This window comes from Delphinus delphis, chromosome 2 (assembly GCF_949987515.2).
Source record: "Delphinus delphis chromosome 2, mDelDel1.2, whole genome shotgun sequence".
NCBI classification, from domain to species: Eukaryota; Metazoa; Chordata; class Mammalia; order Artiodactyla; family Delphinidae; genus Delphinus; species Delphinus delphis.
In genome coordinates this window covers 123,004,104-123,148,282 of record NC_082684.1, presented here as the reverse complement: position 1 = coordinate 123,148,282, position 144,179 = coordinate 123,004,104, and the positions used below count along the sequence as shown (strand labels likewise).

The 144,179-nt window shown below is 36.6% G+C and overlaps 1 protein-coding gene across 4 annotated transcripts; it reads right to left on the bottom strand.

The window, feature by feature from the left end:
- Positions 1-44,903: 44,903 nt before the first annotated feature.
- On the bottom strand, positions 44,904-135,388 carry UBE3A (ubiquitin protein ligase E3A). Of its 4 annotated transcripts, none has more exons than XM_060005525.1 (14): positions 135,300-135,388; positions 107,545-107,608; positions 104,742-104,861; positions 103,164-103,247; positions 101,584-101,628; positions 76,769-77,073; positions 69,549-70,795; positions 60,375-60,519; positions 56,993-57,198; positions 56,201-56,365; positions 54,970-55,125; positions 54,801-54,874; positions 46,675-46,818; positions 44,904-45,644 (listed from the first exon to the last, which is right to left on the bottom strand). In XM_060005525.1, coding segments are annotated over exons 5-14 (2,565 nt in total). In that variant the 5' UTR covers positions 101,586-101,628; positions 103,164-103,247; positions 104,742-104,861; positions 107,545-107,608; positions 135,300-135,388; the 3' UTR covers positions 44,904-45,523. The 4 variants fall into 4 exon arrangements, with proteins under 4 accessions (XP_059861508.1, XP_059861507.1, XP_059861506.1 ...); XM_060005524.1 differs by having other exon boundaries at positions 103,177-103,247; XM_060005523.1 differs by lacking the exon at positions 103,164-103,247.
- Positions 135,389-144,179: the final 8,791 nt, after the last annotated feature.

Genomic DNA, 144,179 nt, shown 5'->3' with positions numbered 1-144,179 from the left:
CGCTGGGCCTGCGCGTCCGGAGCCTGTGCTCCGCAACAAAAGAAGTCACAACAGTGAGAGGCCCGCGTACCGCAAAAAAAAAAAAAAAAAAGGATAATTGATGAATTGCTGGGGTATGGACTCGGTAGAGACTTAAAAACTACTGAAAGCCCAGTCTTAGAAGAGCTCCACATTTCTGTGAGCTTTTCCTAGAGAAGCCTAAAGAGATTCTCACATTTAAGATGCAGAAAAATGCCCTCATGCTTCAGTCATGTTTAAGGAAAAGCAAACATTTTAAAATGTGTCTACAGGGAAAGCAGCCATTTTGAAAAATTCTCAGAGCATTCTGTTCTCCAGGGAAGTGGTCTGCCCTCTGGGGAAACTACTTCACCTGAGCCTTGTCTGAACTAGGGGACTGGATGACATGAGCCCCCTCTGGCCTCCACTTATCACATAAGGGAAGAAAAATATAGTCTAAGTCACTCTTCTGAAAGTCATAGCCCAGAGGGATTTAATCATAAGGTTATAGAACACTCATCCCTAATACCATACTACGACATCAACAGGTCTTTAGTTTAATAGCAGTGGATTACTACTGAGAGAGATGGAAGACACAGACTCTACTCAAGAAGAAATTTCTAGAAAAACCCCAAAACAATGTGGGAACAAAAATACTAGAGGAGATTGAAGCTTCTTACACCTATAGCTACAGAAAACGTTAAACATAGCATAACCCCTAATCAGATAAATAGGAAACCTCACACAAGGGTCTATTATCTCAGATCCTATTATTCAATGTATCATGTTTTGTTTCAAAAAAAACTACAAGGCATGCTAAAGACAGGAAAAAACGCAGTCTGAAGAGACAAAGCAAGCATCAGAATGATACTCAGGTATGGCAGAAATTAGAAATTATCAGATCATGACTTTTAAATGGACTATGATTAATATAAAAAGTCTTCTAACATAAAAATTAGGCATACTATTGAATTATGTTTTTTAATCCTCTCTGCCAATCTCTTTCTCTTATACTGAGGTGAAATTTACATAACATAAAAATAACGTACAATTCGGTGACATTTAGCAATAGACAATGTCATGCAACATTAACTCTTCCGAGTTCCTAAAACTTTTCATCACTCCAAAAAGAAAACCGCATACCCATTAAAGAGTTTATTCCAATTGCTCCTTCCTCCAGCCTGTGACAACCACAAATCTGCTTTCTGTCTCTATGGATTCGCTTATTCTGAATATTTTACGTAAATGGAATCATAATAAGTGACCTTTGTGTCTAACTTTATTAACTTAGCATTATGTTTTTTATGTTCATTTATGTAGTAGCATCTATTAGTACTTTCTTTCTTTGTATGACTCAAAAATATGCCATTCAATGGCTACATGACATTTTGTTTATCCATTTACCATTTGATGGGCTTTGGGGCTGTGTCCACCTATTGGGTATTGTGAATACTGCTGTTAGAAAAATTGTGTGCAAGTTATGTTTGAATCTCTCTTTCTCTCTCTCTTGGTCTATATCTATTAGTGTAATTGCTGTGTTATATGGTAATTCTATGTTTAGCTTATTGAAGAATTGCAAAACTGTTTTCCACAGTGGCTGCATCATTTTACATTCCCACCAGTAATGGACAAGTGTTCCAATTTCTTCATATTTTCACCAGCACTTGTTACTTTCCAGTTTTATTTAAATTATAGCCATCTAGTTGGTGTGAAGTGGTATCTCATTGTGATTTTGACTTGCATTTTACTAATGACAAATGATGCTGAGCATCTTTTAATGTACTTGTTGGTCATTTGTATATCTTATTTGCAGAAATGTCTATTCAAGTCCTTTGCCCATATAAAAAGTTAGGTTGTTTGTCTTTTTGTGTTGAATTTTAAGTTTTTTTTTTTATATATTCTGAAAACTAAACCCTTATTAGATCTATGATTTGCAAATTTTTTCTCCCATTCTATGGAATGTCTTTTCACTTTTGTTGTAGTGTCCTTTGATGCACAATTTTTAATTTTGATGAGTCAATTTCTTTTTTCTTTTGTTGCTTGTGCTTCTGCCCAACTCAATGTCATGAAGAATTTTCCCTGTTTTCTTCTGAGAGTTTTACAGTTTTAGCTCATACATTTAGGTTGATAATCCATTTTGAGTTAATTGTTGTATATTCTGTAAAGAAGGAAGTTCAACCTTATCTTTTATATATGGCATCATTTCCTGAAGAGACTATTTACAGTACTGAATGGTCTGGCACTCTTGTCAAAAATCAATTGACAATAGGTATATTGGATTATCTCAGACTCTAAATTCTATTCCATTGATAATATGTCTATTTTTATGTCAGTACCACACTATTTTATTTACTGTAGCTTTATTGTAAGTTTTGAAAATGGGAAATGTGTATCCTCCACCTTTGTTTTACATTTTCTAGGGTTTTTTTCCTATTTGGGGTCTTTTGTGATTCCATATGAATTCCAAGATTGGCATTCCAATTTATGCAAAAAATTGTAGTTGGGATTTTCATAGCAATTACATCAAATCTGTAAATCACTTTGGATAGTATTGTCATTTAAACAATATTAAGTCTTCCAATGCATGAATATGGATATCTTTGTCTTTATTTAGGTCTTATTTACTTTCTTTCAGCAATATTTAGTAATATTCTGTGTACAAGTCTTGTACCTCCTGGAATAAATTTATTCCTAGGTATTTTATCCTGTTTGGTACTATTTAAATCAAATTGTTCCATTAATTTTACTTTCAGATTATTTATTGCAGGTGTATAAATACAACAAATACAACTGATACATTGTGTGTTGATCTACTTATTTGCAACTTTGCTGAATTCATTTATTATCTCTAAAGGTTTTTTAAGATTATTTAGGGTTTTCTATATATATTTATGCCATCTGTGAATAGAGGTACTTTTCCTTCTTAATTTTCAATGTGGATATTTAATTTCTTTTCCTTGCCTAAAACTTCCAATATAAAATAGAATAGAAGTGGTAAAAGCAGCCATACTTGTCTTGTTTCTAATGTTAAGGGAGTAAATTTCAGTCTTTCACAATTGAATATAATGTTGGCTGTGGGTTTTTGTTAAATATCCTTTAATACATTAGGTAAGTTTCTTTCCATCCCTAGTTTGTTGAGTGTTTTTACAAGAAAAGGGGTTTGATACTGTGAGATTATTTTCTGTATCAATTGAGATTATCATGTATTTTTCCTTTATTTTATTAATGTGCTATATTACATGATTGATTTTCATATGTTGATCCACCTTCACAAACCTGGGATAAATTCCATTTGGTTATGATATACACAAGTCTCAGGCTCTGTTCATTTTATTCACACTTTTCTTTTTCTGCCTCTCAAACTGGATAATATCAATTGATCCATTTTTTTCAAGTTTACTTGTTCTTTCTTCTGGTGTTCAGATCTGCTTGAATCCCTCTAGTGAGTTTTTTATTTCATTTATTGTACATTTCATCTCCAGAATTCCTATTTAGTTCCTTTTCATAAAATTCATGGCTTTATTGATATTCTCTATTTGGAGAGACATAATTTTCTTGGTTTCCTTTAATTATTTGTGTGTAATTTTCTTTAGCTCTTTGAGCATATTTAAGACAATTGATTAAAAGTATTTTTCTGCTAAGTCTAATGGCTGGGCTTTTTCAAAGATAATTTCTATTATTTTCTTCTGTGAGTGGCCCATGTAATATTTTGTTTGAAAACTGGACATTTCTAGTATTTAATATGTTCATTCTGGAAATCAGATGATCTCTCCACCTTAGTACTTACTGATTTTTGTGTGTTGTTTTCTTGTTTAGTGGTTTTTCTAAACCATTTTTGAAAAACCATATTATTTGTCATTTGTGGCTACTGAATTCTGTGTTCTGTTAACCTCATGGTAAGCTAGTGTTTTTTTAATTTTCTCAAATTATTGGAGCAAAGAAGAAATTAAATTAAATTTTAAAAGAAAATAAGAAAAAAAGGAGGAAAAATAAAAGACCTTTACAAAAACTCTCCCAGTTTTGGCTCTGTGTGTGGGATTTTCTCCAAAATATAGCCAGGCCATTTACAACTCTACCTTAGCCTTCACTTCCTATTTGTGTGGTATCTGAAGGGGTAAAAGCTTAGCATCTTCTCAGGTCTTTTCTGAGCATGATTCTTCCCTTGGGTACGTGTATGGTCTTTTCAATTTTTTGGTATATGCAGGAGCTTTTAAAAGGCCTCATTTTCCATATATCTCTTTTCCTAATCTCTTCTTTCCACCATATTCAGTCTGCTTATTGTTTGTCCCAACTGTTGTTTCTTGCCCCCAGATTGCTGCAGCAAGTACTGTGTCTTTAAATGTTTTCAGCACAACCTATCTGGAAGCTTCCCCAGCCATGGGTTTGCTCTGAGTTGGGTAAAACAAAGGCAAGTCCATGCACTGTACTTTCAGGGAGGCACAAGACAAACCAAAGCTCACAACCACAATTCTTTGAAAATAAGGTCTGAATTGGTTTCTGTGGCCCTAATAACCTGCATTAGGAGATTGGGGCTGCCCTCCTCATGGTTGCTTGTATGAGTTTGCTAGGGCTACATAATAAAATGCTACAGATTGGGTGACTTAAATAGCAGGAATTTATATTTTCTCAGAGTTCTGGAGGCTACAAGTCAAAGATCAAGATATCAGCCTCTTTGGCTTATTCTGAGGCCTCTCCCTTTGGCTTCCATATAGCCATCTTCTTTCTGTGTCCTCAAACTGCTTTTTCTTTGTGCATGCACATCCCTGGTGTGCCCAAATTTTATCTTCTTATAAAGATACCAGTTAGATTAGATTAGGCTCAACTCATATGACCTCATTTAACCTAATTGCATCTTTAAAGACCTTATTTACAAATACAGTCACATTCTGAAATAATGGGGGTTAGAACCTCAACACATTAATTTTGAGGGTACACAATTCACTCTATAATATTCCACTCTCTGGATCCCCTAAGTTCATCTTCTTCTAACATGTAAATATATTCTTTCCATCCCAAAGAGACTCAAAAGTTTTAACTCATTTCAGAATCAACTCTAATTTCCAACTCTCATCTAAATATCATCTAAATCAGGTATGGGTGAGACTTTATGTATAATTCATCCTGAGGCAACATTTCTCTTCAGCTGTGAACCTGTGAAACCAGGCAAGTTATCTGCATACAAAATACAAACAGGGATAGAATAGACATTCCTTTTCCAAATGGAAGATATCAGAAAGAAGGAAAGATGAGTCCCAAGAAGTCCACGACCTATCAGGGAAAATTCCATTATATTTTAAGACTCAAGAATAGTCCTCCTTAGCTCAGTGTTCTGACTTCCTGGACTATCAGGGTGATGGTTCTGGGTCCTCGATGGCAGCCGTGTTGATCACTGAATTACCTTTTGGGTCATTTTCCCCTTTACTTGAAGGAAAAATCATGTTCACAGGTAAATAAGTCTATTGTCATATCCTGTAGAATCCCAGAAGTCCAAAAGCTTTCCCTCATTTTGCCCCATCTCTACCTCCTTTAGTCCAACCTGGAAGTGTTTTTGCTGTTAAAACACATCTCAATTCTTGGCTTCAGCTGAGATTGCTTGTTAGTCAGTGAGTCACACCTGTAAGTCTCTTTATGGAGTTTTTTTCCAGTCACACTTTGGTGTTCTCTTCAGAACATGCCTTCTTATATTTTGAAATATGGATAGGCTGAAAATTTTCCAAATTTTCAAGTTCTGGTTCCTTTTTGCTTAACAATTTCTTCAATTTTTCCGTCTCTTCTCACATTTTCCTATAAACAGCAAAGAGAAACCGAAGTATAGCTTCAACAATTTGTTTAGAAATCTCCTCAGTTATGTGATGATCCAAGATCATCACATACAATTTCTACTTTCAACAAGACACTAGAACACAATTCAGTTAACTTCTTTGCCATTTTATAGCAAAGATCAACTTTCCTCCAGTCACCAATAACATATTATTCATTTCTATTTGAGACGTTAACAGAATCACATTTAACGTCCACATTCCTACTAACAGTCTCTTCAAGAAAGTCTAGGTTTTTTCTAACACGTACCTCAAAATTCTTCCAGCCTCTATCCATAATCCAGTTTAAAAGCCACTTACACATTTTTGGGTTTTGTTACATTTGTTACATTTCATGGCACCAAAATTTGTATAACAAAATGCCACAAACTGTGTAGCTTAACAGGAATTTATTTTCTCACAGTTCTGGAGGCTTGAAGTTCAAGCTCAAGGTGTTAGTAAGTTTGGTTTCTTCTGAGAACTCTCTTTTTGGCTTGCAGATTTTCCCTTTACTGCATTGTCATATGGCCATTCCTCTGTGCATGCACTTCCCTTTTGTCTCTTTTATGTGTCCAAATTTCCTCTTCTTATATGGATACCAGTCAGACTGGATTAGATGCTACCCATATTACTTTATTCAACCTTAATTACCTCTTTGAGGGCTATATGCAAATAGAGTTATATTCTGAGGAACTGAACTGAAATTCAACATATTTGGGAGGGACACAATTCAGTCCATAATTCTACTACAGATCTGGCATGTGGTGAGATGGTAGGTAGGCAGTTAAAAATGCCATAATACTCTTACCCCAAAGCACCTGCTCCTTCCTTCAACAAGTTTTCCCTTGGCTTTTGTGAGTTTTTTAACTAAAATCCAGAATTCTAGTCAAGTTGATTATGACAATTTTTAATTTAAAATTTTTATTATTTTATTTTATTTTATTTTATTTTTGCAGTACGCGGGCCTCTCACTGTTGTGGCCTCTCCCGTTGTGGAGCACAGGCTCTGGACGTGCAGGCTCAGCAGTCATGGCTCACGGGCCCAGCCGCTCCACGGCATGTGGGATCTTCCCGGACCGGGCCATGAACCCGTGTCCTCTGCATTGGCAGGCAGACTCTCCACCACTGCATAACCAGGGAAGCCCTAAAATTTTTATTTTTTAGATCAGTTTTAGGTTCACAGAAAATCTAAGTGGAAAATACAGAGATTTCTCAAACATCCCCTGTTCCCACACATGCACACCTTCCCTACTATCTTACATCTTTCACCAGAGCAGTACATTTTTTATAATGTACTATAAAGACAATGTACAATGTACTAAAAGGTTTATAAGATAAACCTATATCAACAAATCATTATTATGCAAAGTCCAGTTTATATTAGGGTTTGGCCTTGGAATTGTATATTCTATGGGCTTTGTCAAACATATAATGACATGTATCCATCATTGTAGTATCTTACAGGATGATTTTACTGCCCTAAAAATTCTCTACTTTCTGCCTATTCATCACTTCCTCCCTACTAATCCCTGTCAACTGCTAATCTTTTTTACTATCTCCATAGTTTTGCCTTTTCCAAAATACCACGTAGTTGGAATATAACAGTAGAGAGCTTTTTCACATTGCATTTAATTTTCCTCCATGTTTTTTCATGGCTTGACAAATAATTTCCTTTACTGCTGAATAATAGTCCACTGTCTGTGGACACCACAGTTTATAAATTCACCTACTGAAGCACATATTGGTTGTTCCAAATTTGGCAGTTATGAATAAAGCTTCTATAAACATCTGTGTAGACAGAAGTTTTCAATTTATTTGGTTAAATACCAAAAATCACAATACATGGATTGTATGTTAAGTGTATGTTTAGTGTTGTAAGAAACTGCCAAACTGTCTTCCAAACTGACTGTAGCATTTTGCATTTCCTCCAGCAATGAATGAGTTTCCTATTGCTCCATATCATCACCAATGCCAATCTCATCTGGTATTGTCTATGTTCTGGAATTTGGCCATTCTAGTGGGTTTGTAGTGGTATCTCGTTGTTTTAATTTGTATTTCCCTGATGACAATAATGTGGAGCATCTTTCCATATGCTTATTTGCCATGTGTATGTCTTCTTTGGTGAGGTGTTTGTTAAGGTCTTTGGCCCATTTTTTTTTAAAACATCTTTATTGGAGTATAATTGCTTCACAATATTGTGTTAGTTTCAGCTGTATAACAAAGTGAATCAGCTCTATGTATACATATAACCCCATATCCCCTTCCTCTAGTGTTTCCCTCCTACCCTCCCTATCCCACCCCTCTAGGTGGCCACAAAGCACTGAGCTGGCCCATTTTTAAAATCAGTTGTTTATTTTCTTATTGTTGAATTTTAAGAGTTCTTTGTATATTTTGGATAAGAGTTCTTTACCAGAGGTGTCTTTTGGAATACCGTCTCCCAGTCTATGGACTGTTTCCTCATTCTCTTGACATTTTCTTTCTGAAAACAGAAGTTTTTAATTTTAATGAAGCCCACTTTATCAATTGTCTTTTTCATGAATTATATCCCTAGTGTCTTAAAAGTCTGCCATATTCAAGGTCATCTAGGTTTTCTCCTATGTTACCTCCTATTCTGGGCTTTTTTTCTTTACATATAAATTACAGAATTATTTTTTAATATCCTTAAAATAACGTTAATATTCAGATTAAAATTACATTGAATCTATAGATTAAGTTGGGAAGAACTGACGTATTGACAATATTGAGCCTTCCTATCAATGAACATGAAATCTCTCTCTATTTAGTTCTTCTTTGATATCTTTCATCAGAGCTTCATAGTTTTCTTCATATAGATCTTCTACACATTTTATTAGATTTATACCTAAGTATTTAATATGGGGGAATGTTAATGTAATGTATTCTTTTTTTTAACATCTTTATTGGAGTATAATTGCTTTACAATGGTGTGTCAGTTTCTGCTTTATAACAAAGTGAATCAGTTATACATATACATATGTTCCCATATCTCTTCCCTCTTGCATCTCCCTCCCTCCCACCCTCCCTATCCCACCCCTCTAGGTGGTCACAAAGCACCGAGCTGATCTCCCCGTGCTATGCGGCTGCTTCCCACTAGCTATCTATTTTACGTTTGGTAGTGTATATATGGCCATGCCACTCTCTCACTTTGTCACAGCTTACCCTTCCCCCTCGCCATATTCTCAAGTCCATTCTCTAGTAGGTCTGTGTCTTTATTCAAATTCCACATGTCTATCGCTGGTATGTTAGAAAAAATTGACTTTTGTATATTAATCTTGTATTCTGCAACGTTTCTATAAACTAGGAAAAAAATTTTTTTCAATTCTTTCAGATTTTCTACAGACAATTATGTCACCAGTGAACAAAGGCAGTTTTATTTCTTCCCTCACAACCTGTATAACTTTTATTTCCTTGTTTTGTTGTTGCATTATGTAGAACATCCTGTATGATATTGAAGAGCAGTGGTGAAAGACCACATCCTTGTTTGTACCTGATCTTAGTGAGAAAGCTTTGAGTTTATCATCATTAAGTATGATGCTAGCTGTAAGGTTTTTTGTAGATGTTTTTTATAAAGTTGGGAAAGTTCCCCTCTATCCCTAGTTTTTTGAGAGTTTTTATCATGAATGAGAATTGGATTTTTTGTCAAATGCATTTTATGCATCAATACATCTGTTGATATGATCATGAGACTTTTCTTTTGTCTGTTGATTTGATGGATTACATTAACTAATTTTTGAAAGTTGAACTAGCCTTGCATATGTGGGATAAATCCCACTTGGTTGTGATGTATAATTTCTTTTTTAAAATTAATTAATTAATTTATTTATGGCTGCATTGGGTCTTAGTTACTGCACACAGGCTTTCTCTAGTCACAGCGAGCAGGGGCTACTCTTCAGTGCAGTGTGAAGACTTCTCATTGTGGTGGTTTCTCTTTGTTGTGGAGCATGGTCTCTAGACTTGTGGCTTCATTAGTTGTGGCTCGTGGGCTTAGCTGCTCCGTGGCATGTGGGATCATCCCGAACCAGGGCTCGAACCCATGTCCCCTGAATTGGCAGGTGGATTATTAACCACTGCTCCACCAAGGAAGTCCCTGTGATGTATAATTTCTTTTACACTTTTTTGGATTTCACTTGTGAATATTTTCTTGAGGATTTTTGCACGTATCTTCATGAGAGACATTCTTTTGTAATTTCCTTCTTTACAATGCCTTTCTCTGGTTTTGGTACTAGGATAATGCTGGCCACACACAGTAAATTAGGAACTATTTCTTCTGCTTGTAGCTTCTGAACAAAATTGTAGAGAACCTGGTGAATTCTACCAACCATTTAAAAAATTGTTTATTTCTCTTTCACTTTTGAAGGATAATTTCACAGGGTACAGAAATCTAGTTTGGGATTTTTCCTCAATGTTTTAAATATTTCACTCCACTCTTTTGCTCCGGATGTGCAGGCTCGGTGGCCATGGCTCACGGGCCTAGCCGCTCCGCAGTATGTGGGATCTTCCTAGACTGGGGTATGAACCCGTGTCCCCTGCATCTGCAGGTGGAGTCTCAACCACTGCACCACCAGGGAAGCCCTCAGGACTTTTTTTTAATCTTCAATTTTTTTGTAGTTTGAAAATGATATGCCTACCTGTGTTGTTGTTATTTACCATTTGGTGTTCTCTAAGCTTCCCAGATCTGTGGTTTTGTGCATGACATTAATTTGGGGATATCCTTAGTCATTATTGTTTCAAATATGTTTCTGTCCCTTTTCTCTCCTTCTTGTTCCTACTAAGTGTATGTTACACATTTTGTAGTTGTCCTATAGTCCTTGGATATTCTGTTATGTTTTTAAAAACAATTTTTCTCTTTGTCTTTCACTATGGAAAATTTTTCATATTCTCAAAATTGGAGATTATTTCCTCAGCCATGTCCTGCCTACTAATGAGGTGTTCTTCATTTCTGTTACAGTGTTTATCTCTAATATTTCCTTTTAAAACTTTCTTAGAATTTCCACCTCTTACTTACATTATCTATCTGTTTTTGCATGTTATCTTCTTTTTCTATTAAAGTCTTTAGAATGTTAATCACAGGTTTTAAAAATTCCTCATCTGATAATTCCAACATTTCTGTCACAGCTGACTCTGGTTCTGATGCCTAGTCTCTTCAGATTGTGTTTATGCCTTTTAGTGTGGCTTGTAATTTATTCTTGAAAGATGAACCTGATATACTGGGTAAAAGGAATTGCACTAAACAGGCCTGTAGTAATGTGGTGGTGTGGTGTGTTAGGAGGAAAAGTATTCTATACTTCTCTGATTAGGTCTCAGTCATTTGGTGAGCCTGTGCCCCTGGACTGTCAACTTCACAGATGCTCCTCAGTTTTTTTCTCCCTTAAGTGGAACAGGAGCGCTAGAGAAGGCTGGAGTTGGATATTTCCCTTTCCCAATGTAGGTAAAATAGTTTCTCCTATTGGCAGGCCTTACTAAGAAGAGCAGAATGCTCTGGCCAATTTCAAAATGGTTTATTTTTCCCTTCCTCTGCTTAAAAATATGAGGGGATTTTTCCTCTGATATATACTATGAGAATGAGGTTGAGCTCCTGGAGAGAAAACTGACAAAAGTATTGGTTCCACTGGAGATTTGAACTCTCAAAATTGTCCACTCTGAACCTCCTTCAGTTCATCAATTACAGTTCAGGTTTTCCTAACTCAGCACTGGTTCCCACAGAGGTTTCTGCTCATGGATTTCTCCTGTAGTAAATTGTGATTTTCTGTATCTGCCTGTATATCTTTCCAATTTTTCAGGCAGTGGTCTGCCTTGTGGTTTCTCTTCTCTGATGGATCTAAGAATAGTTGTTGATTTTTCAGTTTTTTCAGCATTTTACTTGTTGTTAGGAATGGTGGTTTCTAAGCTCCTTACAGGCAAGTTTTTGTTAGCTTGTTAGTTTCTTCTTTGAAGGGTTGTTAGCTTGAAGGGCCGGAGCCCTGTTTTTCTCTACTTTGCAATTTTTGGTGATGTTGCTCCTTTGTCTTTTAATTGGTATTTGAGACCATTTACATTTGAGGAAATTATTATTTTATGGCTTACATGTACCACTTTATTTGTTTCCTATTTATTTTCTGTTTCCCTTTTCTGGCTTTCCTATGGATCACTTGAACATATTTTTTAAGGAACAATCTGATTTATCTATGAGTGTCTTTGAATTTTTATAGTTGTTTTTTGTAGTTTTACCCCTCCTTGGGCATAACATTATAAACATATACCATGTCATAATCTTCTGATATTGGCATTTGCCACTTCAAATGATAACCTTACTTCCATTTAGGTTCCTTTACCATCCACACTTTTAAAATACACATATCTGAAGTATTTCCTCTACCTATTTTAAGAACCAAATCAGATAGTATTATAATTTTTATTTCCACCATCAAACATGTTTAAATATCTCATGAAAAGGATAATCTATTATATTTTTACTCTTGTATTCACCCATTCCAATGTTCTCCTTTTCTTTCTTAAGTTCTAAGATATCTTTTATTCTTTCCTTTATGTTTAGAGAACTTCCTTTAAACTTTCTTTACTGATAGGTTTGTTAGAGAAATTCTCTTTGTTTTCCTTCACCTGAGAATGTGTTTATTTTCTCTTTTTTACCCTGAAAGATTGTTTTGCTGGGTTAAAAAAAAAAGTAGTTGATGATTATTGTCTTTTAGTACCTGAAAAATTAACATTTTTCTACATTAACATTTGCTATTTCCTTTGGTCTTTATGTTTTCAAGTGAGAAATGCACTATCATTTGAATCTATTTTCTTTCCTTAACACACTTAAATGTGTCATTTCTCTCTAGCTTCTTTCAATATGTTTTCTTTTTCTTTAACTTTCAGAGTTTGATTATGATGCGTTTTGGCATGTATTTCTTTGGGTTTATTTTATTTGGGTTTGTTTAGCTTCCTAAATCTATAGGTTAATGTGTTTTTCTAATTTGGGAGAATTCTAAGCCATTATTTTTTTTCATATTTTTCAGTTCCACTCTCTTCTCTCTTCTGATACTCCAATGTTTTGAATGCTAGTTCTTTTGTTATTGCCCACAGGTCCACAAGACTACTTTTTTTTTTTTTAGTCTTTTTGTTTGTTTGTTTATTGTTCAGATTAGATTGGGCAAATTCTTTTTATCTGCTCTCAAGTTCATTAAATCTTTCCTCTGTCATCACCACTCTATTATTCGATCCCATCTATCAGTTTTTTAATTTGGCTATGTATTATTCCTTTCTAAAGTTTGCATTTTGTTCTCTTTTATAAATCCTATTGTTTTGCTGAGATTTTCTATTTTTTATTTGTTTTAAAAGAATTCATGATTGCTTGTAACATTTTCATGACAGCTGCTTTAAAATTGTCAGATAATTTCAACATCTCATCCATGGTGGTGTTAACACTTGTAGACTCTTTTCTCATTCAAGTTGGGGTTTTCCTAGTTCTTGGTATGATTAGTGACTTTCAACTTTATCTTGAACAGTTTAGATATTATATTTTGTGACTCTGGATCCTATTTAATCCTTTTTTATTAGGCAGTTCCTTTGTTTAGGTGTAGTTCAAGGTCTTGGTGAGGGTGTATTGTAGGCTTTCTATTGCCCATTCCTCCTACACATACACCTTTTCAGCAAAAGTGGAGTGATGACTCACACTGCTATGGTGTGTGAGAAGTTCAGCTTCCCTCTTAGCCCTGTTGACACCCCAGCAAAAGTAAGGTGCCAACTCACACCACTTTGTTGTCTCCAAGTGGGGGTGAAATGGCACTTCCCTACTGGACCCTGCTGACATCCCACTGAGGAAAAACTATGCCCTGTTCATTCTCACTTTATATCAGGTGATAGTAGAATCTCAGATGTCCAATGGGCCCATTGTTATCAAGGTTCACTTTATATGGGGTAGAGTGAAAAGTGGTGACTAGTCTTGCCTCACAGTATCTTATTAAGTCTCATTCTACATGGTGGCTCAGCTTGCTACTGAACTCCATTGACACTACCATGTGTGGGGGGTGGGAACTTGGGAACGTGGCATCACTGTTTCCTCCTGGTAAGTAATGGAAGTTCAGCTCTCTGTTCAGTCTTGATTACACTACTCTAGCTGGGGAATTGATGTACACTGCATGCTTCTACCAGATAGAGGGTGGAAGATCAGCACAGTAATACCACCCTGCCAGGTAATCAAAGTCTTATCACCTATTCCATGGTGCAGGGAAATGTAATGGAATAACAATTCCCCATTCAGAGAAGGGGTCTACAGTTATTCCATTGGTATGTGGCTGAAGTAAGATGGATACTGCCAAAGAGTCTGTTATTAGGTTCTTTGTCTAATAGGAACAGATTTTTTTCCTTATGTCTGTGCCTATTGGCAGTTCAATTTGGAGGCTTGAAGCAGTGCCCTACCTAGAATATATGGGAAGTATTAAAGAAACACGGGGACCTCACTACAACATTCCTCAAGTCTCAAGTTTCTTAGGTAGTCCACTGTCTTCCTTCCACACAGTAGGACTGTTGGAGTCCTCCTATGCTTGTTTGTTATGTTATGTCTAGGGAGTTTTGATTGAAAGGGGGAGAATCTGAGAATAAGGGGGATACTCTCTTTTGGCCTTAATCAGAAATCTCTTACTACTTTATTGGCTTAAAATTTATCTCCCTTCCATATTTCAATTGCCTGAACTCAAGAAATTGTGATCACATTCTACTGAAATGATTCATTGTGATTTAGCAAAAAGTTTTGAGGTTTTATGTAAAAGCCAACTGGACATTATTTTGGTCTTCCTGGTGTGACTTCCTTCACTGCTGTGTCTCATTGACTTTTTGACTCAACTTTGTAATAAAGCTCATGGATGTTTTACAATCTTCTAAGAAATTCATACATCACCTCCATTCAGAGGTGTCCATCAAAACAGGGAACAACACAGTATGTTCAAACGTCATGCTGCAGGCCTCCCAGAGCTCCCAAAGTCCCCACAGACACATTCAGTAGCATACCATATTTTATAGATTGAGAAATTTACAGTTCCAGAATTTTTCGTTGGCAAATCTAAGCATTATTTTTAAATCTTGGTCTCCTTCCTCCAGTTGTTCTAGACACTCTATGTATTTCACTCCAGAAGAGCAGCACACTTGCTTGGAGAAATTTCTCCAGCCTGTGATGGTCTTTTTACTTCAAGTCAAGGTGAACTAATGATCAGTGTCTCTGGCATAAAACTATCCAGCAGGACAGTACTTTATGCCTTCAGTAAATCCATTCCTCTAGATACTATGGCACAGTTTAGAGTATTGTGGCTTCAGATAAATTCAGTATGCCAGTTGAAAGAAAATCATGGTCCTAAATAATTCTGCAAGGAGGAAAATACTTTAAGGTTAGTTCTGATCATAGGTAAAGAGAACAAAATTTTGTTTTACAGAGAAATTGTTTCTTGCATAATGAAGAAACTTTATAAAAAATTCATACCGAATCCCTCCATCTCTTTGACGGTATACAGTTTTTCCAAAGTTGTGCGCATGTTCTCTTCCCAATTTTCTCTTTTTAGTTCATCATATGATTGGATAACGTGTGGAAATAAGTAGAATTTTCACCTTACGTAGATAGTGAATGTTCCATTATTTTGAAATCTGTCATAGAGTACCTCTTCATATAGATATTGAGATTTTTCCCCCTCATACTATTATGATTAATGTAGGTATAAAATACTGATTAATATTATGCTCTTTTTCTACAGTGGCATGGTTGAGCCTGAGGACAATTCTATAATTTCTGGCCAATGGACACAATTTTCTTGAGTTTTCACACTGAGGCTACAGTCCAGTCAGAGATGCTCAGTACAAGGATATATGTACATATATTTCTCATTGAAGTCTTCCTTGGCTCCCACTACATAAATTTGGAAGCGCAGCATTTCCTCTCCCTTATCCTGGTTTATTTTCCCTCAGAGATTTTGTCACAGTCTGATATGCCATTTGATAACTATCTTGTCAGATTATAAGCATATAAGTTTATAAGGTTATCACCTTATAAACACATAAGCTTTATGAGTAAAGGTTTTGTCCATTTTTTTATAAAACTGCTCTTTCAATGGTGTGTTTTTGGCCATCTTTTTTCATGTTCACCTCTATTCTAAGAAGAAAAAAGAAGTTACTTTTGAGAAAACTGTCTGAGATGTAACTTCTTTGCTCTAATACTGCCTATTTTCACAAACACTGCATTTGCTGTAAATTTAGTAAGAAGCACCTTTGTACTGAGCACAACATAATAATTGAGATGACGTTCAAACACACTGCTAGATTCATCTCAACCTGCTCTAACAAGAAAGTTCATTTGATACAAATGTGTGTTTCTGAGCTATTTTGCTCATGTAAAACTTAGAGTCATGTCATTTTTTTTTCTAATGGCTAAAGAGACCTTTCTCTCTAGCAAGAAATGTCTGATTCTGAGCTTCATTTCATGTTGGGTTTTTTGTTGTTGTTATTTGGGGGTTTTGGTGGATTTTTTTGTTCATTTATTTTTGGTGCACATACACTTCTTGTTTCATCCAAATTTCTTCTATTAGCAATAAAAATATACTTGTCAGAAAAACATATGATATTGAGATCTTTTACAATTATGTTAATTTAAATACTACTTTGACTCATTTTTCTCTAGCTCAAAGTAGGAACTTTGAGCTAGAGAACTTATGAGGACAATGTGTGATTCTGAATTCATTTTCATAAATACTGCTTAGATTCATCTTGATTTCTTCTTACAGTAAGAAAGCAAATATGAGATTATTGTTTTTAATTTAATTGCCAATATAAAACTTAAAAAATATTTATAATTGGCAAGTATTAGAAGGAAGGGGAACAAAGGGGAGAAGGAACAAGAGAATCTTGGAGAATAGGCAAATAGCAGAAGCAGAAAATAAAAGGAGAGGGAAGAAATTCTGCAGTCACCATGTATTAGATGAGGTAAAAGAAGGGAGTAAAATCTTGGGGAATCAACTGGTGTCATAATGGGAAGATGAGAGAGAAAAAGAAGGAAAATCTTAAAGAATCAGAAGATTTCAAAAGGGAGAAAATAGTGAAGATTGGCAATGATTAGAAGACAAGTGAAGGGTGACAAAGAGGGAAAAAATCATGGAGAATTTTCCAGAGTGAGAATGAGAAAAAGGGATGATAAAATCTTATAAAAGTGGCATGGACAAGTAAGGGTAGAAAAGGGAAGAAGTAGGAAGGGAAATTTGGAGACGACATTGGGAAAATGGGGGAAGAAATTCTTGGAGAATTGGCTTGCTCTAGAAAAAGGAGATGGGTGAAGAATACTAGAGATAATCAAGTAAAATTGGCAGGTACCAAATACAGAAGTAGAGTAGAGGGAAAGAAGGTAGTGAAAATTTGGGAGAATCACAGATGTAAGAAGTGGTGAGGATGTGAGAGAAAATGCTGATACATTGGCAGATGTCAGAATGGGGAATTGGGGATGGAAAAGAAGAGAATATCCGGGGCTTCCCTGGTGGTGCAGTGGTTGAGAGTCCACCTGCCGATGCAGGGGACACGGGTTCGTACCCCGGTCCGGGAAGATCCCACATGCCGCGGAGCAGCTAGGCCCGTGAGCCATGGCCGCTGAGCCTGCGCGTCCGGAGCCTGTGCTCCGCAACGGGAGAAGCCACAACAGTGAGAGGCCCACGTACCACAAGACAACAAAACAAAACAAAAAAAAACAAGAAGAGAATATCCAAGGTACAGATTCAAAATTTAGGTTGAAGGTCCAAAGTCAAGATCCAAGAACAAGTACAGGTCCAAGGTCCAGGTTCCTGTCTGAAGTCCAGATCAAAGGTCCAATTCAAATCCATGTGAAAGTTCTAGATCCAACGTCCAAATTCAGGTACAATGTCCAGGTCCGAGGACATGACCAGGGCCAAGGTCAAGAACCATAATGCAAATATAAGGACCAGGTCCAGGTCTGAGGTCTAGTTCCAACATCATTATCTAGATCTGAAGTCCAAGAACAATGTCCAACGTAAGGTCAGGTTCAAGTTCTGCTCTTTCATCTACTCTCTTTTATCCAATTATTTCATTAGGATGAATTCATGTATGCTGAATTGCTAGTTCATTCCCTAAAGCTTTACTTACATACTGTCAAAGTGCACATTTCTTAGGGCAAACCACGATCACTCCAGAGCACAGTCATCGTGACACTTCTATGAAGGACTGAACAAAAAATCTCTGGTGATATAGTTTCATCTAAGGGTAAACTTAGGATACTAGTGGAGCAGCCGGACTGTGTGTTCTCCAAAAAAATCCTCCTTAACTATTACTTTCCAAAATTAAGATTTAGAAATGCAAGCAATAAATAATGTAATGTAATGCTGCTGGCAAAAGTAGTAGTAGTAGTAGTAGTAGTAGTAGTAGTAGTAGTAGTAGTAGTAGTAGTAGTAGTAGTAGTAGTAGCAGAAGCAGCAGCATTAGAAGAAAGAGAGGGAGAGGGAGGAGGAGAAGGAGAACGAGAAGAGCGGGGGGGGGGGGAGAGGAAAAACAGCTCTTCTTTGTTGCTAATCAAGGGTGAAGTTTTTTGCTTTCCCGTTCACTGGGGCAGAAGGTAGATTCAAGCAAATAGTTTCTTATAAAAAGTTAAAGGGCTTAAATGGATGGCCATCTGACAGAGGTGGAGGAATTATAGTTTTCATTTTGCATTTGCAGAGAATTAAATTTGCCTTTCCCTCAACTAGTCTGAATGAATGAGATTGGTCAGTTGTGACAGCATCTAACATTTATAGAATGCTCTTCAGTTCACAGAGTACATTCCCACCCCAGTGACACTGCCTTGGTCCTCAGCTTCATCATCTCCCACTGGGATTATTACATCAGCATTCTTTCTGGTCTCCTGTGTCTAGTCCCATGGAGATTAACTGACAGGATCTGATGGAGTCTCTGGACAATCTCTCAGAAAACAGTGCTTATGCACATTCACAGGAAACTTACCTTAGAATTTCAAGATTTTTTCCCCCTTCCTCTGCATCCCTGATTCTATCCCTGCATTCCTGCTGCAGTCTTACATGCTCTTGCCAGGGTGACCAATGAAACCCTCTGTGATTCTTAATTGCTTCCAAATAAAATCTGAATCCCGCAGAATATGTGAACTCATCATCTGCCTCTGCTTACCTATCATATACTATACCTCCTGACATACACCATCCTCTCCAGGCCCTTTAACCCACTGACCTTCCAAGATCATCTATGAGCATCTCTGCCTAGAGTAACTTCTCTCCAACTCCTCCCTGCTCTCTCAAAACTAGGGCAGACATTTCTTTCCCGGGATATCCACTACTGGAGGCAGATTTGAACACCAATTTTATGTTTTCATTGCCTCATATAAACACACTTGATGGGTCACTTTGCCACATTCAAGTGTGCAATTATAAACTGGCACATTTTTCCTCAACTTCACTTTAGGCTCCTTGAAAGCAAATACAATATTTATGTCTCCAGTGTCTAGTACAATGTGGCTGTAGTAAGAGATCAATGAATACTTGCTAAAAATTTATTTGCTGAATAAAATGGATTTTATGGATGATATATGTTAAGTTAAAGTAACTTTATAGAAGCCATGACAATCTGAAGGGTAGATCTGGAATTAAAATCTAAGTACAATTCTTAATCCACTGCCCATGTCCATATGACGTTCATGTGCCATTATCTTGCAAGTGTTTCTCAAAGCCATACTGAGGATATAATCCTCAGGGCTAAGGGCCCTGGTTACACTGGGGTGAGAGAGAGCTGAGAAAAAGGCATATCATTTCCAAGGAGAGCTACCAGTCCTCTTCCCCTGCTTTCATGCTTCCCACTGCCAAGAGAGAGATGTCACTGAAGGCCCTAGGCAGGGGGATTGACAATGTTCTCATACACTTGCAGACACTGAACTTGCCCCCAAAAGTGATTTAATCAACCAGGTTCTGGGAGAATGGAATTCAGAGTTGGAAATCAAGCTGAGCTCTGTAAATACTGATGGATTGTTAATGCCACTCACCTCTTTTGCTAGTGTCCAAGGAAAAGATTAACCATCTACTGCAAGAACTTCTAAATTGAGCAGACCTTTGTATTTGCCTATTTACAGGCAAAACAGCTCTCAGTTAAGATGCAGACCTCATTGTGCTAAGTACATAAACATAAAATCGCTAGGTGGGGTCAGTATTCAAACAACTTCTCTAATGGGAATGCAGATAATCTTTAATGGTGGCTTAATCAAAATCACCTATAATTGACTATAGCATGAGTTTCTGGTGCCTTTGGCTCAAGGATTATCTCAGTCTAGCACACCTATAGGACTCAGTAATGTAGCACGGTCCCTTTGTGGGGAACAAATACAGTCTAGAAAGAATCCATTCTTGATGCCATGTGGCAGCTGGTCCACAGCTTCTGGGTGAAATGAGTGTGAGGAGGAGAGACTGCTGCCTCTGCTATGGTCTATGCCTCTTCATGATCCCTAAACATACTTACTTTGTTGGATATGTGTGTGCCAGGAGAAAAGCAGACAATCCACTTTCATAGCCTTAGCCAGGGGAATGGGGTAGGCTATTTAGGTCTGCTCACTGCCCTGGACATAGTGATTTGTCTAGGGATAGGCACATGACACAACGTTGAGCATTCAGTGTCTTCGCTGGGATTTTTTTCCACCCAAAAAATCCAATAGGGGAGAAACTCTCTTTCTCCTGGGGTAAATCTTGAGCTGCTGGCTGTCCTACTCACCATGTGGAAAAAAACCCAGAGGGATAAACTTCTGAAGACCTCATGAAAGCCCTGCATGCAGCTGTGCCAATGGCCAAGCTATACCTCAACATTTTTCTTTAAATTGAGGCATAATTGACATATCATAAACTACACATATTTAACACTGAACACATCCATCACTCCACTATTTTCACAACTTTTCTTCCACAACTTCTTTTCTTCCACTAAGTTTCCTCTTTCTTCCCCTCCCCAGGAAACCACTGCCACTTTCTGTCACTATATATTAGTGAAGAATTTTATATAATTGGAATCTCACAGTATGTACTTTTTGGTTTGGCTTTTTTCACTCAGCATATTTATTTTGAGATTCATCCATGTTGTTATGAGAATCAGCAGTTCATTCCTTTTTATGAATAGATATACCACAATTTATTTATTCATTCACCTGTTAATGGACACTTGGATTGTTTCAATTTGGAGTTATACAAGTTAAGCTGTTATGTACATTCATGTACAAGTCTTTGTAAGGACATCTGATTTCATTTTTCTTAGATAAATACCTAGGAGTGGGAATGGCTGGATTATGTATATGGTAGGTGTATGTGTAAATTTTTTAAGAATCTGGCAAACTGTTTTCTGAAATTATGTCATTTTACATTTCCATCAGCAGTGTATGAGAGAACTAGTTTCTCTACAACCTTGTCAATACTTGATATGGTCAGTCTTTTTATTTTTAGTATTCCAATAAGTGTGCAGTGGTATTCAATTGCACATTAATGTGTTTTTCCTGAATGATTAATAATTTTGAGTATTTTAAATGTGCTTATTTGCCATTCATATATCTTCTTTGGTGAAATGTATTTTCATCTTTTGCCAAGTTTTTAATTGGGTTGTGTTTTCTTATGGTGGAGATTTAATAGTTTTTAAATATGTTCTTGATAGAAGTCCTTTATTAGATATGTGATACACAAATATTTTCTTCTAGTTTACTAGAAGAAACTAGTGTCTTTTCACTCTCTTGCTGTCTTCAAAGGGCAGAAGTTCTTAATTTTTATTAATTCCAACTTATCAAACTTTTTTCTTTTGTGCAATGGAGTTTTGTGTCGTGTTTAAGTCTCTGCTTAGCCCCAGGTCAAAAATATTTCTTCTAGGAATTTTATGTTTTATATTTAGATCAGTGATCCATTTTTTTTCTTAATTTTTGTATATAGTACAAGGTACAGATAAAAGTTCTTCTTCTTTCTCCTTCCCCTTCTCCTCCTCCTTCTTTTTTGGCATGTAGATATCCAATAGTTCCAGTACAATTTGTTGAAAAGATTAACCTTTCTTCACTGAAGTATACCTTTGATTCCTTGCTTAAAATCAACTGTCAATATTTGTTTACGTCTATATCTAGATTATCTATTCCATTTTGTTATATTTATGTCAAAAGCACATTCTTGATTACTGTAGCTTTATAAGTAGTCTCAAAGCCAGTTTTAGTCCACTCACTTTTTTCTTATTTTTAGTTATTTTGGCTCTTCTAAGTCCATTGCATTTCCTTACGAATTTTAGAATCACCTTATTGATATCTACGAAAAACTTCTTGCAATTTTGTTTGGGATTTCATTGAATCTCTAAATCAGTTTGAGGAGAATTGAAACTAAAAATATTGAGTCTTTCAACCCATAAACAAGACATATCTCCCCATGTATTTAGCTGTTCTTAAATTTCTTCCAGTGATGATTTTAGTTTTTTTTTTTTTTTGCGGTAAGCGAGCCTCTCACTGTTGTGGCCTCTCCCATTGTGGAGCACAGGCTCCGGACGCGCAGGCTCAGCGGCCATGGCTCATGCGCCCAGCTGCTCCGCAGCATGCGGGATCCTCCCGGACCGGGGCACGAACTCGTGTCCCCTGCACCGGCAGGCGGACCCTCAACAACTGCGCCACCAGGGAAGCCCGATTTTAGTTTTTGTTATACATGTTTTTCACACCTTTTGTTCAGATTTATCACTAAGTATTCCAGATTTTTGATGGTAAATGGTAGCTTGTATTTCAACTTGTGATTGTTCACTGCTGGTATATAATACATAATTTTTTATTATATTGATCTTGTATCCTGAAAACTTGCTGAACTCATTTATTAGTTCTAAGAGCAATTTTGTAGATTCCATCAGATTACCTACAGAGATGATCATATCATCTGTGAATAATGGCATTGTTATTTCTTCCTTTCTTACCTAAATGACTTGTTTTGATTTCTTTATTTGACTGGCCAGAACCTCTAGTACAAATGCTAAATCAAAATTGAGACTGGACTTATTTGCTTTATTCTCAGTCTCAGGGGGAAATAATTCAATCTTTCACTAGTAAGTACGATGTTAGCTGTGGATTTTTATAGATAACCTTTATCAGGTTGAGGAAGTCCGATTCTATTCCTAGCTTACTGAGGATTGAAAGTGGATTTTGTTAAAATGCTTTCTCTGTGCTTATTGAAATGAATATGTGGTTCCTTTTTAGTATATTAATACGGTGAATAACATTGATTGACATTCAAATGGTAAACTAAACTTGCTTTCCTGGGATAAACTTCACTTGGTCTTGGTACATTACCTTTTTAATATATTATTGGGTACAATTTGATAGACTTTTGCTAAGAATTTTTGTATCTATATTCATGAGGGTTATAGTTCTATAATTTTCTCTCTTTTAAAAACTGTCTGGATTTTCTACAAGGGTAACACTGGACTCAATAATTTGAAAAATATTCTACTGTCTTCAATTTTCTGGAAGATTTTGTGTAGGATCTGTATTATTTCTTCCTTAAATGTTGAGTAGAATTCAGGAAGGAAGACATCTGGGTCTGAAGTTTTCTTTGTGGATAAGTTTCCAACTACATATTCAATTACGTTAATAGACATAGGGCTCTTCACATTTATCTATTTCTTCTTGGGTGAGTTTGATCATTTCATCTAAGTTGTCAAATTCATTGACAAAATGTTCACAATATTCACTTGTTCTCCTTTCAGCATCAGTAGAATCTGAAGTGAGGTCAACACTTTTAGTCTTTAAAATAGCAATTTTGTCTTCTCCATTTTTTTTGACCTGATAAATCTGGCTTGAAGTTTGTCAATTTTATTGATTTTTATATTGATTTTACTCTATTATTTTGTTTTACATTTCACTGATTTCTGCTTTGCTCTTTATTATTTCCTTTCTTCTGCTTATTTTGGGTTTAACTTGTTTGTTGAGTTGGAAGCTGATGTCATTCATTTGAGATCTCTTTCTTCTTTTCTAATATAGATGCTAGTGTTATAAATTTTGCCCTAATTATTACTTTGGTGAAATTCAACAATATTTTTTTATTGGAGTATAATTGCTTTAAAATGTTGTGTTAATTTCTGCTGTAGAACAAAGTGAATCAGCTGTATGTATACATATGTCCCCTCCCTCCTGCCCCCTACCCCATCACACTCATCTAGGTCATCATAGAGCACCAAACTGAGTTCTCTGCACTATACAGCAGGTTCTCACTAGCTATCTGTTTTACACATGGTAGTGTATATATGTCAATTCTAATCTCCCAATTCATCCCACCATCCCCTTCCTCCCCTGTGTCCACATGCCTTTTCTCTACATCTGCATCTCTATTCCTGCCCTGGAAATAGGTTCACCTGTACTATTTTTCTATATTGCACATATATGCATTAATATACTATATTTGTTTTCCTCTTTCTGACATACTTCACTCTGTATGACAGACTCTAGGTCCATCCACATCTCTACAAATGACGCAGTTTCATTCCTTTTTATGGCTGAGTAATATTCCATTGTATATATGTACCACATCTTCTTTATCCATTCATCTGTCAATGGACATTTAGGTTGTTTCCATGTCCTGGCTATTGTAAATAGTGCTTCAATGAATATTGGGGTACATGTGTCTTTTTGAATTATGGTTTTCTCAAGATATATGCCCAGTAGTGGGATTGCTGGGTCATATGGTAGTTCTGTTTTTAGTTTTTTGAGGAACTTCCATAATGTTCTCCACAGTGGCTGTATCAATTGCCATTCCCAACAACAGTGTAAGAGGGTTCCCTTTTCTCCACACCCTCTCCAGCATTTATCATTTGTAGATTTTTTGACAATGGCCATTCTGACTGGTGTGAGGTGATACCTCATTGTAGTTCTGATTTGCATTTCTCTAATAATTAGTGATGCTGAGCATTGTTTCATGTGCCTCTTGGCCATCTCTATGTCTTCTTAGGAGACATGTCTATTTAGTTCTTCTGCTCATTTTTTGATTGGGTTGTTCTTTTTTTTGATATTGAGTTTTGTGAGCTGTTTGTATATTTTGGATATTAACCCATTGTCAGCCACATCATTTGCAAAGCATGGAGCTGAGCTCCCTGTGCTATATAGCAGCTTCCCACTAGCTATCTATTTTACACATGGTAGTGTATATATGTCAATGCACTCATTGTCCACACCTCATTGTGGTTTTGATTTGCATTTCTCTAATAATTAGTGATGTTGAGCATCTTTTCATGTGTTTGTTGGCCATCTGTATGTCTTCTTTGGAGAAATGTCTATTTAGGTTTTCCATCCATTTTGATAGAAAGCCCAGAGTTAAACCCACACACCTACAGTCACCTTATTTTGACAAAGGAGGTAAGAATATACAATGGAGAAGAGACAGCCTCTTCAATAAGTGGTGCTGGGAAAACTGGACAGCTACATGTAAAAGAATGAAAATAGAACACTTCCTAACACCATACACCAAAAATAAACTCAAAATGGATTAAAGATCTAAATGTAAGACCAGACACTATAAAACTCTTAGAAGAAACATAGGTAGAACACTCTTTGATATAAATCGCAGCAAGATCTTTTTTGACTCACCTCCCAGAGTAATGAAAATAAAAACAAAAATAAATAAATGGGACCTAATTAAACTTAAAAGGTTTTGCACAGCAAAGGAAACCATAAGCAAGACAAAAAGACAATGCTCAGAATGGGAGAAAATATTTGCAAACAAAAGATTAATCTCCAAAATATACAAGCAGCTCAATATCAAAAAAAGATATATTTTTACATGTTGTGTTTTCATTTTTCTTTAGTTCAAAATTTTTCTTAATTTCATTTTGAATTTTTGTATATTTGGTAACTAATTTCAAATATCCATGATTTTCCAGAGATTTTTCTGTTATTGATTTCTAATTTAATTCCATTGTGGTCTGGAAACATGCTTTGTATGCCTTCAGAATTAATTTTTATTACTGTGGTAAAAAGTCACATACCTAAAATGAACTTTTAATTTTTTTTTGCCACACTGCGTGGCTTGTGGGATCTTAGCTCCCTGACCAGGAATTGAACCCGCACCCTTGGCAGTGAGAGTGCAGAGTCTTAACCACTGGACTGCCAGGTAATTACCAAAATGGACCATTTTAAAGTGTACAATTCACAATTCAGTGGCATTTAGTACATTCACAATTTTTTACAACTATTACTTTTATCTAGTTCCCAAATATTTTTTTTAATGTAAAAGGAAACCCCATACCCATTAAGCAGTCAATCTTCATTCCTCTTTCTCACAGCCCCTGACAACCAGTAATCTGCTTTCTGTCTCCATAGATCTACCAATTCATATAAATGGAATCATATAAAACGTGGCCTTTTGCATATGGCTTCTTTCAGTTAGTATAATGTTTCTGAGGTTCTTCCATGTTGTAGCACGTATCAGTACTTCATTCCTTTTTATGATTGAATACTATTACATTGTATGGATATACCACATATTGTTTAACCATTCATTAATTGATAAACATTTGTGTTTTTCCCACATTTTGACTATTGTGAATAGTGCTATGAACATTAGTGTACAAGTTTTTGTTTAAAACTTCAATTCGTTTGGGCATATATCTATTAGAGGAATTGTTGGGTCATATGGTAATTCTAAATTTAGTTTATTTTGGAACTACCGAACTGTTTTCCACAGTGCTTGCATCATTTTATATTCCCACTTGCAATGGATGAGTGTTGCAATTTCTCCACATTCTCACAAACGTTTGTTAATTTCCTTTTTTTAAAAATTATAACCATCTTGTGGGTGTGAAGTGTTATCTCATGGTTTTGATTTGTATTTCCCTAGTGAATAATGATGGTGAGCATTGATTCAGGCATTTGGTGGCCACTGTACACATTAATTGGAGAAATGTTTATTTATGTACTTTTCCCATTATTTAACTGAGTTGTCTTTATTGTAGAATTGTTAAGAATTCTTTAGATATTCTGAATAGACATTTTTATATTTGTCCATGTATCTACTCTTACCAGAGATTTTTATATCTTTATATGGTTTTGAATTATTTGCATCCTTTCATTTCAACCTGATGGACTGTCTTTAGCCATTTCTTATAGAGCTGGTCTCATGATAATTAACTCTTTCAGCTTTTGTTTATTTGCAAATGTCTTAATTTGTCCTTCAGTTTTTTGATGGACAGTTTTGCTGGATATAGAAATCTTGGTTGACAGGTTTTTGTTTTTTGTTTTCCCCTTCAGCCTTTTTTTTTTTTTTTTTTTTTTATGTGGTTCACGGGCCTCTCACTGCTGTGGCCTCTCCCGTTGTGGAGCACAGGCTCCGGACGCGCAGGCTCAGCGGCCATGGCTCACGGGCCCAGCCGCTCCACAGCATGTGGGATACTCACGGGCTGGAGCACAAACCCATGTCCCCTGCATTGGCAGGTGGACCCTCAACCACTGCGCCACCAGGGAAGCGCCACCCCTTCAGCCTTTTAAATATATAATTCCACTGCTTTCTGGCCACCAAAATTTCTGTTGAATTAATTCAACTGATAATTTTATTGGAGCTCCATTGTCTTTGTCTTTTGACAGTTAGATTATAATGTGTCTTGGCATAAGTCTCTTTCAACTTATCCTACAGAGTTTGTTAGGAGTCTTAGATTTATAGTCATGTCGTTCAACAAATTTGGGTAGTTTTCAACCTTATTTCTTAAATCTTCCTCTCTTTTCTATAGGGGACTCCCATAATGCCTATATTGGTTTATTTAATGATGGCTCACAAGTATTTAAGGCTCTGTTCACTTTTCTTTAATCTTTCTTCTTTCTGCCTGACAGACTTGATTCATTTCAATTGTCCTGCCTTCAAGTTTGCCAAGTTTTCTTTTGCCTTATTAAATCTGCTGTTGAACCACTCTGGTAAATTTTTCAATTCAGATATTGTATTTTTCAGATCCAGAATTTCTTTTTGGTCCCTCTTTATAATTATATCTCTCTGTAGGTATTCTCACTTTGTTCATATATAATTTCCTGATTTCCTTTAGTTTGTGTGTGTGTGTTTTCCTTTACCTATTTGAGCATATTTAAGACGGTTCCTTTAAAGTCTTTACCTAGTAAGTCCAGTGTCTGTGCTTCTTCAGAGGTGGTTTCTGCCAATTTCTTTTCTTTTTTTTAATTGGCCATGTTTCTTTGTATGCCTTGTAAGTTCTCTTTGTTGAAAATTTGCATTTGTAAAAACAGCCAGCTTTCCCAGTCTTTGTAGACTGTTTCTGTGCCAGAGCAGTCCTTCACTGATTAGTTGGGCATGTTCTGAACCTAGGGATCAGCTGAGATAAAAGCTTAAGGTCTTCTTAGAGCATGTACCTTGCTCATGCCTGTTTATGACTTTCTCAATTCTCATGTCTTAATATCTCAAAGAGTCTCACCTTGGCTTCTCCCCAGGACTTTAAATGGTCTGTTGTATGTCTCCATCCATAATCTCTTGCTCTGGATGTCTGCACAGCTGTAGTATCATTGCAACTTTCACGACCAGTGCCTGCCAGTTTTCCCCATCTGAGATTTCAGTTAGTTGAGACAGACAGCAGTCCTTCAGGAAGCCCCCAGGCAGGTTAGAAAGCTGCAAAGAGGTCTGTTCTGCTCCCTCTGATTTAAAGGAGGGAATTGGGAACTGAACTTTCACCTTATCAAAGCAAGACCACACCACATGAGGGAGTCAGTGGTGCATGTAGGAGTAAAACAGCAATAAAACTTTCTACTATTTTGAATGTGATTTTTTCCTTGATTGAGCATTTGCATGTTTGCTATAGACTTTTGTCTGCTTTCCAGAGCTCGTACAAAGTTATTTTAGCCAGTTTCTGGTTCTTTTCTTACATCTCCATGGGAGAAAAACAGTTTAGAGCTTCCTTGGTCACCATTTTGCTGAAATCACTATTCTGTATTCAACCTTAAATATATTGATACTTATTTTATGGCCCAGAATATGATCTATCTTGGTGAACATCCCATTCACTTGAAAATTATGCGTATTCCGCTGCTATTGTGTGGAGTGTTCTACAAATGTCACTTAAGTCAAGGTGGTTAATAGTGGTGTTCAAGTCTTCTATAACCTTGCTGATTTTCTGTCCATTTATTCTATCAATAATAGAAAGAGATGTATTAAAATTTTTGACTTTAATTGTGGATTTATCTGTTGTTTTTTTAACATCTTTATTGGAGCATAATTGCTTTACAATGGTGTGTTAGTTTCTGATGTATATCAAAGTGAATCAGCTATATGTACACATATATCCCCATATGCCCTCCCTCTGTGTCTCCCTCCCACCCTCCCTATCCCACCCCTCTAGGTGGTCACAAAGCACGGAGCTGATCTGTTTTTATTTGCATTTCTATCAATTTTTACTTTAAGCATTTTGAAGGCCTGTTAGGTACATAAATACTTCAGATTGTTATGTCCTCTTATTAAATTGACTCCTTTATGATTATGAAGTAAAACTTTATTATTCCTTCCTGTGTGTGTGTGTGTGTATATATATATATATTTAAAAAATCCAATCTGATATTCTCTACCATTTTACTGCAGTTTTTATATGATTTACACTTAATATGATTATTGTTATGGCTAATATTAAGTCTATCATCTTGTTATCTGGTTTGTATTTGTCTCATCGTTTTGTTTTTTTTTTTTTCCCTTTTCTGCCTTCTTTTGGGTTGAGTATTGTATTCATTTCCTAGAGCTATGTAAAAAAGTAGTACAAGCCAGGTTTCTTAAAATAATAGAAATTTTTGTCTCACAGTTTTGGAGCCTAGTCATCTGAAATCAAGGTGTCAGCAGGGTCATGTTCTCTCTGAAACCTGTAGGAGAGAATTCTTCTTGCCTCTTCTACCTTCTGATATTTTTCAGCAATCCTTGGTATTCTTTAGCTTTTAGATTCATTTCTACAATCTCTGCCTCCATCATCACATGGCCATCTTCTCCCTGTGTGTGCTGTTCTCATCCTCTAATAAGGACACCAGTCACATTGAATTAGGTCTCATCCTAATGAGCTCACCTTCAGTTGATTACATCTGCAAAGATCTTATTTCCTAATAAGGTCACATTCACAGGTATCAGGGGTTAGGACTTCAACATACCTTTTGGGGGGACACAATTCAACCCATAACAAGTGTTTTATATGACTCTATTTTATCTCCTTTGTTGGCTTACTAATTACAATTTTATTAACTTAGTGGTTGCCTTAGGGTTTATTATATACCTGTTTATTACAGTGTACCTACAAGTGATATTATACCTATCACAGTGTATAGTTTAAAAGCCTTATAATACTTGATAATACTTTTTAAATTAAAAGTTATATACTTTTATAAAACATGTATAATTAAAGGCAGTAGCATTTCAGGTAGAGAAGTGTTCTCAGCTTCAATGGTTGTTTACAGCTGGCATCTGTTCCAATTGGTTGGTGCCACATTGTTAAATATTTGAAGATTATCCCTGGATGGGCTCTGTTGACTATAAAACAAACTAGCACTTCTAATCTGTAGGGGCTCGGACTAGGGGAAACAACCCTGATAGAGAAGGGAAAGACAGTCAATAAACGAGAACTGGGTTAATTCAGCTCATTCACCAGTTGCAATAATACAACCAAACCATGCAAACCATTGTGATGGTTGTCCTGCTATTTAAAGTCAGTGAAGTGAAAGAGGGACCTTCCTCTACAGTGTGCAATGGGTCAACATCATTCTCCCACAGCCACTTACCCCTACAAAGGAGTTCTGATACTTTGCTAAGAAGTAAAATTTTCTTATGTCAGTTAAAATACCATTAGCTGAAGACTTCCAGGATGATTTGATGAAATGGCTCAGCCATGTGATTTAAAATCTGGGTTTTGTCCCACCACACAACCATCCATGGGTCAGCATCATCTCAAGGCTGGGTGTGTGTGTTGGTAGGAAGGCATGACAGCACCTGGAGTTAATAGCAACTGGAACAACATGCTTCCTTGTTCAGGCAGCTTGTTGCTTCTTAAAACCCACATAAGAGAAGCATGCTCTTTTCCTCAAGCTATAGTAAACATTCTGTCATAGTGGTTTTGGTCGGACCCAATCCAAGGCAATCAACTGTGGTAAGGCAGGTGGCATTATTCTGATTGGCTTAGATGGACCTATCTACCCCTGTGGCTGGGTCTGCCCTCCAAACTGAATGATAGTCATTCAGTTGGAGAAACATGGCCTGGATATTTGGGAGGCAACCTGAATTCATGAAAACTCATTTAGATTTATATAATACTTTCTAATTTAGAAATCACTTTTATAGAATTTAATTTTACTAATAAAAATAACACTTTTACCTTAAATGTAAGTAAAGGATAAGGTCCAGAAAGGTGTGGGAGCTATCAAAGCTTTGTGATTTTACACGGCAGGGTTTGGCAAAGCGGTAACTCTTAAGGGGAACAAACACAGAGGAAGTCTAAGGTTTAGAGAAGGTTTGGTATGCTGAAGGAAGGCTCAGCACTGTTTCGGGAATACAACGTTTACGTAAAAGAGGTTGGGGTCTGCTGCTCTTGAGGAGAGTTGAGGATAGACTGGGAAACAGGAGTAAAAGGGATAGGAGGAAGAGGAAGAGGACAGATGATTTACATACTACATGGGCAACAATCAATGGACCCCTAAGGAGAGGAAGATAATAGTTGTTAAAAGGTCAGTTGCTAAAAAAAAGAAACCATAACAAGTAACATTCTGAGTTGCAAAGTGGCTGGGTCACTAACACACTAAATTCCTGGTAGAACAAACGCAGCAGTTTATTTGAAGGTGCTTAGGTAAATGGAGCTACAGTTTGAGGAATAAGGGAGCCAGGATTAGGAATCTGGGACATCTGCAGGCTGGCAGAAGCACCTTCTAGCAGGCTCTGTGAGCCACCCTGTTGTCACCCTCTCTGAGTCTATCTAGAGAAGGTCTACAATTAGGGCCACATTTCTTGAGCTCAGGATCCAGGGACAGTCTGTCAACAGCTGATGCAACCTCAGCAAATGTATCCTCATTTATTACCTTCTCTTCTTCCTCCTCCTCTACCTCCCACCTCCCCACCGCCCCCCTTTTTAACTTTTGGGAGGCCTCATCTTTGAATAAAATTCTTATATAACACAATTAAAGAAAGGGCCCAACTTTAACCAATTGACCAACTCTATCCTTGAGATATTCATACAATAAAACTATAAAAAGTTCTTTTTTCAACCACCTACATAAAAGTTCTCCTATTATACTTCTAAATTTCATATCTCTGTTGTTAATCTTATTAAATACTTCCCCATTACCACCTGCCAGGGAGATATTGCCAATTCAGGTCCTATCACTCAGAGACGGTAGATGGCATTTAAGTCTCCTTCCCCTTGGAATGGGGACAGTTCTCAGGTAGAAGCTGGGCCTGTGCTCAACAGGTCAGTGAAGAAGCCTCCCAGGACCTCTGTCCTTGGGAGAAGAACTTGCCCTTGATGATCCACAGTCCTTAACAACAAACACTGGAGCCTGGAATAGAACCCTCTGGTCATAGTGCCCACACGTCACTAAGCTCCTTCACAGGTCTGCTGACAGAACACTGGCTGCCAGGTCTCCAAGTGGGCAGAGAAATGTCAGAGCTCCAGACCAAACTGGGCATCTCCTGGAAAAGCCACCAACAGAGTGACCATCAGAGCTTGTTAGCACCAAAAATCAGGGACATAGGTGCTAATCCATATTAGGAGAGAACATAAAGCTTATGGAAACAGAGAAGTCCTACTCATTTCTGTCCTTCAATTGGAAAGAAGAGAATTTGCTGAAAAAGAAACTCAGTTTTCTGGACTCCAGGAAGAAATACGAAGCTAATGTCTGGCTAATGGAGCAGAAAGCCTTTTATAAACGATGCCATTCGAAGCTCTGAAAGTCAGAGCTGGTGCATGCTTGGTTGCTAGGCAACAAGGACTTGGTCAAACAGCTCACCTCCAAGAATATGTTGTGTAACTACACCACCAACTTGGTGGATGAGAGTGAGGCAGCAGTGAAGGCAATAATCCAGAACAGGAGAGAGGGGGAGAAGAACTAGATGCTCTTCAGACTTAGCCTGGACAAGGACAGACTCTAGCCACCCACAGCTTCCAGAGCAACCTTAAAGGCAGACTCTAAAGATAAGAATGGGAGGGCAACTGTAAAAATAAGGGGGTCTCCCTCCAGAGGGGAGGGCAAACTAGCTCTGGTTTTATCTTTAGAGTCTTTGGATAATCCAGAGCAGGGAGAAAAACAGAGAAAGCTTCCTGTGGACAGCAGGCCACCATTCAGGGGAGAAGTGATCCTTAGAGACTCCCCTAGCAGGCCCTTCAGCACTGTGCAGAGTCATTTCCAAGATCCAGCCATTGGCAGGAAATTGAAAGACAAGCTTCTTAAATACATAGTCTATGGCAACAGAAGTGGGGATCACCCCAAGAAGAAAAGGTCAAGACCCCAGAACAGCCCACATGGCCCAGAGGATATGCAAATGGACTGGGCACTGCTAACCCAGATCCAAGTCAGCCTAAGGCAGGAGTTTCTCATGAGTGAAAGAGCCAAGTATCTGGAGGACAGAATCCAAAGTCTACCACAGCCCACATGTTTTCTCTTTCAAGGTTATTCTTCTAACAGCCCCTGGGAGAAAGGAAGTGAAGGAGTACTGCATGCTCCAGGAATCAGAACACAGGGTGCAGGAAGAGGGCAGAAAATCATTCCTGAAGAGATTGGAAAACAAACTGGAAGCAATCCCATCACCGAGAACACCTTTTTTCCTAAGGCACCCTTCCCCTTTCCACCCCTTTATCATTCAGCAACTACTTCTTAATACTTACCAAGAAAAATCTTACCCCTGACCTCAAGACTGCTCCGGAACTCAGGGAGAAAATGCTTTTCCTCTTCTATAAAAACATGACAACCAAGGCAGGATTTAACAGTAAGAAAGTGGACCTGGGTCACGACTCGCCCTGCAGCCCTTCAAATGGAGACACGGAGACAAGCAGCAAGCACGAGCAGCAGAGGCAGAGCAGGCTGGACTGGGCCCGCATCTGGAGCTTCCCACGCAAGCCTTCATATCCACATCAAGGAGGAATATCTAAGAGGAACATGATTCTGGGAAACTTTTTGCCAGTAATGCTCTTACTGTAAAAAGAGAGAGTAAAAGACAATAATTTGGGGAATGTTAGCAAATTTGTTTCTTCAGTGGCTTGGGGAGGGAACAGTAATAGGAACTTGGCCCTAATTTTTTATCTTTTTCAATAAAATCAAACCAATGAAAACTAGTCGACTTGAAAACTAGGAGAGAGCTCTCTCTTTTACTCTCCCTCTGCACCCCATCCTCAGCAGGCAAGCCCTATGGGGAGCCTCCTTACATTTAGTTAAGCAAAGAAATGCTGACTTAAGCAAGCAAGTGGCCTGATGATGTGATAAGAGCACCAAACGGGAGGCAGAGGTTCTACTTTCTAGCTTCATATAAATTCATATAAATGTAATGACCAGAGTAATCTTGGGCAAAGTGCTTCACAGCTTGAGACCTAAGTTTCCTCATCTATAAAAAGAGGGTTGGAGAAGATGATTTTTTAGAAGGTCATTTTTATCCTTACACCTCTACAATACAATTACGTTAACTTGTCACAAAAGCAGATGTTGGATGACTGCCCTTGAGCAAAATAAAACATCTTCAGTCTTTTTTCCTTCCAGTGGTCAGTCCAGTGGTTGGTTAACATGTCAGACTTTTTTCTGAGGTAATATAAGGAAGTTGAGGTCTTCGTTATCAATTAGATGGTCATGAGGTAAACATACAGAGAAGTGGCAATTTTACATTAAAATGAATAATGGTAGGGCTCTCTTTAAATGTTATTTCTTTGTATTTCCTAAATACTTAAGTCCCATGATGACAGCAACATAAGTGGAATTAATGTTATAAAGCACATGGCTAAATAATTGCAGGCTAATGTCACCTGAAATCATATCTGCAGACAGAGGCTACTCCTGTCCACTGCAGTGGTCTGCACTGTCCCAAATGACTGCATCCACTTCATGTGGATTCAGTGTGAATTTTACTAATTTCCTCTATGGGTTACTTGCATAGAAGTATCGAAAGCACACAGGTGGTTGTGATGAGAAACAAAAAGCCACCCTTATATAAATAATGGGATTACAAGCATGATTTTAGAGTGGGGAGTGGGGTGGGGACCTGCAGTAGAGAGAAAGAAGCTCATAAAACTAAAGTTACTTAGGAAAACATGATTGTTTACTCACCATCTTCTTAGGAATATATGGAAAACTGGTTTCCCTCTTATTGCTTTCCAAAACCAGCTACATTTATAAAAGCAGTATAAGGTTGTGCTATCCCTGAACAGTGGAACATGTGAGGGGCACCTGAATGCCAGAAAAGCTCCATCCAGGACCCCCTCTTCACATGCAGGAACAGCTCTTACACTACTTTTACTGGTAGCTTCTGTGGAGATCTGGAAGTCCAGTTGACAAATCAGGCCCTTTGGTTTTACAAGCATAATTTCATTCATACAAGCATAATTTCATTCACTCAACAAATACGTTCTGAACATTGGGGTGAAAAAACCAGACACATTCCTACTCTCATGGAGTAGAATTTAAGCAAAGAGTTAGGCAATAATGAAGTAAGCAAAATAATACACTGTGAAAGGCACTTTGGAATTATGAATATTTTAGGGACTATAGTTTAAATTTGAAAAATACTTCAGTCCTTTTAACAATACATATTGAAGGCAAATGGCATTTTCTTTGGGTCTGGGTACAGGATGCAAGCACATGGGGGCAATTCTGAAATGCATTTTTAGGTAATAGGCTAACTTCCATTTGACAGGCCCAAGCATACACTGTAGTTGTGGTGAGCTGGGATTCTCCTGCTCAATCTCAGCTTGAAGCACTGGAGGTTATTTTCCTGCCCTTGGTGATTATCTCCAGAGCAAGGCTGCCTTCTTAGTTGCCTCAAGAAACCGATTTGATCTCACTACTGTGAACTTTTTGACCCACTGGTAAGTGGGCCGAACCCAGCAGTGTTAGGCAGTGATCAGTCCTGAAAGCTGGACATTTGCTGTAATTGATGATTTTCAAGTTAATATATATCACATTTCAAAAGTTTTGAAATATTTTCACATAGCTGATATATTTCCTGGGATGACCTTCTTAAAAACTGCGGTAAGAATTGAGGTGGGGGAGGGTATCAGCCAGAAGTGTGCGAGGGACAGAAGGGAAGAGGATGGGAAGGGGTTTCTGAGGCAACCTGGTTGCTCTGTAGCTCTACAAAGCTTGTTTACATTCTGCTCTAGGCACTGGGGGCACAGCCATGATTAAGACAAGGTCCCTGGGCTTCCCTGGTGGTGCAGTGGTTGAGAGTCCGCCTGCCGATGCAGGGGACACGGGTTCGTGCCCCGGTCTGGGAAGATCCCACATGCCGCGGAGCGGCTGGGCCCGTGAGCCATGGCCGATGAGCCTGTGCTTCTGGAGGCTGTGCTCCGCAACGGGAGAGGCCACAACAGTGAGAGGCCCACGTACCGCTAAAAAAAAAAAAGAAAAAAAGGACAAGGTCCCTGCCCTCATCAGGCTCGGTTTCTAGTGGAACACAGATAAAAATGAGCAAATAAGTGAACGGCTTTTCATTTTCCTTTCCTTGTGTAACCCTCAAATGCTAGCATTTTCCAGGGATTCTGTCCATGTTCTTTCTTCCTTCCTTTATTCCCTTTCCCTGGTGATTACCTAAGGGCTCATCTATACTGAAGAACCATACATTTTAATCTTGTGTAGGCTTTTCTTTAAACCCTTATTTTTTTTTAACTGCCTCTGAACAGCTCCACTTGTGTATCTCTCAGACACTTCAACTGAAACATAATCCAAGAGTATTAATGTTCCCTCCAAAACCTGCTTCTCTTCCCTGTAGACCCCACACCACCACTACCAACCCATTAACCCAAACCAGAAATGTGGGATTTATCTTTGACTACTCTCTCCCAGGAATATCTAATCAGTCACCCAGTCCCAGTTCCTAATATATCTTAGACTGTCCCCTCCCTTCTATCCTCAGGCTCTTATATACCATTCTAGAATTATGGCAGTGGTCTCCTAACTACAAAGACCGCGTGGCACTTATGCTCCTCCAGTCCGTGTTATAATACATATAAAATGCAAAATGAATTATCTTTGTATTACAGTATCTGCAAAATAAAAGTCCAAAGTCATTGGTAAAGTCTACAAGGTCTTTCATGATCTGACCTGTCTTCCTTTCCAATCCTGTCTTGATCCCTTTGAGCCCTACACTCAGGCATACTGAACACCCTCCACTTGTCTGCCTAGTATACACCCACCCACCCGTTAAGATTCAGCTAATCCTTCACCTCCTAACTGAAAATTTTTTGGATCTGAATTCTCTGTCCGAACTGTATTTCTACATACGTCTATTACGCTTTGTGGTTTATATGTATGTCTGGCCCACTAGATTCTGTCTCCCCATAAAAGATTCCTTGAGTGAACAAAGCAGCTCTGAAATCAATCTGAAACCTCAGCAAACCTGTAACATGATTAGCATTCAACTGCTATTTGCCAGGTAAATGTTAGTGAACAGAAAAAACTTCACACTTCATTTGGAATAGGACTAGAGGTAGGTTTGAAATCTCCCTTAGAGATCTTTCCTTAGCACCATCCTAAGTGTGCCTAAGTCCTTTCTATAGGTCTGATTTACTACATAATAAGGAACCTGTGTGTCAGGAAGGAAGTAAGGGGGATGGTGCAGCAGAACACAATGTTTTTCTTTTTGCAAGTCTGCTCTCTGGCTCTGGATTTTTCTAGGAATGAATTCTCAGGTCATGTAGTTTTTCTGGTCACTTTCAGGTAATAAACAAAGCATCTATTTTTCTGGGTATGAAATCCACACTAGTGAAACGTCAAAAGGCCACTCTCTCCCCTAATTGAAGACATAACTCTTGCTCAGGGCTTCTTCTGAGTGGGAAGCCTGAAGATAGGCTCTTCCTCACTTTACCTACTTTCTCACTCAAAAGCTATGTCTGGCCCTTCTGGAAGGGAGGGAATTAGAGAAAAGAATCCTGCCTTATCCAGTTGGTGCAACTGTAATAGGATACTGAGCCTTCAGGCAGAGGTGGGGGTTAATGTCTATCTTTCATGAAGCAGACTCTCCAGGGAACCCCAACTGAAACATCTGGCTTGGTTGGTAGCTTCCAATTTCTTCTCCTCACACAGCTTCTACATCTGATGGTACTCAGATGTTGGATGCCTTGCTCCAGAGCAGGAAGCCCACTTGTGCAGGGTAATTTTCAAGACGGCTCATGACCAGTCTCTTACAACGACCCCATGTGGGTGTGGCCTATAGGAAACATACACTTCAGCCTCATCATTGGTAAATGTGCCCTTTATTCGGCAATATTCTAAACAAAATACAAACAAACCAAACCCAGCAGCATATTAGAAGGTTTGTGTACCATGGACCTGTAGGATAACCCCATGAATGCAGGGTTGGTACAACATACCAAAATCCATCAATGTGATAAAGGACAAAACCCACATGACCATCTTAACAGAAGCAGAAGAAGCATCTGACAAAATCTAATATCCTTTCTTGAGAAAAAACACTCAAAACTAGAAAGGGAAGGAAAATTTCCTCAACCTGAAGCAGCTATGAAAAACCTACCGTTAGCATCACACTCAATGGTGAAAGATTAAATGCTTTCCTCATAAAATCAGGACTAAGATAAAGATATCTGTTCTTGCCACTTCCATTCAATATTGTACTAGAGGTGCTAGCCAGGGCACTTAGAAAAGAAAGAAATAAAAAGAACCCAGAGTGAAAGGGAAGAAGTCAAACTATTTCTATTTGGCAGATGCATGATCTTGTATATAGAAAATCCAAAAGAACAAAAAGAATAAAATACTTAGGAAAATATTTAACCAAAGAAACCAAGATTGTACACTGAAATCTATGAAACATCAATGAAAAAATTAAAGACCTTAATAAGTGCAAAGACAACCATGTTCATGAATTGAATACCTTTATATTGTCAAATTAGTGATATTCCCCATATTTATTTACAGATTCAACACAATCCCTATCAAAATCCTAGCTGCCTGTTTTGTAGAAACTGATAAGCTGACCCCAAAATTCACATGGAACTGCAAGGCACCCATAATAGCCAAAATGACCTTGAAAAAGAACAAAGAAGATTCACACATCCCAAATTCAAAACTTACTACAAAGCTACAGTAATCAAGACAATGTAGTACTGGCATAAGGACTGACATATAGGTCAATGGAATGAAATTGAGAGTCCAGAAATAAAGTCTTATATTTATGGTCAATTATTTCTGCATAAGGGTGCCAACACTAGTCACAGGGAAGTAAGTCTTTCAACAACTGGTGCCTGGACAATTGGATATCCACATGCCAAAAAATGAAGCTAGACTCCTACAAGGCACCATATGCAAAAATGTATTAAAGATCTAAATATAGGAGCTAAAACTACAAGACACATATGATTCTTTAAGATATGACACCAAAAGCGCAAGCAACAAAAGAAAAAATAGATAATTTGGATATCACCAAAATTAAAGTCTTTTGTACTTCAAAGAACACCATCAATAAAGTGAAAATACTATCCAAAGGATGGGATAAAATATTTGCAAATAACTTATCTGGTAAGGGACTTGCATCAGAATTAAACAACTCAATAATAAAAAGACAACTCAATCAAAAAATGGGGAAATGTTCTGAATAAACATGTCTCTAAAGATGATAAAACAGCCAAAAGCACATGAAAAGATGCTCAACATTAGTCATTAGGAAAATGCAAATCAAAACTGAGATATCGCTTCACTCCCACTACGACGGCTGGAATCAAAGTCAGATAATATGTGTTGGCCAGGATGTGGAGGAATAAGAACTCAAGTTGCTGGTGGGAATGTAAAATAGTGCAGCCACGTTGGAAAACAGTTGGCAGTTCCTTGAAAGGATTGGGCATATGACCCAGGAATTCACTCCTGTGTACATAGCCAAAAGAAATGAAAGCTTATGTCCACATAAAAACTTGTACACAATGTTCATGGTTGTAGTACTTATAATAGCCAAACAGTGAAAACCACACAAATATCTACCAAATGAACAAAAATATGGTATAGCAATACAATATTATTCAGCTATAAAAAGAAATGAAGTGCTGAAACACACTGCAACATAGATGCACCTTGAAAACATTGTTCTAAGTGAAAAAAGCTAGACACAAAAGGCCACGTTGTATGATTCTATTGATATGGAATATCCAAAATTGGCAAATCTATAGACAAAAAGTAGATAAGTAGATTAGTGGTTAGTACTTGGAGAGCGGGGAGAGACAGTCACTTTTAATGGGTACAAGATTTTTTTTTTTTGCAGTGATGAAGATGCTCTAGAATTATATGTGATGCTTGCACAATCTTGTGAATATTCTAAGAGCCACTAATTATATACCTTAAAGGGGTGAATTTTATTATGTGAATTATCTTAATTAAAAAAACAAAGATGAGGGAAAACACTCCTCCTCCATTTTGAGGTAGATGAGGGTCAACTCCTGTAAAAGAAATCACTACAAGCATCTCCAGCCTCTCAATGGATTCCCTCTTCTGTCTTGCAACAGGTTGCCTAGCATCTGTATCTCAACTTCACTGAGTCTTGGATATGATAATCCAAGCTGAAGGAAGGGCAGGGCCAGGACTGAGACCCAGTCATCCAACTCTGAAGGTTGTACCCTCAATCTGTGCACTATTTACTAGACACATGCCCATCACATTTTCTATGGTTTCCTGGAGACTGGAAGATAGGATAATTATTCCAGATCCTGTTCAGCTGAACATAAGAATCCTGATTTAAGGGTCAATTTGTAGCAATGGTTATAAGGTTCTGGCAAAACAGGTATTCATCATGGTGAGTGCTTCATTTAATATAAAAAACACAGTATTTAGCAAAGAATAGCTCCTTGATGTGAGGGTTTGGCAACAACAGGATGGTGTAAGACACCCGCTCCCATCTCCACTGGGAGAGGAGTGTAGCCACAGAGGCTGGCTGCACAGAGGCTCCTGGTTGCCAGAGCACATCCATAAAGCAGGAAAATCTTGCCTTCAAGGACTTTGTTCTTTTCATCCTTCCCCTCTTAGTAACCTACAGTTTCACAGGTTGAAATGACAGAGCCGGTTATTCTGGGGAGCCACTTCCTCCAAGAGCAAGTTCTTTAGCCACTAAATATTCAAATATTTAAAATAAAAACCCTTTTGGGGGAGGAGGGAGAGGAGACAGGAGACTGAGGCCATCTTTAGCGGAAAAAAGAGAAGCTTCATTGAACATTCTACGGCACGCTGAGTCATTTTCAATCATTCATCAGGTAGTGATTGACAAGCTAGTGGAAAAATAGAGCTAATCCTTTAACAAAGTTATTATGCAACTACTACATGGCAGAGGCACAAAGATAAACAATCTTCCCCATGAATCTGCCCACATCAGGTAATGATTATGGGAAAAAAAGAAAAATCCCAGTGATTCCTCACTGTTCGATGTGCCCAACCATGCATGAACTACCATGGAAGTTTGGGTTGCTGTTAGGTTACAGAGACACTCTGGGGGTTGATGAAGAAGTCTTTATGGGTGAGGCGCTTTTAAAATTTTGGCCTTCAAGGTTACTTGAGAAATATGAAATAATTAAACACAGCATGCTAAGATGTGGGCGGGGATGCAGGGAGACATGCCTGTAACTGATGGTAAATAAGATGTGGGTGGGGACGCAGGGAGACATGCCTGTAACTGATGGTAAAATTGGAAAAGGAGGTGGGGCTGAGCCTATGGAGGGTTTTGGATGCAGGCTTGCAGATTTATTCAAAGGGGAACAAGTTTTGAAGCAAAGGATATTTAAATTAGCAAAATTGTGTTTTGGCAGAACAAAAAAGAATGCAAGAGGACGTTAGTCAGGCAGATGAGTTAGGAAGCTACTAACAGCATCCAGGTGAGTCAGAGGATCAGGGGCTGAAAGGAAGTATGTTGAAGGATGGAGGGGGAAAGAAATGATACAAGCAGTGATAACTGAGGGATGAGGGATTCTGAGTTGAAAATGATGCTTTTAAGGAAGAAACAATAAATGGTAGGTACAGACATAAGAGTTTCATTTTTAAGTGCATTGATTTTGAGGCACCAGAAACATATTCTGGGGATAGAGACTGAGCAGAAGACATGGATTTGAGGAAGAATCTTTTTGAGTGGTGGAGGAATAACAGACAGAATTGGGCAGGTACAGACCAGAACTTTACAATTATAGTAGTATCCATCCAACTGAAAAAGGGACAGTAGCAGATGAACCAAGTTCAGGGTGCTGCCAAGGTTACTGGAGTTCTCACTGGCAAGTAGGAGGCTATGAGTATCTTTCAGGAGAGCATTTTTAGTGGTACAGCAATAGTTTAGCAGCATTTCTCACAGGGACACATCTGCACCAAAATCTTCCTACAGTGGTTAACAAAAGTCAACTACTGGATTTGAATAGGGGAAAAGAAAAAGTCTTGAGACTCTGCACTAGTAACACTCTCTAGCCTCCCCAGGAAATTATACACTAACACTGTAGTAAAAGACAACGAGAGAGAGCCAGAGGAAGCTGTGCTTTGAATTCTCTGGCAGCTCAGGGAAGGGGTAGGGAGGGTAAAGATGGTCCTTAGAAGCCAGTGGAAGGTCAAAAAAGAAATTTAAGGTAAACAGGTAAGGGGAGCATGACTACAGAGAGCAGCCTTGGGAAGACATTCCTTCCAATGACAGTTTGAATGAAATTCTTGAGAAAACCCCTTAAAGGGGCCTGAAATCCCAGCACAGTCATGGTATTATGGGAACAGGGAGTCATGTTGCCAGGTTACAATCATGTCTTTTCTAGTAAGATGGACCTGTGCCAATTGGGAAATGAATACCATCAGCAAGTGCTGTTTGAAGCCTCATTTCGTGTATCTCCCTGCTTAGGTATGTATCCCAAAATAAAGCTAGGGAAGTTGTCATTGGATTTTATCACACAACTAAGCACAGCCCAGGAAAGTATATAGGGGAGGAAATCCAACTCAATTTGCTGAAGCGGCCAGGCTCCAGAAAAGTTTGGCTACAGGCCGTGTTTTTTTTTTAATCACACAACTAAGCACAGCCCAGGAAAGTATATAGGGGAGGAAATCCAACTCAATTTGCTGAAGCAGCCAGGCTCCAGAAAAGTTTGGCTACAGGCCGCGTTTTTTTTCATCACACAACTAAGCACAGTCCAGGAAAGTATATAGGGGAGGAAATCCAACTCAATTTGCTGAAGCTGCCAGGCTCCAGAGAAGTTTGGCTACAGGCCGTGTTTTTACTGTATGTTTGAAATACTCAGTAACAATGATATATAAGAGAAAGTTTGTATTTTATTTGGAAAACCAATTACTTTAGTTTATGGTTCTTTATTTCCTCCAGAGCTTCCTGCTGATCCAGGCAAAAGAGTACTTTATAACATGACATCTGGGGTAGATATCTACTACAGTCAAAATTTCTATTTTTTTTCCTCTTCCTAAAGATATTGTTCCGTGACAGTTTTGTAAACAGTAGTGAAAAGGAGGCAATGATAAAAAGAAGTGGTAACATGCCCAGGATAATTAGTTACTAAGCAAGTGAGAGCAATTAGTCTAGACAACCAATGAATTTTTCTCTTAAAATATTTTCAAGAGTAGGTTTATTTTCAACTGTTTGTTAAAAGTCTATTTGATGTGAATTCTATGTCTGATAACCTATACTCAATTACTATTCAAAAACTTCACACAGATATTATTACAACTGTAGAACTTCAATACGGTAGTGATAATAAAACTTGAGAACCAAAGAACACAAATTTCTTCATGAATTTATTATACAAAACGCCCCCAGAGTATTTGATTTCTCTTATTCTCACTTTCATTATACACAAGAAGCACAGGAATGAGAGGCCTTTTAAGATGACTGTAGTAGCATGAGGGTCCCTTGCATCAAGGTAGTGTACATACCTTAACAGTGTTCTAAAGGCTGGCCCAGAAAAACCCCATGTTACTTTATCACAATATGGAAAGCAATGTCTTCTTTTTCCACTAAATTATGGTGAAAAATGTCACTTTTATTTAGCATTATGGTACATAACAGTTAAGTCTCAATTACTAAAAGAATTAAAATAATTCTTAAAGACATCCTCTTTCCCCCTCCAATGATTTGAAAGCTGTATTTTTCCTGCCAATTTCAAACAAATCATCAAATTGATCTGTCATAGTCAGTTAAAACAATCATCGAGGCACAAGCTCAGCACATTAGCTGTAACTTGTAGTAAAAGGATATATCAATATGTCTCTTCTCAGTTAAAAATACATAATCCTTTTATTTTATATTGCAATAAAAGAAATTAACAACACAGACACAGAAGACTAGAAAGGGGAAGAAACTACTTACTTCTGAATGTCCAGTAATTTAAACCAACCTGTACTTTTCCATAGTACATGAAAGTATTATTTAACACTTACTTTTTGAAATAAACTTTAATCTTTGGGGATAGACAATGTAAATAGGACTAAAGAGTAATAGTTCCATTCACTTCCAGGTCTCTGCTTACTGTATGATTAGGTAAAACAAGGCACAGTAGCCATCCTTTCCATTATGTTCCAACACTGATCATGTGCCTTGATAAAATGGCTGATTAGATATGATGGCAACATGAAGGGAAGACTTTGGATTGTCTATTTAAAATGCGGGTAATAAGCAATTAATAAAAAATTTATTTTAAGTGCACTTTCACATGCTTTATGTTTATAATAAACAACAAACTTCCTACCTTTCTTGCAAAGGGTTTGACTACCATTTCTTTTGGCCAAATGCACTTTTCCCCAGTAAACTTAAAACAACAACAACAACAACAACAGTGACGACAACAACAAATCCCTGTCCTTCCATATACTAAGAAAGAGGATTGGCTACTGAAACAGTTCATTGCAAGACACATGAAGACAACATACTGTGGCATGAGTTGTTTTTAATTCGTTGTGCTGTTACTAAAGTAAAGTTCTGAGGGCTGCAGTTAAACATTTCAAGTTCTCCCTTCCATCTTTATTGATTTTAAGATTTTGCACAGAAAACTCTTTGGGGACTAGAACAGCAGCAACTGCATCACACTGTTTTCAAGACTTCAAGTTTCAAAAGCAAATTGTTTAAAAAAAAAAATACAGCTCCTGATTTGAGTTAGATACAGGGACAAAAAAAGTAGCACATACTTGAAGGTTACATGGTCTACAAATGGTGGCAATATTTTCCTTGGGAGAGTAGTTTGTTGGTATATATTTTTTAAATATGCAAAAAGGCTCAACCTCAAGCAGTAATAAACACAAGCAAAAGTGATTTAACCCTTAAAATAAATATTCAGAAAAACCTCTCTGTACATACAAGTGAAAGAAAAAGTAACACTTTCACGCAAAAAAATAAAATAAAATAATAATAATAATAAAGGATTTGTTCATATAAGTAGCTGAAATCTGCTGTTCCAGCCCACATATCCCCAATAAAGAAGGGAGGCACAGACATAGGTGACTACTGTGGTTCACTATTTTACAGCCTTTTTGTACTGGGTCACTATCACCACCAATTTTATCCCTCTTGTTATATTTATTAAAATTTTAAATTTATTTCTCCCCCCCCTTTTTTTGTTTTTTTACAGCATGCCAAATCCTTTGGCATAAGTGATGGCCTTCAACAATCTCTCTTTAAGTTTTTCTTTGCTTGAATATTCCGGAAGTAAAAGGACATTAAAGCAAGTATGAGATGTAGGTAACCTATATAGAGAGAAAGGGGAAAAATAGGAAAATAAGTCATGGGAAATATGCTCAGTATTAAATGATCCTACTTTAGATGGTATATATGTTGAGATGGTTTGCAATGCAGACTATACATTAATACAAGTCATGGATAATCTTTCTGCTCTTGCCATACAACTACCAAACTGCAGTTTGTCTCTATCTCATAAATTACTCAGTGCTAATAATGATGATGGTTGATGATAACATATTGCATCCCCAAAATTATTACTACATACCAGATACTGTTTTAGGTACTTAACCCTGAGAGCTCATTTAACTAAATTTTCTCACAATAAACCTACAGACTGGGTGTCAGTTTCCCCACTGTAGAATTGAAGTCACTGAGAAATTAAGTAACTTACTCAAAGGTGGAGGTAATATATTCAAACCTCGTTTCCAAAATTTCAAAGTCTGGGCTCTTTAATGCTTATTAGAAATATTCTTGTATGACTATGTAATTGATTTGATAACCAATAAACTTACATTAATACCAAATAATACAGACAATACCAAATAATATCAAATAATGTAGAAAACTAATAGAAATGTTTCTATACATTCAAGCTATTAAATATACTACTGCTCACATACGGTCACTATGCACCAAATGTTAACTTACACGACGGAGAGGAAACACAATGTAAGGACTATGAAATTCGTCATTCTAGCATAATATAGGGCTGAATAGACAATCTCCTGAGCCTCAACTTTACTATTCTAAATAGATGACATAATATGGCTTTCAATTAAAAAATTCTCAACCAAAAACTAATCACACCAATTTTTAAAATTTCAAATCAAGTGAACTCCATAATAATTTTTAACCTGGCCAGTGTTTAAAAATTTTCTCAAACATTAACAGCAAAATATTCTCTGAACTAATGTTTCATGTGATTTGGAGATTTCTATATAAAATTGCAAAAGTGCTCAGAAGCTTCTGGATACGTTACACATGTGTAATGTGGAATGCAAGGTTTTCAGTATACAGTCACAATTTAATAATTACCTTTCTGTGTCTGGGCCATTTTTGGCTATAATCATCTTTAATTTTCCTAGTCCGCCCACAGGTGCCCTGTCTGTGCCCGTTGTAAACTGCAAGAAGAGTCTTTTCTGCTCATCTGTAAATGAATGAACGATTTCCCAGAACTCCCTAATAAGAAAAGATAAAATACTGATTTTAGTTTGGCATTCATTATAACGAGCACTAATGTAAGTTTATGATTTGCATTAAAACCATAATAGGAGATAACCTGGAAGTTAATATCAAGTACCCTGAAGATTCTTTTCTGGTCATCTAGGACCTAGGAATTCCACTACGCAAATTTATCTTAAGGAAACAGTTTTTAAAAATATAAAAGCTTTTGTTCATCACTACATTATCTACAACAGCAATAACTGGTAAACCTAAGTGTCCAACAAAAGGAAATAATTATGTAAACTGTAAATATATAATCAGTAACAAACAAAAGACAAAATGTGTGTACTGTGAAAACTTAACTCCTGATGTCTTCGGGTGTGTGTGTGTGTGTATTTTATTTACCCCTCCTTTATTTTCTTTGTCTACGTGTGTGCATGTGTGTATACATTGTATTTACCCGTCCTTTATTTTCTTTGTCTGCTCATACCTTACACAACATTGGGGAGAAGGTGATACAGATAAGAGACAAAAGAAAAGGAAAAGAAAAAAATAAAAACAACCCACACACCTAAAAGTACTAATAAAAAAGTATACAATTATTATATAATCAATATCAATAGTGTGTGCTGGGGAAGGGGAGATGGGGTATTATTCTGATATTATCTGTCATCTGCAGTTATTTTAAGAGAATAATTTAATCCCTGGCATTCCTAAAACCTATGTGATAAAAGTCATGTTATAATGATGCTTGTTAAACTTACTCTAAAAACAAAATGCAAGCACATTAAGAGCAATCCTGGCATGCTTGTTTGAATAATAATCCATAAATTTAACATACACACTACTTCTCAGATAAAAATTTTTAAGATTTTGGAAAACAATTAAAAACATTTTTAATTGGTGAAAGAATGCATTTTTTAAATTTAATTTTTATTTTATATTGGAGTATAGTTGATTTACAATGTTGTGTTAGTTTCAGGTGTACAGCAAAGTGATTCAGTTATACATATATCCATTCTTTTTCAGCTTCTTTTCCCATATAGGTTATTACAAAATACTGAGTTCCCTGTGCTACAGAATAGGTCCTTGTTGATTATCTATTTTATATACAGTAGTGTATATATGTTAATCCCAAACTCCTAATTTATCCCTCCTCCCACCTGTCCCCTTTGGTAACCATTAAGTTGGTTTTAGAAGTCTGAGTCTGTTTCTGTTTTGTAAATAAGTGCACTTGTATCATTTTTTTTTAGATTCCACATATAAGTGATATCATATGGTATTTGTCTTTCTCTATTTGATTTACCTCACTTAGTATGATCATCTACAGGTCCATCCATGTTGCTGCAAATGGCATTATTTCATTCTTTTTTATGGCTAAGTAATATCCATTGTACATATGTACCACATCTTCTTTATCCATTCCTTTGCTGATGAACATTTAGGTTGCTTCCACATCTTGGCTATTGTAAATAGTGCTGCAATGAACACTGGGATGCATGTATCCTTTTGAATTATCCTTTTCTCCAGATATATGCCCAGGAGTGGGATTGCTGGATCATATGGTACCTCTATTTTTAATTTTTAAGGAACTTCCATACTGTTCTCCATAGTGGCTATATCAATTTACATTCCTACCAACAGTGTGGGAGGATTCCCTTTTCTCCACACCCTCTCCAGCACTTATTTTTTGTAGATTTTTTGATGATGGCCATTCTGACCGGTGTGAGGTGATACCTCATTGCAGTTTCTATTTGCATTTCTCTAATAATTAGCGATGTTGAGCATTTTTTCATGTGCTTTTTGGTCATCTGTATGTCATCTTCAAAGGAATGTCTATTTAGATTTTCTGCCCATTTTCTGATTAGCTTGTTTTTTGATATTCAGCTGCATGAGCTGTTTGCATATTTTGGAGATTAATCCCTTGTTGGTCACTTCGTTTGCAAATATATTCTCCCATTCTGTGGGTTGTCTTTTTGTTTTGTTTATGGTTTCATTTGCTGTGCAAAAAGCTTTTAAGTTTCATTAGGTCCCATTTGTTTATTTTTGTTTTTATTTTCATTATTTCAGAAAGATATTGCTGCAATTTATGTCACAGAGTTTTCTGCCTATGTTTTCCTCTAGAGTTTTATAGTATAGTCTTACATTTAGGTCTTTAATCCATTTTGAATTTATTTTTGTGTATAGTGTTAGAGAATGTTCTAATTTCATTCTTTTCCATATAGCTGTCCAGTTTTCCCAGCACCACTTACTAAAGAGACTGTCTTTTCTCCACTGTATATTCTTGCCTCCTCTGTCATAGATTAATTGACCATAGGTGTATGGGTTTGTATTTGAGCTTTCTATCCTGTTCCATTGATCTATATTTCTATTTTTGTGCTAATACCAAACTGTTTTGATTACTGTAGCTTTGTAGTATAGTCTGAAGTCAGGGAACCTGATTCCTCCAGCTCCATTTTTCTTTCTCAGGATTGCTGTGGCTATTTGGGGTCTTTTCTGTTTCTGTACAAATTTTTAAAATTTTGTTCTAGAAAATGCCATTGATAATTTGATAGGAATTGGATTATCTGTAGGTTACCTTGGGTAGTATAGTCATTTTGACAATACTGAATCTTTCAATCCAAGAACATGGTATATCTTTCCATCTGTTTGTGTTGTCTTCGATTTCTTTCATCAGCATCCTATAGTTTTCGGAGCACAGGTCTTTTTTCTCCTTAGGTAGGTTTATTCCTAGGTATTTTATTCTTTTTGATGCGATGGTAAATGGGATTGTTTCCTTAATTTCCCTTTCTGATCTTTCATTGTTAGTGTATAGAAATGCAAGAGATTTCTGTATATTAATTTTGTATTCTGCAACTTTACCGAATTCATTGATAAGCTCTAGTTTTCTGAAGAATGCATTTTAATATTTATTTGAAAGTTCTTTCCAGAAACTTGGCAGAGAATGTCATACTTCCTACATCCATAATTACAATTCTAGTTTTTGATATTCTAGTATTCCAGAATACAATTTCTATTACCAAAATGCTAGTATTTTTGTTGGTGCAATGCCATTATTTCTAACATAGCTTAGCAGCTTTATTAGCATTCTTGGCTCTCTCCACTTCCCTTCCCTGACACTCTAATATCCTCCCCACCCTTCAGTTCTTGCAAACCCCCTATTCACCTAGAGAAAAGAATTTTAAAATAACTACACAAGAGGAAATTGGACATGGAATGTATAGGCACATCTCTCAGGAAGGAGAGAAATCATACCACAGTTTAGGTCATTCCTTTTGGGTGGCTGGCAAGAAAAAGCAAGTCTGCTGTAACCCAGAGCCCTTTGTCAGGGCAGAAAAGCTTCCTCACCCTTCAGGAGTGTTCTAAAGCCATACTGAATCAGCCACACCTGAAGAGGCAGACCAACGGGTGCCCTTGAGTAGAGGAGACAAACCCTGAAGGAAAACAGCAGACCAGCAGTGGTCACTGTGACAAGTTTAGCTGTTTTTTTGGTTCTTTCTAAAAAATTAGAACTTAAAATATTAGGGTTACTCCTATCAGTTTATATAATGAAAACACTTACTGAGCAAAATTCTTCTTTTCCTATAAGTGTTACGTTCTACATTAAAACTGTGAACTAAGAATGCAACTATTTAGAAAACTGAAAATGAAAAAAAGAAGCTTCTGTGTTTCTACATTAAAGTGGTAGCTGTATGGATTGCATCCCACTCACATCTTCTAAAACCTATCCAGTACATAAAGGAGACAAATTCCAATAAAAACACCCATAATCTATGCCTAAGTTAACTAGAAAAACAGAGTGGAAAACTCAAACTGACATGTAAACTGGAGTTTATATACACCTGAGTCCACACCAGCAGAGTCCAGCAGCAGCTATGTGGAAGAATGGGGTGTGCAGAATTACATGGGCTAGGGTTCACCCCAAAAGGGCACCCCAAGAGTGAACTACTAAGGGCAGGTAAGAGCACTGGCAAGAGGAAAGTATCTTGGACCAAATATGGCCGTCTTAGGAAGACATCATGCCTGAAAGGGATAGGGGGCACCCTGGAAAGCAAAGGTGTCCCCTAAAAGTAGCTTCTGGTTGTAAAGGGATGAAAGCAGGTGACAAAAATTGGCCCTAGTCAGGTAGAAGGCACTGGGCCACATAAACACACATGGAACTCAGTGAGAGATGGACAAATCTGAAATAGAAATTAGAAGTCTCTAAAATACTCAAGAAATATGCAAAATAAACTTGGAAATAAAGCTAATTTATGTGGTGACTAAAGGAGAAACAGTATGACTAAAATTTCTACTATGGACATAGGAGGTCAGAAACAGAAGAGCAAAAATAAAAAGTATTTTTAAAAAAACTAAAGAAATACAAAGTATTTAACTGCATAAACATAATAGTTTTCATTTGCAAAACACCCCTGTAAGCAAAGTCAAATGACAAACTAGGAAAAAACATCTGCCAATTTATTCAAGTGCTGATGTCCGTAATACAAATATAAAGTTTCTAAAAATCAAAATGACTGAGCAGCAAAATGAGCAGAACTATAAAAATTACTAATAGCTTAAATATAAGAAAAGATGCCTAACCTCCCTCATTCATAATGAGAAAACCACAAATTATAACTACACTGAAATGCCATTTCTCAACTAACAGACAGGTAAACAGCTGAGTTTAACAACACAATGGGTTTGGGAAAATTGTAAGAAATGAGATACTCATATATTACTGGTGGGAGTGCAAAATGTCACAATTTCTGTGAAGGAGAATTTGGCAGTATTTAACAAAATTACATATGTATCTACCATTTGGTTCAACAATCCCACTTTTAGCACCAATTCCCAATTTAATGATGTCTCTACATATGTATGGAATAATCCGTATGTAAGATGATTCACTGTGACTTTCTCCTAACAGGGTTGGAAATAACCAACATGTCTGTCTACACAATACGACAGTATTTAGACACACTTTTTTTTTTAAACTGCTAAAGTAAAAAATGTAATAGGACCCAGGGTCTCCTAACAAAACAGCCATAATGTCCACCATACAATCCAAAATCACCTGTCAAACCAAGAACCAGGAAAATCACAAGGAAGAAAGAGAATCAACCAATGTCAACACTGTGATGAATAAGATACTGGAATTAACTGACAAAGATTTTAATGAGGTCGTCATAAAAATGATTCTACAAGCAATTACAAGTTCTAGTGTTTCAAAACTGAAACATCAGAAACTCTCAGCAAAAATTATAAGTTATAATAAAAAAGAGCCAAATGGAAATTACAGAACTAAAAAACAGAGTAAGAGAAAAATACGAGATGGGCTCAATAGTAGAGTCAAGATGACCAAGGATAAAAATCTGAACAAAAGAGAAAATAGACTGAAAAAAGATAAATAGAGCCTCAGGTACATGTGAACAATGACAAATGACTGAATGTTGGTATCATGAGAGGCATAGAAAGAAAGGAAAAAGAGGGATTTCTCTGGTGGTACAGTGGGTAAGACTCCATACTCTCAATACAGGGGGCCTGGGTTTGATCCCTGGTCAGAGAACTAGATCTCGCACGCATGTCGCAACTAAGAGTTCACAAGCCGCAACTAAAGATCCCACATCCACGATGAAGATCCCGCATGCCACAACTAAGAGTTGGTGCAGCCAAAATAAATAAATAAAGGAATATTTAAAAAAAAAAAAGGAAAAACAGAGTGGTACTGAAAAAGTATTTCAAGAAATCATGCCTGAAAACATCCCATGTTTGGAAAAAGACACAAACCCAGACTTAAGAAGCTAAGAAACCCCAAATAGCACAAACAAAACTGTTCTTCAGAAATAAAGGGGAAGTCACCCTCAGGCAAAGGAAAACTAAAAGAATTTGTCATTAGCAGATCTGCCTTTGAAGACTAACTAAAGGAAGTGATAAAAGATGGACTCTGAGGCAAACAGAAGAAAGAACAGAAATAGAAGAAATACAGGTACATACAACAGACTACCATCCTCCTCATGAATTTTATAAATCATATGTGATGACTGCTACAAAAATTATAACAGCAGTAATATTCAAGACAACGATATTTAAAGGTGGGGTTTCCATACTTCACAGGAAGAGATTTTGATAGCAATATCACATATGTACAATGTAATACCAACAGCAACCATGAAGAACACTATACTAAGCAACATACACAAAAAAAGAACACTAAAATCATGAAATCCTTAAAATGTTCAAATAACTAAGTATCCCACAGAAGGCAAAAAGATATCAACAAGGAACCATAAAGAAGAAAGAAACAGAAAACAAATAAAATGGCAGACTTGAGTCCTAACATATCAATAATTACCTTGAATACAAATGGCCTAAATATACCTAAAGGCAAAGATTGACAGACATGACTCACCTATTTTTAAGAAACTCATTTCAAATTCAGCAACATAGATAGGTTGAAAAGTAAAAAGACATTAAAAGATATATCATGCAAACAAAAAGCAAAGCAATACAAAACCAGGAATGGTTACAGTCATATCAGATTCAGATCAAAGAAAATTACAAGACATAAAGAGAGACCTTACATAATGATGGGGGGTGGGGTGGGGAGTCAAATTAGAAGTATGGGATTAACAGATACAAACTACTATACATAAAATAGATAAGCAACAAGCATTTACTGTACAGCACAGGGAATTATACCCAATCTTATAATAACCTATAATGAAATATAATCTGCAAAAAAAAAATCACTATGTTGTACACCTGAAACTAACACAACATTGCAATACTGCAAATCAACTATACTTCAAAAAAAAATTTTTTTAAGCATTCACATATGATCTTAAGATATGTATCAAGTAGCAATTATGTTATTATAAAAGATAGAAATAAAATTAAGACCTTAACTTAAAAGTAATTTCTCCATAAGGAGGAGCACAAGATATCTTCAACTATTCTAAGGGAAACATTAAGACGCTACACAGTCATAACTATCTGTGATCAATAATATCACTAACAGAGATGCTGCTGTGATAATACTCACAAGTGAGGTTATCCTTTCATCATGTTATCTCAACCCTTTTATGGGTCACCTTTGAACTTCAAGTAAATAGCAGAACCGTGGTTGCTAAAAGTAAAAAAAGCTCACGACTGCTGCTAGAAATGACCAAGGGTGTGCTAAATAGAGGAAATATCAGTAACCTCCCACAAACCAGAATGAAGAATAAAGTAACAGAACAAAAGTAAACAAGAGAACATAAAATAACATATTGTTTATTTCTAGATACAACTGATATTCATTATGGTTTTCACACACTTGAGTCTTAAGAGTAATAACCTTCAGAGACAACCTCCAGGAATGCCTTCCCACCTCACTCCACCAGTGACTACCAGAAGGGCATCTTTGTCCCCTTAAACCCACCTTAGTAGGAGAGGAAGAAGCCTATGTCTTTCAGGACTGGACAGTAGTAAAGAAAAGAAGACAATAGCATTTGCTTGGAAGCAGTTAAGACTGGGAATCTCTGCTTCTTTCTGTGAGAATCTGGAGGCTTCAGATGTACAATAACAATTCTAGTATGTACCTTGCCATGTTGTAAGGATTAAATCAAAGAATGTACCATTTCACACAAAAGATGCTTCATATAGGGTAGGTAAGTAACATTTCACAGAGTTCAAAAGAAAGGAGAAATACTCGGAAGTGATAGTTCTATTTTCCTCATCATGTAACTGGCAGTAAGCACATTCTAACCAGAATTACTAGGAATATTAGATACGTTATACCCCCAATGCAGAAAAAAACATGCCACTTACATAAAACACATTAGTCAGGAAATAAACCACAAGATTAACAATAAGAACTGGTGACTGATTATATTACGAATATACCTCCAATTTTATAGATTGAGAATTTGTGAGTTTGCTTATTTGGGAAGTAAAACCTGGAGACAAAGGTCTAAAGCATAAAGCACACATCCCTTTGGTGAATTAAATCTTCCTTTTAAGAATTAAGCACTTACCTAATCACAACAGAGTCCCTGGTATAGCCACCGTCATATTCTGTAGTTTCTTCTAGTGCTTGGAAATCTAGATTCTGCAAATTCAAGAAAACATGTCTTAACATCTACACCACACCATTACAAACAATTAATCAATAGAAGATATTTTTGCAAACCCTTGCTTTCTTACCCGGCTTCCACATATAAGCAATTCAATTTCCTCTGGTCTGAATAAGTACTTTAAAGGAGATTCATTGGTCACCATATGAAAACCTCTCCGAAAAGCCTTGAACTGTTTTTCTACTGATTTATTGAGAATGTAGTCAGAATAGAGATTGACAAATTCCTGCAGAAAATATTAACCACAAGAGCATCTTATAATATGCAGTACAACAAAACACAACGAGCTACAGGGCTGCATAACTTTTTTGTTTTTATTTTCCCAAAGAAAAAACATTCAAGAATATTTTTTAAAATTCAAACTTTACACACACAAAGGAAAATACCTTTAACAATTTCACAGCTCTCTATTATAGTCAATACTGAACTGTAAAAAGGCCATGCACAAATAAGTTGATACAATTTTAAAGTTCTCTCAATTAGGTATGCAAACAAAGAGACATTTAAACCATTTATACATCAATTTATAAAAATTAACATTTTTAATAAAGTGCAATGTACTGGATATGTATAAGCAAACAAGAAAGTCTCATGTTTTCTATTCTAGAATATTTGGGGAGCTGCCTACTGTATCCAGTTCAACAAAAATATTGGTTTTAATTGATGCACAAGCTACTATACCAAATCATAAATGGAAAATATACTTTTGTATCCTAACTTAGTGAATATAATATTTTATCAAAAATTATATTAACATCACACTTACTAAAGGTTTTATATATATCATAATTTCCCTGTTATGCTCTGGGTTATTCCCCTCTGTTTACAGATGCATACTTTTCTAGTCAACAGAAAACACAAAACTGATTTCTTTAAAGTAGTCTTTAATACTTTTCAGACATATACTTAAGGCACATGTATGTGTGAGTACATTAAATGCAATTATCATCTGTTTGGTTATAAGGACCTTAATTACAAGGTCCCTGTTTCCCTCCCCTCTACAGCTTAATATGAGAAACACCCCACTTCATGCTTTATACCACAGCCACACTGAGCCATTCACTACCTCCTACGCATGCCTTCTTTCTCTAAAAGGGGCTTAATGCCCAACCATGTGCTCTCATACAGCTTACAGCCAAAATTTAGGAAACTGTGGTTATTTCCTTTATAATAACTTGGTTACTTGATTTCTTGGGTCTCTGTACGGATATTAGATACTCCTTTAAAAACTAGAAGCATATATGATTTAAAATTCTGTTAATAAAGAGAAAAGACAAGGATGACATAAAAACATTTATTACCTTCCTGTTTTCATTTGTAATTGGAATTTTATCACCATTTTCCTTTAGATCATACATCATTGGATTACCAAAAAGATCCGTCTGAGATATCTGGAAAGTGATCATCATATCATCTTCCACATTCCCTTCATACTCCAGTAAGTCTTTTAAACTCTGATATAGAACCTAACAATCAGAAATGGAAAATTAAGGCTACCACAGAACTACAAAATACAACAGTTTGTATCACTCTTCTTGGGAAAAGATTAAAAAAAAAAAAAGCCTTTAACAATAAAAATTAAAGCATAGATAGTATTCCTGCCCCAATAGTTTATATGTAGAAACTAAAGAAAGACTGTCAGTCATTGGTGATGTCCCATTCTCTGCTGAGAAACCCCACACTAGCTACTTAGCAATGGATCTCACACTGTGCTCTCATGAGAACCTTAGAGGTGTGTCTCAAGGTTAAAGAGCGGCTGTAGCCACCAGCCCCTTACTCAGCGCAGCTCTGATTTAACTGGGCAATTTCATGATTTCATTAAAAACAAACAAACGAACAAAAAATTAAAAACACTTTCCTACAGAATCAATCTTTACAAAGCCAGCTTGCTGACAGCAATATGTAAAAAAGTTCCCCTTCGAGTTTTTAAGTGTTTATGGTACTTCAGACAGATTAAAGCAACTTTATTTTACTAGGTATAGATATTAACAAAGGTTCCAAATGAAAGCTTTAAAATTTTTATATAAATGAAACTCTGTATTTGCTTTTAAATAAAATCTAAAAGAGAGAAGAAAAAATGACCAAAGACTTACAGGGTGCGAGTCTCCCAGGTCAAGAAAAGTTCCTTTTTTCCCCATTAGCTTCCTGTAGACAACCATGGGAAAATGTACATCCAGTATACAGTTATTGTAAATAGCCAGACCCAGTACTATGCCAATCAGAGTGAACTGACCCTCAGTTTCAAAAGAGGATGGATTAAACCAAAACAATTTTGTAGATTCATCATACGTGAACATACCTATAAGAAATGATTTTTAAAAATACATTACTTTCACATTTTATTACAGACTGATGAACAAATATTTATACATATAAAATATAAAAATATACAATAATTATACATGTAAGCTTATGTGCACTACGTATAGAAATATTTTTTCTCTTAGATTAACACTTGAGAAAACAAAGTTCAAATACATATGAATGTTATAAATTGTGGCAAATGGTAGCATATATTTTTAAGAAGCCAAAGAAATAAAGTAATAAGGCATTTTGGTGGCATTTTCTAAGAAGTTAGGGAAAATGTTCATTAAATTCAAGTTCTCTAATCTTCTACTAACACAAATGAAAAGTTAATCTGCATTCACACTTTATCTACTCAATCGTTGAAAAATAAATGCAAACGGAAAAAAGGCTAATCATACTTTGAAAATGTTTCACTTATAAAAACATATTCAATCCATACATACCGTTTTAAAAAACAATTTTGAATTTCATTAAGTAAAAGTCTGTTTTCTCCCCAAATTGCACAACGGTTCCATGAAGTTTTTCCAGCACCTTTCTAACAAAGATGCCAATTACTTAAACTCAGGTAAACTTGATAAACTTAGATTATGCCCCAAAATCAAACCCATTTAATACACACATTAACTGTGAGCCAGTAAGTAAAACAAAAGTAATTTATATTTGTAGTCGTCTTTCAGTTTCACATGGTCTTCACTATTTTAAACGCAAGTTTGGAAACCTTTTTGATATCACTCATTTAAAAATAGGAATCTGAATAGCCATTACCAAGGTAGATTTATCTCCTTCCCTTTAAAGAAATATCTAAGATAAAAGTTAAATGATATTTTAATTGAATTAACAATTTCATTTTACTAAAATGGTTTTCACTTGCTACTGTGAAACTGAATGAAAATATTTTAAGAATTAGGTCTGGAAAAGAGGGGGAAGTTCCAATAGAACAAACTTTAGAAATCAATAGAGCATATAAATCAATTTATAAGTTTTTTAAAAGTTTTGAAAATGTTTCTTCATTTTCACATGCAGTTTAAGTTAAATGTAAAGGGAAATTTAAAAGGTCCCCTTGATCATAAGAACATGAATTAAACTAAGACATTTTTCTAATGCAATTTAATGTTCATGAAATAACATTTTATAAATTATCCAATTCATACTTGAATTTCACAGTTTACATCCAAATTTTTTTACAGGCCTAAGTTACAACATCTACTGAAGTGCTTAAAAACTTCATTTAATTATAAATATGGTATTAACAGGGTCAGAACAGTTAAAAATAATTACAATTAATAACTTTGATGAAATATCACAAATGCATGTCCTTGGTCTCAAGGGCAATAAATTACAAATTAATCAGAATGTAAATTACATAGGTCACTACTCTCATCTTTCTGTGTGAAAGATAATAATATTAAAGTTCAAGGAGATACCATTTGGGGCACATTTATTTTCAGGTCCCTGGAAGAAAAGCTCCATAAAGCGTGGCTCTTCTAAAATATTCCTTTTTGATATTTCTATTGTCATCATTTTAATTGTTTTACTATCAAGTGGATCTGTTTAATGTATGGTTTTTCTTAAAAGTATTTCTGCATATAATGTAAATATACTTTATAGCTAATGTTTAACTTTTTTAGATACATCAGAACCTACAGCTAAAGTTTACCAAATTTATGAAGGTCATAAATTTTCTGTCTCAAAAAGGGCATGGTTCTATGTGTCTAGGTTTACTTTGAATGAATTACATACAAAATGGCATAGCTTTCTGATTAACAAACATTAGCTAAAATACAAAGTCTTAACTATTATATTTATGTCATGAACTCAAAATGTCTATTTTCATTTGCAAGTAGACTAAGAACAATTACAGAAAAGTCAATTCACTGTACATACTGAGAATCAATAGACTTTAACGGTTCAATTCTCAAAGCTTAAGGGAAATGATCTGTAGTACTCTCTGCCACATTCTTCACAATTATGATGGTAGCTTTTGAGAAATTCTTTTCCTGTAACTGTCATGCAATCAATTTTAAAAGTAAGCAAACCCAGTAATCAAGTAGTTATACTGTAGAAATTGAATTAGATCACAATTATACAATAGTATACTACCTAAGAAGCTGTTATCTTTTTCCTGTTCTACTTTGCCAAGTCTGTCTATTACTTTGTCTATCAGTGAAACCCAAATTCTTCACTTTTAGACTGATATATTATAGATCAGTTTTTCCCAAACTGTGTTCAATGAAAACTCTTCTGGGAAGCAAATACTATTAGATACAGGATGGAAGAAGGGTTCTGGAGTTCAAAAAGTTTGGGAAAACATTACAATATTAAGCCCAAGAAATCCTGTAGCAAATAAACCAAATTAATTTGATATCAGCCAGTGTTTCCAAACTTTGAGCATGATACACTTGTGAGACATTCTCAACAGTCTTCAGACCATTATTCTATGAAACTCTTGTCTCAGAAATGCTATGGGTCGGACTTCCCTGGTGGTCCAGTGGTTAAGAATCCACCTTCCAGGGGCTTCCCTGGCGGCACAGTGGTTAAAAATCCACCCGTCAATGCAGGGGACATGGGTTCACTCCCTGGTCCAGGAAGATCCCACATGCCGCAGAGCAACTAAGTCCGTGTGCCACAACTACAGAGCCTGTGCTCTATAGCCCGCGAGCCACAACTACTGAGCCCGCGTGCCACAACTACTGAGCCTGCATGCTGCAACTACTGAAGCCCACGCACCTAGAGCCCATGCTCCGCAACAAGAGAAGCCACTGTAATGAGAAGCCTGCGCACCGCAACAAAGAGTAGCCCCCGCTCGCCCCAACTAGAGGAAAGCCCATGCGCAGCAACGAAGACCCAATGTAGCCAAAAAATAAAAAATAATAATAATTATAATTATATATATATAAAAATATATAATTATATATAATATATATTATATATATTATAAATATATATAATAATAATAATAATAATTATCTAAATAAGAACTTGAATAAATGAGTGATGCAGGACCAATCCCCAAAGTCCACAAATTCAGTCATTATCTGTGACTCTAGGTAATCCATACCAAAATCTCCTTCTGCTGCTCTTCATAACTGAAAATATTTATAAACCTAGGTAAATAAATTCTTAATTCAAAAAGATATGACACCATGATCACATCACTAAAATATTTACCAATATCTGGATTGAAGATTTCCTCCACAACCAGCTGAAAAAATTCTTTGGAAACACCTCCCTCATCAACTCCTTGTTCTCCTTCAAATTCCACATACAACTGTTTCTTCAAGTCTGCAGGATTTTCCATAGCGATCATCTCTAGCTAGTGAGTGAAAAGATAAAGTGAAAAGGTGAATGCCAGTATTAGGATGAAAGAAAATAAAAATAAGGTGTAGGGGTAGGGAGCAAATAAAAGATAACGTTTTTGATATATTTTAAATGGAAACAGGAAGCAAACTGGTAAAAAGCCAGCGAAGGCAAAGATTCAGTCTCACAGATAATGGAAAAATAGGACAGAAGAAAAACCGGCATCGAATTCTAAAGGGTTACTTTCTAACTACTGATCTGTTATGAAATTAACATACAGTAGAAAATTAGAATTAGGTTTTCTGTTAATTATGTATATAACAAACCTGGGCAGTAAGATTAGGACATGGAAAAAAGTCAAGATAACAAAAATGCCTTAAGTAACTACTCAAATTATTTCAGGAGAAACAACGGCTTATAGAAGTTTGACTTCAAAACTGTTCACTTGTAGTTCTTTATGTTTACTAAAATAGAAACTCAAGAATTAAGTCTTAATATCTATTAAACCATAAATAAAACAATTTCAATTAAGAAAAATACATTTAGGGAAGCAGTTTATGGTCTCCTAATAGCACCTTAGGTACAAATTACCATTTTAATGGATTAGAACATATTTTATATCCACTTTTTTTTTAAAGCAGATGAGACATACACTTGCCTATACCCTTACTCTTAACTTCTAACAGTTATCAAACCCCAGTTTCAACATTTCTTCAACTATAAATCTTTCCCAAATACTTTTTGTATCTATAGAATAATATAATGATTGCTCTCAGTTATTGAGATTAATCATAAAATCAACACTGTATTCTAATGTGAAATATTTATACTGTAATTTGTTGTCTTATGTGTCTGAAATTTACTAACAGCATGCCTGACTGATCATCCACCTTATTTGCTAAAGTGACTTTAAATCTGCCAAAACAGAACATATTTAAGGGTGTTCAGGTTTTTGCAACTATTCCAATTAGAATCTTTAAAATGGTTTTGAGCAATGCAAACATCATCAGAGTAAGTGTACTATAGTCAGTCCTAAAGTAATTACTTTAAGTAACAGCACTATTTTGTACATTCTAGTGTGTCTATAAAAAATAAAATAAAATCTCACAAATTCATGATTCAGGTCAGTTGCCCTAGATCAATGTTTTTCAAGCTGCCAACTGCAATTCATTAGTGGGTAGTCCAATCCATGTAATGAAAACCAAATAAGGGAAAAAATCAGAATGCATTCCACAAAGTACTGGCACCTACTGTTCTGTGAAACTTTTGCTTCAATTATATGTACAGGCAGATATGCACATGAGTACTGGAATGCTATGTAAAATATCTCTTACTAGGGGCTGCAATCAAAAACATTTGAACAAAGCCAAAATGATCTCCTGGATATCTTCGACTTTTGGATTCTATGATTCTGTGAATTTAGAATCTTTAGCTTTAAGAATGTCTATCCCGTACAACAGTGGTTATCTACCATTTGCAAAATCATTTTTATGCCAAGTTGTATTAAGATAATTTATCTTTGAGACAGTGCCGTTGTGGAAAGATTGAGTCAAATACTCTGTATTAGTCCCAACTGTCACTTAACATAATTTTTAACCTTTAAATTTTAGCAAGGAACTCAGCTGAGCCTGTTTCCTCATCTGCAAAGGGGGAAAAAATTAGGATGGTATTCTTCACACTGCGAAGTTGTGAAGGCTTAATAAGAATGTATGAGAAAGAGTTCTAGAGTGGGTGATATTAAGATAACACATCATACTGTTACCTTTTAAAACACCTCTGCTCTTTGAACAAAAAATTCTCAATTTGATTTTATAGCCTAGTCTCAAATTTTGAAAATAACTTAGGGGAAAAAAAATAGTTCCAGTTGGAAACCTGTTTCAAGTCACTGGCTATAAAGAATTCCATGGACTAAGTCAGAATTATCATCTTAGCTCAAATGTGGTTTACCCATCAGGCCAATATCCTGTATTGCCATGAAACGCATTGCTAATTTCCTTCTCCCAGTTTCCACCTGCCTAGGTGTTATAGAAATGTACATCAATGTTTATGTACACCCTTACAACACAAAGACAAACCTGCTTCTATCAGGTACAGCTGTTCCAAGGTGGAAAAAAATAATTATCTGTTATTTAATTATGTGTCCTGTATCTCTTCCTCACTAACATTGGTAACTGAGAGCTGACTCTGTGTCAATGTGACATACTTTTTAAAGAATTTGGTGTAGTTTCTAAAGAATTCAGAGGCCCCGTGTTCTAGTCTTAGCTCCACACAAGACACTTCGTATCACAGGTGAAGCAAATTTATCTTCAGTCTTAATAAAATATTACATGTCTCTCCATTCCCACCAATCTTCACTCCGTTCCACACCTTGAATGCCAAAAGAATTTAATGCAATATGTTCTATTATTATGATAATTATAAACAAGTCACTTTATCTCTTTTAGTTTCATCTGTAAAATGAGCATAAAAATATATCAATAAGTTAATGTATGCGAAGCACAGATGAATTCCCTGCACAACAATTCTTTATAAATACTAGCTCTTGGGCTTCCCTGGTGGCGCGGTGGTTCAGAGTCCGCCTGCCGATGCAGGGGACTTGGTTTCGTGCCCTGGTCCGGGAAGATCCCACATGCCGCGGAGCGGCTGGGCCCATGAGCCATGGCCGTTGAGCCTGCGCATCCAGAGCCTGTGCTCCACAACGGGAGAGGCCACAACAATGAGAAGCCCACGTACCACAAAAAAAAAAAAAAAAAAAAAAAATACTAGCTCTTATTATTACGTTTGTTTTATTGGCTCTCAAATTTTTTTCAGGCTTGGCTGAAAATTTAACGACTCAGCTATAACAGAACAAAAATATTCCGGTATTAACAACAAAACAATATATAGCACTTAATATGCCAGGACACTTTACACGTATCAACTCATTTAATCTTCATAAGAATCTTATCAGGTCGGTAATATTATTAACCCTATTTTACAGATGCATACCCTGAAGTAATGAGATTCATAAACTTGCTCAAGTCAGTCAGTAAATGGTAGAACAGAAATTCTAGTCCGGGCACCAAGCTCTTTACCATGCTTTACTGCCTCTCCTCAATGACTAGCAACAATCTTTTTTAAAATATTGAGTGATTTTCATTGTTATGCTCTTCTGTATGTTTCAATCTTTTTTTATTACAATAAATATATATTATTTTTAGAATCAGGATATATTCAAATGTAAATATTCACAGAAAGAATGGCTTGAAAAACAGACTGCAACTGAATTCCGTGGGTGAAAATTTCCCATTATTATTTATTTTAGATTATCATTCTCAGATATACTACATGGTTCTCTAAAATATGGTATAATTTATGACATCAGTAGCCTATCTTTTATAAAAATTACATTTGTGGTAACAAACACATAACAAAATTTAGCAATAATTATTTTGACAAAGGCCATTATGAATGGACTGCATTTATTTTTCTTAAAAACAAGCACTTCTAATTCATTGTTCAATTAGAGAAGACTTAAGAATTAAATAGTAAAGGTATATCACTTTATGTAATAGACACATACCATTTAAAATTCAATTTTTTTAATCAAAAGCTATCTTGAAGGCAGGAGAATATTTGGAAATTGGAAGCATATGTCAATGAACACTCTGAAAAAGGAGAATTTGCATGCATCCTTTAATTAAATTCATTTAGTACACAGACCTCGATTTTTACATATAGGTTTTCTTAGAGTACACTTTGTATTAATTTAATATGGAGACTGGCAAAAGACAGATTATGTCAAATGTATCCTGATTCATAGTCGAAAAAAAAATTCCTAATGGTATGGATATTTAAGTAGAAGTAGCAGTATTCAGATAAAACAGACCTAATACTTAAGAATGCTTAGGATCCATAAGAATGGCTGGCTTAAACTACTTCAGTCAACTTACTAGAATCTACGTTTAAACACTTTGCTAGTGAGTACATTAAAACTATTGACTGGAATGAGATTTTTAGATCACCTGGGTATATTTAGCTTTTTCATTTCTCTGTAAAGAGATTAGGAAAAGTTGTTTATCTTAAATATAAAGTTTAGATGTCTGGGTAACAGCCAAATCATATAATCACATCTGCCTGTGAGACCAGGAACCCTGAGTTCTACTTCCAATTCTGTTATTAATTTCTGTAGGTCAGAATCTGAGTTTCATTTTCCTCGCATGTAACAACTAAGAAGTTTGACAAGTTTCATTGCTTTAAACTATTTTACGATGAATCTATGTAGATCTATTTCACTCTCTTGTTCTAATTAAAGGACAAAAATCAGGTATGAAATTCTTCAATTCAATTAGAATAAATCTTAAGAAACTATAATGGCCATTGCATTAAGCACAATATAGTGAATGTAGATGATACAATTAAACATACCTAAAGGAGCACAGAATAATCTTACTCCTAAAGCACTGTAGGTCAATTGACAAGAATCAAGTTTTGTTTCAATAATAACTAAGGGTGTCTATCAAGAAAAATGCTGGGGACTGGGTTAGACAGTATTGGTATAGCAGAGCCCAGAATAAAATGAGTGAGTGATTTTTAGAAGAGGTTGAGCATAACCTCTTGGCAGTAGGGCTTGCATTTGTACCTATCACCTTTAATATGTTCTAGTTCTTATTTTTGGACTTTCCTATCCAATTCTACATCACAGCCATTTCTTTTGGTCTTTAGATCTCTACTCAAAATTCTAGGACTCCCTGACTAATCTGAACCAAGTCTCATATCACCCCTTACCCCTATGCCTACAATCCTCATCACTCTCTTAAAGCCTGCCAGTTCCTAAACATGTAATTGTATATAAAAATGGCCTCAATAAATATGTATATATAAACTTGTACAAACAGCCATCTCCCAAATACTGGTTTCCAGTCTGGCTTTATCAGAATACCTGGGGTTACTAACAGAAATATATATTCCTAGGCTATACACGAGAGCTCCTAATCTGAATCTCTAGAGGGTTGAACTTTGGATTTTTTTTTTTTTTTAAACAAATCTCTCATTCAGATACGAAGGCAGTTTGGGGCACCTCACAGACAAGCAATACTGTCTTCCAAAATACTCATACCCTTAACTCAATTTCCTAACATAAAAGGTAATTAAAAAAAATTTTTTTTTACATCTTCTTACCTTGAAGATGTTTTGTCTAAGAAAAAAATGACAAATTATCTAAAAGATAATTTAAAAGAACACACAAATAGATAAATGTTATTAGCAAAATACCATAAAAACCTCATCACATTAGGATCGTTCTCATTCAAATGAAAGCTGAGTTCTGAGCCCGTTTATCACTGTACTATTTCCTACGGAACAACAAAAAGTAGTGAAAATAAGTCCTAGGGAGAAATATTCCAGTAATTTAAGGGTTAGGGGTAGTTTTTTTTTCAGTACGCAGGCCTCTCACTGCTGTGGCCTCTCCCGTTGCGGAGCACAGGCTCCGGACGCGCAAGCCCAGCGGCCATGGCTCACAGGCCCAGTCACTCCACGGCATGTGGGATCTTCCCAGACCGGGGCACGAACCCGTGTCCCCTGCATCGGCAGGCGGACTCTCAACCACTGCGCCACCAGGGAAGCCCCTGTAGGGGTAGTTTTTAAACGATTCTGATATCTATTTGTGGAAAGACAACTTATATATTACATTTCATTGATTTTTAAAATTTGCTTTTGTTTTCATATTTTAACATCTCTGAAATCAGGATATAACATAAAATTGACAGCGTCTCAAAACTAAATTGGCAGCATTTGTTCTTTTTAGCTGTATTAAAATAAAAGTGTGTCCTACAACCAGTGAAGATATCTCAGGTTTGATAAAATATTGTAAACACTAATACTCTTATTGTCATCAAAAACAGTTCCTCTAAAAACTCCAGTTAGGAAACAATTTGCTACTCTGGTTTGAATTATATGGTACATGAAAGCAAGGAATATATTTTTCTTTAAATAAAAAAAAATCTATAATCATTAAGTTACTACCGCTCCCTCCAAGCTAGTCAGTCTTACAATTAATAACTGAAAAATAAGACCCAACAGAAATACTCAAGAGTGCCATTGTTTCCAGGAAATAGTCACTATTTTCCAGGCCTCATTTATAAACTAACGAGTAGATGAGCTCCAAGGCTCCCTTTAGCTCTTAAAGTCTAAGGTCCTATAACCTTGATTATTTAATTATTAATATTGAGCACACCACAAAGTTTCTCATTTCCTCTTCTCTTCCTGACCCTACTCTGTAGTTCAAAATTAGCAGGTCATAAGAAAGTGGTCAATAGGTTTATTTTGTTTGTCAAACTGTTATATAAAAAGATGAGGCTTAAAAAAGGCAAAGTAGGGCTTCCCTGGTGGCACAGTGGTTCAGAGTCCACCTGCCGATGCAGGGGACACGGGTTCGTGCTCCGGTCTGGGAAGATCCCACATGCCACGGAGTGGCTGGGCCCGTGAGCCATGGCCGCTGAGCCTGCGCGTCCAGAGCCTGTGCTCCGCAACAGGAGAGGCCACAACAGTGAGAGGCCCGCGTACAGCAAAAAAAAAAAAAAAAAAAAAAAAGGCAAAGTAGATCTTACTGGGGAATAAGATGTTGAAAATCCATCAGTACTTCTGAGAGTGTACCTGAGAGGATCACCTTAAACTACTTTTTGTTACTAAAACACTATAACTTTATCATTATCATCACCTGCTAGGAATGTTTCCCCAAAATTGGCAGATTATCAATTTGACTTCCAAGACCTATTCTGATGCTTTTTATTTTTTAACCTTTTCACACTGTGTTATTAAAGAAGGAAAGAAGGGGAGGGAGGGAGGGAGGGAGTGGGGAGGAAGGAAGGGAGGGACGAGATGGGAGGAAGAAAGTTAGCAGTAAAATCTGCTTAATGTGTACCCCTAAGAAGCTCCTCAGTGGTCATGATTCATCTTTACATCTCTATTGCTTAGCAAAGTGCCTCACACAAAGGGTTTCTGAAGTGGTAATATTCAAGTACAGATATTATCTAGTGAATCCTAGTTTATAATAGGTAAATTGATAATATTTAGCTTTGACATAATTAAGCTGAACTCACTAAAAAAACAATTTGTTAGCATAATTTAAAAGCTCACAGTTAACTTTACCCTAACACTTGCTCAAAGGACATCCTTATAAACTAAAATGGTTGTTTCCTCAAAATTCTAGAGGATAATTTTAAAAATAGAATAAAGTAAGTATACAATAAGCACCTAAAGTTTCGTAGGTTCTTAGTCTTGCTTTACTGGGGGGGGAAATGGGATGGTGTGGGGGAAGACAGTAAGGCTCAGTAGATTTCTGAGAAGGCAGCTAAGAAAGGTAGACATTTTTTTAAAATTCTGGATTGAATGTCACAGAGAGTAATTTCATTGCTTTTAAAGGCCAGGTACAGCTTTTGGAAACAGATGAAAAGATCCTAACCCAAGAAGACAAAGATAAAATGTGTAGTTTGGGGATTTGTAGTTCTGCTCTAACAATGGAAATTCATAGATAGACCTCAACGTGCTTTCCATAAAATATCATCACACCCTTATACAATACCCTATCATTCTGCTAAACTATGGAAAATAAGTTGCTGGCTGTGTGATGATCTGTTATTAAGTATATTAAGTCAGACTTATTCATGTAGCTCAAAACTACTAAAGTAAAATTAAAAGGGCACCAGAGAGCAAGCAAGCAATAATTACTCTAAGCAACTACTGCCCCTTTCTGTCTCTGGTGAAAAACTGCCTGAGTTGCTTAAATAATGAAGAATCCTTTTTCAACATTAGAGACCTATTTGGTATTAAAAAAAAAAAAAAAAAACGGTAACAAAGAAAAGAAGCACAGAACCTCTGCAACTTTTAAATTTCTAAGATGTCAAACAACTTTTTCCACTGGTTTAGTTTTATAAATTCTCAGATTTAGATAAATCCATTCTACAACTAAAATATATTTTGAAATAAATTTCATTACTTTCTAGTTATCTGTGTCATGGGTTCTTTTCCTTTATTAGTATAGAAGACTGACTATATCTTAATTTTAGTTGCCATTAAATTTTACTTGAAGTCGATGAAAAAGAACTAGCAATGCCAGGTACATCTAATATTATAAATACAATAAAATCCTGTGATAAAGAACCCTATAACAAATGTAAATGTTGGTACAATGTGATTGGCAATTGGTTTCTGTCTTCTGGAAAGGCTTACATTCTTAAATGGGGGCACTAAAATTCTTATTTTCTGTGGAGGGAAGGAATGAACAAAAAGCAACCCATCTGGAGAAACAGGGAACTAGAAGGTGGGTACCTGTGTTCTCAGTATTCTCCCAGTTCAATCTCCCTGGATTGGGTTGATAATACAGACATCACTAATTACAAGATTCCTGGAATCGTTGCTGTTTTCCCAGAAGTTCCAACCAACTCCAAGACCTGGTGTAGTCCATATGTATATTTAAGTAGGAAGAAACTACTACAGTCAGGCAGTGCCAAACAGGGACCTTCTGAGTGACCCCGCAGGAACTCCTACCAGCAGCATGCACCACCTGCCCGGGTCACTTCATTAACCTCACAATAATGCAATACTCAACCTCACATGGTGGCATTTTTAGACACCACTTATTATTTCATGGTGTGGTTTTATTCTACCATTTCTCCCTATTAAGACTTTACATTCATACTTATTATTGGGTATCTCCACAACCCCCTAGTTTCTGTGCTCTGCAACATCCACTTCTCTTCTGAATGACAAAACTTTGGGGGTTAGTTGTCAAGATTTAGAAAATTTATTCTTTTTCAAAGAGAGAGTGATCATGACACAAGACAACCAATATTTTGTGGAACATTTATGAACTTGGACAGGAGCAACAAAAATATAGTACTTACATTTACAATAAAAAAGTCCATGTGTTCCTATACTATATAATCATATACATACATTTTCCCCCCAAAGAGTCACTTATAAAATGAATTCACTGAACTGTATCACAGTCTCCCCATCATTAGGTATTCAATCTAGTACTAATTTTTAAACAGTAGCCCAACTTACCCGGACGAGGGCATCATCTATGATGTGGTCACGTCTGACTTTGAGTCTCAAATATGGATTCAACTGCTGTCCTTGAACTAAGCTGTAGAGAACAGTGATTCTTCGTTCACTGTACATGCGAATTCTATTGTCATAATACAATCCCAAATTCTTTGTGACAGCATTCAATATAAAGGGACATGTCATAAAAGAGAATTTGTTCTCTGTTTCTACTTTGAAAAAAGTATAATCTTTATCCATTTCTAGAACATCATTCAGTGGTTCATTAATAAACTCTTCAAAAGGGATAAGTGGTTTTCGACAATCCAGAGTTTTAACAGCAAGTTCAGTTTCTAGTGGGTCCACTCGAGGACCTTTCTTGTTCCTTCTTTCTTCTCCCAATAGCTCCTGAAGTGTCAATTCACTGGACTCAGGAATGGGCTCTTCATCATCTTCTTCATTATGATTTGTGTCCACTTCCCCTCCCACTACATTTGCATAGTAAACCATTTTCAAGCACTTGGAAGCAGCAACAATAGCATCATCATCATTCACTAGATTTCGATTGTTAAAGTCAGTGCTTATGACTTTGTATGTAATAAGCTGTTGAAATGTTTCCATCATTCTCCGAATCTGGTCTGCGCTGTATTTAGACCACAGTCTGACCAGTTTTCCTTGGGCTGCAAGGGGTAGCTTACTCATTGCTTTGCAAAACAGTGGCAAAGCCATTTCCAGATATTCAGGACTGTGGAGATTTCTATTCTCCATGACAATAATGAATAAATTCAGATAATTAGGATCTCGGGAGTATACATTGTGATATGTCAAGTCACATTCCACATTAGGTGACAAATACACAAGTGCATTGAGAAAGGCAGTTTCTATTTTTTCATTAGAGAGCAATCTGGTGTAGACCCTTCTAATGGCCTCAATATCCACAGACACATCGTCAGGACCTAATTTTTGTAAGTTGTTATCTCCTTGTGAGCTATCACTTATCCTTGAGGAAGATGCTTCTGAATCTTCTTCCATAGCTGCAGCAGAACATGCAGCTTTTTCCTTTTCATCTTCATCTTTGTCTTCATCCTTTCCTTGAAGAGATTTCAGTTCTTCCTTGGTGTGTTGTTTGACTTTCCGAAAGCTTTGTACCAATGCCTCAGCACTAGAAAAAACTCTTCCAATAACACGAATTAAAGGGGAATAATCCTCCCTCTCTCTACATAATTCTAGAATTTCATATACCGTCTCTTCTGTTAGGTAAGTCACATCTAGAAAATTAGGAAAAAAGAGAACATTTATTTTCATAATATATATGTATGTTTGCTTTCTTTTAATAAGTTCTAGTGAAAAATAAAATTGCCAAACATTTTGCAATAAATACCATTTATGATTTACAACTCTTAAAAAGTATCTTAATACTTAGGTTCAACCAACAAAATATGCTTACCTATTTTTTTCAATGTACTACTAATATTAACAATTTTACTCATTCTTTTACATTCTATATGTATTCTTATATATAGCTTTTAATGAGCTCAAGCTCATTTTCACAATGATGGTATATATTAACGTGCAGTTTTAACTGTAAATATGAACCAAGATATCATGTGCCGACTCATCACAATATACCTCTTACAACTTCGCTTTACTTTAGAGCAGAAACACCACTATTTTTCTGAGAGGTTTCTTCCTTATTTCACTACTCTGTTTCAAAAGACTAGGAAGGCAAGGTTTTAATAAAGATCTCTTCAGAGTCCTCTTTTGGAAACAGCCCTTGTCCTAAAACCAGACTAGTTCCTTTCTGAGTCTTCCTTTCTGAGTCTTAGTTTTTTTTCAGGGTGGCCATTCTGTGGGTGACTGAGAAGGATTAATATATCATTTCCCATAAGCTCTGAAGTTGACAGACACTGCCATCTGCAGCCAGGTTGGAATAAATCTTACACAGTGACAGGAAATAGTTACAAAGCAGTGAAAACAATAGGGTGGGAAGAAGGCAACTTATGAGCAGACAAGTGAAACAGACTACTATGTAGTCACCAAAATCTGTTTCGTCTCCTTCCTGGGCACAGAGTTGGACACATTCTCCAGCTTTCCCAGCTTTTTGAGATAAGTGCTACTTTCAGGCTAATGCTTTTCTCCTTCTGGCTAATGGGATGATGCGTCCAGGATGGTTCTGAAACTCGTGTGTTAAAGATAGTGCCATTACAGCTGCAACTCTGAATGACTGCATGAACCAGAACTCTCTGCCAGTCTAAAATATTATGGCTGTTAGATGAGCTAGAAACAAATTTCCACTGTTTGTAATAAGCTAGTATTCTTTCTGGGGTCTACTTAATATTGTATTCTAGCTGATCCTTACAAGTAGAGAAGCCTTTCATTTTCCCCATCTTGCCTTCAGAGTCTTTAAAGTACACGTAATGACCATCTCCCCCCTAAAATGATATATTACCACTGTTTTTACAGCTTGTAGTATTCAAATCCATGGGAGTTTTATTATGATTTTCTATTATATCCATTCTTCCCCATAAAGAAATAACATCATAAAAGGCAAAAATGACAGCAGGCCCTGAAAGGCCAGACTGAATATCAACTTACTACACATTTTCAGAGTTACCGTAATGTTAACAAATTAAAATTCTAATGAAGTCACAGAAGAAACAAAGAAGAAAATACTTCAAGGACTTTTTGAGATAAAAATCTCTGGAGCCATGGACAGTTGCAGGGGTGAAAGAGTTTGTTGCAGTTTGCTGGAATTCATTTTACTTCCTTCTCATATCTGTCTTAAAATATAGTGGCTTAGGCCTCCACTGTCAGCTTTTGCCATTAGACTTTTTACATTTGCTATTATTCGCTTTCAGACAAAACCAGATAAACCTACAGCTCCCATTCTCTTTAACAACAAAATTTAAATCTATACATATACTCCCTTGAGAGGAACAGAGTAAGTTTGGAGGTTACAGAATGCATGAGTGCTTAAGGTGAGTGCCACTGCATGAAATACATCAGAAAAAGAAAGAAAAACTCCATGTGTTCCTTCTCTTACACTTTTCTTACTCGAGAAAATACAAGCACACACACAAAAATGAATTTTAACATGCTGTTTCCTAAAACTGCAAGTTCTCATCTTACTCAAATGTTGATTTATTTTGTGCAGTTTAATATGAGCTTTCATAATGTTTGACTTTTTTCAAAGAAGTTACCGAGTACAATGACTGGAGTGAAAAACAATGTAAAACATTCAAACTCAAAGAGTAGTAAATCCCAATGGTTGGGAATATCATACAATAGGCAGTGGGTTGATTCAACACCTCATATCATAAAACTCCCTGGCACTTACCATGAGTTTCAACTAAAAAAAAAAAAGAAAAAAAAAGAAAAAAACTAACAATTTTAAAATGAAAATTAGCTTAGCTATAATGTACTCTACCCTCATAATGTTATCAAAAAAACCAAACCCACCCTACATTCTCTCACTTATTTTCTGAGATAAGCCTATATAATTACAAAATTTCACCTACCAAAGCTGAGAAATATAACCCAATAACACTATTTTTTGTTATGACTTGCATGAATATTAGATTACTAGATATAAAATAAAATGTTTTAACAGTCAACAATTTATTGCATGCAATAAGCAGGAGCATAAACGATTGTATTTTAAATGAAAATACAGAAGTAAAAATATTTCAATCCTGTAGTCAAATAACTACATTAATAAAAGAAGTGAAAACAGCCTTTAAACAGAAGATAACCAAATTTCACTTTATAAATCAATTCTAATAGCAAAGAAAACAACGAATGCTCTGGGCAGAGATAATTCAAAAACCCTGAAAGGGGGTGGCTGGGAGTGCGCATGTGCGCAAGCGTGTGTGCGTGTGCGCGCACGCGCATTGTGTGTGATCCCTAATGACTATAAAACATGTCTGGCATTACTCAAAGTACTCAAATGTTTGACAGGTAAGACTAACCGATTACCAAAAGGATATGAAACCTCTAATGACCGACCACAAGATCTCATTCTCAACTAACAGAAAGCTGAGTAACGCTGGGTAATACCCCAAGACTTTTGTGTCCTGATTAATAGCAGTTTAGTTTACATGGCTATATCAACTTAAATTTTCATTGCAATTACTTCTAACTCCAAAGCAAGTGCTATCATTGTTCTGTATCTGAAATGTGATCCTCTGAAACTGCTCTCTCAACCTCCAGCTAATATATCTGGGCAGACACTTTAGGCTGGCTAACTCCAAATCTATTCACCATCTTTACCCCGACATGCCATTGTGATAGAAACTGAAAACTAAACACTAGTATTCCAATCCTCACTTGCATTGGGGGCGGTATGTGACACAGGTCTGCCAGTGACCTAAGTGGAAGCCTACTGGTGGACTTCTCAGGATTTGTTTTCCTGATAAATGAGACAAATATGACTAACTCATACTTTGAGTAGAAAAAAAAATCATTTATTCTTATTAGCAGATGTACAAAATAAGCTAACTAATATAATTTTCAAATTACCCAAGCAAAGACTATACAGGTCTCTACAAATTATAAAACTGTCCTTCAAATTAAAAAAAAAAAAGTGTTTACTAATATTTTGAGACCACTTTTCATACAGGCCAGTAAAAATTATCGAACTGTGGAAGAAATAAAAATGTAGCACCCCAAATAAAGAGGTTTTGCCATTTTGAATTAACTATTCAGATATGTTATTTTACAGGAAAGAGAACAAATGATGTATTTTGTCTGTTAACTCTAAGAAGATGTACTGGTAAAACAATATTACTGACAAAAGTCTTAATCCCTTTAATCAAAAGAGTGACAGCCTTGTCATCAAATACTTAGGCAGAGGATAATTTTAGAGTCATGTAGATAATCCTATCTTCATTGTGTCAAATGGACCCTTATACTTGTAATGAACACATATAAAATTTCTTAATATGATTCCTACTTCTGCTTTTGTATTTGCTTCATAGTAAAAGATAATACAAAATGCAAATGGTCAGTGAATGAGCAGCTTCCAAAAACTGAACCACAAAAATACCAAATTTTATCACACCACGAATCTAATCTTTGGTCCTTGCTACCAGACTGTCAACACCTTCTTTTATGGGCCATAACTCTTTAAGAACGGATCCTTAAGGTTTGTTCTATTCAGGATATTTAGGCATCTTCTGCTAAACTTCAGTAACCTCTTCCTGAAGTGTGTGAAACTGCTAACTGGGAGCTTATTTCGCACTACTTTAGTTGGAAAAAATTATAATATGTTCTTATGAGACCAGGCCCAAAAAACAAAAAACACCTAATTTCTTAAAATGTAACCAAAACATAGTAACTATCTATTATAAATAACTATCCAGTTAGGACACAGGACACTCTGTATCCTAATCATCAAATAATAACGTTAACAAAGAGTTGCCTTGCATGTAGTAAATATGGCTTATCTCACGGATAAGCAGCGTTCTAGACCCACGCACCCTCTGTTGGCATGACATGCTCTTCAGAACATCTTCAAGTGATTCTGACATTCTACTAATTCTACATAAAATATACCAATACTTTATTCACGTGGTGTTTTGTTTAAAATGTTAAACTGAGTTTTTCAGACATAAATGTAACTTAGTTAAAAAACACTGCATTTTGAAATATAAACATTCATTAACGTTTGGGTATCAATAAAAGGAGGTATTCTACTGAGAAAACAATAAATGAGACATTTTTGTATGACATACCTGTATATTTTATGATATATGTGTATTTGAAAAATACTCAATCTATAAAATTTTAAACTTAAATTCTTATGCAAAAAGAGAGTTTGGGGCAGACTATTCAACACCTGAAACTTTGTAACTAGAGCTAACATATATAATTAACACTCAAAATGAAAGTACTAGTGCAGTTAATATATTTATAATTCCTAGTAAAAATATACTATAGTAAATACAGATGTTGCAGGAAAAAGGGCGCAGGGGGGAAAGAGTGTAGTATGTTGGAAGAAAGTACAATGAACTGCTAAATTATATAAACTTGAGCTTAAACAGTACACAAAGACTGAGGATAATCACCCAATAAGTACCTCTAAAATGAACCACATAGCCAAAAAGAAGATGGGTACGTCCATCCTGCACTATAACCCCCATATGGCTTCCTGCCTTCAACTGTGGCAGCACATCCTACATTCACAGTAACGGCTGTTCTTATGGTGCACACTTGCTGGGGAAATGTGTATAATGCAACTTCCACATTAACATATTGACAACGTTCACTTATTTATCTGGTGTGTGAGCTAATTCATGGAATAGAAATATTCATGCAATAAGCTGTAATAAAGTTATGAAAACAGCTTTATTATGGAAACAGAGTAGAAGCTATTAACACAATTCCATTTCACTAATTAATTTAAACTTGATTCAAATGACGTTACTGAAAACTTTAGAGGTAGTATCTAACTTCTATATATCCTAAACAAAAAGCTTCCTCTTTTAAAATACAATTACCTCTGGTAGGACTGTCAGTCATTCAAAAATCTGATTAACTTGTTTCTAATACCGATTTGCCTTCACTGGGAAAAAGAAAGCTTGAAGTTTATTAAAAAGAGAAAAAATTTTAAAAGTATTGAAATACAGCATCATTTAGAAAGAAAAATAAGGCTTGGGCAAGACCACCATTGTTAGGTAATGATTCTTGGCAGTATCAGCGTGCCAAATGCCTGGGAGAAGGTGAGCAGGATATAGGAAGAATACATTAGAAAGAAAAATTGATTATTTCTCAGGTAACTATTAACAACATTTTGCCTTGCCTTCAGAAACAGAAAAAGACCACTAATCAGTCTGCTACTTTCACTGTATAGTGCTCGGGTTCCAAAATGCATGCCAGATATTTAGTCCAGCTATTCCAACATCTAAATGACTTTGTGGCCTAGTTTAGGTTATTAACTACTACTTAATACATTTTTCCTAGTGGAAAATATTTAAAATTTCTAATCAATCCATTAGCAAAGGAACTTTGGGGAATATAATCTGCTTCTAATTAAAGATCATCGGAACAGTAAAACAGAGTGAAATCATTAACTCAACTATTAGTTCTGTCCTCTATCACAATAAAAAATCGATTCCACCATACTATCATGTCCGAAGGTCAAAAATGAGACAAAAAAAGCAAACAGCAACACCTCACACATTTTGAAAATCTCCAATGTGGTTTTCAGTCCAAAATTCTCAATTAAAAATAGAACGTCTTACCTTTAAAATCATCTCTTGCTCCTTGTCCATCCTTCTTGTTCATTTTCATGTCAGAGCAGTTGTTAGGGGCACCTTTAGAGTTTTCAAGGTAAGCTGAGCTTGCTCCTTTCTTGGAGGGATGAGGATCACAGAGTTTTGCATTAATCTTATAAAGCTCAAGGGCTTTAATAGCTGCTGCATTGTTATCCATACGACGAAAAGTTGGACAGGAAGCACAAAACTCATTCGTGCAGGCGTCATTTCCACAGCCCTCAGTTAACTGGTGGTAGTAGCGTTCTATTAGATGTTTTGCAGCTGCTCGCTTCCTGTACCAAACATTCAAACAATAAGCACAGTGATTAGTAGAGCTCTCAGGTACAAAGCTCAACAGATCATCAACAAGGCAGAAGTTAGTCAAGCACTGAAGTAATAAACCTGTGTATTAAGATGAGGTATAGAAAATGGAGATACACTATTTACACAAAACTTTTAACTGGTGAAATATGTGATACTTATTTCCTAAGACATATGATAAAGAATATCAATGCTTGTCAAAAATCATTGTTTTAATATAATATGCTTTCCTTTGGTTTGGGGCGCAGTGGAGGGGCGCTTGTTTGATGTGCTTCAATTGTTTAGCACCACAGCTGAAAATCACAAGTTTTATGACTAAGAGTTTTAGTATTCTATCACTTTAAAAATTAACATTAAGAAAATGAGAGTCTATTTAAAGTATCAATCCAGCTTTCCTTTATATAATCACCATTTTGTTTCAGCAGCCTGTAAATACTTGACTTACAGTTAACATAGAACTTCTATGTGGAACAAAGAAGGACCCCCCCCCCCATTATCTACTATACGGAAGATTTAAAAAGAAATTTATAAATAAAATATCCAAACCTTGTGTTATATTACAAGAAAGTGGCTCAAAACATACAATTTTGAACCCAAAAGGTATCAGTAAACTTCCTCATTAATACCATGTCATAGGAACATGGAATATTTTAAATTCCTTTTAGAGCAAAATCTTATGTTACTCTTACTTTGTGAACATAAAGTATGCGAATTAATGTTCCATTATGGCTCTTCTAGCAGACCTAGCAAGGATATTGAAGAAGGGGTTATTTCATCAAGCAAGAAGCTGGACTAATTTCTATCTCTATGGCTTATTCCAACTCTTAAGATCTATACTTCTACTATTGATGATATGAGATCACCATAACTTGAGTAGTCGACTGGATCCAAAAAAACATAATTCACAGCTATTCCTTTTGTTTCCAAATAGACATGCAGGAATAAAAACTACAAATAATCAAAACTATTTAAAAAATAATTTATCTAATTTAATTCTCAAAATGTTCCTACAATGATCTCACAAACATGTAGGACTAAATGGCAAATGGTATTAGAATTTACATCTTGTTAATCGTGAGATACATCTTGTTAATCATGAGATACATCTTGTTAATCATGAGAAACTGAACAACTTACAAGAAGACAAATAAGAGACACACTAATAAGTCCAATTTTGTGTCAAAAGTAGGACTTTGTCTCTAAACTATCAAGGTAAGTGACAAACAGTAATAACTCAAACACATTCAATTCATTCTGGTGCTGTTTTTCATATGTTCCATGCAAATTTACCACTCAATGCATGCGAACAGAGAAAAAAGAAAAACCCACAAAACGCACTTAGATATTTTATTATATGTAGCTATAAACAATTCCACTCCTGAAAATTAAAACGTATTATTTCAGATATATCACTGTGCAAAATACTAAAGTGACAACATGTAAAGAAAGAGAAATATAGAATTTACAAGGCTTATACCATACACTGCTATTCTTCTTCCAAAACGCTATAGCTTTCCCTAGTGAGAATGTAAATAAGTATGTATTTCCTTTCTGGAAGAAAATTATGAACATTTATCAAAAGTCTTAAAAATGAATCAGAGGATGAACCATATGAATCAAAGATCCCATTTTGGGTGAAAATAATTGGACAATTTTGTTTCTACAAAACCTGGAAAAAAAATTGTCATGCCCAAAAATAGATTACTAAAATGAACTGATAACCATTCACACAATGGAATAAACAAAAATTATCAAGATCTGAATTTGGCATAGATCACTAATTGATCTTTTAATTGTAAAAGACTGTTACAAAGTAGTGTCATATGAAGCCATTTTTATTTCAAAGTGTTAACCGTCATTTCCCTGAATAATGTGATTGAATCAGTTTTTTAAATTATTCTATCATTTTGCTTGCAATTTATTTTTTCTATAACATGCTACTTGTATATTAAAATTAATGAATATGAAAAGGGAAAATGTTAGTGGTTTCAAAACTTCATATACATGATTTGAATGGCCTCAAGGTTTACTAAATTGTCCATATGAGTTTTTAAAGATTAGTTTCAAAAATCAAAATACCAAAACAGTCTAGCTATTTTTCTTATTGTCCTAAAAAAACAAACAAACCAAAAAATACCAGTCATACACATAATGCTTCTGAATGTAATACATAAACAAGTGTGAACATTAAAAACAGAACAAGACTGAGAAATCAGAAAACCGGCTTTAAGAATCAAAGTAGCTGTACTATCTGAACAACTCTGGGCCTAAGTTTCCCATCTTTAAGACTCCTTTCAGTTCTAAATCTGTTAATAGGGAGGTGAGCAAGGAACTATAATTTGTTGAATGCCTGGTAACATACTGGACACACTGCAAGGGACTTTCACATAGGTTATCTCATCTGAATCCCATGACTTTGAGGATGATCTTCAGGCCACAGCCAAAAAAGGAGACAGAACTGAAAGAGTCAAATCACGTATCCAAGGTTGCACAAAGGAAAGTGCAGAACTAGGATGAGAGCAGGAGTCCAGAGGTCTTCCAGCTTCAGAGTGTAAGTCGTTTCTACTATATTGTCTTACAGGTGATACATTTCAAAATAATTCTTAACAATAGTAGTACTAAAAACTTTTATGGAAAAAAAATCCCATAAATAATGTGTAATTGAAAAAAGTAAAATGCCTTCTGAAAAATCATAATTTGAATCTCAAATTTATGCATACCTGGTATCACACAAGAACACAGTTTCCTGAAGAACAGGTAGCACTATATTCTGTAAATTTAATATATTTATAATTTGTTGAAGACCTACGTGCTAGGCTTACAGATGTTCTTGCTTTAGACGACAATAAACCCTAGAAGTTAAAAGTTCACACTCTGAGGCCAGATTGCCCAAGTTCACATGCTGGCTCTGCCACTTAATAACTATGTCACCTTGAATGAGTTTACTTAACTTCCTGTGTCTCAGTTTCCTCATCTTAAAAATGATGGCATACAGAAGAATTATTATGGCTGTGAGAGAATTAAATGAGTTAATATATAATAAAGTGCTTAGAACACTGCATGGCACATAGTAATTATGGCACATAGTTAGCCACCATTATTGTTACAATTTTTATTAGCATCCTCACAAGTCTATGATTAGCTATATTAACCTGCATTCTGCTGATGCTCAGAGCTGCTACCTAACAAGTTACATATCTAGTAAGAGATCTGAACCCAGGTTTGACTCAAAACTTGGGCTTTTAATACCACTAAGGGTAGATTTAATATAAAAGTAGGCCCCTCTATTTGATCTGCTTTGCTGCCCCAAGACTTAGAAACGGCAGCTAGACTGATGAAACAGGACTGAAAGGAGGCCAAGACAGAACCTCCATGTTATTAGTGGAATCAACTACACCAAGTATTTTTCTTCTTTCCTCACTTCAGTGACACCTTGAACTACCTGTATATAATTCTGTATCCCCATCTAATTCAGAGCACATAAAAAAGCTCTACATTGGGAATATGTACACTAATAATGACATTTTGGTAAATAACCTGTACAAGGTTAATCCCTATACATCAAGTTGCCAAATCATAGCTTATGGACCAAATCTAGCATGCCACCTATTTTTTTATAGCTTGTTTGGTTTTTAAATTTTAAATGGTTGAAAAAGTCAGTAAAAGAATAACATTTTGTGACATGTAAAAATTACACGAAATTCAAATTTTAGCATCCACAAAGTCTTACTAGAACATAGCCAAGCTCATTCATTTACATATTGTCTACTGCTGTTTCCACATTACAACAGCAGAGTTGAGTAGTTTTAACAGAGACTGTACAGCCTGCAGAGCCTAAAATAAATACCACCTGGCCTTTACAGAAAAAATTTCCCAACTCTTAATTTAGAGACTGTGCTTTCTGCCCTCCAGTGACACTTCCATCCAATCACATGGCCTCCTACTCTTTCTTTTCCCTCAGCAAATCATTTTATGCAGTAAAATGTATAACTCCCTCAAGTATGATTTCAAAAAACAAAGGAGAGAGGGAAAAAGAAAGGTAAAGAAGAGATGAGGAGAGAAAAAAGAAGAAGAAAGTGAAATAGAAAAAAGGAAAGAAATGAAGAGACATCTTTTCCCAATGGGGTCCCCTTTAGTGACACCTTATCTGTCATTCAAAACTACCCCAAGAGGGGCTATGGCTAACTTTCTATAATTTCCTCACATCTCACTGCCTTTTCTTCTATGTAAAAAACAAACCAAGTATTATACTTTATAATATACTGATTTTTTATAAAGGGATTTTTTCTTATCAAGTCAAGTGACATTTAGTGATAGCGCTCTCAACGCTCTTGAGATTACTTACACATTGAAAACAGGTAATACTTTCCACTGACTTCTTTTACTTCTATGACTGAATCAGTGAGACAGTCCTACAAATAAATGTTCTGTGGAATAATAATATAGAGAGCCAGAGTTACTCTAGAAAACTTGGCGGAAATCTTTTAAAAATGGTTTCACCTTAGGGGGAAGTGTACTGATGTCAGCAATTAACTTTGAAATGTATGGGGGGGGGAAGATGGATTGATAAATAGAAGGGTGGACATATGATAAAGCACTGTAAATATTAAAGGTAGAATGTAGATGACAGGCATATGGCATCAACTGTGCAATTCTTTCAATTTACCTGCATGTTTGGAAGTTTTCGAAGTAAAACACTAGGGGAAAATACTGTTGCCGTATTGTAACTTTTTAGACAGCAGATCAAATGGCAGAGGAAATGGTTTCAGCCATCAGGGGAGGAAAAGGAAAACCAATGTCAACATCATCAATGGTACTAATACCACATTTGCCGACTCTGTTTTTGGAACAGTCCGGTACTTAACAAAAACAAACAAAACCCTATAATAATAATGATAAATACAAGAGTTAAACTCTGACCACATTATACACAGCAACTTAATTTGCCTGTCGAGGACACAAATACTAGGAAAGTATGTTTAATGTTCCTATACCAATGGCAAACCACTGGAATCAGAACCACTGAAACAGCTGCCAACAATATAAGAGATGTTAGTGGAAAATGATCTTAAATTGAACTTAGTAGGAAGTTGGAAAATAAACAATGAATACAAGAACAAAGAAAATGAAGAAATAAAAATAGTAACTGTCAGGGGACTTCCCTGGCAGTCGAGTGACTAAGACCCTGAGCTCCCAACACAGAGGGCACAGGTTTGATTCCCTAGTCAGGGAACTAAAGATCTCACATGTTGCATGGCATGGCCAAAAAAAAAAAAGCAACTGTCAGAAAGTGAAGATGTATCAGTGAACAGTGAGCAAACATGACTGTTAATTATAATACAAAACGACAGAACTTAAAAGAAATATTAACTGTGACGTGCAACCTAAGAACTATTGGTGGAGGAAGTACAGAATAATGAAAGGAGATTAAAAGGCAAAGATCAAAAGAACATGTGAACGTTAAGTAGAGGGGCTTTAATTGGAAATGAAGTCAAATGAAGACGTGAGGAATCAAGAAGCCAGAGATAAAACAGAAAAGGGCCCAAGGCTTATATAATCAGTCTATAAAGCTAATAACCACTGCTTACTAGCCTCAAAGAAAGTAGAACACCTTTGTTCCTTCTAGGATGTTGCCTTTGTAAATCCTCCACCCCTTCCCCAAAGTTTTATTTAACATAAAAAAATTTTAAGAACGACCAATGTCATCCTAGATAGTATTAGGCCTTACAGAAATAGATCCGACCAAAAATACATCTGTGACACAGCCATGATCAGGTTTATGGCTGGGTCTATTACAATGGATTTGAGTGAATTATTAGATTATTTCAATTGTGAACTCATTATTACCATGATCCAAGCAACAAGCCATTAACTATAGAATAAGATACAGTTTTCACAAAAAAAAAGTTTTTATTTAAATTGGTATTTTTTTACTGTTAGAAATATGTTTACTGTAATAACTCCTGAGTATTCTTTTATTGAGGCTTATAATCTCAATGCCTAGAGAGTTTATTATACAGTAAACACAACTGTACAACTAAATATTTATACAAAATTACTCACCTTAAAAAAACTTTTTGTTTTTTAAAACAGTGTGACATTTTAGAGTGAAGAATAAACAAAATAAAAAATATATCCATCCACCTCCCTCCAATTAAGATCCTAAAGGGAAAGGAATACAAAGTACACGTTGGCATTAGTGTAGAGCAACTACTAATTCTCTGTGATGATCATGAAATATGGTCTTTGATTTTTATTTCTGATTCAAAGACAATCAAGACAAAACTTGTACCTTGACTAATTATACACTTGAGTGTCTACCATGGATCAGGCAATATGCTGTAAATTCTGTGATAAAGGTCTGGTTGGCAGACTATTCTGCATTCTAGATAACTGGATCACTCTTATAAAATAATCTTTTCTAGGAGGTTAGGGAGCTAAGAAAACCTTGGAGTTATTAAAAAACTTAATAGCTTTTATAAATATTGTTGAGAAACACCTAGAGTTCTTTCAGTGTTAGGGTGAGAAAATTCTTAAGACTTAACTTTGAATTTATACTAAAGATTCAATACACATCAAAGTTAGCTTTGTATAGGTGATAAATGAGCTTATAGGTGCATTCCTATCAACTGAACTGTAGAATTACTACATTTATCTGAACAAAGATAAAAAAAAAAACTAACCAGCCAACCAGAAAGGACAGCAGGATGGAGAAAAAAGAAGCACCAGAACTGATTCCCCCACAGAAACTCTGACTTATATGTGATCCCAAAACCTTTTAGGAAACCTCCAAAACCAATTAGAAAGTTGCAGTACCTCAAGCAAGCTCAAAGCCTAAACCAGCCAGAAATGTGTAAGAAAAGTTGTTTCATATCAATTGCCTCAACCCCTCCTCAAACTGGCACAGTTCACAATAGTGATGAAAAGCCCAACTTGCAGCATCACCCTTGGGAACAGAAAAAAAAAAAGAGAAGAATTATGTCCAACATTCTCAAGGGGGCTGCCCAAAGAACTATTTTCTGTCTTGCCTAACTCAGAAAACTGATGGAACTAGCATACACTGGATGCCTAGGGAAAACAAAAGACAGTTCTCTGGCTTGCTCAGAGAACCGTAAGTGCTACAGAAAGACACAAGAGAAGGCAAAATACTATAAGCTCTTGAAAAAACACCAATAAACCTCTTCAATTGGGAAATTACAAGCACAAGTCCAGAGAAGATGCACTCCCTAAAAGGTTTTAGAGGTACCAAGAATCTCTAGCTAGGCTGAATGATGGTGATCTTCCCCTCTATGAAGCCAGACCATAAAGACTGGGAGAGAAGCTGTTTTCCAAATGCAAAATCCACATCAATAACAACAAAAAAAATAAGGCACATAAAAAAACAGGGAATCATGACCCAGTCAAATGAACAAAATAAAGTTCTAGAAAATGACCTAAAGAAACAGAGCTGTGTGAATTAAATGACAAAAAATTCAGCCTAATTGCTTTAAAGAAACTCACAGTACTACAAGAGAACACAGAGAAAAATAGATGAAATCATGATGCATGAACAAATGAGAATATCAAAAAATATATATATAAAGAACCAAAGATTCTAGAGTTGAAGAATACAATAAATGAACTGAAAAATTCTCAAGAGGTAATGGCAGATTTGATCAAGCAAAAGAAAAGAATCAATGAACCTGATGGGCGGGTCTTTGAAATTCTTGAGTCAGAAGAAAAAAAGAAAAGAAAAGAAAAAGAAAAATGAAGAAAGCCTAAGGGACTTATGGGACATCATCAAGATGACTAATATATGCATTAGGGGAATACCAGCAAGAGAAGAGAGAATGAAGCAGACAGCTTATTTGAAAAAATAATGGCCAAATACCTTCCAAATAGGAGGAAGAAAAAAATGGTATCTAATTTTAAGAGGCTCAAAGGACTCCAACTAGGATGAACCCAAGGAGGCCCATACTAAGATGCATTATAATCAAACTGTCCATAGCCAAAGGTAAAGAAAAATCTTGAAAGCAACAAAACGGAAAATACTGGTCATGTACAAGGAAGCTATCACTAGACTATCAGCAGATTTCTCAGCAGAAACCTTCCACACCAGAAAGGAGTGGGATGACATATTCACAGTGCTGGAAAAAAATACCTTCCAACCAAAACACTATTTACTATCTGGCAAACTGACTTTAAAAATGAAGGAGATATAAAGACCCCCTAGCATAAACAAAACCTGAGATAGTTCACCACCACTAAACCCACCTTACAAAAAATGCAAAAGGGAGTCCTACAACTTGAAACAAAAGGACACAAAACACAACACAAAAGCATATGAAAGTATAAAGCTTTCTGGTAAAGGTAAATTTATAGACAAATACAAAATCCTGTAATATTATAATGGTGGTGAGTAAATCACTTTTAATTCAGGTAGAGAGTTAAAATATAAAAACATTTAAAAAACTCAACTATATGTCAATGGATATGAAATATAAAAAGGTGTGATTTGTGTCATTAACAAAAATGGGAGAGATGTAAAGAAGTAAAGTTTTTGTACACAACTGAAATTGTTATCAGTTTAAAATACTTCATTGCAACTGTAAGATTTTATGTAATTGCCATGGTAACCACAAAGAAAATACCTATAGAAGATGCACAAAAGAAAGGAAGGAATCAAAACATGTCACTACAAAAAAAAAAATTAACAAAACACAAAGGAAGGCATCTCAGAGAAAAAGAGGGGAAAAAATAACTACAATATATACAAAAAAACAATTAACAAAATGGCAATAGTAAGTCGTTCCCTATCAGTACTTACTTTAAATGTTAATGGATTAAACTCCCAATCTAAAGACATAGATTGGCTAAATGGGTTTAAAAAAGAAAAGACTCAACTATATGTTGTCTACAAAACAGTTACTTTAGATACAAGGACATACACAAGCAGAAAGTGAAAGAACAGAAGAAACATCCTATGCAAATATAACCGAAAGAGGGAAGAGATACATATGATCAGAAAATAAAGAAAATATTTATATATAAGAAAATAAAGTCAAAAACTGTCACAAGAAACAAAGGACACATTATATAATAATAAAAGGGTCAATTCACCAGAAACACACTACGATTATAAATATATATGCAGAGCACTGAAACATACTAAGCAAACATTAACAGCATCAAAGGGAGAAATAGACAGTAACACAATTACAGTAGGACATTTCAGTACCTCACTTTCAATAGTAGATATATCAACCAGACAGAAAATCACTTGGGAAACAGAGGACTTGAACATCATAATAGACCAAATGGACCTAACAGACAAATAAATGACACTCCAACACAACAACAGCAGAATCTACATTTTCTCAGTTGCACATAAAACATTTTCCAGGAAAGAGCACGAGTCTTAACAAAATTTAAGAAGACGGAGATCATACCAAGTATCTTTCCCAACCACAATGGAATGAAGTTAAAAATCAAAATCAAAAGGAAAACTTGAATATCCACAAATTTATGGAAATTAAACAACATAGTCTTGAACAACCAATGAGTCAAAGAAGAAATCAGAAGAAAAATCAGAAAATATCTTGAGACAAACAATGAAACACAACATACCAAAATGTATGGGATGCAGCAGAAGCAGTACTGGAGAAGTTTATAGTGGTAAACAGCCACATTAAAAAAGAAAAAAGACCTTGAATCAACAACCTAACTTTAGACCTCAAGGAACCAGAAAAACAGACTAACTCAGAAGAAAGGAAACAAAGATTACAGAGAAATGAAATAGAGCATAGACAAATGAAAAAATAATCAATGACATTAAGAGTTGTTTTTGGAGAATTTCAAGAAAATCAACAAATCATTTGCCAGACCAAGAAAAAAGAGAAATGACTCAAATAACAAAATCAGAAATGAAAGAAGATAAATTATAACTGATGCCACAAAAATAAAAAGAATCATAAGAGACTACTAACAACAAGTATACACCAACAAATTGAATAACCTAGGAAAAAAATGAATATATTTCTACAAAAGCCCAGGATAAGATAGCTTCACTGGAGAATTCTACCAAAGATTTAAAGAAGAATTAACACCGATACTTCTCAAACTCTTCCCAAAAAATGAAGAGAAGGATACATACACTTCCAAACTTACCTATGAGGCCAGCATTACCCTGATACTGAAATGAGACAGAACTACGAGACAAGAAAAATACAGGCCAATATCCCTGATGAATATGGATGCAAAAATCAATAAATTACTAGCAAGTAGAATTTGACAACACCTGAAAAGGATTATATACCATTGCCAGGTGGGATTTATTCCTGGAATGTAAGGATGCTTCATCATATGAAAATCAATCAATGTCATACACCAAATTACCAAACTGAAGGACAAAAATAACATGATCATCTCAACTGATGCAGAAAAAGCATTTGACAAACACCCTTTCATAACAAAAAGTCAAACTAGACACAAAAGGAAATTACCTCAACATAATAAAGTCCATATAAGCAAAGCCCACAGTCAATATTATACCCAATGGTGTAAAACTGAAAACCTTTCCTCTAACATCAGGAACAAGGGAAGGATGCACACTCTCACCGTTTCTTTTCAACACAGTACTGGCAATCCTAGTCAGAGCATTCAGGCAAGAAAAACAAATGAAGGCATCCAAATAGGAAAGGAAGAAACAAAATTATCTTTGTTCATAGATGACATGAATATGCAGGAAACCATAAAGATCCCACACAAAAAAATGTTAGAATAAATGAATTCAGTAAAGTTGCAGGATACAAAAATCAACTTGCAAAAATCAGTTGTGCTTCTATAAACGAAAAATGAACAATGTGAAAAGGAAATTAAGAAAATATTCCCATTTGCAACAGCATCAAAAATAAAATACTTATGAACAGACTTACCAAGGAGGCAAAAGACTTTTACAGTGAAACTGACAAAAAATTTCTGAAAGAAGCTAAAGACACAAACAAATGGAAAGACACCCTATGTTCATGGACTCAAAGACTTAGTTAATGTTGTTAAAAGGTCCATACTACCCAAAGCAATCTACAGATTCAATTCAATCCCTATTGAAATCCCAATGGCATTTTCTCAGAAACAGAAAAAGAAATCCTAAAATTCATATGGAATCTCAAAGGATCCCAAATAGCAAAACTAATCTTGAGAAAGAAAAACAATGCCAGAGGCCTCACAATTCCTGATTTCAAAACATCTTTACAAAGCTACAGTAATTAAACAGTATGGTACTGGTATAAAGACAAGTCATACATACCAATGGAATACACAGAGAATACAGAAATAAACTCTTACACATACGGTCAAATGATCTTCAACAAAGATGCCATGGGTACACATGGGAAAGAACAGTCTCTTCAACAAATGGTGCTGAGAAAACTGAATATCCCCAAGCAAAGAATGAAGTTGGACCCTTAACTTACACTATACAATATATAAGTTAATTCAAGATGGATTAAAGACCTAAATATATGACCTGAAACTATGAAACTCCTAGAAGAAAACATAGTGGGATAGTTTCAGGACACTGGATTTGGGTAATGAATTCTTTGACACCAAAAGCATACGCAATGAAAGCAAAAATAGCCAAATGGGACTATATCAAACTTAAAAATAAAAAATATCAAAGGAAACAATCAACAGAGTGAAAAGGCAACCTATGGAATACAATCTATTCAATCTTCTGGGCTCAACAGTCTATGTCAGGAGTACAGGAACCAGAGGGTTGAGGCTGGAAGATAGTAGAGGGGCCAAGGGACATCTCTTAAAGACAAGGAAGGACAGATGGGATGACAGAACGCAAGTAAGAAAGCACACAAAGTCTGCAACCAGAGGTGGGTGTTTTAATTAAAGGTTTCAGGGGTAAAACAGTTCAGACCTACCTGCCTATGGGAATGGGAAGGAGCAGGAAGCAGAGGTGAAGGTTTTTGAAGATAAAATGGGTGGGGAACTGAGATGTTGTTAGAGGTTACCCATGTAAACAAAGACAGCGGATCTGCAGCAGAGTACAAAAGTATGAGTTCTTCGAAGACTGAGAAAGGCCTGGGAGATAACTAGATAATGAAGAGAGAAGATGACACAGCCAGAAAAGCACAGCCTCAAAGGAACAGGGATTCTTATACTGAGAAAATAACAGAAACAGTCCAGAAGCATTAGTGGAAAAAACGAGTAACAGTGTGTAGGAAACAAAGTCAAGGCTTACAGCACCCTGTATCCAGTAATGTAGAGACTGTTCTCACCAAGTCACCACTTTTCACTCCTTATTTTACTTAACCTTGCTGAGAAATGTAGGCCTTTTGGAAATTGTTGACTGTGGGCTTTCAGGACACTATTTCCTGATTTCCTCCTTTCTCTCTAGCTGTTCTTCAGATACTTCCCTTCCTAATCTAGAAATGCTTATTATACTCCCCAGGGACCAGCCATTAGACACTTTTTCTTTTGTATTTCTCTTCGGACAGTTTCATCTTTCAAGGCTTTAGGAACACCTGATGACTTCCAAATGTCTCCTTCAGTATAGTTCAAACTTTGCTTGAGAAACTAGTACTATTCCAGCTCCTATGGCTATTTCTATATGGGCTCTTTCTTCAAGGAACTTACTGTTTAAAGGGGAAAAAAACCAGAAGATTTTAACATCATAGGGACTCAAGAGGTATGGCAATATAAAGAGAGGCAATTTGACCAAGATGAATCACAAAGGATGACTAGGAACTGACAACACAAAGGGTGGGAAGACTGGTTCAGATAAGAGGGAAATGAGTGAGTGAAGGCAGAAGAGCCTAAGAACATGGTCTTATGACAACTGGAAGCAGTTCAACAGTAAAAAGTTCAAAGAAGGACTCAAAAAATATGAAGAGGCAGGGAGAAGCCACATTATGGGAGACTTTATAAGATATGATAAGAAATTCAGATTTTAGCCAGCAGAGGAGTAATCTTACAAAGGCTAATAACTTTCTCCACATAAAAATTCATGCACATATACTCCATCTGGCAAAAAGTTTCAGAACGTTCACACACTATTCATAAGCCACTAGATAAGAACACTTGCAGCAGGAGTCACTAAAGGGTTTTAAGCAGGTCAGTGACTAAGTCAAATCTGCCTTTATGATAATTCCATTTTCTAAACTGGGACCAAAGTTGGCAGAACTGGAGACAGGCAATCGAGTTAAGTGATGACTACTATTATAGACCAGGCAAAGAATGAAGAAGTAGCAGGAAAGAAGAGGAAACTGATGCAAGAAACATTTAAAAGATACTGCTACTACATACTGCTATGTAGGGGCAAATGAGTTGAAACAGCTAATACCTAGGTTTCTAAGATGGACACCTGGGTAGAAGGTAGCGCTACAAGCTGAAATGATAACGATAAACATTCATTAACATACAGTGAGTGGTTTTTGTAAATTATGTCCTTTAATCTTCACAAATTATCCTAAGAGCGAGGATTGTAAACTATTCCCACTAACATTTCTTAAACTTTTTTTAAGGACACGTAAGATATAATGAATAAAATGCAAAATTCACACTGATTCTAAAAACTGCTTCATTGGAGTACTTCAACAAAACAGCAGAATTTTGCTCATTCTGCCTTCTGAGAAGACTCAGTCAGAGGCAGTTCATCTATTCATCCATCCCTACCATGAACCAGAAGCATGTTTCCTTGTATACAAAACAGAATATATAGGTTTCTACAATGCTTTGTGGTAGAAAAGTGGACAGACTATGACTCATGTCACTTCTATGCCTAACACTTTTCATTAGTTCCCATGTCTATCAGGAGAAAACCAGGGACTTTTCAGTAGTGTCAAGGCCTTTCACTATATGGTTCTAGCTTTCTAATTCCAACTACATTTTTCACCACTTCTCTCGTCTCGTAACTCTGTATTCCAGCATAACAGTTCAGAGGATTTGTTCTGCTGTCTTCCTTGGCTCCAGGTCTTAAAAAAGTTTTTCTTCCTGCCTAGAATACTATGATCTCAACATTTATAACTAATCATCCTCAAAGATTCAGCTTAGCTATCATTTCCAGGATCACGACTGCTGCTCCCACAGTAACCTGTACCTACTCTCAGTACACCTTATAATAACTGCCTATTAATTACATGGTAAGCTCCCTGAGACACATGATCCGGTAATTTATTTATTAATAAATTAATAAATAACCCAGTGAATTTCAGAGCCTCAATGAGGAGTCTTCAATTTCTCTCCTGATATTGTCTAGATAACAGTGTCAATTAACTCTATCTTTTTCTAGTACTTAACCATAAAGGGAAACAGATGTCAGGATACCTCCCAGTTTCTTAGGTATATCAGATACACACAAAAGAATATGCAAAGGCTCAGTCTGAAGAAGAACGTGCTATCAGAACCCATAGGAGAGAAACCTGAAAACAGAAGAGCTATCTTTATTTGGTTGAAGAGATTTGTATCTTTTACTTCAGAATGTATTTCAAGATGTTACTTAATCCATAAATGTTTTTATACACATATAAGTATATTTGAGTTGAAAGTCGTATAGAAATATTTTCTCCCACTCCACATTGAAAACAGCATCCAAGCTATATCTCAACTTCTGATTTCTGGTTCCACAAGTAAGGAGCTAGGAAATCACTTCTCCAATCCAATAACAAGTAAAAAGCTAAAGAGACTAAAAAATCCACAACTCTTCTTGAATCCCTAAGGGAGGGAGAACATAAACTGCAAACTGTTGTCCCTAATACTGAAGAGACAAACACAGTTTTACTGAAGCAGAGATCCACAAGCAGGAATCTGTGACAGGACATGAGACTGAGCATAGGTAAGTCTAGAGTTAAAAACTCTAGGGGGGCCCAGTCACAGGGGAGCCCCCACAGTTCTTATGAGACTTACCCCAAGAAGCTCAAGCAGGTTCTCAAAGCAAGTACTGGGGATAATCCTCTCATACTTCCAGCAGGGATAGGAGAAAAGGAACCATTTTGAGACACACCAGAGCCCTCTATTTTTCTTACCAAGGCCTGTCCTCAAGCAAACTAGTTTACCAGAGCCTACCCTGATGGGATATTATCAAATGCTTCCTTTCCCCTTATATCTCACTATCACATTACTAAAGCCCTATTTATAGCAATTCCTTTACTTGGGAAATCATGTGCAGCTATTAAGAAAAAATTACAAAGCATACTAAAAGGCAAAAAACACTATTTGCAACCACAGAGCAAGCATAAGAACTAGAAATGGCAGGGATGTTGGAATTAACACACCAGAAATTTAAACCAACTAAGGGCTAGTTAATATATAATTTACTAGTTTTAATGAATAAAGTGGACAGCATGTAGGAACAGATGAACAATGTAAACAGAGAGATGGATATCCTAAGAAAGAACTAAAACAAACCAACCTGGAGATCAAAAACACTGAAACAGAATTCAAAAATGTCTTTTATGGGCTTAATAGTAGACTGGAAACAACTTTTCTCAGTAGACTGAGAAAAGACTCTCTGAACTTGAAGATATATCAATACAATCACCAAAAACTGAAAAGCAAACAGAGCAAAGACTAACAAACACAAAACTGACTATCTAAGGACTGTGGGACAACTATAAAAAGTGTAGCATACACATACAAGGGATACCAGAAAAAGAAAAGACCATCAGAAATACTTGAAACAATGACTGAGAATGTCCCCAAATTAATATCAGACACCAAACAACAGATCCAGGAAGCTCAGAAAACACCAAGCAGGATAAATGCCCCCCCAAAAACCCTACACTTAGGCATATCATTTTCAGACTATAGATAATCAAAGGTAAAGAAAAAATTCTGAAAGAAGCCAGAGGAGGGAAACTCCTTACCTACAGAAGATCAAAAATAAGAATTACATCTGACTTCTCCTCAGAAACTATGAAAGGAGAGTGAAATGAAATATATAGAGTATTAAGGGGGGAAAAAGAAAGAAAAAAAAACCAACTTAGGGCTCCCCTGGTGGCACGGTGGTTGAGAGTCCGCCTGCCAATGCAGGGGACGTGGGTTCGTGCCCCGGTCTGGGAAGATCCCACATGCCGTGGAGCAGTTAGGCCATGTAGGCCCGTGAGCCATGGCTGCTGAGCCTGCGTGTCCGGAGCCTGTGCTCCGCAACGGGAGAGGCCACAACAGTGAGAGGCCTGCGTAGCTCAAAAAACAAAAAACAAAAAACACCAACTTAGAATTCTGTACCCTGTGAAATTCTTCTTTAAATGTGAGGAAGAAATAAAGACTCAGACAGATAAAACTTCAGGGAATTTGTTGTCAGTAGACCAGCCTTCTTGTTACAAGAAGTTCTCTAGAGAGAAGGAAAATGATACAGGATCAGAACCTCAAATTTACATAAAGAAGGAAGAGCACTGTAAAAGAAATAAGTGGAAAGTAAAGTAAAACCTTTTATTTTTCTTTATCTTAACTGACCTATCAGGTAACAGTTTGTTCAAAATAATACCACCATGTATTTGGTTACGAATACTTATGTGTGTGTACATATATGCTCATATATCTGTATATATATGCTTATATATGTATGTATGTGTATGTATGCTATTATCCAAGTGAAATGTATGACCGCAATGATACAAAGAATAGGAGGAAGGAATTAGGGTTATTTTGTTATTACAAGGTACTCACACTCCCTGTAATGTGATATAGCATTATTTGAAAGTGGACTAAGAGTAGATGTAAATGCAAACTCTATGACATCCACTAAATAAAGTAAAAATGTAGGATAACTGATATGCTAACAAAGGAGAGAAAATGGAATCATATAATATGCTCAAGTAAAAACCACAAAAGGCAGAAAAAGAATAGAAGACAAAAATAGGAACAAAAAACAAGGGCAACAAATAGAAAATAGTAACAAACATGTTAGATATTAAACCAACTGTATCAATAATCAGTTTAAACATTAACGGTCTAAATGCACCAATTAAAAGAGATGTCAGAGTGGATCAAAAAATAAGACCCAACTATATGTTTTCTATACTTCAAATATAAAGACACATATAAATTTAAAAAGATAGAAAAAATATATGCCATGCTAACAATAATCAAAAGAAAGCAGGAGTAGCTATATTAACTTCAGCCAGAGGGCTTCCCTGGTGGCGCAGTGGTTAAGAATCCACCTGCCGATGCAGGGGACACGGGCTCGATCCCTGGTCTGGGAAGATCCCACATGCTGCGGAGCCACTAAGCCCGCGTGCCACAACTACTGAGCTTGTGCTCTAGAGCCCGCAAGCCACAACTACTGAGCCCGCGTACTGCAACTACTGAAGCCCGTGCGCCTAGAGCCTGTGCTCTGCAACAAGAGAAGCCACCACAATGAGAAGCCTGTGCACTGCAACGAAGAGCAGCTCCCACTCACCGCAACTAGAGAAAAGACCATGCACAGCAACGAAGACCCAATGCAGCCAAAAATAATATAAAATAAATAATTTCAGCCAGAGCAGATTTCAAAGCAAAGTAGTTATCAGGGTTAAAAAAGGGGCATTACATAATGCGAAATGGGTCAGTTCTCCAAGAAGATATTATAATCCTTCATGTGTATGCCCCTAACAACAGAGCATCAAATTACATGAGGCAAAAAGTGATAGAACTGCAAGGAAAAACAGATGAATCCACTACCATAGTTGGAGACTTCAATACCTCTCTATCAGGAATGGGCAGATCTAGCAGGCAGAAAATCATTAAGGACACAGATGACTCAATAGCACCATCAATCAACTGGATATAATCGACATCTCTGGACTACTTCATCCAACAACAGATTACACATTCTTCTCAAACTCACATGGAACATTCACCAAGACAGACCACATTCTGGGCCAAAAAACACACCTTAACACATTTAAAAGAACAGAAATCATACAATGTCTACATTCAGACTACAACGGAATTAAACTAGAAATCAGTAACAGAAATATAACTGGAAAATCTCAAAATATGTGGAGATTAAACAACACATTTCTAAGTAACACAAGTCAAAGAAAAAATCACAAGAGAAACTAAAAAATATTTTGAAATAAGCACAACTCATCAAAATTTGTGAGATGCAGTGAAAGCAGTGCTTTACAGGGAACTCATAACATTAAATGCATTTATTAGGAAAGAAGATCTTAAAAAAAAAATCAATCATCTAAGCTCCCACCTTAGTAAACTAGAATAAAGAGCAAATTAAATCCAAAGTAAGCAGAAGAAATAATAAAAGTTAGAGCAGAAATCAATGAAATTGAAAAAAGGAAATCCACAGAGAAAAACCAAAATCTGGTTCTTTGAAAAGATCAATAATAAAACTGGTAATCCTCTAACCAGGCTAATTAAGGAAAAGAGAAGGCACACAAATTATTAATATCAGAAATGAAAGAGGGCACATTGCTACAAATCACATGGACATTAAAAAAACAATAAAGGAGTACTATGAACAATTCTATGCCCACGAAATTGGTAACCTACATGCAATGGACCAATTCCTTGAAAGACACAGTCTGTCAAAACTCACAAGAAACAGACAACCTGAGTAGGCCTATATCTATTAAAGATATTAAATCAATTAAAAAATAACCTTCCAGGGTTTCCCTGGTGGCGCAGTGGTTGAGAGTCCGCCTGCCGATGCAGGGGACGCGGGTTCGTGTCACGGTCCGGGAAGATCCCACATGCCGCGGAGTGGCTGGGCCCGTGAGCCATGCCCGCTGAGCCTGTGCGTCCGGAGCCTGTGCTCCACAACGGGAGAGGCCACAACAGTGAGAGGCCCGCGTAAAGCAAAAAAAATAAAAAAATAAAAAAAATAACCTTCCAAAACAGAAAGCACCACTACCAGAAAGGTTTAACAAAAATTTAAGGAAGAAACTATACCAATTCTCTACAATCTCTTTCAGAGGACACAAGTTATATCACCATAGTCTACTCTGATAAAAGGCTTACTTCTCCCATGATATAATGCATGTACAGTACTGAGCACTATGGCTTGTCATATGGTAAGTGCGCAAGAAGATGTTATTACCCAAGTTCTGTAGGCTATGTACATATATCAGTTTATTTATATTTAACTGATCCTAGAATATTCTTCCTACATTTCTACAAGGGAATTGAAAAGGTAGAAATAAACATTTTACATAAATGTAGTCATTTCACTCTTTCACATAATAAATACTTACTACCTCTTGTATGCCCGGCACTCTCATTAGGCTTCCAGGCTACTGACAGTATTAAATGAGCCAGACAACAAAGAAATCAATAGGAAACCAGTCAGATGGCATTAAATCCCATGAAGATAAATACAGCACAGAAAGGGGCACAGGGAAGACAGAGCATGACCATTCTTTGAAGAAAGTTGGTCAAGGGAGGCCTCTCTGATAAGGTATCATTTAAGAGCTCTAAAGCAAGTAAGAAAGGAGGCCATGTGGATATCACAGAGAAGGGTCACAGAAAACAGGCACAAATCTTAAGAACACCAAAACATTAAGGGCAAGAGCATAAAGCCAGTGTAGACAAAAATGGTCAAGAGAAAATGGAAAGGTCACAGAAGTGAAAGGAAGTTCATACAGGGCCTTGTAGATCCTTTGATTTTACTCTGAGAGAGACGGGAAGCCTTTGAAAGGTTTTGAGTATAAGCAACATGGTTTAACTTCGATCTTAAAAAAGATCACTCTGGCAGCTACACAGAAAATACCTTGGTAAGGGGTAAGTATGGAAGCAGCAAGACTACTGGGAAACAACTTCATTCTTTTGGCAAATGATGGCTTTAATCAGAGTGGTTGAGGTGGAAATGGTGTTTAAAAAAAAAAAGTTGTTGAAGTATCAATTAATTTTAAAGGTGGAGTCAATAGGATTTGCTGATGTGAGTAAGACAAAGAGAAAACAAGGATGCTTCCAAAACAAAACTTTGGATGAACTGGAAGAAAAAAAGAGTTGCCACTGATTAAAATGGCAAAAAGATTACAAGAGAAGCAGATTTGAGAGGATGAAAATCAAGAGCTCTATTTTGTTTTGGACTTAAGTGTGAGAATCAGGCATCCAATTATTAGATATATATGTCTACAGTTCAGAAGGTAAGTCGGAGTTGGAGATGAAAATATGCAAGTTGTCATAGTATATATGTTAAAGTTCTTACCTAGAGAGAACAGATAATGATGGCCTGAGAACTAGGTCCTTGGTCATTATCCAACATTTAGAAAAAATAGGCTTTCCAAACACTGAACCATAAATCACTTGATACATTTACCCTTGGTTCCACTTACTGTATTAGTTATAGACCTGAAAACATAGCCTAAGTGTTAGAGATAGGGTTGGGGAGTAACTACCAAAGATAAGAAATCTGAAGTTACTAGAAACTGCTTTGAAATCATTAAGAAAATTAAAGAGTCTAAATTAATATGTGCAAAAAGACTACTACATGGTATATATAAATTTAAACAAAATTCAAGTATATAATACATATATAATTGAATAAAAAGATCTGGGTTATTGTGTTAGTTCTATTTCTAGGCTAAACTATAAATTAGCATGCAGCTGTTAAAAACTTTTACTATGTTTTTCTGCACTCTAGGAAATGGGTGACACTAGGAATTCCTAAAAACAGGCATATTCTTTAATTTTATATAAATTACTATTTTAAATGTACTCAAGGTGTTCCCTAGTTAAAGGATGTCAAATGCAAATGCATCTCAAAGTGCTAAAAAAAAATCATGCTTTAATAAATTTAAGATGTTGCCATTAATAAAACACACTAGCTAATTCTTAGGTAAAAACAAGATTCCTTCATCACCTATTTTGTAAATCAAGACCCACAAGATTAAGGTAGAACAAATCTTACTAAACTACTGCCTGGTTACAATTTCTACAGGTATAGGAATTTGAGAAACTGTATCAACCTCACATTCTTGCCATCCTTGGTTTTTACTACAAAATGCAAGCCTCCATCTTTCCTTTTCCATTCTTTACTCTTGATTCATCCATCTAACCTCCTCCACCAAGATGTCTAGAAATACATTTATGATATAGGCTGTCACCTATCTTCAACTGCTTTATATAATAGTTCCTCAATCTCTTAGCTTTCACTAAAACCTGATTTACCCCCGAAGGCTTTTCTTACGTTGCAATCCTTTTAGGTGAGGGTTCCATAGACAACTCAAACCCCTAAGTGCACCATTTTTATTCTAATTGCTTATATTAAAAATAATGCCCATCCCCCCAAACAAAACAAAGCACAGCACAAACACAACTTATTCTTTGAAACTCATGTTATCTACCTGAAATCCTTCTTCTTTCCCTCTCTGGCCTGGTAAATTATACCCATATACTAAAGGCTCTATTTTTCCCGAGTTATATTGCTGGCATTGTGACTTCAATGTCTGTGTGCATGATCTATCCCAACACTCTAGCCCCCAAAATATTTGACTTTCTTAACTTGAGGGTCCCTCACCTCCTCTCAATTTCAGCCAATCACCACCTTAGGCTCTGATCATTATCATCTATCTTTGTAAGAGTTTCACTTATACTGAACTATCTCTTTGACCCATCAGGCTTTTTGTAACCAACCCAACATCTTCACCTGGCATCACAACCTTTCCAACAGTGGCCATCGCCAATGACATATAAGTTCAACTACTCCAATGTTAACACTCTACACATATGCCACTTCCCATATGCTCTAATAGCCAACCCTGAAATACCATGCATTTTCGTCTAGCTATTAAAGAAAAGTCTTTAAACTGCAAGTATGCAGTAAGCTAACCTTAGCTGGCCACTCAGTAGCATGAGACTCTCAATAATATCTGGTCCACTTCTTCACCCATTTCCCCCAGTAACTTTCCAAGTTTTCAGTCTTCTCAAATCCCCTAACCAAACTCCATGTTCCATGAGAACTACTTGAAAATATTTCTTAAAAAGTTACATAGTCAGGACTTCCCTGGCTGTGCAGTGGTTAAGAATCCTCCTGCTAATGCAGGGGACATGGGTTCAAGCCCTGGTCCAGGAAGATCCCACATGCTGTGAACAACTAAGCCCGTGTGCCACAACTACTGAGCCTGCCCTCTAGAGCCCACAAGCCACAACTACTGAGCCCGCATGCCACAACTACTGAAGCCCACGTGCCTAGAGCCCGTGCTGTGCAACAAGAGAAGCCACCGCAATGCAAAGCCCGCGCACCGCAACGAAGAGTAGCCCCTGATCGCCGCAACTAGAGAAAGCCCACAGGCAGCAAACAAAGACCCAACACAGCCATAAATAGATAGATAAATTTATTACAAAAAAAAGTTACAGGGTCACAAAACTACCAAGAAATATCACCTTACTCCCATTAGGATGGCTACTATGAAAAAAACAGATAATTACAAATACTGATGAGAATGTGGAGAAATTATAACCTTTGTGCATTATTAGGTCAGAATGCTAATTTGGTGCAGCCACCGTAGAAAACAGTACAGAGGTTCCTCAGAAAATTAAAAATAGGACTACCATATGATCCAGCAATCCCACTTCTGGGTATATACCCAAAGAAATAAAAGCAGGGTCTCAAAGAGCTATTTGTACATTGCAGCATTATTCACAATAGCTAAAACATAAGCAACCTGTGTCCATCAACAGATGAACGGATAAACAAAATACGGTACATACATACAACAGATTATTCAGCCTTAAAAAGGAAGAAAATTCTGACATATGCTACAACAGGGATGAACCCTGACATCATGCTACATAAGTAAAATAAGCCAATCACAAAAAGACAAATACTGTGGGCACTCACAGTAAATGAGGTAGAGTCGTTAAAATCATAAAGACAGAAAGTAGAATGGTGGTTGCCAGGGGCTAGGGAGAAGGGTGAATGGGGAGTGATTGTTTAACAGGTACATTTTCAGTTCTGCAAGATGAAAAGAGTTATGCAGATGATGGTGGCAATGACTGCACGACAATATGGATGTACTTAATACCACTAAATTGTATACTTAAAAATAGTAAAGATGGTAAATTTTGTTATGTGCATTTTACCACAAAAAAATTTTTTTAACGGTTACATGGACACATAAATTTGAGAAATACATTTTATAGTCCCTTCTTGGAGATGCACAATGTACATCAGCATTTTAAAGGATTTCCACTATTTTCAGTAGAGAAATCTGCTGTTTAAGTCTGCATGTCCCAAGCTTAATCCACAACCACTTTTTCAAGAAGCACACAGTGGTGTAGCTACCTAATTTACTAAGAAAATTGACAGTTCAGACACAAATGACTTTGACTTCCCCATTCTTACCTACCAATACATTTAACATCACATATCCATTTTTACCTCCTTCTTCTAGTTTCATAAGATCTGGGTCTTTGCTCTTATTCAAGAGAAATCCCTACACCTATATTCTTCATTCCAACCCTTACTATCTTAAAAACCTTGCTTCAACAATTATCACTTCTCATATTATCTTAAACTTCTTATATTCTCACAACTAATCACTGAAGTCTTACCTACTTTACCTTCTATTTTTCTTTCATCCAGAAAACTTTATCTTGAATTCCTAATATACCACTGCCCTTATTTAGGCCCTCATTGACTGAAGCCCTGGTCAACGTACCACCACATGATTTCTCCTCAATCCTGCCTCCCTGTTGGCAAAGTTATTAAAAATATACACCTAACAAGGTTACTACCCCTACTTAGCAAGTTCTTTACTGACTCCCAAATACCTATGAGAGACAGGCCAAGGTCCTTTACATAGTATGCAAGCACCTAGTCCTTTCTTTCAAGTCTCACCTCCTTCAATTTCCTACATTTCAGTCAGTCTATGATCTAAAAATCCTCAACTGCCTACTGTTCCCTACATTCACTATGCTGCTTTGTAACTCTGCTCCTGCTTCTGCCTAGAACGTGCTACCTAACTCCCAGTCACACTTCAAGACTTAACTTAGCCTTCCCTGATCACCCCTATTTCCCTGCCATCTGGATTAGGTCCCTATTGCATCAGGGTACTTGAGTACCCTGGTACTTCTTTATGTTCATGTTCCATCCTGGGTATCCTTCTACCACAATGATTGAAATGATTTGCTTCTGGGTCTTTCACACTGACTAGACTAAATTTATGTAGGTTAATTTAGCTTAACTAATCTTATGCATCTCTGCATCCACAAAACAGCACCCAATATCTTATACACAGCAGGCACTTAATAAATGATTGTTAAGCTGAACTCCTCCCCATCTATTTCCCCAAAACTGCTAGGTGAGCAAAAATATGTAAGAATCCAGGGGCATGCAATTATCTATCCAGAAGTAGAAATCTAGTAGCATGTTACCAAGATTTAGAGGTATTTATTTGGTAGGGAAAATATTAGACATGCGTATTCCTATCTTCCAATTTACTTTTTAAAGCATTATACTCTCTTTAACTGGAAATTATTTTCAAATAATGTGATACCATTTAAAGCAATCTAGAGCAACTTAAAAGACACCACAGCCTCAACCAAGTTATACTTACATTCGGCTAGCTTCAATGTCGTCAGACTGAGGTTCTCCTGATGATCTGTAAAATGCAATTCAGTAAAGTTAAGCAAAATATTCCATATTTCAAAAAGGGGCAAACATTTTATTTTGGAAGACAAATTTGACAACAAGATTTAATGGTTAACAGTTTTAAAAGTTCAACATGTGAAAAAGTGATCAAATCAGATTGCCATACAACACATTTATTGTAAGGGCTAGACTAATAAAAACTCAGTTCTCTTTTTTTTTTTTTTAAGGAAAGGAAACTGTAAACACTATATTTAGATACCAACATACAAACCAGTGTAATAAATCATAATTACTCACGAAGTCAAATATTTATAATAAAAACCCACAACTATGAAACCTTCTACAGCCAAGTACTGGTTACCCACAATATCAAAAGTATTCACTGGTATTAACAGTCCCAAACTTTAGATGAGGGATCAGCAAACTACTGCCTGGGATGACAAACTAAGGCCTGGGTTGGCCGCCTATCTTTGTAAAGTTGTACTGGCACAGAATCATGCTCATTTATTTACGGCTGCTTTTACATTACAAAAGCAGAGCTGAGAAACTCTGTCAGAGACATGTGGCTCACAAAGCCTAAAATATTTATTACCTAGCCCTTTAAGAAAAAGTTTGCCAACCTCTGCTGTAGATAATTCAAATTTCAATCTAATACCCTTCTGAATTTTGAGACACTTAAGTCTGTTTTACCATTCTAACCATGATTACCTTATTTCAACAATGAAAGCAGCTTTCCCTGAAAATACACGGGCAGGATGTACTACCTGTCAAAATTGTACCATCCTAGGGTATTAAAATTTTGCTGTGGATAACTGTGAATTGACTTCAGTTATAAATAGTTGCCAGTTCTTTTCTTTTTTTTTTTTTTTTTAATATACTGCTGCTATTTTAAGTAGAAATACTGAAAATTCTAAGACACTAAGAAGCCTTTTATTTTCATTTTGGGGCATGAACCAATTTTGCCTACCCCATCATGCTGTTAAAAATAAATTCCTGTTACTCTATTCACTTTTACAACCAGCATCAGTCAATATATATTGTATTAAGGTGAATCAACATAATACTGATTTCTAACACTTCTAATTCACAAAACAGGTAAAATATTTTTTAGAGGTCAAAAGCTAAATTTTCAAACTGACATTACAAGGACTTGATTTGTAAATTTATAACTGACTTGAGACTTCAAATTCTAAACAACTTTTAACAAGAGAATCTTAAAATCAGAGCCACCAGAAAAGAAAAGAATCTGTTTTCCATATTTCTTAGATTTTAAAAAACTCACTTCTTTATCAGACTTTCAAAATTACCCCTCACTGCAGTGGTCCAAGGACAAGAATGCAAAAAATAAAAATAAAAAATAAAAAAAAAATCCAGCAGCTCAAATATTTATTTTAGATCTTCTTTGCAGTATATTTACATTTTCAATTTTGCACAAAATGATATTAGAACTAAAAACTGGGGCATGCTGGAGGTGGCAGTGACTTGGCAGTGACACAAATGCAAAAATTTCACTCCACCCTCTCCCCCAGGGAGCAAGCAAATCACCTTTGTGACACACCTGGTCTCCACCAGCCTTGTGGGTAAGTACCCCAAGATTGCTTCCAAACTTGTATCTCTCAGACAGAAGAGCTAAAAAGTGATGATAACCCCATGTACCAGCTGACTCATTTTTGAAAGTGCGACCCTCCAGCATCAGATGTCATACTGTAAGGAGGCAGAGCAGGCTTGCAAAACAAAAAATAAACCTGCTGGCACTAAGGGAAGAGAGGCAGATTAGAAGCTTTCATACATGTAGGCGGCAAAACTTTCAAAATTAACAGGGAAAGAGAGAGAGGGGAAAAACTGAGGACACAATGACAGGGAAATTAAACTACTACTGCAAAAAGGTAAGATACAAGCAAGAGGAAAAACAAATCCAAGTCTCAGAAGCACAATTTTTAACTGCTGCAAAGTTTTGAGATTCTGAAATGGGATAGAGGTTAAATACATCAAATGGTAACTACATTCTATTTTCCAAAGTCTATTCTCTAAACAAGAGGATATGTAAACATTAGCACCAAAATGTCATGAAATTACTGTAAATAAACTAGATCACTTAACATTAACATATATTAATGTGAGCTACCAAAAACCACTTTAAGTCAAACCAAGTAATTTAAACCAATTCAGTCAACAAGAAGAACAAAAGAATAAGGACTGAAGATTATTACCTTAAAACGATCTATCCTAGGTCTCTTAAACAGAGTTAGCATAATTGTTTTTTACTCAAAACAAAAATTGTTTTTTAATCAGAGAAAGGTGAATATACACTGAACAAATAGAAGCACCTTTTACCTTACAGTGAGCAATAACAGTACCTGCCTGAATAAATTTCTAGTCATTCTGCTTATTGTATTCTGTTTTATTCTAAATAATTAGAATATTATTTATTCTAAATATTTTACTAATTTTCTAAATAATTTACTAAAGAATATCCTAAAATTAGGATCCAAACTCTCAAAATTATAAAATACCTAAGATCTAACAATAGTTTCCAAGCTTCAATTTAGCCCCTGAAGAGTCTCTTTATTCTTTACTCTCAAGTTCTTGGAAGTAAGGATCTGGTACATATTTTAATTTTACCAAATTGAGGACATATAACCAAAGGAGAAAAAAACCCAAAAAGTATTGACTTAGGTTAACCTAAAGTTCATCAGAATAACAAATCAGAAAAGAGATTTCTATGAGGTCCAGCTTCTCTAGCCTGCAAGCCAAGCCCTTCTACTGTAACTCTCTAGGAGACAAGTATACTAGATTTATTAAAACTCTCACCACGTAAAAAGCACACTTTAAAAGGCATATTAAGACTTTTTTCATAGTTTTTTTTAATGTTCATAATAAAATGTTTATTTAAAAACTAGAAACTTTTTAGAAATACTTTCCTGTTTATTCATACAGATAGGTCTGGGGAAAGGGCACAAAATATTTTAGGAAGGAGATTAAATGGAGAAACAGGTCAACTCTTAGGTCCACTATTCTTAGCAGGCAGTATTCCTGCCAACTGTACATTTTCTTCATTTTTTTTACAGCACGTATTTTACAATGACAGCCTTTTAAAGGCTGTAAAATAACATTCAAAATTACCTTTTACAAGCTGTGGCCATTCGGTGACATCAGGGTGATCACAGCTTTGAGTCACTGATTAAAAACAGGTTGTCACACCAGTCTAGCTGCTAACTTGATCTGAGCGTAGGTTTAATAACTCTAATAAATTAAACAAATCTTTAGTTAGAACACTTTAATATATAAACCCAATTCATTGTTCAAAAATAATCTTCAAAGGTTCAAATTAGGTGCCAATGCAACAACCATCAGAAGAGTAATTATAGAAATGCTTTTAAGGACTATTTTCCAGCATTTTTTTTTCCTTAATGATTTCTTCACTTGAGAAAATATAATAATCTCCTGTACTTTTATGAAATGTTACAGTTTACAAAGCACTTTGGTCAATGGCATCTTAAATCTAAAGATAATTTGGGCTCTACCTATTCAGAGCAGATACTATAGAAAGAATTTAAAAGAAGAAAAAGAAAAAACCAAGCAGCCTTAGAGTGATTAATTGACTTGCCCAAGATTTTAGTATTAGCGTTGAAGCCAGGACTAGGATTAAAAACCCAGATATACTGACTGCCTATCCAGAGTTAGTATTCTGTGATTTTATTTAGTTTTGCTATAGAGTCTCATGATTTAAATATATGAACAAAGATTTAAAATATGGATTGACACCCCACCATTACAATAATTTAAATGGGACTAATAGTAGTACAGTTTTCCAGGTAGTCAAATGCTTAATGGAACAGTTATACACCCACACCCACACAGACACACACACACACACACACACACACACACACACACACACACACACACACACACCAGTCTATTCCTACTTATTCCATATTAAAATAGGATAATCTAACATTAGCCAAAACTCCTTGGGTATTTCATGAAAACATGTTCTCCACATCAGCCATAAACCCACTAATATTCAATTTCATGAGAGAGAATGGCAAAATATGAAAACATTTCCTCCTCCTTCAACCTAGTATCTTTTGATCCTCTGACTTGGCCTTAGCTGAATTTTCCTGATTCCTGATTATCATGGTTCACATTTATCAGGCATCCTAATCACACTGTAGTTTCAGGCAAAGATACACATCCAAAATATCCCAGAATCAAGAACTCATGTCCTGCAACTAGTTTTTCCCCTGATGATTTCCCTACCAAACTATATATCCCGGCCAAATCTGAAAAGTGAACTGAGGAAAGATGAGAAAACTAGGAAAGAAAAAAAAAGATCCTTGTTAGTTAACACCTTCCAAGTGACAACAGACAACCACAGAAGGTGGTTTACTGCACGGATCCAGAGCCCTATATAAAATAGCAAGTTATCTGAGAACCCTAAGAGAAGGGATGAAACATCAATGCTTGAGCCCATACCCTCTGCAGCCTATGAACTTGGGCTTCAAATTCAGATAAGGGTGAGAGTTTGCCTAAGAATACATTAACTTCAGGGGACTCCAATACAGGCATACTTCATTTTATTGTGCTTCACGGATATTGTGTTTTTTACAAACTGAAGGTTTGTAGCAGCCCTGCATCAAGCATGTCTATTGGTGCCATCTTTCCAACTGCATTTGCTCTCTTCATGTCTCTGTGTCACATTTCGGTAATTCCTGCAATATTTCAAACTTTTTCATCATTATTATATTTGTTATGGTGATCTGTGATCAGTAACTTTTGATGTTACTACAACAACTCGCTGAAGGCTCAGATGATGGTTAGCATATTTTAGCAATAAAGTATTTTGTAATTAAGGTATGTACATTACTTTTTTAGACATAATGCTATGGCACACTTAATAGACTGTAGTATAGTGTAGACATAATTTTTATATGCACTGAAAAGCCAAAAAATTCACCTGATTACCTTTATCTGCCTTATTGCGGTGGTCTAGGACTAAACCTGAAATACCTGAGGTATGCCTATAACTGGGATTTTTAATATATATATTAAATATATATATTAATATATATTTAATATATATATAAATATATATTCAAATTCCCCAGATTTTCCTATCATAGTTGCATGTTTTCTAATAAAAACCTAGAATATTCCTGAGGTCATATGGGAAAGAGGTAAGGCGCCCCTGAAATGAACAGTGTTTCCTGTGGGGTCCTCATAAGACTAATAGTGTATGTGGATTTAAAAGCTGCAAGTCTAACTTTCCAACCTGTAAACATAAAAATGAGAAAGTCAAAATACCTTTTAACTGATTAATTAATTGAGATGAATTAATTCATTAAAGAGCTACGTGTATTGTGAAAATTACTGAGGCAAGTCCTCTCTTCTAGACCTCCGTTTTCATGAGGTCCAGTGCTCCACAGAGCAGAGGTTCCAGAGTCAGTCTGGATTCAAGTCCCTGTTTGGTCACTTACTAGATGGAAAATCTTGGGCAAGTTACTTAACCTCTCCAAGCCTAAGTATCCTGATATGCAGAACTAAGATAACAGTAGTATCTATTTCAGAGGGCTGTCATGAGGATGAACAAACATATATATTGTTCACAACAGTGTCTGGCACATAGTAAGAGCCCAACAAATGGAAGCTATTATTAACTCATAGCCTAACAGCCAAACTTACCCTCTCAACCTTCTTATGCAATTATTTTACTTCTCATAGCATACTAACCTCTTCTAAAATTCTTCAGAATCCCACCTGGATTCCCCATACAGTCTACCTGGTAGCACAGTGATTTAGCACCTAGCACATGCTTTAAAAATGGCAGACACCCAAATTTGCTGAATACATTTGTCATTATTCTAACCATGGCATTAAGATATACATGCAATTTTGAATTCCAAAAAATAAAACGGAAACATACCATATTTCGCCAAACTTCTGAGGAGCTGGTGAATTCTAAAATCAGGCTCTTACAGATTTTTAACCTAAAATATAAAACACCTCACTCAATTCTTTTTACACAGACAACTGGATGGACAACTTTCATAGAAAATATTTTTTCTAAAATTTATTATAAAAGCAAATTCATTTGTAATACTTATGAATATCCAGAAACATATTAAGAGACAAATGCCCCTAATGCTGTTGCCAGGATGCATGGAAAGGTGGTTAGGCAGGCCCTGTGGTCTGAGTGCTTTCAGCTGGCAGAACCATGATACCCATTTTCATCCAAAGAACTTACTGCTTGCCGTTTCTTTACTCTTCCCTCCCTCCAAAATGGCTGAAAATATATGAAAACTGTTTAACTACGTGCCTGTAATTCCTTCAGATACCTACAGCAATTAAGCTTTTAATTAAATTCCCTATGCTGAGGACCTGCTGTATTAGGTACATATATGGGCATCTGCCCAACTACCTCCTGAGTAGCAGCCTTTGGCAGGTCCCTTGACCTGTAAGTCTTAGGTGTCAGGTTGTTGTAATAGAGAAAATATTTTTAAAGTATGTAGGACAATGCCGCCTGGAGCATAATAGGGCCTCAGTGTATGGTAGCAAACATTATTTCTTAAATCAAACATTTCATATATCTATCAGAACTTAACTTATCAAAAACCAAATTCTGAAGCTTAAAGCATGCATCCAAATAATCACCGTAAATTCTTAACTCATCTGTATATTATCAGAGCATTCCTCAGTTGAACAGGAACTAAAGTCTTTTAATACATTTCCTCTTATTGCATATGAAGAAACCAAGTCCCCCACCAAATAAGGAAACCCACCCAGCATCCTACAGGTTGATGGCAGAAAATGAATATATTATACTGCATATAAATATTTTTTTAAAATTAACCAAGTGTTAAGAGGACTGAGTCTCAAACTCTGTTCTATAATACAATCACCTAAGGAACCTGTAAAAAATGCAGATACTGGGCTTCCCTGGTAGCGCAGTGGTTGAGAGTCCGCCTGCCGATGCAGGGGACACAGGTTCATGCCCCGGTCCGGGAAGATCCCACATGCCGCGGAGCGGCTGGGCCCGTGAGCCATGGCTGCTGAGCCTGCACGTCCGGAGCCTCTGTTACGCAACGGGAGAGGCCCGCGTACCGCAAAAAAAAAAAAAACAAAAAATGCAGATACTTACTTGATCTCAACCTCCAGAGACTGTGATTCAGTACATAAAATGGAGGTGTGTGAATCTGTATTTTTAACATACATTTCAGGTGATATGCATACCTCAATTTGAGAAACTTTGCCTTAGAAGATTAGGAACACATAATCACAGAATGTACCAAATCTACGAAGATATAGGATAAGTAACAGAAACTGTAAGCACCAGAAATGTTACCTGCACTCTTGGCAAATTTAACCATTAGCACTCTTACACCAGACCTAGTGCCTTTATTTTATTTATATACACATTCCTTTCCAACAGAGGGCTCAGTCTAATAATCTAATAAGAAAGGAATCAAATAATAAGAAATGCCTATACCAATCCACCTGTCCCTGTAACGTTTTCACTTATCCTTAAAATAGCCCATCTGCCTGCTCTCTTTCTCTCTCCCTCTCTACACAGGTGCATACATATTATTATTACATCTGTCATGTCCTTTATCTCCTCTCCAACAGCCTATTTCCTTCACCTCCTTGTAACCCTAGGTCAAACTTAATTTCAGACTACCTTTTCTATCACTTTTTTATTGTGTCCACTCAGCAATCTTGTTCTCCTTTATGCCATGTTTATGGTGTCTTAAATTTATGGGAAAGCTACTTGTTGAAACTCATTAAGTTTTGTACATTTGTAAATTTCACAACAAAAGACTGTTCCAATAACTTTCTTGTGTAAATTTTCCTGTCTTTAGGCTCTCCTCATTCTAGTCCATTCTGCAGTTAGACTAAAATTTCAAAACACTGCTTTCATATAGTACTTTCAACATAATTCCCTCAACTCCATTAACTCTTTACAGTACCATTTCCTTACTCTCCTTCCTTTAACTGCCAGAAAGGCCTGAAAACGGTTAGCTCAGATGCTAACATACAAAACCTTCCACATACTGAAACTTTTCTTATAAAAGTCATCATCATTCTTATATGTCCCAAATCCTGTGGCCTCTTAATCCTACTTTTTCTCTGCAGCATTTCACACTGCTAACCATTTCTCACCCCTCCTGGACTTCCATAATGCTGTACCTGCCTGTGTTCTTCTACCTCTGACAGGAACTAAGTCTTCTGCTAGTTCATCTTCCTACCCCTCAATCATAGCCACTCTCCAAGTTTCTATCAATAGCCCCTTTTCGTAGGTTAAGAATTAATTTTCTGTGCAATGTCATCATCCATTCCTATAGCACCTCTCTATACTTAGGATCCCTAACTCTACATCTTTAAGCCTTCATCTCTTGAGTCATAAGCCTGCTACTCTCAATTACCAATAGTACACATGCACTTGGTTGTTTCATTAGCATCTAAAATCAAGCTCAATTATTCCCAAAAAACGTACTCCACCCTGAATGTGCCTAATCTTGTTGTCCTACTAGTTACAGAATGAAAAAAATTGGTGCCATTCTTTATTATCTCCCCCTCATTTTTATTTAGCCTAACCAATGTATGGTTTGATACTAAAGGTCATTCAAAGAATGTCTACTAGCTAAAACTAATACAATGTTATATGTCAATTATAACTCAGTTTAAAAATATGTTTGAGTGTCTACTAAGTGGATGAAGACATAGTGGTAAAGAAACTAGACAATCTTGTATCTCCATGTAATGGGGGAAATGCGCACAATAAAAACCACAATAAACTAGGTCACTGCAATGCATAGTTAAGTGTTGTGAAGAAGAAATCAGGATATGGTTAAGTGTACATATACAGTACTCTGACTTAGTCTGGGGAAAACGGAAATACGTTCTTCATGAAGTAACATATAAACTGAGCTTTGAGGCATGAGCAAGGTTTATCCCAGACATATTAAGAAAAACCGTGGAAGGTATAACAGTACCACTGCCAGTCCAGTCACCCATTAGAAAATTCTGAGTCATATTCTAAAGAGAAGGCCCCTCTCTTTGCAGTACAACAAACCGTTCACCCAGTGCTATCAATTCTACCTCAGAAATTCCCCCACACTCCAACATTGCCCCCAATTATTCCTTTGTTGGCTTTGTTCCAGAGTAACATTTCCTATGAAACTATACAAAATTTGGCCAAAACCTGCCAGTCCAGCCTCTTCTCTCAGACTAGACCACACTTGTAGAGAACACATATATCATTCATTTTTATTTTTACACTTCCAGTGCTTGAAAATGTTCACAAAATATACTTCACAGGATAAACATCTTATGAAGAGGAAAGTTTTCTTTTACATGACTTGCTTTAGAGGTCATTTAACTAGTGAATACAAGATTAAAAACAAGTTGTCTGATTGTAAAGGCCATGCTCCTTCTCTTGTACACTTCTAATTTATACCCAAATCCTGTAAATTTTTTCTTTGAAATATCACTTGCATCCTTTTTTCCCCATGCATAGTCATGTTATAGATGCTCATTACTTCACCTAGTTTTACTTTTTCCTCTATCCTTGACTCTGCCACTAGAATTATCTTCCTAAACACCCAAATTTGGCCATATCACTCTCATACTCAAAATCTATACTTTCCCAATGCCCACAGGATAAATTTCAAACTATCATATGAAGTCCCTGCCACTGGCTTCCACCCATTCATACAAGCCTTACTGCCCACTCTATGACATCATTACCAAGTACTTGATCTAGTCCCATCATTGGATTACTGGCTATCACATACTGGCCATCTGTATTTCTAATTTCAATGCTTCTGTTTCTCATGACACTTCACTCAGAAATACTTCTCTCTCCTTTGCTAACTTCCACCCCCCACCCACCTATTATGCCCTGTTTAAAAAAACTCTACTCATTTTAAAGGCTGTATCTCACAGAGTGCTCTAAGCTCTTCTGTAAATAACCAGTCTTGTCTGGGAACTATATGTTCCTAATACTATAAAATAATTTCTTAATTTCCACCCTAAATTTATTATTTTATACATTATAGCTATCTGAATAGGTTTCTCAGTGCCTCTAGCTATAAGCTGGTAGAAGGTAGTGCTCATCTCATCCATGTTTATTTTCATAGTAATGGGGATTGTTTTCTTGACACCACACCTCCCTCTACAAGGAAAAAAAAAAGGAATAAGGATCATGGCCTGACAAAGGATTCTAAACTAGCTCCAAATGCAATTCATGGATGCACAAACAAGGGTATCCTTTAATTCCAAATTAACACAAATTTAACCCAATGCCAATCTAACAAAAGTTTATTTTGAAGGTCAAACATGTAAGAATAACCATGAAACTTTCATTTTTCTGAGAAGAATGCCTCTCTCCCAAGAACTTGTTCTACCAGGGACTAAAGCATAAAATATTTTAGTATAATTAAAATCAATACAACCCCTTCAAAAAACTTTGACAGTATCTATTAAAACTAAATCATTTAGTTTAGTCATTTACCCTATGACTTAAAAATTCCACTAAGTACACATCAAAAAGAAATCAGTACATATGTTCACTAGAAGACGTTCAGTGGAATATTGAGAGTAACTATATTCTTAGTAGCCCCAAACCAAAAATGACTAAAATGTCCATCAACAGCAAAATGAAAAACAAAATATAGTTGGCCCTTAAACAACCCAGGTTTGAACCATGCAGGTCTACTTCTACGCGGATTTTTTTTTTCAGTAAATACGTTAATACAGTACCACACTATTTGCAATTGGTTGAATTCACAGATACAGAAATGTAAAGTTCTCAAGGCCTACTGTAAAGTTATATATGCAGATTTTCGACTATGCAGGGGATGGGTACCCCCAGCCCCTTACCTAGTTCAAGGGTCAAGTGTACTATACAGAAATTATAAGCAACTGACTACAGCCAACAATGTAGATGAATCTCACAAATGTTATTTGAGAGAAGCCAGACACAACTAAATGTGACTGTTTCTAATTACATAAAATATAAAAACAGGAAAATCTAATCTATGCTAGTAGAAGTCAGGATAGTGGTTACTCTTGGGGAAAGAGAGGTAGTGACAAAGAGAGCACAAGGGGCTTCAGAAGAGCTGATCTTGTTTCTTGATCTGAATGCTGGCTAAACGTGTGTGCTCAGTGTGTGAAAGTTAAACAAGCTACGTGCACATTTATACACTTTTGTATGTGTACTAATACTTCAATCAAAAGTTTATTTTAAAAAGCACAGTACAGTTTGAGCATTAGCTAAATGTTTAAATGGAACAGAAAGTTAAGTCCAGAGAAAGATCCAAAAGTATATAAGAGTTGCTTCTAGTCAAAAACAAGAAAACTGGACAACACATGAAACAGCTGTTTTCAGACCCTGGATAACAGGCAGTGTGAGACTGATCCATGAGAACGAACAGAAATGAGGTGAACCCTTCCAATGCTTGAATTTCTTCATGGAGGAGGCTTTCCAACCTGAGTCAATGGAGGGGAAACCCAGTCAGAGGACAGCAGTCTCACTGAGGTAAGAAGCAAGAGGTCAGAGTTGAGGCTGAAGTGGGTGGAATTTTTAATAAGACAGACTGCTACAGAGGGGAGCTATGCAGAGGAAAGTCCAGAAATCTGTCACTTGGGGGTCCTTTCGAGTCTGCCACTATACACAAAACTGCATGAATAAAGGGAAAGACTATATGAAGCCGGGGAAAGAGGAGCTGTGAGCTGAAATATCCCCAGTGATCATACAGGACTAGGAGATCCCTAAGTTTCTCCCAACCAGAGTGAAGAGAATATGCTGACACTGGGGACATTTAGTAGAGAACTAAGAAGGGCCATGCATTTGTAGTAGCTACCAGCCTTAAAGTAAAGCCTTCTCTAGATACACCCTAATAGAGCCTTGAAGGGATCAAGCTGACCAGCGAGTTACTTAGCTCGCTGGCAAAACAAAGTTTAACACTTTAAAAGACAACAAAATTCAGCCACTCAACAATAGACTATAACAATGTTCAGTATCCAAGAGGAAAGTACTAAATATGTAAGCAGGAAAAGACGGCCCATAACCAACAGAAAAACCAATCAATAGACCCTGAAATGAAAGAATTGATAGAATCAGTAGACAAGAACTTTCAAACAGCTATTATAAATATGCTCAAGGATTCAAAGGAATACATGAAAACAAATCAAACGGAACTTCTAGAAATACAAAAAGTAAATAAATATATACATATTTATATAAATATATAAAATATCTGAAAGTATTTGACCCTGCAGGGGGGAAAAAAAAGGACAGTGAAATACAAAACAAAGTAAACTAAAGCACAGAGAGACCAAAAAAACTAAAAATGTTAATGACCTGAAGATAATATCAAATAGTCTAACATTATACATATAACCAGAGTAACCCTGGAAAAGAGTGTAGAAGGAAGAGAGCTAACTTTAAAAAAATACATGTGAAGAAATAATGACTAACACTTTTCCAAATTTGATGAAAACATAAACACAGACCAAAAAAACAAAACCAAAAACTCAATAAATCCTAAGCAGGATAATCACAAAGAAAACCAGCAATGAAGAGAAAATCTTAAAGAAAAGCCAGAGGTAAATAAAAAGACTTTAAGTACAGGGGAAGAAAGATAAGTATAACTGCAGACTTCTCATCAGAAACAAATGCTGAAAAAAAAATTTGTCAACCTAGACATATTTATCACTTGATATATCACTTATATATCAAGGGATAAATATCCTTCAAAATATGAAGATAAAGCTCTATACATCTACCAGAATGGCTACATCAAAAAGACTGACAGTCCCAAATGCTGACAAGAATGTAGAGCAACTGGAAACTCTCATATAATTGTTGGTAAGAGTATAAAACAAAACAACCAATTTGGGGAAAAGATCTGGCAACTATCCTATAACCCAAACTGCACTCCTAGGTATTTAGCCAAGAGCAAAGAAACCATACATATCTACACAAAGTCTTTCATACAGCTGTTCACTGAAGGCTTTTCACAACAGCTAGAAACTGAAAATAGCCCAGGTGTCCCTTAAGAGAAGAATGTAGTTACAAACTACTGACACATGCAGTACCATAGATGAATTTCACAAACATTATGCTAAGGGAAACCTTATATAAATAAGTACCATGATTTATATTTATATGGAATTCTAGAGCAAGCTAAACTAATCTATGTTAAAGTGATCACAACAATGATTGACTTAGGGGTGTGGGTAATGTGGGGGCAGGAAATGGCTAGGAAGGGGTACAGATTCCATAACTTGATAGGACTTTGTGTTGCAAAGCTGTAAGCATTTGTCAAAACACATGGAATGGTATATGTGGCAGACTGTATATTCTAAAGATGGCCAGCCACAATATAATCCATCCCACATGCTCTTCTTACAAGGTTAACATTGGCATTCTCCCATCAGCTGGTAGGGTCTATGTGACTTCTTGAATTTGAGCAGCCTCGGTGACTTTCAATCAAGAAAGTACGGTGGAAGTGTGTGCTCTTTTATAAGCTAGACTTTTGATGCTAGGTTATAAAAATGCCATGCACTTCTGCCTTGGTCTCTTGAGATACTACTCACTCTTGGAACGTAGCCACTCTACAGTGATGAAGCCAGCCACTTGGCAATGAAGCCAAGCAACCATATACAAAAGCAACATCTAAGTGTTCTAGACCAGAGCTCCAGTTGAAGTCCTGACAGCCAGCATCAATATCCAGATGTGTGAGCAAGACTTTAGATGATAACAGCCTCAACTTATCAGGTAACCTCAACTCCAGCTCACATGCTTGAAGTCAAGACAAGCTATCCTTGCCAGTCTCTGCCAAAAGTACAGATTCATAAGCAAAAGAAATGACTGCTGATGTTTGGGGTACAATGAGTTTGGAGTGATCTGTTAGGGAGCAATAGATAACCAGAACAATATACTAAATTCAGTTAATAATACTAAATTTAAATAATACTAAATTTCTAAGTTTTAGTTGACTATATATGATGACTATATGACTATATATGATGAAGTTAAGGATGAGATATTCTACTATATATGATGAAGTTAAGGATGAGATGTTCTAACATCCACAACCTACTTTGAAAAGCATCAAAAAAAATAAGACAAATTAATAGATGGATAGATATAAGACAGTAAATATAGTAAAGTGTTAATTGTGGAATTACATTCTGGAATTATTTCACATCCATGTAAGTCTGAAAATTTACCTAATAAAATGTTGAAGAGTGAAATAAAGTCATTTTCATACAAATAGAAGCTGAAATATATTTTTGGCCAATAGACCTGATGCTTTAGAAATTTTTTAATTCTTCAAGTAGAATGAAAACACCACCACATAGAAACTTAGGTCCATGAAAAAAGTCCACACAAATCTACACAAAGGAAAAGAAATGAAAATGGAAAATATGGGCAAAACATCAAAGAATGCTGCTTTTCGTTTTTAAATTTCTTTATAAAACAACTGACTGTTTAAAGAAATAATCAGAAATTCTATTCGGGAATTAATGGAAGACTACAATGGCAAAAAGGTAAACGAATTTATAATGTATTAGAATTCTTACATTATACTCTAAGAGGTCTAATTTTGAAGGCAGACTGAAATAAACTAAGGTGCATACTGTAAATACTAGTGCAACCACTGGAAAAAAAACAGAGGTAGGTATAAGCTAATACTGGAGATAAAACAGACTTCCGAAAAAATGCTCAATCCAAAAGAAAGCAGGAAAGGAAGAAAAAAAAGAAGGTAGTATAAATGGTACAACTAGAAAACAAATAGTAACCTGGTAGTGTTACTATTGAAAATTACAATAAATATAAGTGGACTGAACGCTCAAATTAAAAAGCAGAGATTGTAAAAAATCCAAAAAATGCAACTATACACTATCTAAAAGACTTATTAAATATAATGGCATATAAGTTGAAAATAAAGAGACAGCAAAAGATATAATATGCAAACACGAATCCTAAGAAAGGAGAAGTAGCTATATTAATACCAGACAAAGCAGACTTTAGGACAAGGAACATGACCAGAGAACAGAGACATTTCTTAATGATAAAGAATCAATTCATCAAGGAGATCTTCCAGTCCTAAATGTGAATGCATCTAATAACAGAACTTGAGAATATATGAAGCACGGGGACTTCCCTGGTGGCACAGTGGTTAAGAATCAGCCTGCCAATGCAGGGGACATGGGTTTGGTCCCTGGTCCGGGAAGATCCCACATGCCACGGAACAACTAAGCCCATGAGCCACAACTACTGAGCCTGAGCTCTAGAGCCCACAAGCCACAACTACTGAGCCTGCATGCCACAACTACTGAAGCCTGCATGCCCTAGAGCCTGCACACCGCAACTACCACATCCCGCACGCTCTAGGGGCCCACATACTGCAACTACGGGGCCCGTGTGCTGCAACTACTGAAGCCCACCTAGAGCCCGTGCTCTGCAACAAGAGAAGCCACCGCAATGAGAAGCCCGCATGCCACAACAAAGGGTAGCCCCCACTCGCCGTGACTAGAGAAAGTCCACGCGCAGCAACAAAGACCCAACGCAGCCAAAAAATTAAAGAATAAATAAAGAAAATACATGGAAGCAAAAATGAAGAGAAGTGAAAGAAAAGATAGCGGGTTCACAACTATAGTTAAAGATTTCAACATTCCTCTTGTTAATTAATAAAGTAAGTATCCCCCCCCAAAAAAATCAGTAATGATACAGAATACATGCCTGTCTAAAAAAGGACCTGTATCCTGAAAAGAAAAAGAATGTGCAAAATATTTGGATACTCACAAAAGAAGACATACATGTGACCAATTAATACATGAAAACATCATTAGTCATCACAGAAATGTAAATTAAAACCACAATGACACTGCACACCCATTATCCGGCAATTATTTTTTAAAAATAAAAACAACGTATTAGCAAGGTATTAGCAAAGATGTGGAGAAATTGGGACCCTTGCAGGAAGGTAAAACAGTACAGCTGTTATGGAAAATGGTATACTGGTTTTCAAAAAAATTAAACACAAAATTACTAGATATATTACATTCCTAGATATATACCCAAAAGAACTGAAAGCAGGGACTTGAAGAGATCTATTTTTAACACCCATGTTTATAGCAGCACTATTCACAATAGCCAAAGGAAGGAAGCAACTCAAGTCTCCATCAATGAAAGAATGATTAAACAAAATGTGGTATATACACACAATAGAATATTATTCAGCTTTAAAAAGGAAATTCTGATATATGATGTAACATGGGTGAACCCTGAGGACATTATGCTAAGTGAAATAAGCCAAAAGCAAAAGGACAAACAGCATATGGATTCCACTTACATGAGCACCTAGAAAAGTCAAATTCGTAGTCAGAAAGTAGAATAGGGGCTGGAGGGAGGAAGAAGAAACTGGGGGGTTACTGTTTAATGGGGATGGAGTTTCAGTTTGGGATGATGAGCAAGTTTCAAAAATGGGTTAAGAATGATGGTCGCATAATGTGAGTATAATTTATGCCACTGAACTGTACAGTTAAAATGGTTAAGATGGTAAATTTTATGTTATGCATATTTTACTACAATTAAAGAAAAAGAACCTGCAGTGAGATACCACTACACATCCATAAGAATGTCTGCAATTTATTTGAGAGTATCAAATGCTGACAAGGATTTGGAAGAAACGGAACTCTCATACGTTGCTGGTAAGAATGCAAAATGGTATAACCATTGGGAAAATAGTTCATCAGTTCCTTATAAATTTAAACATAAAACTACCACACACTTCCCTGGTGACGCAGTGGTTAAGAATCTACCTGCCGGGCTTCCCTGGTGGTGCAGTGGTTGAGAGAGTCCGCCTGCCGATGCAGGGGACACAGGTTCGTGCCCTGGTCCGGGAGGATCCCACATGCCGCGGACCAACTGGGCCCGTGAGCCACGGCCGCTGAGCCTGCGCGTCCGGAGCCTGTGCTCCGCAACAGGAGAGGCCACAACAGTGAGAGGACTGCGTACCGCAAAAAAGAAAAAAAAAAATAACCTACCTACCAATGCAGGGGACATGGGTTCGATCCCTGGTCCAGGAAGATCCTACATGCCACGGAGCAAATAAGCCCATGCACCACAACTACTGAGCCTGCGCTCTAGAGCTCGTGAGCCACAACTACTGAGCTCGCATGCCACAACCACTGAAGCCCGTGCACCTAGAGCCTGTGCCCCGTAACAAGAGAAGCCACCACAACGAAAAGTAGCCCCCACTCGCTGCAGCTAGAGAAAGCCCACGCACAGCAATGAAGACCCAATGCAGCCAAAAAAATAAATTAAATAAATGAATAAATAAATTTTAAAAATAAAAAAAAGATAGGTGCACTTTACTGGATATAAATTCAGTACTTCAATAAACATGATTTTTTTCTTAGTTTATGAAAACAATATATAAAAAGATGGTAATTTAAATCAGTGGGGAAAGGATCCCTTAGGTGGTCTAGAGCAGGGGTCCCCAACCCCCGGACCAGTACTGGTCTGCAGCCTGTTAGGAACAGGGCCACACAACAGGAGGTGAGCGGCAGGCGACCAAGCGAAGAAGCTTCATCTGCAGCTCCCCATCGCTTGCGTTACCGCCTAAACCATCCGACCCACCCCCACCCCCTGTCCGTGGAAAAACTGTCTTCCACAAAACCAGTCCCTGGTGCCTAAAAGGTTGGGAACCGCTGGTCTAGAGAATTAGCTGCCCAAGTGGGGATATTTAGATATTAGAACTTAGAAAAGTTAGGTATTTTCACACAACATCCAAACATATGCCAAATGCAATCCAAATCTAAACCTAAATCATACAGTATTCAAAAAAATGCTGAATGTATTCAGATCTAAATCTATAAATCTAAATCTATAAAGTAACCTCATAGAAGTCCTAGAAAATATGAGATTTCTGTATTATCTTTGTAAGCATGGTGAAACTCAGAAGCTATAAAGGATAGATAGATTTACCTATATCAAAAAATTCTGATTTCATGACTAGATACTATATAATAAGCAATGAGGTAAATCAGCAGTCCTACACAATGTGCTGGGAATGAAACTTGATTAAAAAGCTTTTTTTTAAAGAGTAATTGACAGTATCTATCAAATCTTTAAGCTGACATAGCCTCATGGTCTAACAGTCATTTTATAGAAATCTACCTTACAGAAATAATATGTACCATTATTTGTAATATCAAAAATTGAAAACACGGCTTCCCTGGTGGCGCAGTGGTTGAGAGTCCGCCTGCCGATGCAGGGGACACGGGTTCGTGCCCCGGTATGGGAAGATACGACATGCCGCGGAGCGGCTAGGCCCGTGAGCCGTGGCCGCTGAGCCTGCGCATCCGGAACCTATGCTCCGCAACAGGAGAGGCCACAACAGCGAGACGCCCGTGTACCGGAAAAAAAAAAAAAAAAAAAATTTTAAACAACCTAAATTCCACAATAAAGAGTTTCAAAATATATTATGAACTCTGAGTTAGTTTCCTAGTTCAGTTCTAAAGGCTGATAGAAGTCAAAAGATTGATAGTCTTCTATCAAGTTTACTTCAGGACATATGTTCCACATCTAACATTCTTTTCCTTTCTTGAGTTTTTTCTTTTGCTTCCCTTTCCACCAAGCTGATACGGTAAAATTACCTGTAGTTATGTGGGCATGTGATACCACACATAGATTTAATGCAGTAACTAAAAAGTACTGTTCAACTCCATACTTTCAGTTGTTCTAGCCAAAACCTCAGTGTCATCTTTTACTCCTCCCTTTATTTCACACTTATATCTGACCTATTACCAAACCCTACAGACTATAATTTCAACACGTATCAATAATTCAGCCACTTCTCACCAACCTGATAGGCCTCACCTTGTCCAACCCACCGTCTGTACTGCTGTAATAGCCTGTCTGTATCTGTACTGCTGTAATAGCCTGCCAACTGGTCTCTTGATTCTGCCCTTCTCCTTCAATCTACGATCAACATGGCAGCCAGAGTGATCTTGCTAAAATCTAAGTCAGAACTTTCCACTCTGCTCAAAAACCTTCAATGGCTTCCCATCTCACTCAAAGGTAAATGTCAAACTCTTTATTATGACCAAATGATCTGCATCCTACATTCCCTTTCTGACTCGATTTCCATCATTAACTTTTCTACAGCCCCACAGGCCACCTCACTGTTCCTCAAACAGATCAGGCACTCTCCCACTTCAGTGTTTCCTTATTCACTACACTCTTTGCCTGAAATGCTCTTCCCCCAGTCATCCACATGGCTAGCTCTCGCATCTCCTTCAGTTCTTTACTCAAGTTATCATCTCAGCGAGGCTTTCTCTGGCCACACTAAAATTTGCACTCATCCCCTGCACTCTCAAGTACTTCATATACCACTTCCTTTATTTTTCTCCTTAGAAGTACTATGCAACATACGATATATTCTACATATCTTGTTTTTGATGTTTATGATTTCTCTTTCCCTACTAAGTATAAGTTCCATGAAAACAGGAGTTTTGGTGGATTTTGTACACTGCTGTCTCCACTAGCACCTAGAAAAATGCCTATGACATAGTAGGTGCTCAATAAATATTTGCTAAATGAATGAGGTAGATGCACATGTAACCACTCACATGGAAAAGATTTCTATAACAAATAGTTAAGAGGGAAAAAAAACAAGTTGTACAGAATACAAGTTCAGGACAAAAATCTATACACAAGCAATGAATAATCTGTAAATAAAATTAAGAAAAATTCCATAAGCAATAAAATCAAAAAGAATGAATCTTAGGAATATATAAAATACATTTCTTTTGAACAGAAGAAGTGTAAGACCTGTACAACGAAAACTACAAAACACACAAAAAAAGTAAAGACCTAAACAAACAAAGACATCCCATGTTCATGGATCAAAAGACATAATACTAAGGTAGCAATACTCCTCAAATAGACCTACATATTCAACACAAATCTTATCAAAATCCCATCTGCCCTTTTTGCAGAAATTGACAAGCTAACCCTAAAATTCACACAGAAATTCAAGGAACCCAGACAGCCAAAAAAAGAAGAGCCAAGTTTGAATATTCACATTTTCCAATTTCAAAACTTACTACAAATCTACAGTAACCAAGAATGTGTATTAATGGCTGAAGAACACACACACAGATTAATGGAAGAGAACTGAGAGTCTGGAAATAAATTCTTACATTTATGGCCAGTTGATTTTCAACAAGGGTACCAAGACAATTCAATGGGAAAGAATAGTCTTTTTCAGCAAATGTTTCTGAGACAGCTGGATATCTATATGTAAAAATAATAAAGTTGGACCCCTACCTCATATAACACCATATGCAAAAATTAACTCAAAACAGATGACAAACATAAATGTAAGAGCTAAAACTACAATACTCTTAGAAGCAAACAGGTATAAATCTATATGACTGGTCAGACAATGGTTTCTTATTGTGTTGGCCAAAAAGTTCATTCGGGTTTTTCTGTAAGCTGTATGGAAAAACCTGAACAAACTTTTTGGCCAACACAATAAATAACACCAAAGACAACAAAAGAAAAACAAACAGGACTTCACCAAAATTTATAACTTGTGTGCCTCAGAGGAAACAATCATGAAAGTGAAAATACAACCTTTTGGGGGAAAATACTTGGAAATCATATATCTGATAAGGGACTTGTATCCAGAACATATAAAAACGCTTAAAAGCCAACAATAAAAAGAAAAATGACCCAATTTTAAAACAGCAAAGGATCTAAATAGATCTCTGAAGATGGACAATTAGGGCATGAAATGATGATCATTAGTCATTTAGCAAATGCAAATCAAAATCACAAAGATGCCTTCACATCCACAAGATGGCTAAAATAAAAGGGACAGACAATTGGTTTGGCAAGGAAGTAATTAGAAAGAACCCTCATATACTGCTGATGTAACTGTAAAATAGTGCAGCCACTTTGGAAAAAAAGTTTGGCAGTTCCTCAAAATGTTAAACACAGTTAGTTAGCTAAGACCCAACAGTTTCACTCCTAGGTACTTACCCAAGAGAATGAATTTATATGTCCACACAAAAGAGCTTATATATGAATGTTTGTAACATGATTCATAATAACCAAAAAATGGAAACAATCCAAAGTTATCAACTGATTACTGAATAAACAGTAAGTGTATACTCATACAATGTAATATGAACCTCCAAAATATCATTTAAGTAAAGGAAGACATACACAAAAGGACATATATTTTATGGTTCCATTTATATGAAACGTCCAGAATAGGCAACCCATAAAATAAGGAAGCAGATTAGTGGTTGCCACTCTTCAGGGGCTGAAGAAGGAAAGAATGGTGAATGACTGCTAACAGGTACAGGGTTTCTTTTGGGGATGATGAAAATGTTCTAAAATTAGATAATGGTGATGGTTGCCAATTGAATATACTAAAACCCACTCTAAATGGTGGATTTTATGGTATGTGAATTATATCTCAATTAAGTTGGAAATTATAAAAAGTGTATGGAATGATTTTTTATAAACCACCCCAAAAAAGAATAAAACTACAAGTATCTGTTACACAGATGTATTTGTTTGGTATTCACCAGATGTTTTTATGTTTTTCTACATTTAAATTGAACAACAGTTAAGTTTTGGAATTGGCTAAAAAAGGAAGAGAAAACTTTCACTTCTTTTTATACTTTAAAAATACGTATTTTTTTCTGTATTTCCTTATTCTCAAAAATAATTAATTCTACACACCAATATTTGAGGGGAGGGGCAACCAACCATGACATATAAAAGGCTCTCTGGAAATATGAAAGTTCTAGGATTTCTGGTTTTATGATTTACAGGAATAACCTAACATTTAAAATTGAGGCCATGCTGGCAAATCTCGGTGTATGGTCAGTTTATATACAGGAGTAAAATTTTAGGATCACAAGCACTGTGCATTAGAAAAGAACGGAACTCTCTAATGTGACCCTTGGCCCTCCCCTCTCTCTGGGTTCTGTGAACATTTTCAAAAGTAAACAAACTATGCTTATTTACCTGTCTGAAAAACTATAAAAGGTAAACCCATGATCTGCCAACATTAAAATGCTCTTTCCCCAGTGTTTACTTAAGTGTTTATTATGTGACTTACTAGCAGTGAGAGAATCTTATCTCAGTGTAGATCCCAAGTGTCATCTATGGAAAGCCTTTAAAAATTCCAAAGTACCAGAATTATTTCAATTTCCTGACTTTAATTATAAATCACTTATTGCAATCAACAATTCCATGATCTGAAAACAGAAGCAATGTGCCACACACATAGTCCCAATGACTTATTATTCTGAAATTTTCCTCTGGGTTCTTTCTGCACAGTAGTTAAATTGAGTTCAATCTTACATAGAACTTAACCAAAAATTAAACACAGAATTACATTAGTATTCAGCGCACACACAAAAAATATTTATAATGCAATATACTAAAATAACTAAAGGTAGGTGAGTTTTCCTAGAAATAATCATGAACACTATTTTATGTTTAATTTATTACATTTCATCTATCAAATGTAGCATCTAAAGTCATAAAATCTGAATTAAGGATAAAAGACCATTAGCTTCTAATTTAACTTCAAAATGCTTTTAAAAATTCACAACATATGGGCTTCCCTGGTAGCGCAGTGGTTGAGAGTCCGCCTGCCGATGCAGGGGACACGGGTTCGTGCCCTGGTCCGGGAAGATCCCACACGCCACGGAGCGGCAGGGCCTGTGAGCCATGGCCCCTGAGGCTGTGCGTCCGGAGCCTGTGGTCGGCAACGGGAGAGGCCACAGCAGTGAGAGGCCCGCATACCGCAAAAAAAAAAAACAAAAAATTCACAACATATAATTTTAAGTGAACTAGATTGCATCTGTTAAAAGACAGAAAATTGTTTTTCTAAAGACCATCCATACTCGAAGGACATAAATATTAAACATTGAGAACATTTAATTTTCTATTAATGTCTAGTAAAATACTAAAGTGTAGCCTAATTACGAATTTTCTTTTGAGCAGTTACCAACTGGAGTAATATTTCTCTAACTGGAAAAAAAATGCAATTCTGATCAATCAGTAAACATCCAACACTGACAAATGCCTGAAACTGCACGTGAAAAAAAAATGAGACCGACATTTGTTTTTCTCATTGAATCTTCAATTCAAAAGTAATTATTTAATATCAGTTGAGCTAAGTACTTATCCAGGAAACACAGAATTCAATAACCATACCATACAAGAAAGCCCTAATACTAGTAAGTACAAAGAGATTCTAAAAGGAAGGCTTCCCTGAGTAATATTTAGGCTGAGCCCTACAGGATGGATAAAATTTGTTGGCTAACTGTGTTCTAGGCAGACTGAAATGCACTGGGCAAAAGGTTTGCAACAAGGAGCCTGGATAGTTCAAAAAACTGAAAAAAAGGCCAATATTGTTAGGTGGTTCCAAAAAAAGGAGAGTGTGAATTAAATCTTAGGAGGCAGAGAGAATCCAGATCAGATGGGACCTTGTAGACCAATTAAGGATTCTGCATTTTATTCTAAAAGCCACAGAAAGCCAAAGAATAATTTTAAACAGAAAGTAACAAAGTTAGACTTGTATTTTTAAAAGTTCACTGGAAAAGACAGAATTGTTGTTTATAATAATCTAAAAGAATTATAAACTAATAAAACTGATGGAGTTCACCCAAGTTAATGGATACAAAATTAACATCAGCAATGATCAAATGTAACAGAAAAAAGATCCTATTTACAGTGCAAAAAAATATGTATAGATCAAATATCTAGGAATAAATTTAACAAGGTATGTATAAAAGGAATTTAGGAAGAAAACTGTAAAATACAGAATAAATGGCAAAATAAACTATGTCAATTCTCAAGTTAATTGATGTATTCAATGCAATTCCAATTAATATCCGCAAACAAACTTGATACACTGGTTTTAAATTATTATGGAAAAGTGAAAGTCTAAGAATAAAAGTTCTGAAAATGAATAAAGGAGTAGGCTTTGACTCACATTTCAAAGCTTAACATAAAGCTATTTGAAATAAAACAATGTACTACCAGTGTTTAAAAAAAAAATTAAAATCAAACCCAAGCATTTGGCAGATGATACAGGTGATATTTAAAAAATTTAATGGGGAAAAGATTCAATACTTAATGTTGGGACAACTCGTTTTTCATTTAAAAAAAAAAAGATTCCTAATTCCCTCCCAGATGGACCTAAATGCAAAAAAATAAACAACAACAAAAACCTCTCAACTATTTGCAGACAATATTAAAAGGGATTTCTTCAATAAAAAACAGAAATCATAAAAGAAAAGACTCATGAGCTTCACTTCAAAAATTGAGATATATCCCAAAAGAGAATATCACAAAGGACAATAAGTAGGGTTTTATATTTTATTCTTATTCTGATAACTTTCCCGGCTGCATCATAAAGAATGCTGGATGAGATGATCTCCAAGATCCTTTACAACATAAACGTTGTATAACACGTTGTCTCTTACTTTCTTTTAAACCATTTCTTTATGAAACATTTAAAACATACAGAAAATAATAAAATTCATATCCATATATCCACCACCCAGAATAATCAAGGAAATGCTAAAATGAGAGTAATATTTTGCTAAAATTTCACACCCATCAAATTTGCAAAAGTTTTAAAATCTGACAATCTCAAGTATGGGCTAGGATGCTGGAAAAAGAAATGTCCGTACACTGCTGATAAAGTATATACTGGCATAACCGGGCTTCCCTGGTGGTGCAGTGGTTGAGAGTCCGCCTGCCAATGCAGGGGATACGGGTTCGTGCCTCGGGCCGGGAAGATCCCACATGACGAGGAGCAGCTGGGCCCGTGAGCCATGGCCGCTGAGCCTGCGTGTCCAGAGCCTGTGCTCCGCAACGGGAGAGGCCACAACAGTGAGAGGCCCACGTAAAGCAAAAAAAAAAAAAAAAAAAAGTATATACTGACATAACCATTTTAGAGAAGAATTTAGCAACATCCAGTAAAGTTATTCACAATCTATTTCCCAGCAGTTTCACTTCCATGAATCTTCCCAAAGAAATATGTGCACAAAGAAATGTGTCAACATGATCACTGCAGCATCATTTATAATAGCGAAAAAGGAAAAAACTCAAAATATCCATTAGTAGTGGGACACATATATTTGATATATCATACAATGGAGTACTATACAGCAGTTAAACTAAACTAGAGCTACATGCATCAACATACATATCCCAAAAAATAGTTTAAAAAAAAAAAAGCTGATGAAAGATATGTACAGTAACAATACCATTCTGTAAAAATTTTAAAACACAAAATCCAACACCATATATAGCATTTACAGATACAAGTACACATATACAGTAAAAGTATAAACAAGGATATGAAATTCAAGAACCTCGGTATAGTTATTACCTTGGGTAAAGAGAGAAGGTAATAGGACTTGGGGGTGAGGTGGCTACAAGTGCATATGTAAGACTGCATCTGGTTCGCTAAGGATCAAAATTGGCGTAATTTATAGTTCTGAGTGATGGGTAAATAAGTACCTGATATATTATTTACTGTTTTAAATGTTTTTTTAATTAAAATATATACATATATTTTAAAAAGAAAAAAGTGAGCATATAATATACAAGCCGAAAATTACTTTGGAGATCTTCTAATCCAACCTACTTCCTTGATAAAAGAACTAAGGAAAGATATCAGAATAAGAACACAAAATAAATACTATTGGAGTCATCACCATTTTAAACACATACTAACTACATAGCTAAAAAAGCACTTAAGGGGATTAGACCTTGTTCGCTGGAAAGAAAACCTTGGTAGGCTGAACAGCGATCAGCCCCAATTTCTCAAAATCTGGTGTCAGCTAGTAATATGGAATGGGCATGTGTGAACACATGCGCGCGCGTGCGCGCGCGCACACACACACACACTCTCTCTCTCTCTCTCTCTCTCTCTCTCCTAGGAGTGCCTTGTCAAATTCAGCACAGGAATAGGCAGTAAAGTGGGTCTCTGGCCCACTATCCAGGCTGACCCCTAGTCCATCTTTACTTAAAATTACTTGAAGTTCTGAGGCCTAGAGGATTGTTCCAGATCATACTTCATTATATCCTGATCATAGTTCATTAGCCCACAGCACATATCTAAAAGTAGTCCTGAACTAACTAAAAAGTAGCTCATTCATCCAGCACTTATAAATACCTAAAACAGCACACGGAAAAAAAAAAAAGAGAGAGAGAGACAGCAAATATTTAGTGTTCACACAGAATCTTCAATCCAGGAGTAAATAGTTTAATTTCAGCTGAGATAAGTGACCTATCAATATTTTACAACTTGGATCCATCTATTTTTAAGTTCACCCCTCCCTACCCTTCATCTACCCAAAACATGTAAGAGGAATTTTGAGGAGGGAGGAGACTGACTCAGATACTGAGTTAAATGAAACCCTAAGATTTTACTTTTTATTTTGAAGATAATATGAAATATAGTACACTGGGTAATAATTAAATTTAAAGAAATAGATGATTTTAAATGCAGAAATCTAGTTTTATGTATATGAAAGTCTAATGTTTGTTCAGCTTTTCTAATATATTATACTTAAGTGTTCTCATGTCAACATTAAAGTCAACTTTTAAGAAACAGCTCCACCCGTTTACAGGGCAGAAATAGAGACAGATGTAGAGAACAAACGTATGGACACCAAGGGGGAAAGTGGCGGGGGCGGTGGTGGTGGTGGGATGAATTGGGAGATTGGGATTGACATATATACACTAATATGCACAAAATAGATAACTAATAAAAACCTGCTCTATAAAAAGTAAAATAAAATTCAAAAAAAAGCAGTTCCATTTTATCAAGCACAATGTACCCCTACGTTAGCTACCAAACTTTATCTATTTCCTATTTTCCTCCTCTGTTCTTTAAACATGTTTGATATGTGTCCTAGTCCATTTAGGCTGCTTATACAACAAAACACCATAGACTGGGTGGTGTATAAACAACAAAAATTTCTCACAGTTCTGGAGCCTAGGAAGTCCAAAATCAAGGCACCGGCAGATGTGATGTCTGGCAAGAGTCACCTTCCTGCTTCATAGATGGCCATCCTCTGGCTAGATCCTCGCAGTGGCAGAAGGGAGGGAGGGAATTCTTTGGAGTCTTTTAAAGGGCATTAATTCCATCATGAGGGCTCCATTCTCATGACCTAATCAACTCGCAAAGGCCCTACCATCTAATGCCATCACAATGGGGGGTCAGGATTTCAACATATGAATTTGGGGGTTGGGGGGGACATAAACATTCTATAACAATACGTTACAGACATAGCAAAATGTGTAAGAAATTGAATATGAATGAAGCAGCTTAACTAATTAGGGAAGGTTTTCATTTCTTAGGAGCTCTAAATTTGGATTATCTTAAACAGCATAGTTTTCTATCACCAACATGGAATATGGCACATTATCAGCTCACTTCAGAAAACTAGAAAAAATGTTACCTAAATATTCTTTGTGTGAAATGGGATTTATCAATTAGTATACATGTCACATACAATAGGTGTTCAAAAGACAGGTATTTTTTAATTCTCAAAACAAAAACTTTATTTAGCAAAGGTAAATATTTAGTATCCTTATTCATGACACACTGTAAGGTTATCAATATTGGCAAATAGAAACACAAGGCACAATAAGCAGAATTCCTAAGAAAAAAGTACTAAGGTAATTAATAAGTTGGAAATAACCCAAATTTCTCCCTGTGACCCATTAGCTTTATATAGAAAACACTGCTGGGCATCTCATCCTTTCCCTTCCAAAAAACAGGATTATGCTTTACATATGATAAAAGATAGGAAAGTATTTGTTGTATGAAGAAATTCCTGTAGTGGTATCTGCAGTGCTAGAGCTATCATCTGAGAAGAAAATAAAGAACATCCCTTTTAGAAAGGGTGCTAAAGAGTGCAAGTGACAAAATGTGACATTTGTCCATACTGAGTGGTACATACATGGTTGTTATATTATTCTTTCTACTGTTTGTATATTTAATTTGTAAGGAAAATTCAGAATTTACACTGTATCACAAAGAATATAAAAATAACCGAGTTAGCATATTGGCTACAGCTCACAAGGGCAATTAATCCTAAGACTATTTCTCACATTCAAGGAGACTGCTGAGGTAGACGTCTATTAGAGACTTGAAATGGATAAGCCATTCTTTTTGATACAAGGAGACAAAAGTCAACAAATGAAAAGAATATGTGTAAAGTACTGGTAGCATCTTCATTCAGCCCCTAGCTATGTAATTTGTGTGTAGCACTACTTGTCTCAAACGTGAAAAGGAACATTCTGAATTACTGAAAGTATGAAAAAATGGACACCTATTAAGACCTAAAAAAGAGCTACAAGCCTGCATACCACAAAGAGACAGGTCAAAAAAAAAAAAGTTTCATGTTTTATTTCTGTAACATAAAGGGATCTGTGCTTGACTAACCTCATCTCTTCCCAAAGGGTACAGAAGATCAACTTCTGGAACACAATGAACTGTTAAAGAGTCACCACAGTAGTCTCCACACTGGCAAGCCAAGAGTTTCATTGAAAGAAGATTTTTATCCTACTTGGGTTAAGTGTTCAGGGCTCATACACCACCTCCTTGCTTTATTTGCAGCACAGATGTTGACTTTAATTAATGAAGTCTTACTTAGGATTCTCTTCCACAATCCACATATGACATCTTATGTGAGATTCCAGAAGATTTCCTAAAACTGAACTTCAGGAATAATTTAATCTAGTAAGGTTCTAAGTCTCCAAAACCTCTTTTCCTTTCAGGTCAACCTTATGATTCACTTGCCTTTATCACATTAACAGGAGAGGTCAAAAGTAAAGCAAATTACAGAAGTGATTTGACTTTGGACTAATAATACTGAATAATGCATCACTAACTATTAAGATCTACTGTTTATTTCAAATGTAGTTACCAAATATAAAATAAATTCACATACTAAGTATTTCCAAAAATAATATTTCTATGGAAAGGTTAAAAATGTTAGTAAAGAAAAGCATGAAAATACACCAAGGTTCCAACAGTCTGTCTACCACTAACCAAGCTGTTTTCTTGGGCAAGTCACTAAATCAGTTATAAGGTCACTTTATAGAGTACCATTAATTTACTTTTTCAAGAATGATCTCATTTGAAAATCATTCCTCAGAAACAAAGCAAGTATCACCCTTACTTGACAGAAGGAACAGAGCCAAGGCTTAGAAAGCTAAATGGCCTACTCATGCCCAGCTAGGAAGCTAGAGAAGAAGGATGAACCCACAATCTTCCGACACCGAAGTTAGAGTTTCTTCCTCCACATCAATGGTTCTCCATGACTTTCGTTCACAGAACCTGTTGAGACTCTAAAGCACTTAAATTTTTATATATAATTTTAGGGCGTTCACAGTCACAAGGCTTAGAATCAAACAGTAATAACAGTCAGCTAAATCTCATGTGCAAACAACAGTAAAAAAAAAAAAAAAAGTACTAGCCTTATTTCACTTTCAGATAGACCTTATACTTAATGATCTTTTTTTTAACTTACTATCCATAATGGTATTTATGTTAAAGATAACAGATAACTCAGATCAAAGCACTGTGACAATTTTGAGATTAAATGAAAAGTTGGCAAAGAAATTTATCATGTATTTGTAAGTAATCTCATTAAAAAACTATTTATAGGGACTTCCCTGGTGGTCCAGTGGTTAAGACTCCGCACTTCCACTGCAGGGGGCGTGGGTTCGATCCCTAGAACTAAGATCTCGCACCTTGCATGGTGCAGCCGGAAAAAAAAAAAAGAAAAAAGAAAAACCTATTTATGTAGCATCTTTAAGTATTTCAAACATCTCATGTTTTGGACATAGATATAGGCTTGTTGATTAACACTATTTCCACTTACTGTAATTTTACTTTATTTTCTTTATTAGAAGAAAAAGCCCCACTTCCTCCAGTAACTGCTATGGTCAGAAAAGGCATCTTGTTGAAGGCTGCCTTCTACTAATATCATAGAAAACACTCACTTAACTGCAATAAGGTGGGTGGGCATTCTCAAAGCAAAGTAACACTCCTCCTAACTGGTAAGACAGAACATGTACCATTATGTGCAGAGTCCTGACCTGGAGTCCAGAGGCTCAATTTGTGCCCTGGCTCTGCCACCTGGTGACTTTAAGAAAACCATCTTAAAGCTCTGCACTTCAATTTCCTCATGTGTAAAACAGGAATAGCCCTACTCAGGCTCACAACTTCTGTGAATTTATAATCAGAAGACAGAATGATGACTGTCCCAGAAAAATACCAGAGTATTTACAGGCAACTTGCCAAAGTAAATTTATTTTTTTTATACATATACATACACACAAACACTAACATACTATGTGCCAGACACTGGGTGGAGGATTGGGACCAAGATATGAAGTATCTAACATGTGCCAGACAGTGTATAAAGGAAGCAGTAAAACAATATTCTTTAGAACAGGAGCTGGGAGTAGGAGGTGTTGAGTCCATAGAACTGCCTGAGGAGTGGAAGGGCACCAGGAGAATGGGGCTCCATTATTTGACAGGGTTTCAGAAAAAGTGTTATATGGAGAAAGTCACTAGACTATACACTTCCAAAAGACAGAGACATGAGTCTTGTCTTTATAGCCCCTACACCAAGCTCAGCTCAGAGTAGCCACAGTAGATTCCTAATAAATGTTAGCTGATAACTAAGTCATCCATACTCTGGCAACACACTCTCTGGTAAACACTAGAAGTCCTTGTCCTTAAAAAGTGAGTTCAAAACCAGTAAGCAAAGTAACAATGTAAAGGATAATATGTTAGAGTCCACTGTCTATAAGGTGCTTTGAGAACATTCGGAAAAACTGGGTAGGAAGACTTCAAAGGATAATACTTATTAAGTGCCTATGTGTTAGGCATTGCACATGCTTTAATCCTCACAACTCTGAGTTAGTCTCACCACCCCATTTTACAGATGACAAAACTTGCGGCTCGAGATTAAGTAACTTGCCAAGGGTCAGACAACCAGGGTAAGCCAGAATTAAAAGCAGGATCTAACTCCAAAGCTATTTCCACTATACATACCATAATGTCTTTGGTTTTTATACTTTACCTTTACATTTGCAGTGGGGAGAGAGCAGGGACTATCACAATCAGCCAAAATTTTGTCATCCTGAATCATTATGAAAAGAGCATCTAAAACTTTACCCAAGTATTTTACTTAAAAAATCACTTCTGAAAATTGGTCTTCACTCATAAAAATCATAAAACTAATTTTTTAACAGCTGCATATGTATATTTAATGTCATGTTTCTACATTTTGACCTATACAACTACAGGTCTAAACAAAAGGGCAAAACATGACTGAAGAACATGACCAGTAATCATTTAAGAAAACAGACACTTTAAGTGTTTGGGCTGAAAAATTTAGGTATGATCCATAGTTTTATATTATTCCACTGACTGCATATTGAAAGAAACAGCAAATTATTCCAAATATTTTTTTAAGGGGAGAGAGGATTGTTTTTGGAGGGGAGAGAGGAGGAGTCATTTAGAAATGATCTATGGTTTAAGGAATAAAACATTAAATGTTACGTGTCAAAGACACTGTAGGTACCCAACAAATCTTGTTAAATGGACTGGGCAAGTTGGATGAGAATGTGTCTTCCTCTCGCTTCTGACTACTTACTTAAGAAGCTTTTTTTTAAGCCATGAAAAAAAGTGTAAATTTAAGAGATATGAAATACAAGCAGCATATAAAACCTGTGAAAATGAATCAGAACATTGTAATTTGTGTCTCTGTGTAAACTCCTCAGTAACCCAGCAATGTCAGAAGATGGTGTACATGCTACTCAGCACATTAATGCTACTTAGTAAATACTGACACAATAAGACTTTCATAGTTTACGTTCTAATTTTTAAATTTTTTTAAAACTGTTTTTGGTTTGCTATTTAAAGCATTCCTTTAGTGCCACAGGAGTTTAAGTCTTTTTTTTTTTTTAATATTTATTTATTTGGCTACGCCAGGTTACAGCTGTGGCATGTGGGATCTTTCAGCTGTGGCATTCGGGCTCTTAGTTGTGGCATGCGGGATCTAGTGCCCTGACCAGGGGTCAAACCCCGGCCCCCTGCATTGCGAGCCCAGCGTCTTAACCACTGGACCACCAGGGAAGTCCTGAGATCATTATTTCTTCAAGCTACTTCTTGTTTCTGTTTTGTCATGATTAATAATTTCTTTAATGGGCTTCTGGTCATTCTTTGGATTTAGCAGCACCATCATTAATATTGTATTTTTTCATTAAAAATGTGATAAGCAGTTCAGATTTACAAGCAGGGTCTAATTCCAAAGTTATTTCCACTTCTTTTTATCTTCCTAAACTCTAAACTTTTTTACATGGTTTACAAAATAATCTCTTAAGTAAGGGTACTTACTCCTCAGAGGTGTGAGATAAACACTTCTCAGCCCTCTTGTCCAAATCACTTGACAACATTTACTGGGTATCTCAAGTGTCTTTCACAAGTAACTTTTTAACAGTTGTACTTCTGAACTTTAGGTCGTTTCCATTTCAATCCCCCTTCTCCCCCGACCCCAGACAAAATTCTGGGGTAATCTGCTGCTTCTCTCAATATTGCAGATAGTGGAATGATCTGAAATTATGGGTCATACCTGTATTCCTTTCTGATTGATGGAGGGTAACTTCGGACTGTAAATCCCATATGCCATTAGCTGACATTTTCGACGGCACCCTAGCCACTTAATAAATATAATAACAGACTTTGTAATGTTTCTTTTTTAACATATCCACAGAACGTTTTAAAAAATTCGGAAACTAAATTATCTTTCAAGAATTCTAAGATTAACCAACCAGCGTCATATTAAAATTATTTTTAACAATTTTATGGATCAAACATCTGTCGCATTAAATTCTGACTTTACCAACAAAATCCTCCACACCATGACGAGTCCTTTTCATTTTCTCAACTGTAAAAAAATAAGGGCCAACTGTTTGCAGGTTTGCATTTAATAGTCTCCAGCAAACCCAGTAGCTCACGTTTAATTTCAGAACCTCGATGAGTAATCTGTGAACACAACCCTTGGGCTTGATTTAACAATTCATCCGCCCTCCCTCCCCACCAGTCCACCCCCAAAACCCCAACCCACCAAAGCACACGTCTAAATATTTCTTCACCAAGAAGGCCAAAACCTCGAAAGCAGCGAGGAAGAGCTCCCCTTGGAAGGAAAAGGCCAGCCCTTCCCAGCCTGAGGCCCAGGCCGGCCCTGCTAGCCCCACTCCAAGAAGGGCCACCTCTAGATCGCCAGCACGCCCCGCCCCGGGCCCGCTCGTGTCCCCTCGGGCGACAAAACCCTCCCTCCCTGCGGCGCCCAGCCAGGACTGACAGTCACGGCAGGAGCAGCAGCAGCCGCTGCTAGCAGAGGCCTACTTCTGGCACCGGCCTCTCCAGACCGCGCGCGCCCCCAAACACTCGCCCCGGCGGGGGTGGGGGCGTCCCTACCCTCGCCGGAGCCTGCCCCGAAGGGGGACTTGGGCGGCCGAGGAGACGATGGGAGATGCCACCCAGCCGCCCCGGCCCAGGCCCAGTCCTCAGCCACACTGACCTGTCGTCGCCCCCGCGCCTGGGCTGCGGCCCCCGCAGCAGCAGCAGCCGCTTCACTGGTCGTCGCAGCCCTCACCCGCCGCCTCCGCCCGCCACCGCCTCGTTCCCTTTCGCTGCCGCCACCGCCGGCGCTCATGCGGGACCCGCGCTTCCTTCTCCGGAGACCGAGACCGGGAAAGGAGGCGCAGGGGCCGCAGAAAACCCCGCGCTCGTCGCCAGCCGCCGCTCCGCCGCTGCCTGTCCGCACCGGGGGGCTACGCGGCCCGCCTGGCCAGGGCTAGGTGCGAGGTGGTCCGAGCACAGCCCCGAAGTAGAGCCGAGAGAGGTGCCGCCGCCCGCGGCCGTGAGCGCCGGGTCGGCAGAGGTGAAGCGCAAGTCGGCGCGGCGGCGGATGGCAGGCGCCCGAGCCGGCGGAAGGCTACGCGGAGGCGGGGTGCGCGAGCAAGAGAAGGGCGGTGTGTCGAGGTTCCGGCGAAGGCGAGTCAGGCTCTATCGTCTCCTACAGTCACCCCGAGCCCAGCGCCACCATCTTGGGAAAAACGCGGATCTCGCGGCCGCGGCGTAAGCGGGGAGGACTGGCTGGGCGGGCCGAGTATCCCGGCAGGCAGCGCGCGCCACCCGGCCGGGCGAGGGCTCCAGGCCTGGACGCACGGACGCGGGGCGGGGCCGGTGTGCGGGCGGGAGGGCGCCGCGCTCTGCCCCGCCCTCCACCGCCAGCTCCGCTCCCCTCCTGCTTGCCGTCGTCGCCAGCGCAGGGGCTGTTGGGAAGGGGAAGTAGCTAGTGCCTCCCGGAGTCCCACCAGGTTGGTCGCCATGTTGGCACTGGGAAAAGGGGGCGATGCCTCTTTTGAGCCACCGTGGTCTGTGGCCCGACAGAAAGCAGGCGGTACACTCCGGAAACGCCCTGGAGCCCTCTGGAGTGTTGGCGAGTCCCGTGGTCAACCCAACCGAGGAACGTGCCTGAACTTGGACGCTCCCGATTTTGTTGGGGAATGAATCGGCTCCGAAATTGCGCCAAGGGGGCTTTGATAGCTGCTAGCCCCGCGGTGGGGCAGAACACTCCATATTCTAGGTCTCCGATCCCAACCCTTTTACGCCCTGAGCTGCTTTGTAAACATTGCAGAGGTAGCCCAAGAGTGCGGACCAGCTTTCAGGGGACCAAGGTCATCTGCTTAGGACTTTTGCCAACACACGATGTGTCACTAGTTTACATGAAGGTGAAAGCCTGTCTCCTGCAATTTTGACCTTCAGTAGGTTGTCGATAAAGAGAAAGTGGCCCCTTAGTTGACCCCAGCTGGATACAGGCTAATTGTGATCCGTATGACGACTGAATCCATTTAAAGCCGTGCGCCTTCATATTTAGCACCAAGGTCACCATCTTATTTAAAAGGATTTTTTTTATGGCTCTGCAAGACTTACTAGCAAAGCTGCAAATGGGGTCACTAACAATTCATATCCTTAAGGTTTGCGGCTTTTGCTGCATAGAATACTGTATGAGATCCCATTCATCTAGTATTCAAACTTTTTATATCAACAATAGTACATAACAGTGAATTTAACTGTCATTCTTAGAACATCTTTTATATATTTATATGTATATATGTATATATATAATATATATTTGTATACTGCTTCCCAACAACAAAAAATAAGCTAGTGGAATTTAAATTATTCTAGGACAACTGATGATAAATGACAGTATTAAAGCATGCCCAATTTTAACTCAGTTCCTTATTTTTTCATTTTCTTCCATTACAGATTCTCATTTGGAAACTTTGCAGTTATGTTTTATGGGAGAGATTAGTTAAAATCAGTCTCTTAAGGATTTATCTTTGCATATTATCAAAATAGGCAAGTGTAAATCTTTAAAGACTTCATTAAAGTAAAATATTACTACAATATCTAGCATATGAAGATTCCTTTAGCAATTCTACTTCCTCTTACGTAAAAATTGTCTGAATAATGTAATTTTTTTTGTAATAAACTGGTATATCAAATGTGGCAGAAAACCATGAGTTCCAAGAAAATTAAAGACAAGAGAAATAAACCTCTTAATTAAATGTCAGTTAAATGCCAGTTCTTTACTAAGATCAAAGAGGATCCCAATTCCTCCTTGAAATCTGGAGAAATTACCCATAGCCCTTTTAGCTCGTTAATATTAAATAGGCATTCTTATGTGTGATGCTAGTGTCAGACTTGTTTCAAGAACCCACTGTGCTGTTTGCCTTGTCCATGTTCAAATTTCAAAATGTTTGCTGGTAAAAATTACCAGTATGGAACATTGTCAGGAATCGTTAGAATACTAATAGTGTTCCATCTCCATATATATCAGTTTTTATGAATAATTTTTTTTCCCAAGCCAAACCCATATTTTTCTTCAGGTACGTTTTCCCAGAAAAACAACTTAGTAGCTACCAAGTTAAGTAGTAAATTTGTTAGACTATTGTAGGCAAAATGAGACCCAGTAGTTTCTAAGTTTCTCATTTCAGGTATAAAGTGAAAGGAGCAGTTTAATTTTTTTAGCATAGTGCATTAATTCCTTTAACAAACTTTGAACTTCTACTATTTACCCAGAACTGTGCCAGGCTTTGGAAAACAATAAAAGATCAACAATCCCTATCCTTGCCCTCAAGAACTCACAGTCCAAGAGGAAATCACCAGTAAAATGAAATTTATTTTGGAGTAACCCAACAGTTTTTATAGAACAGTGTTCCCCAAATTGCTGATGAAGTTGGTTTTTCAACAGGGCTGTTTTGTTGCTCAAGATTTCTTTTTGATGTGAGTCACAACAGATGAATCAAAATGCAAAAACACAATTTTTTATTACCTAGCATGCCCCTGGGATCAGGAAGAAGCTGAAAGAATGGAACAAAAAATGGTTGGATATGGTGGGATAAAAGTTACTGTTGCTATATTTAGGTTGCATCAAAATGTTACACACTCAACTATTGAAAAAGACTAGGCTTTCAGTATATGAGTAGCTCTCAGTATTTAAGAAATACTGTTGTAGCAAAATTAATTCCATGAAAAACGTTGCCTGGCATATGACAAGTGCTCAGTAAATGTTAGTGCTTAGTAATAGCTGTAGTGATATTAGCATTATCTGTATCATTGTTTATCATTACGGACTTCAGGCATTAACTCCTTCACACCTTCACCCTTATTCCTACAGATTACCCAAATCTGTACTCCCCCTGATCTCCTGTCCTAAAGTATGAGCCATCTTTCTTCCTTTCTACAGCTAATATATATATTATATATATATGGGGAGAGGTGCCCCTCAAGACTTAATCCCTCAGTCATTCCCTCTCCTGTTCATTAATTCTCCTATTAACTTTGTCCTTTCTGTTTGGAAAAGCTACCAGATTGCCATTTTCTTCCAAGTCCCTCTTCAACTACTGAAATTTAGCATGTGCCCCCACTTTACTAGCAACATATACATTGCTAGTATTAATGTCAGTAATGGCATAATGATCAAATTTAAAAGTTGCTTCTCAATTTTCATGGTATATGACCACTTTGCAGCCTTCCACACTGCTAACCACTACCTACTGGAAACTGGTCCCTTGGTTTCCATCACCGTGAATTCTCCATCTTCTGTGTCTTGGACCACTCTTTCTCAAGTCTTCTTTACAGAATGCTTATCCTCTCTGCTTTTGGTTCTCTTTACCCACCATTATTACAGTCTCTCACAGAACTGTTTATGTATACTCTTTCTCTATCACTTATATAAGTCAGGAATGAAATCTGAATCTTGAACACTGACCTCACTCAGAAACTTGAGACATGTATCTTCAGCCCCTTATTGAAAATTTGTATTGAATATCCTACAGGCACCTCAAATTCATCCACATCTGAAATCGAACTGCTGACTGTGTCCCATTTTTCATCATTAGCTGAGATGTGGAGAATTGTGGAGAGAAGCAGGTTTTGGAAGAATAAGCAGGAATTGGTTTTTGCAAATGTTAAATTTGAGATGCCTATATCTCTGTAGTACAGACTGATTGCTAGTTGGCCCCTAATATGCACTCTACTCTACTCTTCATACATGATAATGGAATATCTAGCCAGATACACAGTTGCCTGTAATAAGCTCTCTAAGTGTGGCCATGTCACTAAGTTCTGACTAGTGAGATGTGAGCAGAAATGATGTGAGCAACTTCCAGATCATATTCTAAAAGAAATGAGATGCTCCTTTCCCTTTGTCCCTTTCTGATGATTGGAATGTGGGGTTGTGAGCTAGAGCAATAAGATGTGTCCCTGAGGACTTCCTGAGTCACAGTTTGTATACCAGTGAACTTTGGTGTCAGACAGCTACTAACTTCTATAATCTGCCATGGTTATTCTAGATACCTTTCACTGCAGCTGACCCTGTATCCTAATATCCAAATGAAGAAATCAAGGAAGCAGGTGGACGTAGGCATCTGGAGTTAGGGGTGAATGAAACCAAATCATCCTACATTCTTTGACTTGATTGATGACTCTACCATCTGTGGCAGTCCCCAATCATAATGTTAGTAATCCTAGATTTCTTCCTCTTCCTCACTCTCCTGACATTTAGGAGGCAAAGTTACATATTCCTTAAAGAATTGATTTTAGAATTAGGTAGCATAGCAAAGTGGTTAAAAGCATAGGTTAACAACTGCAAAAATGCTGGGCAAAATCATAAACTCCTCTGTGATTTGGTTTTCTCATTTGTAAAATTGGGTTGTTGTAAGGATTACAAGTTAGTATACATAAAAGCACTTAGAGTAATGCTGGGTACGTAGTACAAGCTCAGTAAAGGTGAGCTTTTTTTTAATCCCATGCAAATTCCAGTTCTGCCGCTTACCAGATATAGAAACTTCAATTAAATATTCAATTAATCTTTCTGTTTCCTCATCAGTGAAGCAGGAAAAATAATAGTACTGACCTCATCCGGCTACTGTGGAGAGTGAACAGGGACAATATATGTGGAGTGTTTAGTGCCTGGCATATGGGAAGCGTCCAATAAATGGGAATAGGCACTACTATTACTATTAATAGCTGTTATTGTCATTATTATTATAACATCCATTTCCTTCTGTATAATCCCACTGCTGCTACCATAATTTAGATCCTTAGTGTTTCTTACTTGAACCAGAATATAAGCTCCAGAAGGGCAGGGCCATTTTATCTTACTCATTATTGTATCCCCAACACCCAACACAATGCTGGTCCAATACTTTCCTACTGAAGCATCTCATCATGGAATGTTTTTTAAAGAAACAAATGTGAATCTTATTGCTCCCTTGCTTGAATATAGCAGTGGCTCTTCATAGCTTTCTGGAAAATGTTCAAACTCCAAGAATAAGGCCCACTGGAGGTGGGCTCTGCCTCCCAGCCCCGTTTCCTTCCACTCCCCTCATGGATCCCTTCCTGGAGCAGTACTTTACAGTCATTTGGAGCCCTTTTGCCTGCAATTCGTTCTGTCTTTTAAACAATTTCAAGCACCTCCTCTGAGAAGCCTCTCTAATCTTTCCAGGCAGGGTTGTTGCTCATGCCACTTCTTCCTATCATGTCACTTTTCACATACTGTTGGTTTATGTGCTGTGCTTACAATTCTGTCTCCCCTTAAGTTCCTTGAGAGAGGAGAGTGCCTTTGGTTTGCTTTTTGTTCCCAGTATCTATCTCCGTAGCTAAAACCTAGCAAGTCCTCAAAAAGTGTTTGAATGAATGAGCTAATATATGGTAAAGTAGTGTATCTTTGGATATTTCACTTTTCAACTGTGCCAAGCAGAGATACAAGGTGCAGAAGTGCCTGCCTATACAATTTAGTGGGGACAGAAAAATCAGGCAAATAAATTTGTTTTGATAAATTATCAAAGTAATATATTTTAACTTGTGAACTCCAGCAACTAAGTAAGCAACAATATATGTCTTTTAATCTTTTGGGACCTTAGTACTATTATGTATAAAATTAAGATAGCAAGATAACCTACAAAATTCTCTTAAATCTACAACTTATTCAACCACTAAATTTCACTAATTGCACATATATCCAAGACTACTTAAGAAGTCATTCAAGGGCTTCCCTGGTGGCACAGTGGTTGAGAGTCCGCCTGCCAGTGCAGGGGACACGGGTTCGTGCCCCGGTCCGGGAAAATCCCACATGCCACGGAAAGGCTGGGCCTGTGAGCCATGGCCGCTGAGCCTGCGCGTCCGGAGCCTGTGCTTCGCAACGGGAGAGGCCACAACAGTGAGAGACACGCGTACCGAAAAAAAAAAAAAAAAGTCACTCAAGCAAAACCCTGCAAGTCATTAAATCATGCTTTTACTATGGTCATTTCAGTCTTTGTGCCAGCCTTACCCAGCTGGAGAGTAGATGGAAAAGAGGAGTTTTATTGAACAGCGGTTGCTGCTTTCACACTGAATTCATGCGTCTAATACAATTTTTAACACATATCATACTGATCCTAACAGAAATTCTAACAATTTTTTAAAACTAAGGAAGTGCGTTGTTTAAATAAAATCTTGGTTAGTAAAAATAGTGTAGACAACTATACTTACTGTTTTTCTTTGGGATACCTCAACTAAAGAAAATATCTAGCAAGGGAAGAATCGTGAATATAGTTTGCAATTGATAAGCAATATTTTCTTATTCTTACTCAACACAAGAGAATAAAATATTATCAAAATGATAAAATTTACTATTGGAATTTTTTGGTATTCCTTGAAACAAAGCTTGCCTTCTTTTTGTTGTTTTTATTTTTTCGTTGTGACAGTAAACCATCATTATAATATAAAAAGACAAAGGTTTTTAAAAATTCTAACGCTGATATTATTCTTGACATAAAATATTTTATATTGCTTCTTTTTTTAGTTCCTGCTAAGCATGATAGTGATTGCATATATATTTCAGTACTTAACACAAAGTTCCTGAAAATGAATTCATTTCCACAAATTGCATTTCTGAACCAATTAAGTGCTAGTTGCTTAAATACATTGTACTAATACTGACAACAATCTTTGCTATTATGCATTTCATGGATTAGGAAATTGAGCTTAAAATAAGTAACTTGCCCATGTCCCACACCTAAAACCTAGTAGAGCTAGGGTGTAAATCCGTGGGCGGGGGGTGGGGGGGGGATGGGGGTGGTGTGTGTGTGTTGCAGCTTTCCCAGAAAACAAAGATAAGTTTTTTCAATTGCAAAAATATGTTTCCTTGAAATGTTTTCTCAATTTTCCAGTCATCACTTTTATTCATTGCTTCCTAAAAGTATTATAAGGAAAATATTCTCCTTTAGCAGTTGTTGTTAAGCTAGTTTGGTGGTGCTGAACTCTCTCAGCTTTTGCTTGTCTGTAAAGCTTTTAATTTCTCCATCAAATCTGAATGAGATCCTTGCTGGGTAGAGTAATCTTGGTTGCAGGTTTTTCTCCTTCATCACTTTAAATATGTCCTGCCACTCCCTTCTGGCTTGCAGAGTTTCTGCTGAAAGATCAGCTGTTAACCTTATGGGGATTCCCTTTTGTGTTATTTCTTGTTTTTCCCTTGCTGCTTTTAATATGTTTTCTTTGTATTTAATTTCTGACAGTTTGATTAATATGTGTTTTGGTGTATTTCTCCTTGGATTTATCCTGTATGGGACTCTCTGTGCTTCCTGGACTTGATTAACTATTTCCTTTCCCATATTAGGGAAGTTTTCAACTATAATCTCTTCAAATATTTTCTGTCCCTTTCTTTTTCTCTTCTTCTTCTGGAACCCCTATAATTCGAATGTTGGTGCATTTAATGTTGTCCCAGAGGTCTCTGAGACTGTCCTCAGTTCTTTTCATTCTTTTTTCTTCATTTTGCTCTGCAGTAGTTATTTCCACTATATTATCTTCCAGGTCACTTATCCGTTCTTCTGCCTCAGTTATTCTGCTATTGATCACATCTAGAGTATTTTTAATTTCATTTATTATGTTGTTCATCGTTGTTTGTTTCCTCTTTAGTTCTTCTAGGTCCTTGTTAAACGTTTCTTGCATTTTGTCCATTCTATTTCCAAGATTTTGGATCATCTTTACTATCATTATCCTGAATTTTTTATCAGGTAGACTGCCTATTTCCTCTTCATTTGCTGGGTCTGGTGGGTTTTTATCTTGTTCCCTCATCTGCGGTGTGTTTTTCTGTCTTCTCATTTTGCTTATCTTACTGTGTTTGGGGTCTCCTTTTTGCAGGCTGCAGGTTCGTAGTTCCCATTGTTTTTGATGTCTGTCCCCAGTGGCTAAGGTTGGTTCAGTGGGTTGTGTAGGCTTCCTGGTGGAGGGGACTAGTGCCTGTGTTCTGGTGGATCAAGCTTGATCTTATCTCTCTGGTGGGCAGGCCTATGTCTGGTGGTGTGTTTTGGGGTGTCTGTGGACTTATTATGATTTTAGGCAGCCTCTCTGCTAATGGGTGGGGTTGTGTTCCTGTTTTGCTAGTTGTTTGGCAAGGAACATGAAGGAAAAGACCTACAATAACGAACCCAAAACAATTAAGAAAATGGGAACAGGAACATATATATTGACAATTACCTTAAATGTAAATGGATTAAATGCTCCCACCAAAAGACACAGATTAGCTGAATGGATACAAAAACAAGACCCATATACTTGCTGTCTACAAGAGACCCACTTCAGGCCTAGAGACACATAGAGACTGAAAGTAAGGGGATGGAAAAAGATATCTCATGCAAATGAAAACCAAAAGAAAGCTGGAGTAGCAATTCTCATATCACACAAAATAGACTTTAAAATAAAGACTATTAGAAGAGACAAAGAAGGACACTACATAATGATCAAGAGATCGATCCAAGAAGAAGATATAACAATTCTAAATGTTTATGCACCCAACATAGGAGCACCTCAATATATAAGGCACATACTAACAGCCATAAAAGGG

Coding starts and splice junctions, on each gene's coding strand:
- UBE3A (XM_060005523.1), bottom strand. CDS start 104,761: ATGGCCACAGCTTGTAAAAG. Junction 60,520..69,548: donor TAGATGATGCCCTCGTCCGG/GTAAGTTGGGCT, acceptor TTCACTCACTAG/CTAGAGATGATCGCTATGGA. Junction 54,875..54,969: donor TGCTTATATGTGGAAGCCGG/GTAAGAAAGCAA, acceptor TTGAATTTGCAG/AATCTAGATTTCCAAGCACT.